Source organism: Mobula hypostoma, chromosome 1, assembly GCF_963921235.1.
Source record: "Mobula hypostoma chromosome 1, sMobHyp1.1, whole genome shotgun sequence".
In the NCBI taxonomy this organism is placed as follows: Eukaryota; Metazoa; Chordata; class Chondrichthyes; order Myliobatiformes; family Myliobatidae; genus Mobula; species Mobula hypostoma.
The window spans coordinates 43,491,743-43,613,151 of NC_086097.1; the positions used below are offsets into that span (position 1 = coordinate 43,491,743).

At 39.1% G+C, this 121,409-nt stretch overlaps 1 protein-coding gene across 2 annotated transcripts; it reads right to left on the reverse strand.

Moving 5' to 3' along the window:
- Window positions 1–210: 210 nt before the first annotated feature.
- dync1h1 (dynein, cytoplasmic 1, heavy chain 1) lies at window positions 211–112,067 on the reverse strand. 2 transcript variants are annotated; one of them, XM_063047294.1, is made up of 78 exons: window positions 111,717–112,067; window positions 109,082–109,169; window positions 108,537–108,710; window positions 105,738–105,993; window positions 102,811–102,997; window positions 101,680–101,951; window positions 101,322–101,549; window positions 98,489–99,565; window positions 97,585–97,764; window positions 97,356–97,505; window positions 95,855–96,001; window positions 91,308–91,448; window positions 91,048–91,224; window positions 90,000–90,110; window positions 89,782–89,901; window positions 86,635–86,874; window positions 85,138–85,293; window positions 84,537–84,650; window positions 83,023–83,133; window positions 82,728–82,937; window positions 82,112–82,258; window positions 81,522–81,688; window positions 81,263–81,436; window positions 80,687–80,852; window positions 80,320–80,508; window positions 78,038–78,229; window positions 77,129–77,411; window positions 72,564–72,664; window positions 72,096–72,255; window positions 66,933–67,176; window positions 66,561–66,744; window positions 61,885–62,097; window positions 61,535–61,773; window positions 60,779–60,935; window positions 60,115–60,342; window positions 59,477–59,707; window positions 59,244–59,384; window positions 58,389–58,622; window positions 58,056–58,262; window positions 57,848–57,969; window positions 55,939–56,104; window positions 55,561–55,724; window positions 55,349–55,478; window positions 53,725–53,858; window positions 46,873–46,987; window positions 46,616–46,777; window positions 46,027–46,241; window positions 44,081–44,285; window positions 40,982–41,155; window positions 39,916–40,035; window positions 39,681–39,801; window positions 38,772–38,967; window positions 38,464–38,581; window positions 38,044–38,259; window positions 37,683–37,895; window positions 36,647–36,774; window positions 34,699–34,852; window positions 34,470–34,616; window positions 33,565–33,715; window positions 29,071–29,324; window positions 24,638–24,772; window positions 24,436–24,530; window positions 24,030–24,204; window positions 21,711–21,786; window positions 21,437–21,597; window positions 18,803–18,914; window positions 18,629–18,689; window positions 18,382–18,505; window positions 16,533–16,646; window positions 11,673–11,843; window positions 10,303–10,520; window positions 10,044–10,147; window positions 8,337–8,548; window positions 7,039–7,192; window positions 4,689–4,831; window positions 3,526–3,694; window positions 1,255–1,382; window positions 211–587 (listed from the first exon to the last, which is right to left on the reverse strand). In XM_063047294.1, the coding sequence occupies exons 1-78, from the start codon at window positions 111,982–111,984 to the stop codon at window positions 459–461; spliced, it is 13,950 nt and encodes a 4,649-aa protein (XP_062903364.1). In that variant the 5' UTR covers window positions 111,985–112,067; the 3' UTR covers window positions 211–458. The 2 variants fall into 2 exon arrangements, with proteins under 2 accessions (XP_062903364.1, XP_062903369.1); XM_063047299.1 differs by lacking the exon at window positions 38,772–38,967 and adding an exon at window positions 39,240–39,435.
- Window positions 112,068–121,409: the final 9,342 nt, after the last annotated feature.

Below are 121,409 nucleotides of genomic sequence, written 5' to 3' on the forward strand. Positions count from 1 at the left end.
CTTGCATATTGGAGGTTACCTACTACTCAGCATTCTGATGGGTAAAGAATTAACTAATCCAGTGTAGGACCTTACATTAACTTCAAAATCCCCCAATTTATGGTTGACATGGGTTGGAATTTAGCCCATCTACAAATAGATCCAACAGGTTCTCTAAAATTTTAAATAGATTTAAAATTCATTGTCCTTGACTTTGCTAGAAAAGAGTCTCAATCATGATGTGTAATTTTATTAATTGCAAAAACAGCCATGAATCAGAGTTCTACATTTGCCAGCTCTTAAATTCAGCTATGTGCTCACAAACCTTCTCAACTTGTACCATTTTTTAAAAGATGAACAGTTTCCTTCTAAAATCATTTATTACACTGAAAGATTGCTACTAATTAATTTGAAATAATAGCATAAGCAATGTAATTTTGTAACTGTGGGTTACGTTCCCATGTAGCAATAATCAGCTTTTATTCTGTGCAAAGCAGTGCAACACCACGCTCGTAGAAGCTGCGAGAATCTTCCTTGGTCGCGATTTCAAAGTCAACAGTGAATATCAGGTCTGCACGAGTGAAGTTCAGGTATACAGGGAGTGTCACCTGTAAATTTGCAAGGACATTAAACAAATACAAAATTAAAAGTTATGAATTTATTAGGAACTAGACAACTGTGGACATTGTTCTTTTTGGTTACAACTGTTATTTAGCTTTCACAGTATCAGATCACAGCTAATGTATGAATGAATATATGACTGCCTTTTAATCCAAATGCTTCATTAACTTTATCAAAAATCTGAAACTTCAAAATCCCCCATAATCTAGCACCAATTTATGGTTGACATGGGTTGGAATTTAGCCCTTCTACAAATGGATCCAACAGGTTCTCTATAAAATTTCCTTAAATTCCCAGCTGTGATGGAATGGCAGAGCAGATTCAATGACCCAATTCTGGTCCTGTGCCTTGTGGTCTTAATACAGTGATAGAAACATCATCAAAAGCCAGAAGGTGTTTCAGTTCTGAATGCTATTTGCTTAATTTTATTGTTTGCATGTTTGTTTTTCTGTGCATTGGGTGTTTGTCTTTTTTTTAAAAAGGGTTCTTTGGAGTTTTTTGTATTTTGTGGCTAATCAAGGTTGAATAATGTCTACATACTCTGAAATTTGAACTTTAGACTAGACTTAAAGATGTTGCAACATTTGTGTACATTTTGGTGAGTACAATTTGTCTCACTAACATAGAACAACATCACGCCAGTCAATTACTCACCACATTAGCCTTCCTTTCAGCATGCGTCTCTTTAACCCACCGGAGCTGTGTGAGAGGGAGTTCAGTGGATATTGAAGTGGATAAGGACAGCTTGTTGTTGTTACAAGTAGCACCCTGAAGAGTCAGACCTGTATTAAATATTTAGAATTATTTGAAAGGTTGCCTTGTATTCAAACTTGCCAATTTAACATGGATTTGGATAAAATCCATTAAGGAATAGCATAACCTGTTAAGTGCATAGAAAATTGCAGAGACAGATAATTATAGACCAGTTAGCCAGATTTCAGGTGGTTGGCAAGGTGTTAGTCCATTATTAAGGATGAGGTTTTGGGGTACACAATAAATAGGCTGAAGTCAGCACTGTTTAAGGGGAAAATCTTGCCTGACAAGATTTATCAGGAGTGCTGCATACACAGGGCCCTTAGTATTAAGAACCCCACCCATCCATCCAGCATCCTCTTTGACTTTCTACCATCAGGCAGGAGACTACGAAGGATAAAAAGAACTGTCAGGAAACAATTTCTTTCCCCCAGGCCATTAGGCTTCTGAACTCTTGGCTGCACCATATTCTAAATGGCAATGGTTAATCTGTTCTATACCTTACAGTATTTAGTTTGTTAGTTGTGTGTGATTCATCTGTGGACTTTCTTTAGCTTCGTGTTGTGTGCTTTACACCCTGGTTTAAAGAAACGTCTTGTTTGTATATACATTGTGGTTATATTCATGTAGTTAAATGACAAACTTGATAAACATTGGAATTCTTTGAGGGCAGGCAATACTGTTTGCTTGGATTTTCAGAAGGCCTTTGACAAGGTGACCACATGAGCCTGCCGAGTGAGAGCCCGAAGTATTACAGGAAAGATACTAGAATGGCCAGAAGATTGACTGACTGGCAGCAGGAAGAGAATGGAAATAAGAATGCCATTTTCCAGTGACTTTTCACGCTACTTTCCTGGCTGACAGAATAGATGGTAGTTTACAGATGATGATACAAAGATAGGTTGAGGGCAGGTAATCTGCAGAGGGACTTGGACAAATTAGGAGAATATCCAAAGTGGAAGATGGAGTACAGTGTAAGGAAGTATATGGTTATGAACTTTAGTAGAAGACTATTTTCTAAATGTGGAGTGTGGGATCAGAAATCAGAGGTGCAAAGGGCCTTGGGAGTCCTAGTGCAGGATTTCTTGATCGTTAATTTGGTAGTAAAGGTAGTAAATGTAATGTTAGCATTCATCTTGAGAGGACTAGAATATAACTGCAGAATGTAATGTTAAGGCATATTTGAAGTATTGCTAACAGTTTTACACCTCTTATCTAAGGAAGGATCTTCATATCTGGCATTGGAAGAGGGTCCAGAGGAGGCTTACAAGAATGAAAGAGTTAATGTGAGCAGCATTAGATGGCTCTGGGTTGGTACTCGCTGGAGTTGAGAAGAATGAGGAGGGTACTGCAATGAAACCTACTGAATATTAAAAGGCATAGACAGAGTGGATATGGAGGGAATGTTTCCATTACTGGGGAAGTCTAGGACTGCAGGGCACAAGCTCAGAATAAGAGGATATCCCTTTAGAATAGAAATGAGACATTCCTTTAGCCTGGTGAATCCTTGGATTCATTGTCACAGATGTCTGTGGAAGCAGAGCAACTGGGTATATTTAAAAATAAATAAATAAATAAATATGATTGGTTCTAGATTAGTAAGGATATTAAAGACTATGGGGAGAAAGATGTTGAGGGAAAATAAGTTGGTCATAATTGAATGGCAGAGCTGATTGTGCTCAAACGTCTTATGAAAAATACAAAATACTGTGTTTTATGACTCACGACTTTTTATCAACAGTGTAGAAAAACCAGCTGAGCATTTTGGTTTTATTTGTGAGAAAATATTCCAAAGATTTAAGACTTTTTAAACATTTTTTGCTATTAACTGGACAATCTATAATTCTGCAAGATGCAAAGACACTGACTAGTAAATAGAGATAACAGGGCCATGTAAAATTACTGAACGAAAGCTGGTGCCAGTGATAATGTGACCACTTTTAGCTGCTATTGTCTCCGGAGCTGAAATAAGTGAATAAAAATGTTCATGAGGCATGTACTTGTATATAGTGAGAACATGTGTTGCAAGATACTTTAAACAGAGCATTTAACCCAGGGAAACTAAACATTGATAGAGCTCCATTCTGCATTGTGTCAGATTCTTTCAGACCATCCTACTCTGTCCTGTTCTAACTCATAGTAGCTATCATCATTGAAAATGAATGCACTAACCTGTTATCCCAAAACTGCAAGCATCCAGAACAGAGTTCTGATTATTTGTAACAGTGACTTCTAGCCGAAGTTCTTCCAATGACCAGCTGTTTGCCTGAGCCACATACTGCCGTGTTGCTGTGATATAGGCTTCTGGTACATATAAGCCACCCAGGCAAACATGGATATTCTGCGGGGGAGGAGAAAAATCAGTGATCAACATAAATCTTTTATTCCAGCATAGAAGCCTACTACTCTATATACTTAAATCATTGGTTTATTTAAATTAAAGGTTAATTTGCTAAATATTCTTTGGAAACTAGGATGGGATTTTAAAATGAATATTCTTCTTCATCATTGTTTGCTAATGGTGGGATTTTGCCAAGTGATCATATGATTAAAAGATTAAGTATAGGCTGAGGAGAAATTCTTTCATCTGGTATTAGCAGACCTCAAACTTTTTTTTTATATTTAAAAAGAAAAGGTAGTAAATGGAGAAATAATTAAAACTAAATTAGATTGCTCTACAAGACTGATGGCAAATCCTGTTGAATCTGTTCTAACATGGTATTCGCATAGAAGTGACTGTGTAAAAGGTAAGTAGTTCTGTTTACTGTATATAAATTTTTAGGTGGATATGCTTTTAGTTTAGCAAATGTTACTTTAAAAAAAAACAAGTTATTATTTTGTCCTTGGTATAATTGCTCCAGCATCATCTTTGACATGTATCAATGGGACAGACAGGCAGCAATCCTCTGGTAATATAATCTGCCTCATTGTAAACAGCAGATATGTACCAGCCTGAACACAAGAGATTCTGTAGATGCTGGAAATCTGTAACACACACAAAACAGCACATACAAAATGCTGGAGGAACTCGGTAGGTCAGGCAACATCTATAGGAAAGAACGTTGTCAATGTTTCAGGCTGAGACCTGATGAAGTGTCTTGGCCTGTAGCATTGACTGATTATTCCTTTCCATCGATACTACCTGACTTACTGAGTTCCTCCAGCATTTTATATGTACAAGCCCAACCCTGTCCTTTCTACCTTCCTGCATTCTAGTATTTGCGCATGGAGTTGTTTAATGAAGCACTTTTCCCCCATAAAGCAAGCTGTACTTTTATTTAAAACATCCCCTTGCTATGAAACCACAGGTTTTAAATGACATTAAATTCACCAACCTTTAATTCCTTAGCACCACCAGTAGATGCCGCCTGGGATATTCGTTGCAACTGCTTTATACGTTCACTGAAGTCAGACACCCATTGTATTACAGTCATATCTGCAGGGATTGTGTAGCGTACCCAACTCCGAGGCAAAATACCTATTTTTTTAGGAAAGGTGGGGAAGAGAATTCTAAATTGTAATTTAAAAGCACTAATAGATACATGATTACTCCTTTATACATACAAATTAATTCAATGTTATTCAATTAACAAATTATATCAATAATTCCAAACTGAAGGATTACCTGCCTAGTAACTGCAACCCAAGTAATACAAGAAAAAATCCAACCAAATATTGTCTGTATTATTTTGGATTTTTGATGCCTTCTCTGAATTTTTAACTGGATTTGTTAGGAAGGAATGGAGAAGCTAAAGGCTCTTCAAAGCTAGTTAGCAGGTGCCTAGTCAACCACAAATAGTGCAGAAAGTTTGAGGACAATATTCTAAAGTTTCTATTGTAAATCTAGTATTTAAGAATGCTAAGACCTATGACTGGAATTAATTTGATGTTTAACTTGATTAAATGACACATAGATGGTGCATCTGATTTGCTGTGTGATGTAACCAAGTCTGATGGGAGTTCTGATTTTGCCAAGCTAAGGAGTTGGATACACTTCCTATCTGACAACTTAGCTCTTGGAGAAGAAACAACTACATTCTGCTGATTGGGATCAGATCTTCATCCAAAAAAATTCAGGGTAAGTATTAAACACAAGTCTGCAGATGCTAGAAATCCAAAGCACCGCACACAAAATCTGGATGAACTCAGCAGGTCAGACAGCAGGTGTTGAAATGTTTATTTTTCTTAATACAAATTTAAATGTTGTCACTATAAAGTAACAATTTTGCCCCATAAGTTATTAGTTATCTGATTCATTAAATGTTAAAAAGCCACAGTACAAAGATGGGTGCTATACTGGGCAGTATTGATTTGAAAAGACCTAATAAATCTTAGCAGATAATGGTATATTAATTGAAAATTTGTTAACTGAAAATCCAAATTGACTGGGCAAATTCCTGATATTTTCTACTTAACTCCTGCAAAACATGAAAAGGTTTCTATTAGAGCTTGGCAAATATATTAATGACATTTAAGAGACTCTTTCTGATAGAAAAATGGAGGGCTATAGAGGAAGGAAAGGTTAGATTAATCTTAGGTCAAAACAAAAATCGGCACTACATTGTGGGCCGAAAGGCCTGCACTGTGGTGTAATGTTGTAATTTTACTAATGCTGTTCCAAGGTACTAAAAAAAACTGTACAGCTAGCCATAAAGACATGACCCCATTTTAAATGCCCAGTCTGGATTGATCCAAGCCAAAATGGTAGTTGTCCCCAATAAATGTTTTTAAAAATAAAAATCAAACCAAGGTGTGTTTCCTATTTAAGAATTGGAGTTGGCCATTTGGCCTTGACCTCGAGTCTAATTACCCTTCAATTAGATCATGGCTGATCTTGCCTTATCTTCAAATTCCTTGATATTCCCCCAATCCAAAATCAGTTTGAATGAAATCAACAATATTCTGGAAGTGTGTGAAGGCCGAATCAGAGTTCTGATAATTCACCATTCTTTGAGATCTGTCCATTTCAGTTCTAGGTAGCTTGCCTCTTATGTGAGGGTCTCTCTACTTAACTCCAAACAGCTATCCTTCTAAAACTTAAGAAATGTATGTTTCAAATTAGACTTGCCATCTCAGGAACCAGATACATATTTGCTGCAGTAACTTTATAGCAAGCACATCCTTTAAGGAAACCAATACTGCAACATAGCAGTCTCATCAGGGCACTATATATGATTAATACAAGACATGATTACTCTTGTACTTGAATCCTCTCACAATAAAAATCAACATAGCTTTTGTTTTCCTGCCTGTTTATTGCACCAGATTTTAGTGACTAATGATCAAATTCACTGTTCCTTTGACTATCAACATTTCCCAATCTCATAATTTAAAAACAAATATTCAGTGTGTGTTTTTATCTAAAGAAGCCAGTACATCATTTATCCATGCTGTTGTCCTGCCAGGATATTGGGCAGGAACAGATGACCAGCGTTCACTTGACTGACAAACATCTCACCATGCATGAAGTCAATTGGTTGGATGCAGTTATTTAAATGAGTTTGGGAAACTTCTGATGTTACCAGCCTAAGACATAATTTAATTTCATATAATCTTGTGTATAATTGCTTTATAGTTTCCCACTGCAACCCCCACAGAACTGTCACTATTTCAAAAGCTACAGTTTACATTTTTTCAATGAAATGTACAAAATATTCATAAGTTCAGGAAACAGTATTTCCTTACCTTTCACCATTTCACTGATTAGTGTTCGTAGGTAATTTGTTTGTTTTTTCTTGCCTTCGCATACTTGTACTACATCGGACAGGTCTTGGCGAATATCTTGTAAAAGCTTTGCCCCACTCTTAACTTCCCTTTCAAAGAATCTAAACAATGGATCCTGTAAAGATAAATATGTGTAACTCTTCCCTTTTGTTGTGCACGTAATTAAAATGTCTATTAGCTTATGAAGATCGTAACTACTATACCACTATAACAGAATTACTCTGGTCTTGGTCTCCCAGTTCTTTCAACTCGTCTATTTTCATTCTTAAAATATAAAACCAGTAACTACCTTAATCTTCATTATCTACTACAACAACTCATTTTACAGCTTTAAACAATTAGACCATAAATTTAGGAATAAAATAGGGATAAAAAATGATAATTGAATGGTGAAAAACCAGTACAGTTCTGGCATCTCCTTCACCGAATTCATTAAGGAGAATATCACTGAACTGGACAATGGAAAGACCAGTGTCAGACTTAGAGGAGCCCATTATAGTTATCAATTAGGACCCTTACCGTGTAAGAGCAAATGTTCAAATGGTGTACAAGTAGGAAATTGATGGTGAAAACAGGCAAAAATAGAAGATGACCATATTCAATTACTTAAAGGAGATGGAAAGGTAGTTTGAATGGATGAATCAAATTTAGCTAGATTTTAAAATAGAAGACTATATAAAATTTGGCATGATGAGGAAATCTCATTTGGTGGGTCTAGGGATGAGAGTAAAGAAAGGAGCCAAGTGTTGTAAAGAGATGGCAGAGGTAGTTGACTTGATAGCTTCAGTCCTAGTTGACAATGTGTTCATGGGCTGCCTACATTTGTGACAAGAGGCAATTAAGCAGCTAACAAGAAGTTGTTCAAAGGACATCCACATCCTCAATGTCAACATGAGCTAGGAGTAGTGCCAAGTAATTTACAACTTTGGCAAGTGCTCTTTAGACAAGCCTTGTGAAAGAAGCCAGTTAGCGGCGAGTTTGATCCACATTCATTAAGAACGGTGAATATAGCAAAGGTTATGCTGAAGACCTCTATCATTGATGACCATAGATTTTATTAATATTCCACTGTATTAGCCAAGTGGCAGCACATTATGTACTCAGGTCAATGGTATTACCATACAAATCTCAGAAATTTCGTATTATTAAATTATTGGAGTACTTGTTCTTTGCAAATCTTGTAATTGTAAGATACCATGTGAAAAACAGCATTTAAAAAATACAATTTTCCCTTTAATTAAATTAACACTCAATCTTACCTTAATGTTGTCAACTGTGCGTTTAAGATGGTTAAGTGACTTTGGAATAAGTTGGAGCCAGTTGCAGGCTGTGGTATGAAGACTTCGCATCCAAATTGGCCTTCCATCTGAAGTTGAACCTGTACGTTGCTTCTTCTCTGTTTCAGCGTAAGCTAGATCATCCTCATCCTCCAACATCTGCATTTTCAGCATTTTGCTGAGCATATCAGTTCCTGAACCAGATAAAGGGTCAAAGGATCAAAAGATAGCCCAGCTAAGATACTTCTCAATAATTAAAATATGAAAAGTAGCAGAATAGATTAATTTAATTTCAAAATTAAAAGTTACATTGAGAAAGTAATTAAAAACATAGTATTTTTTTCTACCAACATATGCAGGTGACCAAAGAAAACTCCAGGAATATTTTCACTTAAAAATGCACATGTTTGTACCTCAAACTGGCGATTGTGAGAGACAAACTACCCCAAGAAGCAACATGCTGAAAATTGAGTTCTCACTAGCACCTCGGACTGCGTTCTTATTCAAGCACACAAAAAACCACAATGGCAGCCACTGGCCAAGCAGTGTTAGATGGAAAATGATCTTCATATTTGTAGAAACAGTACAAAGAAAACTCAAGGTGATGCATAAAAGGAATACAGGGATATAATTTAAGTTGTGAAATTCTCCCTCTCAAAGGACAAAAATTATAATGAAACACCGAATGTAACCTACTCCTACTGAAGTATTTCACTGCATATAAAGTTAATATACTTCTGACAAAATAACATTTCACTCCAAGGAAAAGTATGTACAAAATTAGCCATTAAAATGAGTTAACTCTTATCAATCATTCTGCACTATAGTGTAACTAGGCGCTTTCTTGTTCGAATGGTTGCCACTTTTAGGCAGATTGGAAAATATGACGCAGAAATAATTGCAACTTCATGCATTCAGAAATACATTACAAAAAATCCCGATTAGTTATGCGATGAAAACCATGAAATGCAGAAATGATTTCATTGTATACACAAGGATTTCAAAGCTTGCTGAGGGAGTGGAAGAAAAACTATTTAGTAGAACCCACAAAAAAACTGGGATAGCTTTCAGTCGAAATTTACCTTGAGCAGTGGAAATTGCTCATGAAAAGGAAGAAAAGCAAAGTTTGTTACAAATACAATATTATGATTTGTTCAGTAAGAAATAATAAATGAATAAACAGTAGAAAATGAGGAATGGACATGGGATCATATTACTTTTGAAAATGTAACATTCTACAGCATTACTGTACACTGCAAAGATCCAGCCAGAATACTCTGCCAGCACCTTCCAAACTCATTGCTCTCACTATAGAGATGAAGGGCACAGGATGGAAATCTACCACTTGTAGGTTTTCCTCCAAGTCATAAACAATTTTGATTTGAAATTATATTGCCAGACCTTCATCATCTATGGGTCTAAATCATGATCCTTCTTAAAGTGGTTACAATAGCAAGATTGTACCTTCACCAAAAGGAATGAAGCAGTTCAAGACTAAGGCACACCACCACCTTTTCAGGGGAAATAAACACCCTTTTCAGTGGGACTCAGATCCCAGAAAATGAAAAACAACCTGCACTAGATTAAGCACCATCTTTATTTGCTGCAGTATCTCAGGTTCTCAAAAATCCAACACATTCAATTTAAGTACTTAGAAACAGTAAAAGTAATTGGAAATCTTATACTTACCCTGTGTGGTTAGAAGCACTTTTTCAGCATTGTTTGGTAAACCCAGCCAGGATGGAGTCTGGGCGTCAGGAAGCAGCTCAACCCATTGTATGAATTCTTCTCGCCTATGTGCAAATCATCATTTGTTAAAGTAGAGAAAAATAGTTCTAAATGACAATTCCACAAAACCATCAGAAAAAAATCCCACAGCAAATAATTTAGCATCCTCTCAATTTTATTGTTATGTTTAAAACAATTAAATATCTAGAAAGACCTTTACCTGATTCCATCTGGCATTAGAATATCCTTATGTCCATCGACTTTGCATGCCAATTTGAATTCACTGTCAAAGCTAGCAGTTGTAAATAAACGCTCCAAGAAGGAGTTCAACAACCGCTGGTCAAATTCGTTATCAATACGGCCACCATAAATGGACTGTGCCATCAGAGTTTTCAGAGCTGCCCAAGGAATCTTATCAGGTGAAATGTTTTGGCGTCCCTGCAGAAAAACAAATTATCTCAGTTGGAAAAATTGTTGAAACAGCATCATAATTTACTTGGGCTACAAATAAATTAATAACTTTAAACTTCATACATTGCACCAGATAGTACTAATAATTTGTGCAAAAGGCTTTCATTGTGATGGATTTTTCAGTCAAGTTCATCGATTTTGCTGACTGAAGCCAAATAAAGATACTTTTAACTTCAGTTTTCCAAAGACACAAATCAGAGTATAATTAGAAGGTTGTGTTTATATGGCCATTACAAATCAGCCCAATATTTCTTTGATTATTTTTACAAAAAAAAATGCACAATTCAGCTTAGTTATTTAAAACCACCTGCCATTCAATGCTATCGGTGTTTGTTGTTTACTTTAACACCATTTTCCCACATTGACCCCCACTGACCTCCATTTTAAATATAACGTATGCAATAAATATTCAAGAGTAGCAAGCTCTAAAGTGAATCATAATCCTTTGAATCAGGTTCTCATTTTGAGTCTTTCAAACACCCCAATATTCTAAGATTAAGCTAGGGGAAAATATAAAATAGTAGGAATAGGCCACCTAGAATCCTCAGCCTACATCACCACTCAAGATTGTTTAATGTAATTTCCAGTACATAAATGTAAAGGAGACAAAATAATTGTTCACCACTCTATGTCCTAATTATTTTCTCCAATCCGCAACTCTTCATCCCAATTTCAGATAATTAAATTTCTTGGTCTGCATCAGATAATTAAATTTTTCTGCATCATCTTTAAATACCTTTAGTGGTGTAACATAGCAATAAGCTTTCTGCTTAAAAGTGTCCATGCCAATTTTTAAAAATTGTGCTTTAAATACAAGCTAAATACAGGTAAATTCGCATCATTTCACAACAAAAGGTAATTAATTTCAATACAAATGAAGACTGACCTTGAATTAAAAAAGCAAATGGCTTCATTGCGTTCAGAACAACTAATAGTTGTCAGCAACATCCACATTATTAATTTAAATCTTGCCCCCAAAATCCTGACAACATGGAACTAATAGTCCCCTCTCCATACCTGAGCCACAATGTTTGTATTTAGTCATAATGTTCTAATTTAATCCATACAGCTATTACACATTGTCCTTGCTTGCTTTCAATGTTTGGTACAAATATTTACCTTTGCTGTATCATCCAGCCAAGTATCCACTGTATCACAAGCAGATCTTAAATCTGATTCACCAAACTCGTACTTTTTGGACCATCCAAGGGGTGCATATCGTAGACGTTCTTGAATAATAGCATGGAACCAGCCCAGCAGGAAGTACAAGCGTGCGCGCTCATTTGGTGCCTGAAAGGATAAAACAATTATTCAGTGATTCCCCTACCCAGTACAAGTTTTTTTTCCCCATACAAAAATAATCAGCTAAACATTTTGTTGGGAGGTTTCAAAAACTCTGTAAACTCTGCATGAAAAAAAAACAGGGTTGGACTATGAGGCTTAAATTACACAAGTAACAGTAAATTATCAGAAAATGCCACTGAACCAGTAAAGGTAAAACTGCTTTGACATCCAGCAACATTAAAGTACTTAGATTTATTCATTAATTTATCTTTTCATATTTATAAATACTTAAGCAGATAGAGGAAAGCAACTTTATATTACCATAGATAGGTAAAAAGATGGATCAGAAGATCAACTATTGTTTTGGATCTTTATGCATATATTTAATGAGTACTCAATAGCACTAATTAACTTCTGTGATACCATTCTTGGTAGATCAGCATGATTAGGTTAGTCTGATAGAGAAACTCACAAGCAGACTGATCGAATATCTGAACATATGCAGCGCTTTCTCTTTGATGTCAGTCAAGTACTAATGTTCTAGAAATTAAATATCCATATATTCTGAGAATGTGGGATGAAACTATTAGTATTTATCAAGGATGGTTTGAAAAACAACAAACTCCTACTGTAAAACCTTAAACCTTTAATGAATATCTTTCCTCTGACAAGTCATGGTGGTTTGCTAATCTTTTTTTTATATAATTTTTATTAAATTTTCAAAAAGAATACATGAAAAGATAAAATCTACCCACCCCCCCTTAACCCTCCCCCCCCATATATAGTCCTACCTAAAAGAAAGAAAGAAAAAAAAAGAGCCGCCTGGGTATTGGAAGGTTTCCACATGCTCCATGGGATTCAAAATAAATTTAGTATAATTATTCGTTACTTTCCCCAAGTAACCAAATTCTTTCTCGGAGCACTTAAATATGACATCCTATCTTTTGTAAATAAGGGCGCCAAATATTCAAGAATGTTACATAATTATCTCTTAAATTATAAGTAATTTTTTCAAGTGGAATAGAACTAGCCATTTCATTATTCCAACGATCCATACTTAAATACGAATCAGATTTCCAAGTAACTGCTATAGTCTTCTTAGCTACTGCCAATGCAATTTTTATAAATTCTTTCTGATATTTATTCAATTTAAGTTTCGGTTTTATCCCTTCAATATCACCTAATAGAAATAATACAGGGTTATGTGGAAGTTGAATTCCAGTAATTTGTTCCAATAAGATTCTTAAATTTATCCAAAAGGGTTGAATTTTAAAACAAGACCAAGTAGAATGTAAAAAAGTACCAATTTCTTGATTACACCGAAAACATTTATCAGATAGATTTGAATTTAATCTATTTATTTTTTGTGGTGTAATATATAATTGGTGTAAAAAATTATATTGTACTAATCTAAGTCGAACATTTATTGTATTTGTCATACTGTCCAAAGTCTTGACCAATTTATTTCATCAATATTAATATTCAGATCTGTTTCCCATTTTTGCTTTGACTTATGGGTTCCTTGTTTAATTGTCTGTTCTTGAATCAAATTATACATACAAGAAACAAATTTTTTAATTTTTCCTTTTTGAATTAAAATTTCAATTTCATTAGCTTTTGGCAAAAACATTGTTTGACCCAGCTTACTTATTAAGTAAGCCCTTAACTGAAAGTAACAAAAGAAAGTATTATGAATTGATTCTTCTCCATATATCAATCAAATTTAAATCTTTCATCAATGATAAAGTTAGATTTACTACCTTCGATTTTATAACAGCCTTGGTTGATCTATCTAAGACTGGGTCTAAGCAAAAATTAAAGTCTCCTCCAATTAGTATTTTTTCATGTGCATCCGCCAAATTCAAAAAAGTTTCTTGTATGAATTTTGCATCATTTTCATTTGGTGCATAAATATTCATAAAAGTCCATAGTTTGGAAAAAAGTTGACAATGTATAATCACATATCTCCCCGCAGAATCAGTTATTACATTTTGTATTCTAATTGGTAACGTTTTATTGATCAAAATTGCTACTCCCCTCGCTTTTGAATTAAATGAGGCCGCAACAACATTACCCACCCAATCTCTCTTTAGTTTCTGATGTTCTGTTTCTGTTAGGTGTGTCTCCTGTAAAAAAGCTAAATCTATCTTCATTTTTTTAATATATGTTAAGATTCTTTTTCTTTTCACTGGTCCATTAAGCCCATTAACATTAAAACTCAAAAAATTCAATAAATTAGTCATTACTCTTACCAAAGTTACTCCAATCTAAAACATTACTTATCTTCTCAACTCTCATAGTTCCTTGGGGAATCTCTTTAAACTTCACCATGATGCAATGTGTTCCCCCCCCAACCTTCCAGGCAAAAAGAGAAAAAAAAGATAGAAAAAAAAAGAAAAAACAAAATACCCCCCCACTAATGTTGTGAATGAAAAGATACACAACACTACCCCCCTCCATTTTACGGGTCACGGCAAAAGCCACGCTTGCACACGATTAACGTAGCAATCGATCAGTGCTTCTTCCAGCTCCCCCGCAACAAAAAAATTATATATATATAAACAAAATTAGTATTATTATTCCCAGCTAATCTCCTCCAGTATTAACCTTTCTTACCCCCCTCATATAATTAATACTATATTTATACATTCATCCAGCTTCAAAAATCCAACAAATCCATTCTTAAGCCCAATCTTCATCTTCAATCTATCTCGCTCTCCTGAATTTGTTCTTGTATCTGGTGAATATTCAGAGAATCTTGCACAAACTGCTCTGCTTTCTGGTAGTCATCAAAAAATCTTTTTTCTCCACCAGGCAAAAAAATCTTCAAAGTTGTAGGATAACGCAGTATAAATTGATAACCATGCTCCCATAGGGTATTTTTCCACTGGATTAAACTTCTTCCTTTTCTTCAAAAGTTCGTAACTTATATCAGGGTAGAAAAAAACTCTTTTCCCTTTAATTATCAATGGCCCTTTTCTATCTTTGGCAGCTCGAACAGCTGCCTGTAGAATCCTTTCCTTGTCTTGAAATCTTAAGAATTTTATTAAAATCGATTGTGGATATTGGTCATCTTTTGGTTTTGGTCTTAAAGCTCTATGTGCCCGCTCAATTTCAATTGGTCGAGCCTCCTCTCCCATTTGCAAAACCTCCGGGATCCATCTTTGAAAAAATTCTATTGGCTTTTCTCCTTCCATACCTTCTGTAAGACCAACAATTTTAATATTATTACGTCTACTGAAATTTTCCAACATGTCCACTTTCTCCAAGAGTCGGTTTCTTTCCGAGTTCCAGACAAGCAAATCATTTTCTGTTTTTTCCACTCTATCATTCATAAGCCCCATTTCTCTTTCCATCTTCTGAAGCTTCTTTTCCATTTTGTCCTGTCTTTCCATAACTTTATTATAGCATCTCTTCGTATCTCTAAGCTCCTCTCTTACTTTCCTTAATTCAGCCGTTGATTGCAATACAGCCTCTCTTATGTCTCTATCATCTCCTTTACTTCCACTCGCTTCCAATTCTTCCTCTTCTTCATCTATGTTCTCTGCAGAATCCAGTTCCGACTCTGAGTCACTTTCAATTGCAGTGGGTGTCGGTTCTTGTAGTTTGCGTTGTGTCGATTTGCACATGCGCTCTTCTTTGCGCATGCGCAATTCCGTTGTCTTCTTCGGAGCAACCGTTGCCACCGCCATTGCTCCCTGTTCTACCGAAGGAGATCCAACCTGAGTCCGAGGCTCCATCGTTGCAGTAGGCCCTTTTTTCTTCCCGTCTCGCGGCTGCTTCGCAACATCAGACTTCTTTTGTTGCGGTTTAGGAGGCATATCGTAAAGTAATCTTACAAAGTTTATAAATAGCTTTCAAAAAATATTTACCAACTTTGTTTTATTTAAACGGTACTTTACTGATTTGTTGCGGGAGAGCTGAATTTACATGTCTCAATCCCATGTCATCACATGACGCCCCCCCCGTTTGCTAATCTTTATAGTCTACCTTGTTATAGCCAGGGGTGGTATTCAGGACAAGCTCCCACTACCTATTCCCAATGGCAAGCGCCTCAAATAGCCTCCGACAACCAAGTCCAGCTCCTGGCCTTCACATGTGGCTTAGCTACTAAGCCTGGTGGAACCATCTCTACTGATAGGAGAAGGGGCAAAAGTGGGTTACTGGTGCCATAAAATCATTTTGCTTTGGGCAGATGGGGTTTGCCAGCCATGGTTGGCAGCTCATTTTGAAGAAAATCTCCGATCTCAAACCTCTGCTGCCTTGCAGCTACACCCACTCATGGGGAAGGCTTTGAGAGTAAACCCTGAGGGAAAAATCCAGAGCCGAAGTCCCTCAGGCAATCCTACATTGAGTTCAATGCTGACTGGTAACTCCTATGATGCTGCTGTCATTGCTTTGGTGACGCGTGGAGAGGAGTTTGCTACATGGGCAACAGTTTGCTCTCCATATCGTACTGCCCAGGCTTGCCTATCTAGACAGCTAGGTTGCAATATCCATGGTCAAATCTGACCGATGGAGGCCTCAGTTCTAATTTTGCTCTCCAGGTAAAACTCAATAATAGTCATCTGCTCTTTATTAAGGGGCCTTGTAACCACACCTCTTGTCTGCTGACGAAAATTTTGATTAGTATGTTGATTAAAAAGAACAACTTCACCAACTGAACACTGGAGTTAAATCTAAGTACATTCTTACTTTGCACATCCTTGAAACTGGGATACTACTGAAAGTCCTCAGCATGTTGGCTTTCACACCAGGTGGTGGTTCAAAGACAAATATACGGCCTGCTCGCAACAAGTTCACGGGAACCTGCCAAGAAATTAAATGGTTACATGAGAAATTCAAATCAACATGCCCTGCAAAAAAAAAAAATTTTGAATCTCTAAATCAAAATAATCAGCAGCAGAGCATGAAAATTACAACAAGAACTAGCACTTCATAAAAATTCTGTAGATTAACGGAGAAAATAAAATTATTCCCCAAATTATAATGCCATTATTCCACTCATATTTCTGAGAATGTGTACACTTTTGATCAAGTTGCAGAATGAACACAACTGCACACTACCCAGAGTGACAAAATAGCAACAAACATGTTGGCATAGTTAGTAAGTATGCAGGGTACACCAAAATTGTTTATAGTTAAGGTGCAGAAGGTTATCTAAAATTACCAAAAAATGTAGATGAACAGAATAGTGGGCCAAGGACTGGCAGATGGATTTTAACCTGGGCAAGTGCAATGTGTTGCATTTTGTCAAGATAAAACATGGCAGACAATATACAATAAATGGTAGGGCCCCGCAGAGTGTTGCAGAACCAACTGACCTAGAGATACAAGTACCTGGTTCCCTGTATTTATACAGGATACTGAAGGCAATGTTTGGCATGTTTGCTTTCTTCAGACAGAGCACTGAATTCAAAAGCTGGGACATCAGTTAAAACTAAACAAGATGTTGGTGGGACTGCACATGGAGCATTGTTTGCATTTCTTTTCTACATAGCTACAGGAAGGATGTCATCAAGCTGGCAAGCGTACAGAGAAGATTCACAAGGATGTTATCGGTGGGCTTGAGAAACAAGGAGACATTGGATACATTGGGAATTGATTTTCTTGGAGTGTAGAAACCCAAATGGTGCTTTATAGTGTTACATAAATTCACGAGGGCATAGATAAGGTGAATGGTCACAGATCCCACCCCCCCCCCCATGGTAGGACAGTAGAGGGAGTAGATTTAAGGGGAGAAAAATATAAAGGCGACCCAGAGCGTATATTTTTGCACAGCTAATATGTGGAACAAGGTGTCACTGGTAGTGGCAGTGGTGGGTAGATTACATTTTTAAAAGATGCTTAGCTAAGTACTTGGATTAGAAAGGTTTAGAGGGAAATGGGCCAAAAAAGCCGCACAGTAGTATAGCAGTTAGCACAACACCTTATAGCACTGGATGTAAGTTTGAGGTTTGATTACTGCTTATGTCTGTAAAGAGTTTATACATTCTCCTCACCACTCCTAGGGTTTCCTATCACATTCCAAAGACATTCAGGTTAGGGTTAGCAAGTTGTGAGCATGCTGTGGTAACACTTACAGGCTGCCCAGTGCAATGTTTGCTGATTTGATTTGACGCAAATGACGCATTTCACTGTATGTTTCGATGTACATGTGACATAAAGCTAATCTTTAAATGCAAGCAAATGGGACGAACTCAGTTAGGCAACTTGGTTGACCTGAAAGTATTAGGCCGAACGACTGTTTTGGGCTGTAAAACTCTGACTCTCTGACTCCTTGCTAATTCATTTCATAGTCAATAATGAATTGTGATAGAAAGACAATTAAGAGAAAGTACTAAAGCAAAACGGTACTCTACTATCTGATTAACTAGTTTTGGTTATTTTCTTTACTATAGCTTTAAGGCTGCTACTACATAAGTTAATCTACCTTTACGTCTTTTACCTATGGATAAGGAATGGAAGTGGCTATACAAATTATTCAGATACCACTGGGGTAAAAAATTCAAAGGCGTTAGAAGTATTATCATTGATGTTCTACCTTGGGATTGATCTCCATGGTCAGGAAGAGACGGAAATTAGCATGTGGTTGCAAGGAGTGCAACTTCTTCTCTAGTTGCATGAGCCAACCAGGAGCTAGATGCACATTCTTCAACATCACCCACCTTCAAAAGCAACAGGGATTAGATTGGTTACAATACAACTTTATCAATGTACAGGTACATTGAAGGTTTCTATTTAGGTACTCAAGGAACAAAATGAATTGGAGAAATAAACAAATAACTTGCCTGCCAGATTTGACAGCTGTATTAATAGCTTTCTCTGCCTGGTTGAAACCCTCTGCAGAACCTACAGAAAGACAAAACTCATTAAATATTCAACAGAAATATCAGCTTAAAATCTCAAACAATGAAAAACATTTTAGTGAATCAATAAATTTACTGAAACAATAGAACTCTTACCAATGGCAATTGATGTAATTTGTGTGTTTTGCTCAGCTGCAAGATCTTCTCCACGTCCACTGGCATCATAGCCAGGTACAGAGCACATGAGGATAGGAGTGTTAGGTTTCACCTAAACAAAATGATACAAACAGCTCACCCTCAACAGACATACTGCGTATATGAATCTTTAAATTATGGGGTGAACTAGTTATAAAAGCCACTTGGCTGCAGCCTAAAACAATGTCAATATGAAGATAGCAATTCCAAAAGACTGAAAATTTATCAATTTAAAATACACAAAGCACACCTCAATACTTTAATAAGTTAGCCATCCAAACATTGCCTGTAAAAAAATATTCACCCCTCTCCCCTATGGAAGTTTTCATGTTTTATAAAATTGAATTACAGTGGATTTAATTTGACTTTTTTGACACTGAACAACAGAAAAGACTCTTTTGTGTCAAAGTGAAAACAAATTTCTACAAATTGGTCTAAATTTATTGCAATTATTAAACACAATAATTGTCTACATAATTACTCACCTCCTTCAAGTAAATATTTAGTAGTTGCACATTTGGCAGTAATTATTATTGTGTATATTATTATTTTGTATGTTATAATTTGTTAAGTCTGCACACTGCTGTGCGTTTTTAAATGTTGCTGCCAGAACAAAACAATTTCCCACTCGGGATCAATAAAGTACATATAATTATTATTAATTACAGCTTTGAGTGTGTGTGGATAGGTCTCTTTCAGATTTGCACATCTGGACACTGCAATTTTTCCTTATTCTTCTTTACAAAACTGTTCAAGCTCTGTCAGATTGCATGGGAGTTGTGAGTGCAAGTCCAGCCACAAATTCTCAGTTGGATTGAGGTCTGGACTCTGATTTGACCACTCCAAACAACAGTAACTTCGTTGTTTTTAAGCCATTACTGTGTAGCTTTGGCTTTATGCTTGGGGCCATTTTTTGCAGGAAAACAAATCTTCTAAGTCGCAGTTCTTTTGCAGATTGCATCAGGTTTTCCTCCAGGATTTCCCTGTATTTTGCTGCATTCATTTTACCTTCAGCCTTCACAAGACTTCCAGGCTCTGTTACAGTGAAGCATCCCCACAGCATGATCCAGCCACCACCATGCTTCACAGTTGGGATGGTTCATTGTTGATGTGCGGTGTTTGTTAAGCCAAACATAGCATTTAGTTTTATGCCCAAAATGCTCAATTTTGGTATCAGACCATTGAACCTCCTGCCAGCTGACTTCAGAGTCTCTCTTCTGGCAAACTAGCTGAAACTCCATGTGAGTTTTTTCCCACCATGGCTTTCTCTTTGCCACTCTCCCATAAGGCTGCAACTGGTGAAGCACCCAGGCAACAGTTGTTGTATGTGGTCTCTTGCATCTCAGCCACTGAAGCTGTAACTCCTCCAGAGTTGTCATAGGTCTCCTGGTGGCCTCCCTCACTAGTCCCCTTCTCACATGGTCACTCAGTTTTTGAGGACAGGATGCTCCAGGCAGATTTATAGCTGTGCCATATTCTTTCCATTTCTTGACGATTGACTTAACTGTACTCCAAGGGATATTCAGTGACTTGGAAATTTTCTTATATCCATCTCTTGACTTGTGCTTTTCAATAACATTTTCACGGCGTAGCTTGGAGTGTTCTTTTGTCTTCATGGTGTAGTTTTTGTCAGGATACTGATTCACCAGCAGTTGGATTCCAGATACAGATGTATTTTTAAAATAATCAATTGAAACACCTTGACTGCACACAGGTCTCCAAAAACATAACACCATTTAACTAATTATGTGACTTCTAAAACCAACTGGCTACACCAGTGATCATAGTCATAGTCATACTTTATTGATCCCGGGGGAAATTGGTTTTCGCTACAGTTGCACCATAAATAATTAATTAGTAATAAAACCATAAATAATTAAATAGTAATATGTAAATTATGCCAGGAAATAAGTCCAGGACCAGCCTATTGGCTCAGGGTGTCTGACCCTCCAAGGGAGGAGTTGTAAAGTTTGATGGCCACAGGCAGGATTGACTTCCTATGACGCTCAGTGTTGCATCTTGGTGGAATGAGTCTCCGGCTGAATTTACTCCTGTGCCCAACCAGTACATTATGTAGTAGATGGGAGACATTGTTCAAGATGGCATGCAACTTGGACAGCATCCTCTTTTCAGACACCACCGTCAGAGAGTCCAGTTCCATCCCCACATCATCACTGGCCTTACAAATGAGTGATTTTCTCTATCATATTAAAGGGGGTGAATACTTATGCAATCAATTATTTTGTTTTATATTTATAATTAATTTAGACCAATTTGTAGAGATGTTTTCACTTTGACACGGAAAAGTCTTTTTCTGTTGATCAGTGTTCAAAAAAGCAAAATTAAATTCAGTGTGATTCAATGTTGTAAAACAATAAAACATGAAAATTTCCGGGGGGGTGGGGCTGAGTACTTTTTTTTATAGGGACTATATACAAGATGAATGGAAAGGAATTAATGAATAGAAATACTAAGTTCTTTGAAAGGTGGAGTTTAAGCATACTCCTTTCATTACAATAACTTAGAAAAGTATACATTAACTTGGAACTTATTCACTAAGCATCTGAAAAGAAAGAAGATTTTTCAGTCTCGTACCTCGGTATCTACAATAGTTGCCAAGTCTAATGGTTGTTCTATTGTTGACATGAAGCTGTCTCCCAAAACTGTAGCCACAAAGATATGAGCCATGGCTAAGAGGCGATCTGGCCGGAAAGCCTGAATCAGCAGCAGTCGATGCATTGCTTGCCCAATGGGAGCTAGACCAAAGGAAATGGCTTACAACCTCATTTGACACACAAATAATTATTATATTAATGTATTCTAACATAAACAGATGAAGAAATTAGAAGTTTAAAAATGTGTTGCTTACTGAAAGGTTTGTCCTCAGGCCACAGAAAAGGTACTGCTTGTTCAGGTGAACTGCTCTCCAGCCAAATATTAAATTGCTGCATTGAAAGAATATTTATATAAATTAGACAGGAAATGTCACCCAAAACTTGGAAGTAAATTTGTAATGCAGCAGTTGTTAATTTATCTAATTTTAAACCATCTTAAGTTTAATAAATCACAAGGTGTTTCTCTGAAGAGAACCAGGCTAAGTACTGAAATTCCAGAAATGATGTAAAAAAGGAGCAAGAAACAAAGTATGAACAAAGAGTGGCAGTAAACATAAGTGGAAATAGTTTTCTATAGGCATATAAACAATCATTAGCTAGCAAGAAGAATACAGGAACTACCAGTTAGCTTCTGCTCAGCTAGACAAATTGCCCAGTCCAGATGGAATCCATCTGTGACAACAACCTTTCCTTCAACGCCAACAAAGCAAAAGAGAAGGTAATTCACTTCAGAAGGGGGCAGTGCACATGCTCCTGTCTAATCAGTGATGTTGAGGTTGAACGCTTCAAGTTCTTAGATGTGAACATCACCAACGCTCCGTACTGGTCCTACTACGTTGGCATCACTGCCAAGAAAGCTCAGTAATACCTCTACTTTCTCAATGAGGCGAAAGAAATTTGGCATGGGTCGCACTTCTTGGTGTGAGGATCTCCTGTACATTAACATTGATTTTCTGATATCCAGCTCATCCATATGTCACATCTCCACAGAGCCTGAAGGTTTGTTTCTATTTACATTTTTAATGATATCATTACTGGCATTGCTCACACAAAGAAGAACCAGTCTTTAATAATGTTGAAGGCTCTCATCATCTCTCCCACAGTCAAGACTTTTTGGGTAGCTTTTATATTTTATTCTGCATTGTTATTGTTTTACCTTATTCTAGCTCAACGCACTGTGTAGTGACTTAATCTGTATCAACAGTATGCAAAACCAGCTTTTCACTGTATTATGGTCTATGTGACAATAATAGACCAATCTATCTCAGCTTGATGGAAATTGTGGAGTAGTGGCAATCATCCTCAAAACATCTGTAATGAAGGGACGGAACCAGAAGACCGAAAATTTGCAAGATTTCACCCTTGTTCAAACAAGGGCAGTGGGAATTGCTTACCCTCTACAACTGTGGAGACACTTCTAGAAACAAATCGGAGACAAATGTGTTTTGCTTAGAGAAAATATTGCGGATTTGCTAAAGAAAATCTCATTTAAAATGGAGAGGTCACAAAGTTAGAGAATTGGTGAAGGAGATGTGGTTGATGTAGTTTACAAGTCACTTGATAAAATGCCTCAGTAAGCTTGTCCATAAGATTGAAGGTCAAGGCAGCCTATATAGTACGTTGGTTAAATGACAGGAGGCAAACGTTTATAATAAAAGGCTATTTGTTGCACTGGAATGATATGTTCTCTGGGAGTCTGTACTAGGACGACTTCATTTCTTAATACACATGAATTACTTGGACTCGGGTTCATAGTGTATAATTTTCAAAACTTAAAAACTGTCAGGATAGCAACAGACTTCAAGAAACCAGAGACAACAAACACGGTACTGAAACTTAATGTAGAGAAGTATGGAGGGTTGCATTGCCGTATGAAGCATGAGAATAAGCTGTAAAATACGTAGTACAGTTCCAAAAGGGTTATAGAATTTTTTGTACAAATTGTTGAAATTGTTAAGGCAAGTTGAGAAATGCATGAAGTAGCAATGCTTATAAAGAGGAGGTAGCTTAAATATAAACTGTGGCAATTAAAAAGAAGTACATTGGATTGCATTTTCTAGGTGAGTATATAAACTAGATATCAGAACATTTACTGCTCATCACAGGAGACTATTACCAAACTGTGATTAACAAAAGGAAGGATGTGGAAGAGGTTGCAGAGGAGATTTACCGGGATGCTGCCTGGATAAGAGAACATGACGTGGTTTGAGCGAAGTGGTATTTGCCTGGAATGCACTGCAAGGGATGGTAGTTGAGGCTGATACAATAGGGACATTTAAGATATTCTTAGATAGGCACACAGAGTTAAGAAATGCAGGATTATGGGCTTTGTAGGAAGGAAGGGTTAGACTGATGATTAAGTAGGTTTATGCGGGTCAGCACAATATCATGGGCTGAAGGGCTATACTGTGCTGTACAGTTCTATGGTTTAAAATTGCTGAATAATTTTTTTTAATCCTCCATTTCACCAGATGTAACAAATATTCACTTTTTCCCAACCCGAGAAAGACAACTATAAAATGGAGATCTCTAATCAAAATATTCAAACATAGCTGCAAGTCGATGCAACTTACATCATCCGCCTGAACTTTGGAAATTAGATCATAAAAGACTGGCAAGCGGGTCAGTCTCTCCATTCCCTCGATTTGTTCTGTGGTGAGATAATCAACCTTTGACACAGACGAACCATTCAATACAATCTCTCGACCACGAAGGAAGTGCTGGAACTCCAGGTCATACGATGGTTCACTGAGAAAACAATTTGGAGGTTTTGTACTTAAAAGAATTCATTTGAATGTATGCTACATAACATTTCAGAAAGAGATTTTTTATAAACAAGTAATAAACAGCATCTTCCTTGTAATGCAGATCATACAAGAATACAAAAAATAGACTAAAATGATAAAATTAGTTATTACAAATTACGAAGCACCCTCAAAACAAAATTGGCTTATAGATTGACAACAGCAAAAGCATTACCTAGTTAGGCCCTTAAGACGAATCTTAGCCAGCAACATTGCAATGGTGATATGATCATTGTGCAACATACCCCGTGCTGCTCTATTAAATGTCACCTGTGACAATAGAAAATAGTGTATTATCTTCGTGCTGATAATAAGGTATATTACTCTGTCTCAATGTTTGGAGCTTCAAACCTTTTAAACAACCTGCTCATACATACCTGGAAAAGATCCTTTGTAATATTAGAGAGACGCTGTGTATGATCTGTAACTCCTTTCAGATTTGGATTCTCATACAGAACAGTGTGATAAATGTCCAAGAAGAATTGCAGAGAATACTGATAGAGGAAGTGGATCTATTGACAAAATAACAAAAGATTATCCACAAATTACCACATTTTTCTTAATTTTCTGAACCTTTTTACATTTTGAAATCAAAAGAATAAATATTTGTTAGCAAAGTGTCAAAATGGATTCCGATAGGCCACAATTATCTGATTAACAGCTATAAGCATACAATTGATTAACAATAAAGCTATTTTAAAGCTCCTGACTTTATGAACACTGATTATTTGAAAATATTATTTTACAGGTTTTCAGAATCTGTTAGTCTGTGCCAAAAGAACTAATGATATCATACCAAATACTTAAGACATGGTATTACAGCAAGTACAGGACCTTTGGACCACAATGTTGTGCTGACCTTTTAGCCTACTCCAAGATCAGTCTGACCCTTCCTTCCCACATTGCTCTCCAAATTTCTATCATCCATGTATCTATCTAAGGGTCTCTTAAATGTATCGAATGTATTCTTCTCTACCACCATCCCTAGCAGGGTGTACCACATACTCACCACTCTCTATGTAAAAACCTTACCTCTAACATTCCCCCTATAAATTCCTCCAATTATCTTAAAATTATGCCCTCTTGAAGTAGCCATTTCCCCCGGGAGAAAGTCTCTGCCTGTCCACTCAGACTATGCCTCTTATCATCTTGTGCACCTATATCATATCACCTCTCATCCTCCTTCACTCCAGAGAAGACCCCTAATTTGCTCAACCTATCCCGACAAGATATACCCTCTAATCCAGGCAGCATCCTAGTAAATCTCTGCACCCTCTCTAAAGGTCCCGCATTCTTCTCATAATGAGGCAACCAGAACTCAACATAATATTTCAAATGTGGTCTAACCAGGGTTTTTGAGCTGCAATATTATTCACAACTCTTGAATGCAATCCTCTGACTAATGGAAGGCCAATGCAACATACAACCCTATCACTGCTCTGTAGTTCTCAAGTGTTATTCCTACTACATTTCTTGAACAAGGGAATAACATTTGGCTTCCTCTAATCATCTGATACTACTCCTGTGGCAAAGATATCACCAAAGTCTCAGCAATCTCTTCCATCACTTCCTGTAGTAAACTGAGGTATATCCTGTCCAGCCCAGAAGACTTAGGACTCCTAATGATTTTCAAAAATTCCAACACACACTCTTTCCTAATGCCCACATGTTCTAGCATATCTGCCTGTTTACACTGTCCCCACAATCATCAAGGTCCCCCTCACTGGTGAATACTTAAGTATTCATTAAGGACCTCCCCTTCCTCCTCCAAGTCCAGGCACCAATCAGACCTGGCGTCATTCTAGTTACCTCCCTCTTCTTCTCCACATACACGTAAAACGCCTTGAGGCTTTCTTTAATCCTACTTGCAAAAGCCTTCTTATGCCCTCTTCTGGATCTTCTAAGTCCATTCTTAAGCTCCTTCTTGGTTATCTTGTAACTCTGTAGAGCCCTGTCTGATCTTTGCTTTCTAATTTTTAAGTAAACTTCTTTCTTCCTCTTGACTAGATGTTGCACAACCCTTGCCAACCATGGTTGCTGCACCCTACCATCCTTTCCCTGATTCAATGGGACAAACCTACCCAAAACCCCAGACAAGTGCTCCCCAAACAACTTTCAAATTTCCACTGTGCATTTCCCTGAGTACATCTGTTCCCAATTTACACTTCCAAGTTCCTGCCTAATAGCATCATAATTCCCTCTTCCCCAATTAAATACTTTACCATACTGTTTGCTCCTATCCCTTTCCAAGGCTATCATAAAGGTCAGGGAGTTCTGGTCACCGTCTCCAAAATGCTCACCCACAGAGAGCTCTGACACCTGACGAGGTTCACTGCCTGGCACCAGATTCAGTATGGCCTCTCCTCTAGTTGGCCTGTCTGCATATTGTTTCATGAATCCTCCTGGACACATGCACAAATTCCACTCCATTCAAACCTTTTGCATTAAAGAGGTGCCAATCAATGTTAGGGAAGTTGACGTCACCACCCATGACAACAGACCTGTTATTTTTTGCTCCTTTCCAAAATCTGTCTCGATCTGTTCCTTGGCATTCCTTTTTTGCTATGGGGAGGGGAGGTTCTACTGACTACTCTCAAATAGAATGATTGCTCTCATCCTGTTTCTGACTTCCATCCACACTGCTCAGTTGGTGATCCCTCCATGACACCATCCCTTTCTGCAGTTGTGATACTATCCCTGATTAGCAATACCACTCCTCCACATTCTCCCCCCCCCACCTACAAGAGTTGGAGGAGTGGCATTAGGAAGATTTAGAAACGTATTAGTAAGGTTCTATTATATTCACTTCAGAAAGAGGTAATAGAACATAGAGAACGTACAGCAAAATACGGGCCCTTCGGCCCACAAAGCTGTGTCGAACATGTCCTTACCTTAGAACTACCTAGGCTTACTCATAGCCCTCTATTTTTCTAAGCTCCATGTACCTATCCAGGAGTCTCTTAAAAGACCCTATCGTATCCACCCCCACCACCGTCACCAGCAGACCATTCCATGCACTCACCACTCTCTGCATTAAAAGCTTACCCCTGATATCTCCTCTGTACTTACTTCCAAGCACCTTAAAACTGTGCCCTCTCGTGTTAGCCATTTCAGCCCTGGGAAGAAGCCTCTTCCTATCCACACGATCAATGCCTCTCATCATCTTATATACCTCTATTAGGTCACCTCTCATACTTCGCCGCTCCAAGCAGAAAAGGCCGAGTTCACTCAACCTATTCTCATAAGGCATGCACCCCAATCTAGGCAACATCCTTGTAAGTCTCCTCTGCACCCTTTCTATGGTTTCCACATCCCTCCCGTAGTGAGGTGACCAGAACTGAGCACAATACTCCAAGTGGGGTCTTACCAGGGGTCTATACAGCTGTAATATTACCTCTGGGCTCTTAAACTCAATCCCATGATTGATGAAGGCCAATGCACTGTACGCCTTCTTAACCACAGAGTCAACCTGCGCAGCAGCTTTGAGTGTCCTATGGACTCGGACCCCAGGATCCCTCTGATCCTCCACACTGCAAAGAGTCTTACCATTAATACTATTTTCTGCCATCATATTTGACCTACCAAAATGAACCACCTCACCCTTATCTGGGTTGAACTCCGTCTGCCACTTCTCAGCCCAGTTTTGCATCCTATCGATGTCCTGCTGTAACTTTTGACAGCCCTCCACACTATCCACAACACCCTCAACCTTTGTGTCATCAGCAAATTTACGAACCCATCCCTGCACCTCCTCATCCAGGTCATTTATGAAAATGAGAAGAGAAAGGGGTCCCAGAACAGACCCTTGAGGCACACCACTGGTCACTGACCTCCATGCAGAATATGACCCATCTACAACCACTCTTTGCCTTCTGTGGGCAAGCCAATTCTGGATCAAGAAAGCAAGGTTCCCTTGGATCCCATGCCTCCTTTTGGGGTACCTTATCAAATGCCTTGTTGAAATCCATATACACTACATCTACTGCTCTACCTTCTTCAATATGTTTTAGTCACATCCTCAAAAAATTCAATCAAGCTCGTAAGGCATGACCTGCCTTTGACAAAGCCATGCTGACTACTGCTAATCATATTATGCCTCTCCAAATGTTCATAAATCCTGCCTCTCAGGATCTTCTCCACCAACTTACCAACCACTGAAGACTTACTGGTCTATAATTTCCAGGGCTATCTTTGCTCCCTTTCTTGAATAAAGAAACATCATCTGCAACCCCCAATCCACTGGAACCTCTCTCTTTCCCATTGATGATGCAAAGATCATTGCCAGAGGCTCAACATTCTCATCCCTCGCCTCCCACAGTAGCCTGGAGTACATCCTGTCTGGTCCCGGAGACTTATCCAACTTGATGCTTTCCAAAAGCTCCAGCACAACCTCTTTCTTAATGTCTATATGCCCAAGATTTTCCATCCGCTGTAAGTCATCTCTAATAGCCAAGATCCTTTTCCATAGTGAATACTGAAGCAAGGTATTCATTAAGTACCTCTACTATTCCCTCCAGTTCCATACACACTTTTCCACCGTCACACTTGATTGGTCCTATTCTCTCATGTCTTATTCTCTTGCTCTTCACATACTTGTAGAATGCCTTGGGGTTTTCTTTATTCCTGCCTCCTCATGGCCCCTTCTGGCTCTCCTAATTTCATTCTACCCAGTATCACGTTAGGTCCTAGGTTCTTTTTTAAATAATTGGTCTATCAGGAAAAATAAGTTTATATCCCCAAGTGCCAACTTGACACACAAAATCACTTGTTAATTTCATTAATGTATAATGATATATTTAATCAAACCTACCTGGTTTATTGCTTCCATGGTAAAATAGATGCTACTGCATGCTGTAGAAAGTGGCAGGTATTGTTGGGAGACGGCGTCCACCTCCGCCATTACGATATCTGTTTCTTCAACTTTTCTGGTTACTTCTGCTGCCTCTTTTTTCAGATTCTCCAGTGTAGTGATGATTGTGTCATCATCCAAAATACGACCTTTAACTTCATTCAATGCCTGTAGTAAAGACTTCTCTAGCTGGCGCAAGCGAAGCTGGAATTCACCTATCAAAAATAAGATGATCAGCAAAAACTGGAACTCTTTATTTCAAAGTGACAAATTACATGAAGCTCCAATTTGAAGTCAAAAATGACAAAAAAACATAAATAAGAAAAACACAAATCTTAAAAGGCAGAATGCTATTCATACAATGACACGCTATCTTTTCCCTGAAGGTCTAAGTTTCCCACGATAGTTCCAACAAGTACATTTCTTGTCATCTATTAGAAAGAACTTCAAATATAACTTACTAAATGCAGGTATGGCACCTTCATGTGGATGAAGGTACATCACCATGGCTGGAAGAGAGGAAGGAAGGAATGGAAGACTCCAAGCCAGACTAAAATGGTGGGGTATAAAACTTCCTCTACCCAGTATCACATTAGCAAATGTCACTGGAGAACAAAATAGAGGACCTAAGAACAAGATTGCTGTTTCAGAGGGAAATGAGGAATTGCTGTGTTCTATGTTCCACGGAGACATGGCTCACCCTAGACAAGCCAGATATGGTGATCAGACTTGAAGATTTTTTTTTGAGCCACCAGCTGGACCAAACTGCAGATTCAAAGAGGGTAAAAGTGAAAGTCTGTGCTTCATGATAATCTCTTCGTGGTGCTCTGATGTAGTGGTCTTGTTGCACTCTTGCTCCCCTGACCTGGAACATCTAATGATTAAATGCCATCTGTTCTTCTTACTGAGACAGTTCTCCTCCATGACCCTGACCACAGTTTATTTATTTATTGAGACAGCGCAGAACAGGTCCTTCTGGCCATTCAAGCAGCGCTGTCCAGCAACCCTCCCCATTTTAATTCTAGCCTAATCATGGAACAATTTATGAAGACCAATTAACTGGTACGTCTTTGGACTGTGGGAAGAAACAGGAGCACCTGGAGAAAACCCATGCGGTCATGGGGAGAATGCACAAACTCCCGGGTCACCTGTACTGTAAAGTGTTGGGCTAACCACTAAGCTACCATGGCGCCAAAAGGCAGATGCTAAGCAAGCACTCGATATATTAAGTACTGTAATTAACAAACAAAAACAGGCTACCCTGAACACCTTTCAAATCATTGCTGCGGACTTCAATCAAGCTTGCTTGAAGAAATTTCTCCCAATTATCAACATATCACCTGCAGCACCAGAATCGCAACATGTCTGACGACTGCTACTCTATCATAAGAAATGCCTACCGTTCCATCCCTAGACTGCATTTTGGGAAATCTGATCATCAGGCTGTCCTCCCACTTGCATACAAGCAGTGGCTAAAGAACAAGGCTCCAGAAGTAAGGACAATGAAGAGTGGTCATGAGAGGCAGAGGATCAGCTAAGTGAATGCTTCAAGTCAGTGGACCGGGCAATATTCAAGGATTTATCAAAGAATCTGAACAAATAAGCCATGGCTGCCACTGACTTTTATAAAGTCAGTCATGGTCGAGTGCGTCCCCCACAAAATCATTTACAGACTTCCCCAACCAGAAGTCCTGGATATACAAAGAGATCTGCAATGTGCTGTGCGCCAGATCATTGGCGCTTAGGTCTGACGACCAAGTAAAACATAAGACATCCGTATGGCCTCTGGAAAGCTATTTCACATGCAAAATGGTAAGTCTGGACCAATGTTGTATCACAGAAGGATGCTCTGACAGCTGTGCCAGGACTTGAATGCTTCACCTTCTACAAAATAAAACCAATCAACATAGGTAACAATAGGGCTTTACTTCCAGATGAGCTCAATGCCTTTTATGTTTGCTTTGACTGATAAAACATTGAAGCACCTTCAAAAACTTCCACAGGCCTCAATGACCCTGTGATTTCAGTCTCTGAGGCCGACGTGAAAGCATCCTGCAGGAGGGTAAACCCACGGAATTAACCTGGCCCAGACAGGATGCCTGACTCAATACTGAAAACCTCTGCTGATCAACTATAGTGTGTTCAGAATTAGAATCAGGTTTATTATCACCAGCACATGGCGTGAAACTTGTTAACTTAGCAGAAACAGCTCAATGCAATATATAATATAGAAGAAAAAATAAGAAATCAATTACAGTATACCTATAATGAACAGATTAAAAATCGTCCAAAAACAGAAATATATATTAAAAAAGTGAGGTAGTGTTCATTAGAAATCGCATGGCAGAGGGGAAGAAGCTGTTCCTGAATTGCTGACTGTGTGCCTTCAGGCTTCTGTACCTCCTACCTGATGGTAACGATGAGAAAAAGGCATGCCCTGGGTACTAGAGGTCCTTAACAATGGACACTGCCTTTCTGAGACACCACTCCTTGAAGATGTCATACGTACTTTGTAGGCTAGTACCCAAGATGGAGCCGACGAATCTTACAACCCTCTGCAGTTTCTTTCAGTCCTGTGCAGTAGCCCCCCAGCCCCATTCCAGATTAATGCAGCCTGTCAGAATGCTCTCCATGATACATCTATGGAATTTTTTGTGTTTTTGTTGACATATCAAATCTCTTCAAACTCCTAAATGTAGTCACTGTCTTGCCTTCTTTATAACTGCATCATTACGTTGGGACCAAGTTAGGTCCTCAGAGATCTTGGCACTCAGGAACCTGAAACTGCTCACTCTCTCCACTTCTGATCCCTCTATGAGCATTGGTATGTGTTCCTTTGTTTTACCCTTCCTGAAGCTCACAATCAGCTCTTTTGTCTTACTGACATTGAGTGCAAGGATGTTGCTGCGACACCACTCCACTAGTTGGCATATCTCATTCCTGTACGTACTCCCGTCTCCATCTGAGATTCTACCATCAATGGTTGTATCATCTGCAAATTTATAGATGGTATGAGATATGCCTATCCACACAGTCATGGGTATAGTGAGAGTAGAGCCCAGGTCCTGTAACTTTTCTACCAGAATTGTGGGAATGATGGTGTTAAATACTGAGCTATAGTTGATGAAAAGCATCTCGACATAGGTGTTCAATGAAATCTTTAACTTCTTTGGCATTCTGAGGTAACTAGCTGCTTCAGAAGAATGTGGTAACCTGCCTCAAATACATCCACTGTGATGAAGCGCTTTGAGAGGTTGGTGATAAAATGTATCAGCTCCTGCCTGAGAAATGACTTGGATTTGCTCCAATTTGCCAACCGTCACAACAGGTCAACAGCAGATGCCATTTCATTGGCTCTTCCTCAAGCCTGGAACATCTGGACAGTGAAGATGCATACATCAGGATGCTCTGCATTCAACACTATCATCCCCCTCAAAACTGATCCATAAACTTTAAGACCTAGGCCTCAGTACTTCCTTGTGTAATTGGATCCTTGACTCCCTCACTTGCAGATCAGTCAGGTCAGACTGGCAGCAACATTTCCTCTATAATCATCATCAGCACAGGTGCACCACAAAGCTGAGTGCTTATCCCCTTGATATACTTGCTTTATACTTATGACTGTGAGGCTAAGCACAGCTCCGATGCCACATTCAATTTTACTGATGACACCACTGTTGCTGGCCAGATCAAAGGTGGTGACAAATCAGCATATAGGAGAGAGTCAGAAAATGTGGCTGAGTGGTGCCACAACAAGAAGCTCTCACTCAGTGTCATCAAGACCAAGGAGCTGATTATTGACTTCGGGAGGGGAGAGGTGAACAGAATCAGCAACTTTAAATTTCTCGGCGTTATCATTTCAGAGGATCTGTCCTGGCTCCAGAACGCAGGTGCCATTACAAAGAAAGCATGGCAGTGCCTCTACCTTTTTAAAAAAAAAATGTTTCCTTAGATTTGGCATGTCATCTACAACTTTGAGCAACTTCAGAAGATGTGTGGTGGAGAGTATACTGACTGGTTAGATCACAACTTGGTATGGAAACACCAATGCCCTTGACTGGAAAATCCAATAGAAACTAGTGGATTATGGCCTTGTCCTTCATGGGTAAAGCCCTCTCCACCACTGAGCACATTTACAGTAAAGTCGCCGGGAAGTAGTATTCATCATTGAGGAGACCCACAATCCAGGACATACTCTCTTCTTGTTGCTGCCATAATGAAGGACGAACAGAAGCTTTAGTACATTGGTTGCTTATCCATTCTTGCTTTCTGTGTGGTTTCTCATTGAATCTGTTTCTTTGTATTTTCTGTGCATGCCCGCAAGAAAATAAATCTTAGGGTAGCATATGGTGACACTTATGTACTTTGATAATAAATTTACTTTGAGCTTTGAATTATCACATAATGTCTGCATATAAATTAGTCCAGTAGATGAGTAGACACTGAAAAACTTACCTTGCAATTTCAAGAGGTCTGAACGTTTCTCATCCACATCTGGTCTCTCAGCCTTCAGCACTTCATTCAGACACTGGCTTTGTAAGCTGCTTCGAGTCACTGTGAAGTTAACAAATGTGACACGGGAACAGAGATCTGGTGGAAATTCAACCTACAAGAGAGAAAGTAAATGATCACAAACAAGCCAAAATCTGCAGATGCTGGAACTCAGCAGGACAGGCAGATTCTATAGAAGAGTACAGTCGACGTTTTGGGCCGACACCCTTCAGCAAGACTCAGCCCGAAACGTCGACTGTTTACTCTTCCCCATACATGCTGCCTCGCCTGCTGAGTTCCTCCACCATTTTATGTGTGAAAATGAACGATGATCATTTCTACTTCAACCCATTTCAAAACACTATAATCAAATCTCTGAAGTTTCTTAAATGCATCTTTTTCCTCTTCAATAATGTTATTGCTTTCATTCAAAGGGTGAAGTTGTTGCTGATATCTGAACCCAATGTCTTTGAAACCTTTGGATTGCTATGCAACTTGTTCTGCAGTTATTTCAATTGCTAGAGGCACTAGATCCATTGCCACTATTACTTCCATATTTCAAAAGGAGTCACAAACTACCTGCTCCTTCACCAAAAGCACCCATACAAATATTTGTGTCGTCAATTTAGCCTTGGATTAAAATTAGCCATTTCAGCAAAATTGAAAACAGTTCTAAAATCAAATTTGAAATTTCTGAAAACTGAACTTTGAAACTTTTAGCATACTTCAGAGTAACTCTGAAAACCAGCATCTTGTTAATAAATCATTTCTGTTTCTTATGAGTCAAAGCATTAGTTGACATCAACACTCATGTTACTGCATTTATCCAGGAATGGGGAAATATATATACATAAATTTCAGTGACTTACTGTTGGGTCTCGAGTAGACAGGAAAATAACAAATGACGGTGACAGGTCAATATCTTGGTCACCAAGAGTAATGAGTACTCTACCCCCAGTTCTGCGAACCTCACGATTCAGCACAGGGTTCAATATTGGATCATAACTTTCAACATCCTAGAAATAAAACAAGAGATACTAAGTAAATAGAAGCTAGTGAAGGCCAATAGGTGCCAGAAAATGAACTTCCACAACTTACCTGAACAAGTAATGGGTTACCAAATCTTAATGCACTCTCAAGATTCTTTCTGAAAGCATCATCCAAGAAGCTAGTCCTAGTAATTTTGCGTTCTTTATATTCATTCATGATGAACTCCGTGGCTTGACCAGATGGATCAATAATTAAGGGGTACCTTTTCAAAAGATTAGTGTTTTAGGAAGTGGTAATAAAAAAACTAGATTTAATTCATTAAAACATGGCAACATACTGTGTATGAACTTTTACAATGAAGCTCTGGATGCCAGTATTGGTTCCTTCAATATGCAAACCAGTGCTCCCAAAAATAACACGAGCTGAACTACTGGGTTTTCCTGAAGAACCAGTGAAGAAAATACATTACGTGGACCCAATCAGGAAGAATTTAATTAAAAGGCGTGATTGAGTACATGATAAATTAAGAGAAATATAGCCAGCCAGTGCCAAGAAAGATTTTTGATTTGATTTATACAAACATATCGCAGACTCATCCAAAGTATAAAAGAGTGGAAATGGAAGAAACCAAAATAAACTGTGTGATTTTGTTTTATTAACATCTCTGGCCCACATTCAGGGTTGGACCATTAATTGAAACTTAAATTAATGCAAAACTAAAAATCAAATCTACATTTCATTATGAGGAATCTACAAGCAAATTTTCTATTTGATCACATCAATCTGTCTCCAAATTCTCCCTGTTTTCCTCTCACTATTCTTCTGTTGTCTTAGTTAATGTTCAGAACTAGGTTAAGGAATTGTTTCTTATGATAGATGTGTAGGCAATAATATCAAACTGAAATTAAAAACACCAAATATTGGAAAGAGTTAACAGTAAGCAGAAATAGCCTATTCACCTCATTACACATCAGGCATTAATTAGTATTTAGCAAGACTACAAAAGTGACAATAACCCAGGAATCTATTGAGCAGCTATTTTCTATCTTCTCCAGAATATAGTCAGGAACAGTTATTACCCCTTAAATGTCAGCCTCCTAAACCAGGTCAGATAACTTCACTCCTTCACACTGAACTATCCCAAAACCCATGGAGTCACTTTCAAGGACTCACGTTCTCAACATTATTTATTTTATTTTATTTTTTGTAATTACAGTTTCTCTTCTTATGCTCATTAGTTGTTTATGTGTAGTTTTCAATGATTCTTTGTCTATTATGAATGCCCACAAGAAAATGAAACTGAAGGTGTATATAGTGGCATATATGTACTTTGATAAGAAATTTACTTTGATTTCAAGATTTTCAATTCCAATTTTCTACGGCTTCAAGGCGCCTCATGAAGTGTGCGCTAGTTATACCCTTTCAAAAGATCACAAGTTTAGTATACAGAAATATCTAGATGACCGAATATTTCATTTTGCCAACATACAGCTGTACTTTATTTGGATCCACTGAATTCTAGTATAATTATAAAAGCCAGTATAAAATTACACCCTGCAGTTTGTAATTTTAAAATACTTTTTCACAGAACTGGACAGAACTTAATTTATTATAATGATCTAATTTCCTCTGTTCAAACGAACCAGAATAGAAAGTGGCAGAAGTTTAATGTTTCTGTTACTTACAATAATTCTTAATTGCTGAAACTAACAGAACAACACAAGAATCTTAAAGATTTTTAAAGTGACAAGAAGAATAAATATGTGAATCTCCATTTTACTGCATACATCCAAATTCTTGGTGATTAAGTGCACAAATCTCTCCAGGGTGCATTACACCAAAAATATAGCCCAGGAAGAAAGTTTCCACAGCTACACTAGGAACAAGGATGTACAATCTATTGACATATATTCAAAACAATTTAAATTAATTAAAAAAAGATGCACGTTATGCAAATACAATGGTACAGGCAGTGGAATTGTGCATAAGTCTTGGTTTAATCTCTGCCTCGTTATTCTTCCAAATTAAACTGTATAAATTTATTTTAGATAAATACCTATTGAAACGTTTCAGCATGATGGCATTTTCAGTGCACAAGTCATCTGCAGGTAGAGAGTTTGCTTGCCAGCGCAGACGTTCATCAGCATTGGATAAATACTCTGTTCTTGCGATGTCTGTTCGGAACTAAAGTTAAAAGACTGATTAATATATGGAGACCTACTTATAGCATGAATTTGCCCAAGTAGTTCTGAATGGAAAACAAAGAGGTCAATCAGAAACTATGAGGGGAATATGCAATTCATTCTTTGTACCTCACATGTGGTTAATTTGTATTCTGACCTATTCATTCTCAAAGCAATATTCTATGCCACATTCTGTTAAAGCAAAATAAGCTCATTCAGCATCCAAGCTCTAAATGGGGAGAGGTTTGAGTTGGGAGTGCAGGTCTTACTGGATTTGGCACTGTGCAATATTCCAGCCAATACAAATTCAGTGTGCCTAAATAATTTCTGCTGCAGTTAGCCTTCACAAGAGTAAACTGATCTGTAATCAACAGGTCAAGAGTAAACTAATCTGCAGTTTCTCAAACAGATCATATGACTAAAAATGAGACAAAAATCAGAAATAAGGTTACTTGAATTAAGTTCAAAGAATCCAAATGCTATAGGTTCTCTAATGATGATGATGATATAAATTGAAAGAAGAAAAAAAGGTGAAATTTCTTGTATCAAATTATGCTTTTCCTACATTTTTGAGTGCACTGAGCAGGTCTAGTGGCTATTTTGATACAATGTAAAAGCAATGGAGAAGATGCACAAGATTCACCAAGATGATATCATAATGTAGAACATACATTTATTACAATGAACTAAGGAGATTGGAACTCTCCGGAAATGAGAAGAATGAGAGGGAATCTGGAAAAAAAAAATCTCCACAATAACACCACAAATTATCAAATTGCCTGTACTCAGCAGCTCTCTTCAGCATACCAATGAGAAGGACGTCCTAAAAATCCCAGTAAGTTTTGTCTAGGATAGATTTATTTTGATTTGATCCACTCAATGACCTTAAAGTTAAAAATGGATGCTTACCAGAATGCTTGCTTGTTGCAGATGATGCGCCCAAGTAGTAAACAGATTTTGGCGCATTTGCTGATCGAAGTATCCTGCATATGCAATAAAGGCAGCTGACAGTAAGCAGTCTCCAGCAATGGTGGCCATTTGGTTCTTAAAAGTTTCACTGGTCTTTTCCCAGCGGTCTCGTTCAGCTGACAAACTCTTCAACAGGGCAGTACTTCGGTTAACCTGAAAGAAGGTTTTACAATTACAATACAAAATGATTTCATCTAACTGAGCCAGAAGGAGCTCCCTATCACTCTTTACCCTTCATAGAAAGACTTCTGTATAATAATTAAAAGTTCCATTATAAAACAATGTACATAATCATACTCACCTTTGCTTCTACAGCTGCAAGATCTGCCTTAATGGCTTGGGCTTCAGATATCAGAACAGCATACTCTTCTTTGTAACGTGCAATACTGGTTTCCAGATCACGGATCATTTGCTCTACTTCATCAGCCTTCTGCTGGTTCTCTTTTGCATCATCTTCTAGCTTCTGTAGTTCATTGCGTAAAGGTTCGACTCGTTTTAACATATCAGCATAATTAAGCTACAAATGAAATAATGTGAAATTAATTTATCCAATGCGACTGCTACTGAAAGGGGTAAAACTAGTCTTAAGAAATTTTACAGGAAATAGAAATAAATGGCAACAAAAACAAATATGCTCCAAGTTAATTTGATGCTCTTTCAACTGATACCGAAAGGTTAAAACATTTTTTTCTCTCCAGATATTTTTTCCTCAGTTACTTACCTGTGCAATAGCCCATTTTACCATTGGACCACAAGCCAAAGATGCTCTGTTGACAATTTCATAGTTGTAGCTTGGATTGGACATGTAGTTTTTCTTCATCTTCTCACGGATAACATCACTGTTGAGTAAAAGATGAGTATTAATACAATTGCTCACTTACAATTTTAAGAGCGGAAATTCAATACAAATACGCTTTAATAAACAGAAAACTGCTAGTCACATAGATTATATGATGCATAGTAATGAAGTGCCGCAACACAATCAAAATGCAAGAAAGATGTGACTTTTAAAATAAAAGTAATGAGTACCTTAATTCCTCAGTATTAAAGTTGACTATGCTGCTGATGAAATTATCTCTGATAATAACTTGTCTGATCTTTTTCCAGTCATTTGTCTCCTCACCCAGCAAGAGACAGATTGATTCTAATGCGAGTTTTACTGCAGCGGGTGGATTGGCCATGGCTCTCACTTCAACAAGATGCTGCTTCTTTATAGAGCTTACAGCTAATAGAGGGGGCGAAAAGAAATGGGCTTTAAATGAACATGCAAGTGGATGAGGGTGTGTGGCCGTTGCTGGGTGTTAGGAGGAAATTTATATGTGAATACCAGCAATACATAATACCACCCAAACAAAATTTTGGGTTCATAAATACTAAATAAAATGCTACTTTTGTAAATAATCCATTGCTTTAATGACTCCTTAACTCTAGTATATTGGCTGGTATTCTGTACAATTTCCATCTTCCTCCAGCAGCTGCGTGCACCCCATTATTCACCTGATTTCGTCAGCTGAAAAATTTACAATGGTCGGAATGAAGTTTTCTCTCATTATGATCGATCGGATCTGTTTCCAGTCAGTTGTACTTTCACCCAGGAGCAGACAGATTGATTCGAGTGCAAGCTTCACTGCACCTGGCGGATTAGCCATTGAACGAACCTCAACCAAGTGCTGCTTCTTGATCGATTTTACAGCTAATCAGATCAGCAAGATGCGCCAGAGTGCAAATAAAGTGAAAGAAATGTAAGTTAGGAGGGACAGAAAATTGAAAGATTAATACCACATAGAAAAGACCAATCAGTTGCTTAAAAAGGAAGAAAATTAACAGGATTATAGTTACAAGGGTAAAAAGATAAACAATATGATATACAGGCAGCAATTAGTACATTATTTCATTTTCATATTGTTTCTCCAGAACGCAATTCAAAACAAGTCTAACCATTCTGAGCCTCAATGACAGCAGGCTCTACCATATCCAAATCTTCCTTTACTTTCATCTGCTTGTCAGCAATAATTTCTTGCTGTTTGTGCAGCTGCTCCTGAATTTCTTGACTCATCACCTATCAAAAAAAAACAGAAGATGTATGAGACCACTCCTCCAGTTGAAACCTTGATTCTTCTTTTGCTTCAGCATTCAGCTTCCCTGATTCAGCGTTCTTCTCTTGTTAAGCTACCTTTTTCTTTTCAGCCTCTTGTTGGTCCTTCACCATTTTCTTCAGTTTATCATTGGCTGCTGCATTTTTAACTTCTAGTTCTTGGCTTTTAATTCTGAGATCTCGGCGTAATTCTTCAACCTACAGTGAAAGGATTAAAAAAAACAAACTAACTGAATATGAGAAAAAGTCTATTAAGATTATCCTCCTACCAGAAGCAGCCTAATTGGTATTTAGGCTTCCAGCTTTTTAAAGGATTATATTCAATCAGGACAATTTTTAAAAACATTCTTGGATGCATCATTAAAGGAAAAATAAAATTGGTTGCTCAAAAAAACAGATTCTTGGCCAAGCGGTTATAATATCCAAAAGCTACAAAGGAAGGTTTGGAGAAGAAAAAGGAAGAACCTCCTACTGAATTTACAGCAACTGAGAGTTTCCATTTCAAACTGCAAATAAAGTATGACTTCACAGGGCACTAAGACTTTAGATCAATGTAAATATCTTAGATACAACAAAGGTAAACTGTACCCAGCTTACGAAGTTACTTAAAATACAAACAGAAGGCAATCAACCATTAGGGAAAGGGATTAGAAGCATTTCTCATTAAACCTAACGTGCAAAAGCTTTATATTATGCCAAAACAATCTAACTGGAGAATTAGGAGCAGTGAATCCTTCGCCATCTGGTAATAGATGACAGATAGCATAGGTGATATAAACAAAATAATTTTAGACATATTGGGATAAACAGATAAATAATACCTAAACAAAAATGGATGCAAGGCAAGGAGAAAAAGCCAGGAAAGATTTATGAGATCAAAAAGTACTACTGTCCATTCATAAACACAGTACAGCAAAAACATAATTTCTACTTGCAGGTAATGTCATTGCTACCATAACTAAAGCTGAACAGTGCCTTTAAAATCGGGAAATGTGTTCTTAAACAAAACTTTCAATGAAGAAAACAGAGCGGTTAGTGCAGAATTTCAAAGATTTGGCAAGAAACAACCACAAAAAGCAAACATATGGTAGAAGTCTGGTGAGGTTCACAAATCCCAGTTCCTCAAACTATAGCTGTACTGTACCTGATCTACAGTTTCCTTAATCTTTCGCAGGCCGACATTTAAATGCATCTGCTGCTCTTCTAGTTCACTTCGCTTTTCATTGAACATATTGGCATAATGATTGATGAAGTCCAGGTAATGACGAGGTGTGATGGCCATTATCCTGCCCCCACGTTTGGCCAATCGAGTATTTGCCTAATAAGAAAGGAAATGACATTTTTTCTGAATTACGGTTTTTCAACCTTGCAATCTAAGACTTGACGTTTACTGTAAATTCCCACAAATGCTTAATCAACTTTATAAATAAAGTGCAGAAATGCTGCAAAATAAACAAGCAACTTCAGTCCATCTTGGAAATTTAAAACTTGGTAGCACAGTGATTGTATACTAGACTAGTAATTAAACCACCAAGACAACTAACTGACTAGCACAAATTCTAATTTCAACATGGCAGGAGGTGAAAACATAGAATATACTCTGTCTGGGAGACTCCAACATCTATCACCTTTAGAAGTAGCTCTATACAGCCTTGACCAACCAGCCTCTGAAGGATAAAGCTCCATTTATGGCAAATGAAATGAGAACCACCATATGGGACTTTATTGTCTGTCAATCTACCTGTCACAAATGCATCTTCCATATGAATATGGTCCGGATTGACTACCATTTAGGCCTCTGTAAACAAAGTCCATTGTTACAGCAAGTACAAATGATGTCACTTTGTATCGACTCTGTGACCAAGTTGTCAGCTCTCTTACATCAGTCAGGGATGTGGGCTTAAGCACCCTTGTGGAATCTTGAGAACGGTAACAATCCAGGTTTGCATTCCATTACCTGGAGGGATTCTGACATTATTGGGTGTGCTGCCTTTTAAACAAGGTCTGATTTGCTTCCTCATTTGGAGAAAGAAATGTCCCTCACTATTACTTTGCTACAGAGCCATTTTGGACTTGATGGGTCAAATGTTCTCCTTCTATGTGGTAACCATTCTGTGAATTAGTGGAAGATTCGAAAATTGAAAACAAATCTGAAAGATCAAAACTTAATACCTAAGGGGAACTGTAGATCATTAGATATCTCATCAGAACATGTAATATCCATGGCCCAATAATTCCCTTATTCAGCTATCATCATTAAGGCAGGAAACCAACAATGATCCAATGTGGAAAGGCATATCAGGAGTGGTGACAATAAACTACAACAAAGGACTGCATGCAAGTTACATAGAAATAGCAAGACAACAAAACAGTTCTTCAACCAAGACAAGATCAAATGACTATGCAAACCTTCCACTTCTAATTGTAACCAATAACAACCATCTCATGAGGAAACACCACAAAGATCCCCATTGTCTATGATGACAAAACTCAACACTGGTGTAAAAATAAGGCCAAAGTGTTTGCAAGCATTCAACTGCGAGCATTTCAAATTCAATTTGAAATGAAAATTTATGGTACTGTATCGTTTAACATGACGCTATTACAGCTCAGTGTGTCAAAATTCTGAGTTCAATTCCAACATCACCTGCAAGGAACCTGTACATCCACCACCCCCCACCCCCGTGGAATGTGTGGGTCTTCTCTGGGTGCTCCGGTTTCCTCCCCCAGTCCAAAGACATAGCAGTTAGTAAGTTAATTGGTCATTGTAAATTGTCCCCTGATTAGGCTAGGTTAAATCGGGGGGGGGGGGGGGGATTGCTTGCGTTCGGGTTTATCATGGCAGTAGATAAGGACGGACATGTCTGTGAAACTGAAATTAGTAGCCACCAGAAGATTCTGCCTTTTGCAGTGGAATGAGTGAAGGTACTCAAAAAAGTGGACCCCAATCTGTGGTAGGAATCTGCACCAGTAGTACCAGTTGCAATAGATGACTCTGACAGACTTGTGGTGATGTGTTATCTCAGCTTGAAGGGCTGCTTATGGCCCTACAAGTGGTGGTGGTAGTGGGTCATGGTGACGGGGGTGTGTGTGTGTGTGTGTGTGTGTGTGGAAAGAAGTTGCGGAGAATAATGTGCTAGATACAGAGGCTTGTGGGTGGTAGTTATGACAGTGAGAGAACGGAGTGAGGGCAAATTGGTGGGGAATGGAGGAGAAATGGGTGAGGACAGCTTTGATGTTGGTGGAAGGGGAAATCCTGCTCCTTGGGAAAAAAAAGAGGGCATCTCATATGCTCTAGAATGGAAAGCCTGATCCTGAGAACAAATACAGCAGAGGAGGACACAACACTTCACTTGCAAATCTGTCAGGGCCATCTATTTTATCTGGTGTTCATAGTGCGGCCTCATCTATATCGTTAAGACCCAATGCAGATTGCTGGGGGCGACTTTGTTGAGCACCTTCACTCTATTCATCACAGAAGGCAAGACCTCTCAGTGGCTATCCATTTCAATTTGACTTCCCTGCCCATTCTGACATTATCTGTCTCTGGCCTCCTCTGTACTCCCATAATGAAGTCAAACTTAGGTTAGAGGAACAACATCTAATATTGTCTTGGTAGCCTCCAACCTGATAAAATGAAGATTGATTTCTCCAATTTCTAGTTATTTCTGTTCACTTACCTGTTCTGTCATTCTCGATCTCCATTCTGATTACCTGCTCATTTCACCAGCCCATCACCTCCCTCTGGTTCCCCTGCTCCCTTCACTTTTTTCCATGGTCCAATGTTCTCTATCAATTTCCTTCTTCTTTAGCCCTCATCTCTTCTATTGATCTCCTGCCAGCTCTCAACTTCATCCACCCTTCCCAACCCACCCACCTTCCCCCTCACTCATCACCTGGCAGCTTGCACTCCTTCTTATTCAGGCTTTTACCCCTTTCCTTTCCAGTACAGGTGCAGGGTCATTGCCTGAAATGTCTACTGTTTACTCAATACCGCAGCCTGACTTGCTGAGTTTCTCCAGTATTTTGTATGTGTTGCTCAAGATTCCAGCATCTGCAGAACCTTGTGTTTCCAAACTGATTTTGAGCCATGCAAACCAAAAGCCATTATAGCTTTGTGAGGCCATTTAAGCAAGGTTAGCAGGTGTGTGTATATTTGAATAATACTGGCATGCAGATTTTCCTGATCAAGAATACTGAAAAGAGTACCAACTAATTCCAAACTATATCTATAATTGCTCACCTGATGTAATGTTAAGTGAACAAAAACACAACTGTTCACAATAGCCTCGCGATGTGATGGTGGTTGAGGAAGTTTATCATAAGCAATTGGCATGTAATCAGGGACAACATAGTTCGGTTTCTCAAGGTCCATTTTGCTGGTGAACTCTTTGCCAACTTGATACAAAGCTTCAGTGGACCAGTCTCCGAACCAATTCAACACACATCTTTGGGGCAAAGGGGAAAATTAGGTTAACAACAGGTTTGAAGAAAAAAATCTCATCAACTACTTCTTCAAAAACCTTTTTTGTTCAGAATAAATTTTAAGTCACAAGGAAAATACACAAACAGCAAATCTCTACCAAGGCATAAACATTTAGCTGCAGTTGTAAAATTCATGACAACCCTCTGGTGGATGCTGCCAATCTGGGCACAGGAACTTCAGAACAAAGCTGTTTCAGTTATCTTCGTGTACTGCAGCAGGAGCAAACTAAATGCATTGTGTCCCATTTTATTTTATGACAAATAATAGTTGGGATCAGTGTGCTTTGTTATATTGGTGATGACTTCACTTCCATATCTATTAACTAAGCTTAATCAATTGCACATCAAATAGCTATGTGAGGCCATTTAAAGCAAGATTAGTAGTTATGTGTATATTATTTGCAAATCTAAAACTATGACAAACTTCTATATACATTATGTGTGGTGGAAAATATATTGACTGCTTGCATCAGAGCCTAGTACGTAAACACCAATGCCCTTGAAGGGAAAAACCTACAAAAAGTAGTGGACCAGCCCAGCCCATCACAGGTAAAGCTCTCCCCACCATGCAACACATAACACTGTTGTAGGAAAGCAACATCCATCATCAGGGACCCCACAATCTAGATCCTGTTTTCTTCTCGCTGTTGCCATCAGGAAGGTGGTAGAGGAGCCTCAGGACCCACACCACCAGGTTCTGGAACAAATATTACCCCTCAGCTATCAGGGCTTTGAAACAGAGGGGATAACTTCACTCACCCCATCACTGAACTGTTCACTATGGGACTCATTTTCAAGGACTCTTCATCCCAGGTTCTTGATATTTATTGCTTATTTAATATTAATTTTTTCCTCTTTTCTATTTGCAGTTTGTTGTCCTTTGCACATTGGTTGTTTGCCTATCCTAGAGGGTGCAGTTGTTCATTGAATTTATTCGGTTTCTTGGATCTACTGTGTAAGCCAGCACGAAAATGAACCTCAGGGTTGTTTATGGTGACATATGTGTACTTTGAAATAGTACTTTTTAATAGAAGTGAAAGATAACACATACTCTTAAGGCTTGCTTTAGAGCTTCACAGTAAGAGGTAACATTGGGAGGGGTTGGAAAGGAGGAAGAAAACTAGGTATATTTCTAGAAAATGGTCAGTAGGAGTGTTCAGTACTAGGTTATGTTAACATTATTTTATGAGCTCTGGATGATCATATCTTGAGCTAACAGCACCTGTTACTAGAATGTGTTGTAGATCTGCATTAGATACAAGGCACAGTAACAGTCTATATAGTTCCATCTGTCGATAAAGTCAGTGCCTCAGACCATCTTTCCGTCCTTCCTCAGAATGCAAGAAATAGGTAGTGGTCATTTGGGTCTTCCTGGCTGCTCTGCTATACACCTAGATCAGAGCTGATTTCTTAAACTCAGCAATGCTTTTCTCCAGTAATGCCATACCTCTAGATTTAAAAGGTGAAATCGGTTTCCTTTGCTATTCCTTTCCCTATGCTTACGTAGCCTTCCCCAAAATACATCCGAACTATCCATCTCAACCACTTTCTGCAGTAGTGAGTTTGACATTCCAACCATTCTTTATTGAGCCACGTTCAAAATCCCCACTGAATGCCTCCTTCACAGAAAATTTACAAACTGTATACATTAAAAAAAAACAGCTGGAATTGATAATTAGATCACACAAATAAAATTGAGTTCACCTGTTGAAAAGAGCTGGAGAGGTTGCAGCTCGATCTTTCAACCCTTCAGATGATGGATTCATAGTAAATACAACATGCAAATTACGGATAACCTGGCCTGTAAACCACTTGTACAGTTCTTCGTGAGTGTCAAGCATTAAACCTTCCTTTTGAGCACCTTCTTTGCATTGAGTCATTAAGGTGGCATATTCATCCCCTTCAAATAGACCAGGCACCTGTTCAACAGGAAATCACAAATTAATGTAATAATATAAATACTTCAGCATAAATTGAAAAATTTTAAATATTTTATGGTTTACCTCATTTTGATTTACTTAGTCCCATGTTGTTTAGATTTTTGTTGAATAAAGCATTAACTCGGGATTAACAAGTTTGAGAGGAGTTATTTGAATCCACAGGTTTAAAATTCATTTTTAAGTGGCCAGATTAAAGTAATATTGACAAGACATTTTGTAAAAATTAATGTTATTATTACACACACACAATTAATTGTGCTTACGCAAAAGTATTACTAATATTTAACATGCTGACAAGTCACTTGTTTACAAAAAAAGTTCATATTTCTAGTTTTAACATTTTATATATTTACCTCTCCATTGGCCAACAACGTATTCATACGTTCCAAGAAGCTGGAATCTAGTACATTGGATTCATCCATAATGAAAGCAATTTTCTCATTTTTACAGCCAGATCGCCGCAACACAGATCTCAGATCTTCATCAAAATCCTCACCAGTATACTTCCTATGAACCTGCACATCAATATTTCGCAAATTGAACAGTTAGAATAAAGTTCCTTCTATTTCATGAATTTGTTTGCTAAACAGTATAAATTACTACCACCAACCTTAATCTGATAAACGCTAAGACCATTCATCCAGGCAACAAAACGAGACAGTGTTGTTTTTCCTGCACCACTAACTCCTATGAGCAGCAAATGGCCTTGTGGTTGACGGAATATCCTGAAAAATATTAATTACATGAAGGCGATTTTAAAGGTAATTTAGATGAACAATTTTCAAAATCATAAAAATCTAACTGAAATCCAGAGGACTTCATTATGTAGATCACCAAATTCCATCTAACAGTTTACTAAAAAAGAAAAAAAAAAATCACGAACAGAATCCACTGAACAGGAGTATTAATATAAAATTGGGAATTCTAAAATGGCAGGATTCTTAGGATTATTAAAATACAGAGGAATTTTTGGTTGCATATCGTTACTTCCCTGAGAGTGGCAACAGAAGCAAATAGTATGGCAAATTTGCATTTTTGGTATCTATTTTTATTCTGAATACCTTAAGGTTGTGTGTAATCCATATACTTATTAACTCACTTTATCATATCCAAATGGCGCCCCCCCCGTGGGGGTTTACCTCCCAGTGGAATGCCAAGGAGAGTGGGTTACTGGTGCTGAGCATAGGTCTATGGTACAGAAGGGAAAGATAAAGAGGGGAGCAGTAGTGATAGGGGTCTCAACAGTCAGAGAAACAGACATGAGATTCTGTAGATGCGAATGGGACACGTGGATGGTATGTTACCTCCCAGGTGCCAGAGTCAGGGACATCTTCAATCGTGTCCACAGCATTTTGGAAGGGGAGGGAGAGCATATTGGTACCAATGACATAGGAAGAAAAAGCAATGAGGTTCTGAAGAGAGAATTTAGATAACTAGGCAGAAAGCTGAGAAGCAGGACCTCCAGGGTAGTAATTTCTGGATTGCTACCTGTGCCACGTGCTAGTGAGAGTAGAAACAGGATGACCTGGCAGATAAACACGTGGCTGAGAAGCTGGTGCAGGGGAGCAGGGGTTCAGGTTCCTGAATCATTGGGATCTCTTTTGGGGGAGGCATGGGTTGCACCTGAATCAGAGGGGGACCAATATTCATGTGGGGAGGTTTGTTCGAGCTGTTAGGGAGGGTTTAAACTAATTGGGCAGGAGGATGGGAACCAGAGTGAAGGGACTCAGGATAGGATGGATGGTAAAAAAAGCAAAGATAGTGTGCAGTCAGATTGTCAAGGAATGGCCGGCAGAAAATAGGACAAAATTGCAGCCAGCAGGGTGTGTATCAGTGCATTAGGGATACAGAATCAAAATGAGTAGCAAATACAGTATTCAAAGTGTTATATCTCAATGCACAGAGTACAACAAATAAGGTGGATGATCTTGTTGCACTTTTGCAGACAGTCGGGTATGAAGATGTGTCCAGGATGGTTGTAGTTGAGAGCTGAATGTCCAAGTTTACACATTGTATCGGAGGGATAGGAAGGTAGGCAGAGGGGGGTAGCGTGGCTCTGCTGGTAAAGAATGGCATCAAATCATTAGAAAGATGTGACATAGGATCAGAAGGTGTTGAATCCTTGTGGGTCAAGTTAAGAAACTGCAAAGGTAAAATGACCCTGATGGCAGTTATATCCAAACAGTAGCTGGGATGTGGATGAGATTACAATGGGAAATAGAAAAGTTGCTTTCAGTAAATGGTGTGATCCACTTGTACAGCAATAACTTTAAACAAATGTTACCGGTAACTATTGATCAGTCCTGCACACCTGTTTGGAGGAATTTTAGGCCATTCCACCAGTCCTACACAAATTGGTTTGGAGGAATTTTAGGCCATTCCACCATGCTTCACAGTTGGAATGAGGTTTTGGTGTTGGTGTGCAGTGCAGTGCCCTTTCTCTCCAAACATAGCAACGTGCATTTCTGCCAAAATGCTCAACTATTCTCTCATCTGCCCAAAGAACATTGTCCCAGAAGGGTTGTAGAATACCCAGGTGGTCTTTTGCAAACTAGAGACATGTAGCAATGTTTTTTTATGGACAGCAGTGGTTTCCTCCGTGGTGTCATTCCATGAACACCATTCTTGTTCAGTGTTTTTCTTATAGTGGACACATGAACATTGACTTTAGCAAGTTCTAGAGATTTCTGCAGGTTGTTTGCTGTAACCTTTGGGTTCTTTTTCACCTCCTACAGCATTGCACATTATGCCTTTGATATGATCTTTACAGGATGCCCACTCCTAGGGACAGTAGCAACAGTAATGAGTTTCCATCATTTCTACACAATTTTTCCTACTGTGGACTGATGAACGCTCAAGCCTTTGGAAATCTTTTTGGAACCTTTTCCAGCATCATGCGTCTCCACAATGCTTCTTCTAAGGTTCTCTGAAAATTGTTTTGATTGAGGCATGGTGTACATAAATAGATCCTTCTTGAGAAGAGTAGACTCCGTCAGTAACCTGACTTTGTGCCTTTGCACCTCCACAACCCATTCCTCCAATCTCACTTCATTGATTGGAGCACCCAACTCTAAATAGCTTTTGTAGAAGGCATTACCCCAGAAGTTCACATACATTTTCCAACAAATACATGTAATATTGAATAATTTTTCTCAATAAATAAAAGAAGTAGTATTGTTTTTTTTGTTAGTTAATTGAATTCTCTTCATCTAGTTTTAGGACTTGCATGAAGATCTGATCACAGTTTAGGTCATATTTATGCAGAAATAGAGAAAATTCTACAGGATTCACAAACTTTGTAGCACCACTGTACTAGCATGGTTAGAGCATTGGCTGATTGGTAGAAGGCAGTGGGTGGGAATAAAACAAATCTGTTAGAATTCTTCAAGTAGTAACAAGCAGGGTGGACAAAGGAGAGCCAGTCAATGTCATTTACTTAGATTTTCAGAAGGCATTTGATAAGGTGCCTCACATGAGGCTGTTTAACAAGATAAAATCCTATGGTGTTACAGGAAAGATACTGGCATGGATAGCAGTATGGCTGACAGAGGCTGAAATAAAGGGGGCCTTTTCTGGTTGGCTGCCAGTGACTAGTGGTGTTCCTCAGGAGTCAGTACTTTTCAGTTTGTCAATGATTTGGATAGTGGAATTGATCCCTTTGTGGCAAAGGTTGCAGATGATATGAAGCTAGGTGGAGGGGTAGGTAGTGTTGAGGAAGCAATGTAACTGCAGCAGGATTTAGACACAAATTGGAAGAATGGGCAAAAAAGTGGCAGATGGAATACAGTGTTGGGAAATGAATGATAATACATTTTTGGTAAAAGGAACAGTAGTGCAGACTATCTAAATGAGGAGAAAATTCCAATATCAGAGGTGCAAAAGGGACTTACGAGTCCTCCAGCAAGATTCCCAGAAGGTTAATTCACAGGTTTGGTGTGTGGTAAAAAAAAAAAGGCAAATGCAATGTTGGCATTTATTTCAAGGGGAATAGAATATAAGAAACAAGAAGATAATGCTGAAGCTTTATAAGACACCAGTCCTGGCACACTTGGAGTACTGTCAAAAGTTTTAGGCACCTTATCCCAGAAAGGATGTATGGTCATTGGAGTGTCCAGAGGAGGTTCACAAGGATAATTCTGGAAATGAAGGGGTTAATGTATGAGGAGTGTTTGGCAGCTTTGGGCCTGTACTCACTGGAATTTAGAAGAATGTGCAGCCGGTATCTCACTGAAACTTACTAAACGTTGAAAGGACTATATAAGGCGAATGTGGAGAGGATGTTTCCTCTGGTGGGGGTATCCAGAACTAGAGGGCAAGGCCGCAAAATTGAGGAGCGACCTTAAGTGTGGTGAATCTGTGGAATTCTTTGCCAAACTGCAGTGGAGGCCAGCTCCTTGGGTATACTCAAACTGGAAGTTGATAGAGTCCTGATTGGTCAGGGCATCAAGGGATATGGTGAGAGGGCAGTGTATGGGGTTAACTGGGATTCGGAATGACCTGGAGCAGACTTGTTGGGCTGAATGGCCTAACTCTGCTCTTATGTCTCATGATCCTTTTCTGGTTGGCTGCCAGTGTTCCGTAAGGTCGGTGTTAGGACCACTTCTTTTTATACTGTATATCAGTGATTTAGACGATGGAATAGATGGCTTTGTTGTCAAGTTTGCAGATGATGCAACGATTGGTGGAGGGGCGGGTAGTGTTGAGGAAACAAGGAGGTTGCAGAAGGACTTAGACAGATTAGGAGAATGGGCAAGAAAATGGCAAATGAAACACTATGTGGGAAAATTCATTGTCATGTACTTTGGTAGTAGAAATAAATGTGTAGACTATTTTCTAAACAGGGAGGAAATCCAAAAATCTGAGATGGAAACAACAGGAATTCTGCAGATGCTGGAAATTCAAGCAACATACATCAAAGTTGCTGGTGAACGCAGCAGGCCAAGCAGCATCTATAGGAAGAGGTGCAGTCGACGTTTCAGGCCGAGACCCTTCGTCAGTCTGAGATGGAAAGGGACTTGGGAATCCTTGTACAGAACACCCTAAAGATTAACTTGCAGGTTGAGTTGGTGGTGAGTAAGGCAAATGCAATGTTAGCGTTCACTTCAAGAGGTCGAGAATACAAGAGCAAGGATGTGATGCTGAGGCTTTATAAGGCACTGGTGAGGCCTCACAATACTGTGAACAGTTTTGGACTCCTCATCAAAGAAAGGATGTGCTGGTATTGGAGAGGGTTCAGAAGAGGTTCACAAGGATGATTCCGGGAATGAAAGGGCAATCATATGAGGAACGTTTGATAGCTCTTGGCCTGTACTTGCTGGAATTAAGAAGAATGGAGGTGGGGGGTGAGGAGGGAAATCTCAATGAAACCTTTTGCATGTTGAAAGGCCTGCACAGAATAGATGTGGAAAGGATGTTTGACATGCGGGGAAGTCTAGGGCAAGAGGACAAAGCCTCAGGATAGAGGGGTGTGCATTTAAAACAGCGATGCAGAGAAATTTCTTTTAGCCAGAGGGAGGTGAATTTGAGGAATTTGTCACCACAGGCAGCTGTGGAGCCAATCGTTGGATGTATTCAAGGCAGAGATTGATAAACTCTTCATTGGCCATGGCATCAAAAGTTACGGGGAGAAGGCTGGGGAGTGGGGCCGAGGAGGGGAAGAAAAAGGATCAGCCTTGATTGAATGGTGGAACAGTACAATGGGCCAAATGGCCTAATTCTGCTCCTGTGTCTTACGGTCTTAAGTAATTTATTTACAATTAAACAAAAATCAATTTTAATACCGACTCACAGAACCACCCCAGCCAACCTTCTTCTCAGGCAATCTCTTTGGGATTGAAGATCACTTGCTTCCATTCTATTTTTGTGAGTTCTGAGCTGACATGTAGTCAATATGGGAAAACTGCAAGATCTCCCACAGATGGAATGGGAGGTGTTCAAGATGACAGGTGCACTTGGACTGTTTAGTAATGCTGGCCCTAATTTGGAAAGCCACTAAATCAAGCCAATCTGATGCTGAGTTTCCCCACAATTTCACATCGATTTGTCCTATTCACTTTTGAAACAGCTATCTCCTTGTTTTTACTATGTCAGGGCCTCTGATTTACTTCATTAAATCATTTTCCATTCCTTTTATGATTTTATACTTAAGTGCCTATACCAATTGACTTGTGGGTGCTTTTCCATTTCAGCTTCAAACATCTGTGCACCCACTGATCCACCAATGGATACACTTTCAGCTAGTTCAGCCCCCCAGCTCTGCAACCTTCTCAAACATCACCAGCTCTCTGAGACATTCATTAAGAAACCTGCTACTGATACAAATAGCAGGAATATTGAGAGACTCTGGTTCCACTCCCACTTCAAGGGTTCAGAAGACACAAGACTTCATCTCTCGCAGCAACAACAAAGGTACCAATTTTGAAGTGTGACACTTGTGCAAGTTGAAGAGCTGGATTGGTGAATTGTTCGTGAATTTCTTTTCTGACAGATCTGTTTCTGAATTCTCAGTAAAGGTGAGAACTTCCGGTGCTTTCAATAAGCAGTAAATACACTTTGAATAGTACAGAATGAATGAGATAATAATAAAAGTATAGAAAAAAGAACTGTACACAATAATTGAGTAGTTGACAAGTAAATTAAGGATGCCAGGACAGGTGGCATGTCACACCTACAGTATTATTTGCCATTCTCCAGATTTCCATGTGCTTTTTTAATGAGTTCAGTAAACTTGAACGTAGCAGTTGTTCAGGTGGAGGTGAGAATTAATAAAAGCAATAGGTCTGGTGTGGGAGTGTGTATGGACCCCTAACAGTAACTGCACGCTATGACAGAACATAAGAGCAACAATAAGGGCCATGAAAGCAAAATTTGCTAAGATGAATTGGCCAGTTAAGTTAATGCTTCTGTTAGTTGAGATGTAAAAGCAAACACTTAAGGGATGGTTCAGATTCATGCTTTATCATTCCCTTAAAAAAGGAGACTGATACTGAATACCTTCATGTGTAAAATATAGATTGCAATATATCTTGAGTACTTCCCGAGTTTTCTGCTTTCAATTCAGATATTTACCATCAACAGTGTTTCACATATGAAACAGAGGTTTCTTGTGAGATTTAGGTTCATAGGATTTCCCTTGCATTGTCTTGTATATCAATTGCGGTTTAAACTTACTAATATGACCTTTCATTTCTAGCCGGTTAGCTACTAGACAGTCTTTCCACCCACCACCCAAAAAAGTACATTCCTTTCTTTATTGACTAGTTTATTCACAGACCAAATGTTAATAGATGCAGATGTAAGTGGAATAATCCAAATAATTTTAATTCGCTTTTCTAGTGAATCTGAGATATCTATTGCTTCAAAATTTGAACTTTGCACTTTCACAAACACAAAGTTTTAATATACACACATTACTACCACATCAAGTTTACTAATCGTTGAATTGACTAGTGTGATTTCATACCTGTCAATTCTCAGCACATGATCCAAAACTTCATTAAAAAGTACCAAGGGGACATCCAACTCTTCCTCATAGAAAACTTTGAGCCTGGCTTTGACATAATCTCTCAGTTCTTCTTGATCCACTGGTATATAATCCTAAAAAAAGTATGCAGTATTTTAAGAAATGGACTGATCAACAAACAATTCTACAAAGTGAATAAGGAGGAATCAATTGATCCTACAAATCACTACGAAAAAGAGGAATGCCTTACTGATAGTGAAGACTTAAATAAAAGGGGCAAAGTCCTCTTACCCAAATAATGAGAAATGCTAAAACCAGTAAAAGGAAAAGGGAAGAACACTGGATCATCATTGGGGTAAGGAAAAGAAAGAAAATATACAGCTGTACAAAATGGCAGAAATTAATGCCAGAAGAATTAATAAAGTTGGAAACTTTTATGAGACAAAGTCAAATAAGTAAGTGAAATCTGGTCAAACAAGGAAAATGGAACAAAGTATACCTCAGAAAAGGGGCAGCAAGAAAGCATTGTTTTGCTCTCAAAGAAGTTGCATCCTGCTGGGGAAAAGGAACTGGGATTTGACAACAATCTTAATCAATTGATTTGGAATCTAGAGAAAGAAATCAGTAACAACTGGTATAAAATATTAGGTGCTTTTTAATTCATTTTTCAGTGTGTAGATTTTACTACAGTGGGTCCTGCTTCCAAACACCTGATCCTTCCCTGGTGGTTTGATTTTGTGGATTACACAGGTGCTGTCAAAATAGCTCAGAAAAGAAACGTCAATGCATTTTGTGGATGTCAGAGTGCGCGGTAATAGATGAAATCAATAATCAGTATAATGAATATAGTGTCAATTAAATGGGCTTCCTTGACCTGGGAGGTGTTGAGCATTCATCCAGGCAAATGGGAAGAATTCCATCATGCTCTCAGTTTATGCCTTGTACATGGCAGAAAGACTTTGGGATATCAGGTGACCAGGTGATATTCCCTGCAGGAAACCCAGTCTCTCACCTTTTCTTTCAGAGTATTAGGTGGATAGTCCTTTTCACTTCATGGTCAAAGGCCATTCCCCCAGATCTAGGATTTTAAGGGCTCACTGATGAACATCATTGAACAGCACAGTGGTAAGGCTCTCTACTGGGAGCAAGTCATTGTTGGTATGTGACACAAATATTACTGCTATCACTTAAAAAAATGAAATTTTAATTTTAATTTTCAAGTACAAGGTAAAAACTATATTTGTGTCAATTCGTACCCATGTTGCAGCTTCAGGAAAATTTTACATCAAAGTTCTAAATGATTTTTCTTTTCCCAAAAGGGAGATTAGTAAATAGGGTTCTCTTACTCCAGCATTACAGTAAGAAATCTGATGGGCGTTTGAGGATCTCATGGGTGTTTTAGAAGATTGATTTGATTACTTGTAACAAAGTCAAACCTGCAGATAACTTAAATAAGATGGATGTAGTGGGGGGAGGGTGAAGAGGAGTGAGGAAAGGTAAACATAAACACAAATAAAATCTAAAACCATAATATGAAGGCAGTCAAACTAAAGAATTGTTTAACGAGTACAGCATCATCACCAACTGGTAATTACTTAAAAATGTTTATGATTCAATTTCTTACCTTTGACAGCCAGTTACTATACAAAATAGGTCTAGTCAAAGCTTTTTCTTTGTCAACATTAGGGAAATGCTTGAGAGCCACCACGTCAATGTTCTCATCTGTCCACTGTCTTTCCTCATCCTCCACAAGTCTTAAAGTAAAAATAATGCAACATGAATGTCACATTCACACATATTAACATAAAAAAAGTGATTTTCATCAAAGACACAAACCTGTCTTGGAACAACCGCAAAGCCTCATGAGCCCAGATTCTAATCAAACCCTCAACTGCAAGTGTTTCCAGTGGTCTCAAAGCCTCAAAGATTCCTCTGACCCAACGTGTCATTTCTCGAGGGGAGTAAATATAATGTGGCTGTATGTCATGAGTGAAACGCTCCTGAGAAATAATGAATAAACAGGGTATAACTTTTAAAAACCAGACCAATAAAAAAAAAACAATTGGATTTAACCGTAAAAGGTTATCAACTTGTGACATTTGCTTAAGCCAGATAGGGACCAGTATCTCTATTTTAATACTTATATTTTCAATTTGAAAAAGTACCACATTTTTCTAGGGATACAATACTGCCTATCACACAACAGAAATCTACCTGTGACATGATGTAGAATTCCACCATAGCTGCAGTTAGGGGATCTGCATATGTCCTCAATGATGGAATGAGTCTTAGCATAGCCCGGTTAAATGTTCCATAAATCTGAGTAAGAGAAGCTGGTCCTGGATAATCCACATACACAACGGGTACATGGCGCAGGAACCTACAAAATAGATGTTTTTGCAATTGTCATATCTGCTTCATCAATGAAAATCTATCAGTTTCCAATACATCAAAGAATCAGGTAATAATTCACAATATATGAAGGAAGTGGTATACAAGTAAATGGTTATTAGCTGCCTGAATTGAAGATTCAGCTAATTAATAAGCTTCAAGACTTTGGCTTCAATAACTCCTTGTGAAGTTGGATCCTTGATTTCCTCACTTGGAGATCCTTGTCAGCTCGGACTGGCAAAAACATCTCCTCCTCAAACTCCATCAGCACAGCTGCACCACAAGGCTGTGTGCTTAGCCCCTCGTTCTACTCACTTTATACTTATGACTGTGAGGCTAAGCACAGCTCCAATGCCAACACCACCATCGTTTCTGCCCAAACCAAAGGTGGTGACAAATCAGCATTTAGGAGGGAGATTGAAGATCTGGCTGAGTGATGTTTCAACCTCTCATTCAATGTCAGCAAGACCAAGGAGGTGATTAATAGGATTAACAGAAGATTTAGGAGGAGGAAACTGAAGGTCCATGAGTCAGTCCTCATTGGCAGATCAAAGGTGGAGAAGGCCAGCAATTTCAAGTTCCTTGGTATTACCATTTCAGAGATCTGTCCTGGGCCCAGCACTAAGTGACATTATAAAGAAAACACCGCAGCGCCTCTACTTTCTTTCTTTTTTTTGGCGTGTGCCTGCATGTGTGCGAGTCAGTGCGTGATGATGTCTTTTTCATGGCTTTTACAGAGGGGGGGAGAAGGAGGGAAGGAGGGAGGGAGGGAGGGGGAGAGAGAGAGAGTGAGTTAGAGAGAGAGACAGACACACACACACACACACACACATAGACAGAGACTGACTGACTGTGTGGTGTCCCACTCCTCACACAGACATTTTTGCAGTATTTTTCCCTTTATTTTACGAGGTCCAGTTGCGATCTCAACACTCAACCCGGCATGGATGAAAAGTGTACTCGGGAGCAGACCCAATTGGTTTCGAACCCGGGACCTCTGCTCCCGGGTCCAGCGCCGATGTCATTGCGCCACCAGCCGGCCCACGCGTGCCACTACTTCCTTACAAGTTTGCAAAGATTCAGCAAGACAACTAAAACTTTGACAAACATCTATAGATGTGTGGTGGAGAATATATTAACCGGTTGCATCACGGCCCAGAATGGCAGCACCAGTACCCTTGAACAAAAAAAATCTACAAAATATAACCGATACGGTCCAGTTCATCATCGGTAAAGCCCTCTTCACTATCAAGCACATCTACATGGAGTGCAGTCACAGGAAAGCAGCATCCATCATCAAGGGCCCCCATCACCCAGGCTATGCTCTTTTCCTGCTGCAGTCATCAGGAAGTTGATAGAGGAGCCTTAGGACCCACATCAGGAAAACAGTTATTAAACTGCAACCATCAGGGCTCTTGAACCAGAGGGGATAACTTTACTTGCCTCATCACTGAACTGTTCCCACAACCTATGGACTCAAATTTTAAGGACTCTCCATTTCATGTTCTCAATATTTATTGCTTATTTATTATTACCATTATTTCCTTTTTCTTTTGTATTTGCACATTGGTTGTTTGTCTGTTCTGGTGAGTGTGGACTTTCATTTGATTCTATTGTGTTTCTTGGATTCACTGTGTACGCCCACAAGAAAACAAATCTCAGAGTTGTATATGGTGACAAATATGTACTTCGAATGCCAATATGTAAAACAACAGAATTATTAAAATATTACCTGTGTGAAAGTGGTTTCCTTCCTGGATCAGTAGATGGGTTGCATGCTCCAACAAATTGGATTCTTTCCAACTTAACCCAGGTCTGGTCTGATGTACGGAAGAAACCACCATGTTCCACCATCTGGAGTAAAGATAAGCCACCATGACTACAGTTCAACAATGAGTTTCCTCCTTTAACTCAGCAATGTGACAACTCCTTTTACAAACCTGTCTAATGAAGGATATGACCCTCTGTGTGCCATATTTGTCCATGTCTGGAAGATTGATTTCATCACAGAATAGCACAAGCCACTTGCCAAGTTGCACAGGTGCTAAAACAACTCCATTTGGCGTTCGACGGTACTCACAGTAGTGATCAAATGTTTTCAGAACCAACTCGGGTGTCGTTGCACTGGAGAAGTTCAGTCCCACAACCTATTAACAAAATAGCAAAGAGCATAACTTTAATGTATTTCAATCTTATCAGAAACTGGGGAGAAATAAAAACAACTAACATTGGAGCAGCTCAAGCTACAAAGAAAATTTACCAGAGTTTCATACCTCCATATCTGGTAGAGCTCTTAGTGCACTGAATAGGGTCATGGTCTTGCCAGAACCTGGCGGTCCACAGAGGACTAATGGTTTATGCTCAGCAAGCCAGGTGTACAGGAGGGCCTCGTGACGGACTGTATCCAAGGTTGGTACAACAACATCTGGAGCAGCAACTTTATGAGTCTCAACTTCAATCTGTGGAACCTTTGATTGCCAAGGAACCCATTCTCCAGTAATTGAAACCTAAATATTGAACGATTTTGCAACAAACATTTTCATTCTGAATCTGGTTGCAGTAAATAAATCTGCTTTTAAAAAATATATACTAAGTAAAATCGAAGGTCTGACAAGTTTGTTCAAAATTTGAAATTATTGTGGAGAGGAAAAATAATTAACAGTGGAAGGATGACGAACCAGAATATTTTTTTTTACAAGAAATCACCAAAGAAACAGGGATGGCATGATGTATTTTAATATATTTCACAAGTCACGGTCTGAAATAATAGTAGCATCAGATTCCATACTGTCTTTGAAAATGAAAATTGGATAGCTACACGAAGAACTATGATGGAGAAAAGCAGTAAGAGCACTGCAAAAAACATGATGGAACAACAATCCCCTTCAGTGCCATGCATTCTATGATCAATAATTTGTTTTGATAGGTTAACCCCTTAAAGTAGGCCAATAACTCTAGTATATTCAAAATGTTACATATTATCAGTCAATAAAATCATCCTAAATTTTAATTTTGTCAGTTGCTTGGGAATGTATTACAATCAACAACTTTTGTACTCTAAACAAATTTTAGAATATAAACTATTGAAAAGACAAAGAAATCTAGAATTAGTATCACAAATTTCCTACCTCAAAGTCAATGATTGGCATGTTTGGTGTGCTTGGAAGTGGGATGGTTGTAATTCGTCTGAGATATTCACCAAGTTCTGCTCTCATCTTCAAACGTGCATCACCCGAAAGTGACCAAAGAATCGCATAAATTAGATATTTCTAGTTAAAGAAAAGCAAAGAAATATAAAGTTACATGGATGAGCTAATCATGTCAAGGACATAATGAACAAATTGTAAAACTGCCATCGCACCTGAATGTAGCGTTCCAACTGGTCACTCTGCATTGGAAAGTCCGGATGGTTTGCATTATATAATGCAATATTTCGACAAGCTTGATGCAGCATCGAGAAAAGGGAACCAAGGCATCGTAAACGGGTAAAATCCATAATGTGTTCCATTTTAGCAGCATGCTCTACAGCTTTTATTATTAGACCATTTGAAGTGAAGTATGGCTGCAGAACTGTTGCCACATCTCTTTGTATCTGTTTTAAAAAAATACAGTACTGTGTGAAGCTCCTGCACAAGGTTATTAAATCAGATATTTGATAAAAGTTCTAGAAAAGATATTGGGCAGAAAGGGAAAGTAGTATTTACTGATATTCCAGCTAAGAATCATACTTAAAATTATTAATAAGAAAGATCCTATTGGAGAACTCTAAAGGAATCCACATTTAAAAAAAATTAGAAAATACTTTTCAAGAGATGTTCTTGTGGGAAAACTAACATTCTTGTTGTTCAGTAAGGAGAGCTATATCACCAGTTTTCTCTTCAATACTTTAATACAACCTAAATATTTTTCTTGTTATTTAAATAATCTGATTCTTTTTAATGCTCAGATAAGTTCAGCGTACAGATTTTCTTTTGCACAGAAAATTCGGTAAATCTGTACCTGAAGCATTGGGGAAGCTGTTTCTTGCTCTTCCTCATCTTTACTCTTGCGTCTTCGCTGAGCCTCATCCTCTCCCTCGTCCAGTGGAATGCTACGCAGTCTGGCCAAGAAGTTATTGAAGATCATATCTGTGCTGAGGACATCTTCACTAAACCATACCATTCCACATCTGGATACAGTGGCTAGTGTAGCATATTTCAAGTCTTGGACCTCAAACATAATCCGTACCTATAGAAAGGAAAACATTTTTTAAAAAAATATCTAAACACAAGAGTTTCTGCAAATGCTGGAAATATAATGCAACATACACAAAAATGTCAGAACTCAAATGGGGATAGGATAAAAATAGTTGGTCACTGGGAAGTTTCATTTTTGGTAGATGGAACACAGATGCTTGACAAAGCAGTCCCCCAGTTTACACTGGGTCTCACCAATGTGGAGGAAGCCACATCAGGAGTAATTGGGAGTTCTGGATACAACAGACAACCCCAAAAAGATTCACAGGTGAAGCGTTGCGTCACCTGGAAGGACTGTTTAGGGCCCTGAATAGAGATGAGCAAGAAAGTGAATGGACAGGTCTAGTTAAAATATCTAAGAGGTATTTAAGGTATGTACATTTTTGGCAAGCACAAGTTCTGTATAAATTGTTCATAAATTTTCTTACATTTGGTGGAAGACTGAGACGTTCTCCATTGGGCAGGGTAAGCAATTTGTTGTCATCCAAAACCGAATTTAAGTTTTCTACCCACTCTGGATCCACATCACCATCAAAGATAATCCACTGACGTTTCTGCAGCTCACCTCGTACGTTGTCAATGATCCTGAAAGACAGAACATTTCACGTTCATGCAAATGATGCTCAACTAGTTTTAATTTCAGTAGTGTTTATAATTCAGTTAAAAAAAATCAATAAAAAATTATGAGTTACTATAGACACTTATCTAAATTTACTTGAGTAGCAATTAAACCATACAAACTAAGAATTAGAGCTGTTCCCAACCCAAGCGCAAATGGAATAAAAGAACCTTGCTGGGACTGAATTTACAAAACTTTGTGATTTAATAATGAACTTCTATAAATAATGGCCTAGCCTAAACACTAATCACTACAGTTCAGCAACACTATGACTACTTTGATCGCTTTGAACTAAGATGGACTTATTGTCATAATTCTTGTAAAAATTGTTCGTTTTCCTTGTGAATACTACTAATATGATGCAATGTGCCTGTGATGTTGCGGCAAGTCTTTCATTGCACCTGTGCATACATATGCAATAAACTCAATTTTTTGACTTTGACTCTTGTGCCAAGTACAAGGGGAAACCAGAACTTAAAATCGAACCAGGGAGCAAAATATTTTCGTGGAAGGAGTAAAATTAGCAAAAACACAAATGTGCAATATTGCTAGATATCCAACTTACTTTCTAAGAACATGTGTGAACAATCCATCAGTCCATTCTCTGGTATTAGGGTCTAATGTTCCATATAAATGGTCCTTACTAGTTGCTTTTGGATCAATTATGTGAGCAACACCTTCTATGCCCTCAAGTCGTTCAAGGGCTTTTAGTAAAACACGCCATGCCATACTTTTTCCACTGCCTGATGGCCCAACCATCATCAAACCATGATTTATCTGAGAGATTTGATATAGTTGCAGAACCTAAAACAGAACATGTATGTTAAACTAAAATTAACTGTACACACCAAAATAAAGTTCAATTTTGATAAAAGCATTCCTATTGGAGCTATAAAGAATGAAAATCAAACTTACCTTTTCCACCCACATTCCACCAACATCTTCACCATCACCGTAAGTGAGGTACATTTCCTGACAAACCTTCTTCAGTTCCTCACGTAGTTTAGTCATTGCTCCACGATGGTATGCTATCCCAGGGAACACATCAGACAAAAGACTGAAAAGCAGTGGAATGTCTTCTGCAACCAGTTTGGGGACCATCGTCTCACAAACACTCTGGATCAGAATCTGTTGGTGGATTACAATATTCATAATATGACATATCAATGACATGCCTTATCTGTTAGTAAACTTTAAAAATGCTCAATCAAGTAGAGATCAGATCTTTTTTAAAGTAATGAGATTACTTACTTTTACCAGTACCACCAAACTTATGCATTTTATCCCCTAGAACTAGGAAAAAGATATTGGGAATATCAACCACTACAAGTGCTGCATCCTTCCCATACCACTGCTGCTCCCCAAATTGTCTATCATCCAGTGTGAAGAAATCCCTATCCCTGTACCTTAAATATCATTAGGGATATACTATATCTTGACTTTGCATTCAATAACACTACAGTAGTTTAACGCAGCAGCTCATCAACACCTAATGAGCAAGCAATGGGTAATAAACATGATGTTCTAATGCCATTAGAATTGACATAAACATTCTGCAGTGTCACTAAGGACAAATAACAAGATTTCAAGCAATATTAGCTCATACGGGAGAATGAGGAGGTGATAAATAGGAGCTACAAGGAGGTAGTCACCCGTAAGTTGCAGAAGGCAGGTACCTGGGTGACTGCCAAGAAAGGAATAGTCTGCCAGTGCAGAGTTTGTCCGTGTCTGTTCCTCTACAAGTATACCGTTTTGGATACTGCTGGGGGAAATGACCTACCGGTGAAATCTGCAGCGACCAGGTCTCTGGCGCTGAGTAGGCTCTGTGGTTCAGAAGGGAAAGGGGAGGAGTGCAGCATTGTTAGTGGAACAGACAGGAGACTCTGTGACCATGAAAAAGACACCCGGATAGTACTGTGCCAGGGTCAGGGATAAATCAGATCAGGTCCACAGCATTCTAAAGGGGGAGGGTGAGCATCCAGACGTTGTGGTACACACTGGTACCAACAACATAGGTAGGGAATGGAAAAAGGTCTTGAAGAGTTAACTAGAAAGCTGAAAAACAAGACCCCCAGATCTCTAGATTGCTGCCTGTGCCGCACACCAGTGAGGGTAATAGGATGATCTGGCAGATGAATGTGTGACCGAGGAATTGGTGCAGATGTTAGGGTTTCAGATTTCTGGATGATTGAGATCTCTTCTGGAGAACATCTGACCCTACAAGGACGGGTTCCGCCTGAACCTGAGGGGGGACCAATATTCTGGCAGGCAGGTTTGCTAGAGCTGTTGGGAGGGTTTAAACTAATTTGGCAGGAGGATGGGAAGTGGAATGATACAGGGCTGAGGATGGGGCAGTTGGTATACCACTAGATGCAGCGTGTAGTGAGACTGTGAGGAAGGACAGGCAGATGATTGGGCAAAATTGCAATCAAAAGAATGAGTTGAAGGGGTAAATTTGAAAAGGGCAATGAATAGAGAACTGTAGGTGTTATATTCGAATGTAAGAGTACATGGAATAAGGTAGATTATCTTGTAGTGCAATTAGAGATTGGCAGGTATGATTCTGTGGGCATCACTGAGTCATGGCTGAAAGCTCACAACTGGGAACTTAACATCCAAGAATACACCTTGTATCGACAGGATAGGCAGGTAGGCTGAGGGAGTGGGGTAGCTCTGTTGATAAAAAAAATAATTGAAATTAAATCCTTAAAGAGGTGACGCAGAATCAGAAGATGTAAAATATTGAGGGTAGAGTTAAGAAACTGCAAGGGTAAAAAGACCCTGATGGGAATTGTATACAGGCCTCGAAATAGTAGTTAGATATAGGATATAAATTCCAGCGGGAGATAGAAAAGGTATGTAAAAAGGTCAATGTTATGATAGTAACGGGGGATTTCAAGATGCAGGTTGATTGGAAAAATCAGGTTAGTGTTTCAATCCCATGTGAGGGAATTTGTAGAATCCCTATGAGATGACTTTTTAAAGAGCAGCTTGCAGTTCAGCCCACCAGGGGAAAGGTAATTCTCAACTGGGTGTTGTGTAATGAACCAGATTTGATTAAGTTTAAGGTAAAGGAACCCTGAGAAGGCAGTGATCCTAATAATGATAGAACTCACCTTGTGATTTGAGAGGGTATATGTAAAGTCAGATGTATCATGTATTACAGTGGAGGAAAGGAATTACAGAGGCATGAGCTGCCCAAAGTTGACTGGAAGAGAACATTAGCAGGGATGATGGTAGAACAACAATGGTCAAAGCTTCTGGGGGCAATTTGGAAGGCATAGGATAAATACATCCCAAAGATGAAGAAGTATTCTAAAGAGAGGATGAGGCGACCATTGCTGACGAGGCAAGTCAAAGACAGCATAAAAGCAAAAGAGAGGGCATATAAAATTAGTGGGAAGTTAGGGAAGTGGAAAGCTTTTAAAGATCAACAGAAGGCAACTAAAAAAACCATAACGAGAAAAAAGGTGAAATATGAAGGTACACTAGCTAATAACATAAAATAGGATACCAAAAGTTTTTCAAATATATCAAGAGTAAAAGAGGGGTGAGAGTGGATATCCAACCATTGGACAATGAGGCTGGAGAGGTAGTAATGGGGGACAAATAAATGGCTTATAAACTTAATACTTTGTGTCAGATTTCACTATGGAAGACATGAGCAGTATGCCAGAAATTCAAAAGTGTCAGGGAGCAGAAGTGAGTGCTCCTGCTATTAGTAAGGAGAGGGTGCTTTGGAACATGAAACGTCTGAAGGTAGATAAAGTCACTTGGACCAGATGGACAACACCCAGGGTTCTGAAAAAGGTAGCTGAGGAGGTTGTGGAGGCACTAGTAATGATCAAGAATCACTAGATTCTGGAATATTTCCAGAGACCGGAAAATTGCAAATGTCACTCTACTCTTGAAGGAGGCAGAAGAAAGAAAATTGTATGTCAGTTAGCCTGACTTCAGAAGTTGGAAATATATTGGAGTCCATTATTAAGGATGAGGTTTCAGGGTACTTGGAAGCACATAAAATAGGCTAAAGTCAGCATGATTTCCTTAAGGGAAAAAGTTAGCTCAGAAATCTGTTGGAATTATTTAAGAAAAGGCAAGATAGAGAAAGGAGAATCACTGGATGTTGTATACTTGGATTCTCAGAAGACCTTTGAAAAGGTATCACATATGAGACTGTCCATGGTCTCTGATACTGGATAGAAGATTGGCTGACTCAGAGAAGGCAGACTTTTCTAGTTGGCTGCCATTGACTAGTGGTGCTCTGCAGAGGTTGGTGTTGGGAACACACTTTCATATTATCTGTCAATGATTTGGATAACAGAATTGATAACTTTGTGGCAACGCTTGTGGACAATATGAAGGTAGATAGAGGGTCAAGTAGTGCGGAGGAAGCAAGGAGTCTGCAGAAGGACTTAAATTGGGAAAATGGGTAAAGAAGTGGCGGATGGAATATAGTGCAGGGAAATGTATGGTCATGCATTTTGATAGAAGGAATAAAGGCATGGACTGTTTTCTAAATGGGGAGAAAATTAAAAGATTGGAAGTGTAAAGGGACTTGGGAATCCTTCTGCAGGATTCCCTAAAAGTTAACTTGCAGGTTGAGTCAGTGGCAAGGAAAGTAAATGCATTGTTAGCATTCATTTCGAGTGGACTAGATTATAAGAGCAAGCATGTAATGCTGAGGCTTTATAAGGCATTGGTCAGACTGTACTTGGGAGTATTGAGTGGTTTGGGTCCCTTACCTAAGTAAAGACCATAAGACATAGGAGCAGAATTAGGCCATTCAGCCCATCAACTTTGTTCCTGCATTCCATCATGGCTGATCCCAGATCCCAATCAACCCCATACACCTGCCTACTCGCCAACTGATCAGGAAACTATCAACTTCCGCCTTAAATATACCCACAGACTTGGTCTCCACCGCAGTCTGTGGCAAAGCATTCCACAGATTCACTACTCTCTGGGTAAAAAAAATTCCTCTCATCTCTTACCGATGTTCAGTGCAAGGTTGTTGCGACACCACTCAACTAGCTGGTATATCTCGCTAGATGCAGACAGGACACTTTCTATAGTGGACGAGGCTAGGAACAGAGGGCACAGCCTCAGAATAGAGCGAAGTCCATTTAGACAGAGATCAGGAGGAATTTCTTTAGCCAGAGAGTAATGAATCAGTGGAATTCATTGCCACAGGCAGCTGTGGAGGTCACGCAACCTTCTATATATTTTTTAAGTGGTGGTTGATAGGTTCTTGATTAGTCAGGGTGTCCAAGGTTACAGGGTGATGGCAGGAGAAGGAGATTGAGAGAGATAATAAACTAGCCATGATAGAATAGTGGAGCAGACCCGATGAGCCAAATGGCTTTAATTTGCTCCTCTGTCTTATGGTCTTATTTTTTTAAGACAATTTAAAAATAGATTAACTAAATGCTAAAGGAAAAAGTAATGTTTTTAAAATATATCAAAAACAAAACTAGTGTTGAAATGTTTCAATGTGACTTGAGTAGAATTACAACAAAATACAATTTAAAGTTTTGTGGTTTAAAATGAATGATATGAATTGACCGCCGGTACTGGGATAGACTACTAACCTCTTGCTCAGGCAAGTTCTCTGCAATATCTGCTTCATCAACATCCTCACCACGTTCTCCCTTCTCTTTCTTAATCTTCTGAATTCTCTCACGCTTCACATTACCAGCACTTACTAATACACTCTTCAGAGCACGGAGGCCAAAATCGTAGTGGCTCTGGGATGATAACTGCTCATCACAAAGCCTGGGGGGGGGGGGGGGGGGGGAGTAATAAATCATTTAAACAGCTCTTATGAATAGAAAAGTAGAAAATTAAACTTCTAATCCTAGTCATACAAAGTATACATTTTAATTTATGCTAAAAGAATCAGAAAGCAAAAAAAAAGCGCAATACAAGTGAGCTACAGTACAGCTGGAGTTAAAGATACTCACTTGAAGAATGGAACAATCTTGTTTGCAAGGGTTTCAGCAGTACGGAATCCTTGTGAATACAACATAACTTGTGCAATGAGCTGACGGTCAGGTTTTGTCATTGCTAAACTGCGGAAAAGCTTTTTCAAGTTATCAGGTAGGTTGGAGCGACCAGCATAACCTGGATTCATAGTGATGAAAATAGCCATATCTGCCCTGACTTTCACTTGCTTGTTCAGCAGCTCGCAGGTGATCGTAGGGGATGCTGAAAGAAAATTAAAATTCAGATAATGGCAAAGCCATATTTCACACAATGAATTTATGAAATGGAAACAGTATTTAACAATTATAGTAGAAATTTGAAGATATAAGCAGCAAGGTGGACAACTGGGAACAAATATAAGTATCCAGATGTTCAAAAGTGACTTTTAGGTTACTGCACAAGAAAAGAACTAATTATTTTGATGATTTATTAGTTTGCATAGAGGATCGATTAACCAACCAAATGAAAGTAGCACTTTCCAAGTTAGCAATCTGAACCAAGTGGGGTGTCACAGGATTTCTGCCTTTGCTTCGGCTAAATATAATCATTATCAATGATTATAAAAAGTACAGGCTTATAAAGCAACACACATCAAAGTTGCTGGTGAACGCAGCAGGCCAAGCAGCATCTGTAGGAAGAGGTGCAGTCGACGTTTCAGGCCGAGACCCTTCGTCAGGACTAACTGAAGGAAGAGTGAGTAAGGGATTTGAAAGTTGAAGGGGGAGGGGGAGATCCAAAATGATAGGAGAAGACAGGAGGGGGAGGGATAGAGCCAAGAGCTGGACAGGTGATAGGCAAAAGGGGATATGAGAGGATCTTGGGACAGGAGGTCCGGGAAGAAAGACAAGGAGTGGGGGGGGGGGGACCCAGAGGATGGGCAAGAGGTATATTCAGAGGGACAGAGGGAGAAAAAGGAGAGTGAGAGAAAGAATGTGTGCATAAAAATGAGTAACAGATGGGGTACGAGGGGGAGGTGGGGCCTTAGCGGAAGTTAGAGAAGTTGATGTTCATGCCATCAGGTTGGAGGCTACCCAGACGGAATATAAGGTGTTGTTCCTCCAACCTGAGTGTGGCTTCATCTTTACAGTAGAGGAGGCCATGGATGGACATGTCAGAATGGGAATGGGATGTGGAATTAAAATGCGTGGCCACTGGGAGATCCTGCTTTCTCTGGCGGACAGAGCGTAGATGTTCAGCAAAGCGGTCTCCCAGTCTGCGTCGGGTCTCGCCAATATATAAAAGGCCACATCGGGAGCACCGGACGCAGTATATCACCCCAGTCGACTCACAGGTGAAGTGTTGCCTCACCTGGAAGGACTGTTTGAGGCCCTGACTGGTGGTAAGGGAGGAAGTGTAAGGGCATGTGTAGCACTTGTTCCGCTTATAAAGTTTAATGTGAACGTGAACTGCAAAAGGATACTCCAAGTATCTCCTGAGTACAGAGAACAATAAACAGAAATGTGTGGTCAACCACTTTGGGTGATAGAATAGAGAAAAGCTTTTAAAATTGTGTGAGATAAATGAATGCTGTATTCAGAGATTTCAATATATTCGAAGAAAAATTAAATAAGATTATCACCACAACAAATATCTAGAAAAGGAGATAGTATGCTGGACTTTATTACAAGGGGTTTAGAACAAACAATTAGGGATGTCTTGCTGAAGGATCGCTTTGCTGAGATCACACCTGAATTACTACAATGTTTTGAGTCTCATTTTAGTAGTGTTATGGTGAATGCTCCTAACACTCATAAACCAACAGAAGGTAACTAAAGAAGTCAATAAGAAGGTAAAGATGGAATATGCAAGTAAGCTAGCCAATATTGAAGAGGATACCAAAAGTTTCCTGAGATACATAAAGTGTAAAAGAGAGGCAAGAGTGGATATTGGACCGCTGGAAAACAATGCTGGAGAAGCAGTAATGGGGGATAACAAAATGGCAGACAAACTGAATAAGTATTTTGCATCAGTCTTCACTGTGGAAGACACCAGCAGTATAATGGAAGTTCCAGGTGTCAGTGGTCATGAAGTGTGTGAAGTTACCATAACTAGAGAGAAGGTTCTTGGGAAACTGAAAGGTCTGAGTGTAGATAAGCCACCTGGACCAGATGATGTACACCCCGGGTTCTGTAAGAGGTGGCTGAAGGGATCATGCAGGCATCAGTAATGATCTTTCAAGAATCACTAGATTCTGGAATGATTCCGAAGACTGGAAAAATTGCAAATGTCACTCCACTCTACCAGAAGGGCAAAAGGCACAAGAAAGGAAACTATAAGCCAGTTAGTCTGACCTCAGTGATTGGGAAGATATGGAGTCGAATCAGGTCTCAGGGTACTTGGAGGCACATGATAAAATAGGTTGTAGTCAGCATGGTTTCCCCAAGGGAAAATCTTGTCTCACAAATCTGTTGGAATTCTTTGAAGAAATAACAAGCAGCATAGACAAAGGAGAATCCACTGATGTTGTATACTTGGATTTTCAGAAGGCCTTTGAGGTGCCACTTATGAGGCTGCTTACCAAGACAAGAGCCCCTGGTATTAAGGAAAGATTCTAGCATGGATAAAGCAGTGGCAGGAGGTGAAGAGTGGGAATAAAGGGAGCCTTTTCTGGTTGGCTGCTGGTGACTAATGGTGTTCCATAGGATTGGGACTAATTGTTTTTACATTACGTGTCAATAATTTGGATGATAGAATAGATAGTTTGTTGCAAAGTTTGCAGGCGATATGAAGATAGACAGAGGTGAAGGTAGTTTTGAGGAAGTAGAGAGGCTACAGAGGACTTAGACAAAGGAGAATGGGCAATGAAATGGCAGATGGCATACAGTGTCGTGAAGGGTACGGTTATGCACTTTGGTAGAAGAAATGAAAGGGTTGACTATTTTCTAAATGGAGAGAAAATACAAAAAAAAAAACTGAGGTGCCAAGGGACTTCCAAGTCCTTATGCAAATTCCCTAAAGGTTAATTTGCAGGTTGAGTCTGTGGTGAGGAAGTCAAATGCAATGTTTGTATTCATTTCAAGAGGACTAGAATATAAAAGCAAGGGTGCAATGTTGAGACTTCATAAAACACTGCTGACTCCTCACTTGGGAGTATTGTGTGCAGTTTTGGGCCCCTTATCTTAGAAAGGATGTGCTGAAACTGGAGACGGTTCAAAGGAGATTCACAAAAATGATTCCAGGATTGAATGGCTTGTCATATGAAGGGTATTTGATGGCTCTGGGGACAGCTTCACTAGAATTCAGAATGAGGGATGACCTCATTGAAACCTATCGAATGGTAAAAGCCTTTGATAGAATGGATGTGAAGAGCATGTTTCCTATTGTGGGGGGGGGGGAGGAGAGAGAAGCAAGTTTAAGACTAGAGAATGGTGAATCTGTTGAATTCTTTGCCACAGGCAGCTGTGGAGGCCAAGCCTTTATGTATATTTGAGGCAGAGGAAAACTGGATCATGCCATGATGAACTAGCAGTGCAGACTTGACGGGCCAAATGGTCTAATTCTGCTCCTATATCTTATGAATATGTATCGATGATCTTACAATGGAGAAGATTAAGGCTAAATCTTCTGGAAATTTGAAGAATGAGAAAAGATTTAACTGAACCCTACAGCATACTGAAGGGGCTCTAAAAAAGTGGACGCTGAGAGAATAGGTCTGTGGGGCAAAACACAGATACAAGGGCAATTACTGGATTTTAGTTGAGATGAGGGGGAATATATTCTTTGAAAGGATCAATAATAATAATAATTCACAGAACTGTGACGGCTACATCATTATGTAAATCCAAGGTTAAGCTAGATTTAGAGTTTTGGGGAATTGAAGATTACGATAATGAGATATAGGGCTGAGACCAGAATCAGATTAGATTATTGAATGTGGAAGTACACTTGTGAGGCAATATGGCCTGCTCCACTTCCCTGTGTTAAAGCTGACTGTAACTAATTCTGTGCTTTAAGTTCATTTACCTGTTCTATCCCAACATTCCTCCATTCATTTAATGTCCACAAAGACTACGATAAAATGTCTGAGCATTCACAGCACTGAGGTAGAGAATTCCAAACATTTACAAATGTTTCTTAAAAATGTCTGACCTTAGAAAAAATTAAGAGGAACTGACCAGTAGGAAGCCAAGGAACATTTTCCGTGTTAAAAGGGAGATACTCTCTCCCAACTCAAGTATAGGTTAACTTCACTCTTTCGCATGACAAATAACCAAGAAAAATCTAGTGAATATACAATTATTCTTTCAGGGACGGAGACTAAAACAAGGAAGACTTGCACACATTACACTTATTAAAACGAGGTCTCATAATAGCCTTAGACGATACCACAGTACTTCCTTATTTTGGTACTCCAACCCATCCTGCCTTTACATTTTCTTCACTTTATACCCAGCCACCTCATTGCCCATTCATTTAGCTTACCTTTAGTCTTTTGCACCCTCCTACCTTCCCACCAAGTTTGGTATTTAATTACACTTTCCGACTAAATCATTACACAAAATGCCAATTTTACCTTCACCAGAAATTTTCCCTTCTCCAATTAAATACTTGTACTCTAGATGACTCCTTGCCCTTTTCCATCAGTACCCAAAGCTCATACAACAGTTTCCAAATGATTCCGGATCAAGAATTGCTTCACTTGACCTGCCTCACTGCCCAGAACAAGTTCAGCAATCGCTTCTCCTGAACTCCATAAATCCCGTCTTTGACCTTTACAATTTTACTATTCCTTTCTGTTATAAGTTTTTACTTATGATCACCATTCCATTATTCCAACTAATTACCTTTCAATTTTTCACCCCTATCTGTTTCATTAGTGATAGCCATATGAACATACCTGGAGCTGCACTGGAATTGCTTGGGACCTTCTTGACACTAATCATATCAGTTCTGTTCTTTAGCCTGTGGCTAAATTCTCCTTATTCAAAAATGTCATGTGCCTTTCTTTTCTATATCCTCCCTCCCCCACCCCAGTATCTCGTATCTAAGTGTAGTTAAACACAAATATACTCATCTTCGTGCCAAATTAATATCTATTTTACCACAGAATTTAAAGATGATTGCACTTTAAAAGTATTATGAAGCTTTAAAAGAAGCTCATCTGAACAACATCAAGTCAAATGGTGTACCACTTTACGTACTTCTGTCACGGCTGGGATTTGAGTGCTCACGGAGAGCTTCCTGGATGCACTGTATTTGCTGTGATACTGCAGAGAGCATACGTTCTTCCAGGCGATTGAATTCATCAAAACAACCCCATGCTCCTACTTGGCAAAGACCCACAAATATACGACCCATGGCCTAAGAATTAAAAGAATTAATTAGATAAGGTAGGAAGTGTGGCAACTAATTTAGAGGTTAACAGGCCAACACAAAAAGTACAACTTTTCAGGTTTTGATACTCTGCTCAGTAATTTAATAAAAAATGGTGGCTTTATACATTTAAAAGCTTATCCCACCCCCTTAAGATGTTCACTTTAATCTTAAGGTACAATGGTCAAAACCGATACAATTACAAATTATAAATATCAATACACTACAAACAAGTTTTAATCAAGTTAAAATACCAATTTGAAAAACAAATACAGTAATATAATTAGTTACAGTACCTGGAAATCAAAGGTTTCATCACAGTTGAAGACTAAAACAAAGCGTCCAAGCTGGTGTCCAAGTGCTTTCACAGATTCAGTCTTACCAGTACCAGCAGGTCCTAATGTAAATAAATTTAGAACAATTAATTGAGTTACAAAACCTTCACTGTCACTTTTGCTACAAAGAGAAATATTACTTCATTAATGGGCGGAAAATTTACTCGTTCTCTCAAAGTCCCACCGTTTTAATATATGGACTTTTGTATGGATATATCAAATATATGTACTATGAAGAAACATTAGGGATGCAGAATCAGAAAGGAGAGCAATACAGTACTCAAGGTGTCGTATCTAAAGCGTGTAGTATAAGAAATAAAGTGGATGATCTTGTTGCACTATTACAGACTGGCAGGTATGATGTTGCAGCCATCACTGAATTGTGGCTGAAGGATGGTTGTAGTTGGGAGCTGAATGTCCAAGGTTACACATTATATCAGAGGGATAGGAAGGTAGTCAGAAGGGGTGGTGCGGCTCTACTGGTAAAGAATGGCATCAAATCAGTAGAAAGATGTGACATAGGATTGGAAGATGTTGAATCCTTGTGGGTTGAGTGTAGAAACTGCAAGGGTAAAAGGACATTGATGGCAGTTATATACAGGCCTCCCAACAGTGGCTGGGAGGTGGACTACAGGTTGTAACAGGAAATTGAAAAGGTGAGTCAAAAGGGCAATGTTATGGTAGTCACGGGAGATTTTAACATGCAGACAGGTCAATTAGGAAAATCAGGTTAGTAATGGACCTCAAGAGAGTGAGTTTCTTGAATGCCTAAGAGATAGCTTTTTAGAGCAGTTTGTCATTGAGCCTACTAGGGGGTCAGCTATAATGGATTGGGTGTTATGTAATGAACCGGAGTTGATTAGAGAGCTTAAGGTAAAAGAACCCTTAGGAATCAGTGATCACAATCTGACTGAGTTCAACTTGAAATTTGATAGGAAGAAAGTAAATTCTGATGTAGCAGTATTCCAGTGGAGTAAGGGAAATTACAATGGTATGAGAGAGCAGTTGGCCAGAAAATTGGAAGGAGCTGCTGGCAGGGATATCAGCAGAGCAGCAATGGTGCGCATTTCTGGGAAAAATGAGGAAGGCGCAGGGCATATGTATTCCAAAAATGAAGAAATACTCAAATGGTAAAATAGTACAACCATGGCTGACAACAGAAGTCAAAGCTTTTGTAAAAGCAAAAGGAAGGGCATGCAACAAAGCAAAAATTAGTGGGAAGATAGAGGATTGGGAAGTTTTTAAAAAACCTACAGAGAGCAACTAAAAAAATCATTAGATGGGAAAAGATGAAATATGAAAGCAAGCTAGCAAATAGTATCAAAGTGGATAGTAAAAGTTTTTTTCAAGTATGTTAAAAATAAAGGAGAAATGAGAGTGGATATAGAACCACTAGAAAATGAGGCAGGAGAAATAATAACAGTAGTTAAGGAGATGCCTGATGAACTAAGTGAGTATTTGACATCAGTCTTCACTGTGGAAGACACTAGCAGTATGCCTGATGTTGTAGTGTGTGAAGGAAGAGACGTAGGTACAGTTACTATTATAAGAGAGAAGGTGCTCAAAAAGCTGAAAGACCCAAAGGTACACAAGTCACCTAGACCAGATGAACTGCACCCTAGGGTTCTGAAAGAGGTAGTGTTAGAAATTGTGGTGGCATTAGATATCATCTTTCAAAAATCACTGGACTCTGGCATGGTGTCAGAGGACTGGAAAATTGCAAACGTCACTCCACTCTTCAAGTAAGGAGGAAGGCAGCAGAAAGGAAACTATAGACCAGTTAGCCTGACCTCTGGTTGGGAAGCTGTTAAGAGTCAATTGTTAAGCATGAGGTGATGGAGTACTTGGTGACACAGGACAAGATAGTACAAAGTCAGCATGGTTTCCGTCAGGGAAAATCCTGCCTGACCAACCTGTTAGAATTCTTTGAGGAGATAAAGTAGGATAGATAAAGGGAATGCAGTGGATGTTGTATATTTGGACTTTCAGAAGCCCTTTGACAAAGTGCCACACATGAGGCTGCTTACCAAGAAAAGAGCCCCTAGTATTACAGGGAAGTTACTAACATGGTTAGAACATTGGCTGATTGGTAGGAGGCAGCCAGTGGGAATAATAGGATCCTTTTCTGTTTGGCTGCCAGTGGTGTTTCACAGGGGTCAGTGTTGGGACCACTTCTTTTTATGCTGTGTATATAAATTTAGATGATGGAATAGATGGCTTTGTTGCCAAGTTTGCATATGATACGAGGATTGGTGGAGGGGCAGGTAGTGTTGAGGAAACAGGTAGGATGCAGAAGTACTCAGATTAGGAGAATGGGTAAGAAAGTGGCAAATAAAATACAATGTTGGAAAATGCATGGTCATGCACTTTGGTAGCAGAAATAAATATGCGGACTATATTCTAAATGGGGACAAAATCCAAAAATCTGAGATGCAAAGTGACTTGGAAATCCTTGTGCAGAACACCCTAAATGTTAGCTTGCAGGTTTAGTCAGTAGTAAGGCAAATGCCATGTTAACATTCATTTCAAGAGGTCTAGAATACAATAGTAAGGATGTGATGCTGAGGCTTTATAAGGCACTACTGAAGTGGCATCTGGAGTATTGTGAACAATTTTGGGCTCCTCATCTTAGAAAAAATGAGCTGGCATTGGAGAGGGTCCAGAGGAGGTTCACAAGGATGATTCCAGGAATGAAAGGGTTATCATACAAGGAAGATTTGATGGCTCTGGGTCTGTACTCGCTGGAATTCAGAAGGATAACGGGGAATCTCATTGAAACCTTTCAAATGTTGAAAGGTCTAGACAGACTAGATGTGGAAAGGATGTTTCCCATGGTGGGAGTGTCTAGGACAAGAGGGTACAGCCTCAGGATAGAGGGGCGCCCTTTCAAAACAGTTAGGAGAAATTTCTTTAGCCAAAGGGTGGTGAATTTGTGGAATTTGTTGCACATGCAGCTGTGGAGGCCAGGTCATTAGATGTACTTAAGGCAGAGATTGATAGGTTCTTGATTGGACATGCATCAAAGGTTATGGGGAGAAGGCTGGGAAATGAGGTTGGGGAGAAGGCTGGGAAATGGGGTTGAGGAGAAGAAGAAAAAAGGATCAGCCATGATTGAAAGGCAGAGCAGATTTGATGAGCTAGATGGCCTAATTCTGCTCCTATGTCTTGTGGAAACCAGTTACAACTTTCAAACGTTTAAGTACTTTTATACGTCCAATATTTTTCCCTGTCTCAATGAGATCAACTGTTTCCTCTCTCTCTCTTCACAGAGAATCCAACACTAATTTCTGGCACCTTACAAAAATAGCCTTTAATGCAATAGCTTAAATAAATGGGCAGTTTAATATAACTCAATAAGCTTTGTAGTAATCAACAGATATTTAAAAAAAATGTAATTACCATCATTTTATCCCCCCCAAAAGGCAAGAAAGTCTCCACCACACTGTAGGAGTTGCAGTAAAGCAAGGGTTAAAGACAACACCCAGGCTTGGATGACTGCGGTGGTGTGTAGTCAAACCCAGAAAAGGGGACCTTTAAAATGAGATCGCTGAAGCCAACCTTGCTTATTGCAGACGAGATAGGTAAGAATGATTGTGGCAGTATGTAATCAACCTGGAAGAACATAGCTTCTCTTTATGCAATAGGGGGTGCCGGACAGATGAGATAGGAATAATGTAAAGATGTGAAACACATCTAACTACTAAGGGAAAATTGATTTAAGTTCAAGATAGCAATGGTTGCCAATTTGTAGTTTTTATTGACTTTTAACACTTCTATTGGGAATGGCGATGGACGTTGCAAGTAAGGAATTTAAACATATAGAATTTACCATATGGTCAATATCTGTAACTGATAAGCCAATTCTGTGTTAAAAAATGGCATTTTCTGTCCTGGCTTTAGTAAAGTGTGTGACAAAGGTCATGCTGTTCTCCTTGTGCACAAGTAAATGAAGTATATCTCTGAGCCATAAGTGTGCATGTGTTCTGGGCTGTTATTTTATTTTTATATTACTGGTGATTACAGCACCCTCTGTAATCAGGTGAGCTGAAAGCAGACATAATTGGGAGCAAAATATAGCCTCACAGAAGGTCATAGGCTTCAGTTGCATTTAACTGTATGGAGCACTTACAAGTTTAAATTTCTGATCACTGCAGTGCAGAGAGGCTGCTACAATAAGGATCCAATGTTTTCAGGTGTGATGTCATGCAAAGAAAGTAGTTTCTCAAGTGGACAAAAAATCCCGAGCTACAGTTTCAAGGAATAGCAAGACATTTACGTGAACCATCCTGGCTGTTATGTATCTGTGAGCCAAAATCAAAAACAAATTGAGACTTTATCACATTTGTTTGTGGGAGCATGCTGTGGGAAAATTGTAGCAATAACATGTGACTAAACTTTACATGCCCACTAATGACTGCAGGGAGATTCTGTGAAAGGCACTTGTAAATCACTCCAGTATCACAAAGCATCAAATTCTCATGCAGTAATACCAGTAGCAAATATTTATCAATATATTTAACATTTACCGAATGGAGATCCACCAAGTCGCGCTTCCAAAGCTTGCGTCATGGTCAAGTAACAACGGTCTGTGAGAGGTGTCTGCACAAGTTTATCTTGGACACCAAGGTATTCAAAACCATAGTTGAATTTGGCATTTGCCATCTGTATAGATAGCTGTTGTAGCACGTCAGTTTGTTTGGGATCAAAGTAAAATCTCATTTGACTGAGCCAATCAAAAGATTTAGGTTGGTCTACTTTGTTCTTGATCAGCGTTCTAGTTACATCTCTCTGATGTACTAATTCAGTGATCTATATGTAGGAAAAAAAAAACAATTGATTAAAGTTATATACTGAAAACTTATTTTACCCAGTATACATACCTTTGCAATTTTGCTTATGATTGTCATAGAGAGCCATGGGAAGAAGGCATCCAGCCCATTGAGCCTGCATTGACCATCAACCACAAAATCTCCCTACATTTCCTTACTCCCCACATACTAGGGGCAATTTATGAAGCCAATTAATCTTTGTGATGTGGAAGGAAACAGAACCTCCCAGAGGAAACCCTTAAAAATTACAGGCAAAATGTGTGAACTCCACACAGACAGAATTCAACCTTCAACCTGGATCTCTGGTGCTGTCAGCTGTACCAGTGTCACCTGAAATATAATTAACACTTCTATGGAGTGTTTTTTTGTTGATCATCTTCTGCATTTTAAGACCAAAAATAGTTTGAGTGGTTTAAATATTTTGAATAGTTTAAGTACATGTTCACCCATAGGATACATGTTAACATTAAATTTTTGCAAAGATTTATGAAACAGTACCAACTGGGAGGAATACTAGAAGTATATCAAGAATATACACATTTCAAGTTTTTATTAAAATGTTCTCACCACCAATAAGCTTTACTCAAGATCAGACTGTTTACTCACTAAGTGCTCAAGTTTCCTTCTGCGAAGTGGTGGCTGTTCCATCAAAACAGAATCTGCTAATACGGTCAAAGTAGCTTCAACATTCACTAGGACAGGGGCAAGAGGAGACTGACCACCACTGGCACCATTATTCAGCGCATTTTCCACATTTTCAGACCACGATATCTGAGCCGAAAGGACAACAAGCTGGGCCTATACAATGGAAATAAAATTTATGAAAATGCAGTTAAAAGCTTAAAATTGTATTGCCACACAGAGCAAGTCTATTTTCTATCTTCCTGTCTACTTTTAGCAAGCACCTAAAAACAATCAAGATCATTTTGGCATGTTTATTTTTATGTAGCACAGTGGACACTGTTAATTGTGACACCGGGACCATTACGTTTTGGCCCAATTAAGTGGCTATCCCAATTAGCCGGATTCATGGAAGCAGTTAAGATATATAAAAAATGAACTACTGTTTATCTGAGTAATAAATTATGTATTTAAATGAAATACAAAACAAATTAGAACACTACCAATATTAATACAATACTATAAAACTGTATTAGCTCCTGATGGTTTTCAAAGGAGGAAGTCATCCAGTGTACATACGCTGCTAGGTTCTTTTGATTGACTGTAAATGAACAAGATCAGTGCAACCACTTAGTACAGATAACGAACTGCCTTCATACAACGCTGTCGATGATTTTATCCTCTGGATCTTCATTTACATTGTAATATTCGAGATGATTGTCAATACATTCAAATTTTTAGTAGTTCCTAACTTGAAGTAGTGAAATAGTTTCATTTTCATTCCCAGTTGATCTCCAAGCCTGAATGCTTGAAATCAGTGAGCAAAACAGTTCTGAATTGTCCTTACTGCTTATTACTCACCAACTACAAGTGACAAAAATCACTGCTTTGTGAATATAAATACACGCAACTGACGCTATTAAAAACTGTTCACTCTAAGCTCGGTGTAGTGTCTAAATGGCCACACAAGTGCACGCAACTGATGCTAACTAGAAACTGCTCAGCAACAGCCTTCAATTAAATGCCATAGTGTCCCAAATAAACAAAGGGAATCCTGGCTATTCTCTTGATTTGTTTTTGTTCTTTAAGAGTTGTCCTAAATAAGCGACTTTCCAGATTAACGGATGATCAATTAAACAGAATCCACTGTACTATCAAATAATAAAATACAGGTGTCCCCCGCTTTACGCCACTTCGATTTTATGACTTACATTAGTACCTGTTTTCACTAACCAAAAGAAATCCGAAGAGGATTTTCACTTTTAAGAGAAAAGGAACCTGCTTTAAACTGGTGTTTACCCCGAGGAAGACTACCATGACCGTGAAGACTTGCGCGGGCAGGTGTGCGCGCGTGCGTGTACGTGCCGATTTTTTTCTACAAACCGGTTTTGGCTAAATCTTCCCGATTCTGATAAGTGAAACTACACTGTACATACATTATTTCTACTTTCTATAGGCTGTGTATTTATCATATCATTCCTGCTTTTACTATATGTTAGCACTATTTTAGGTTTTATGTGCTATTTGGTATGATTTGGTAGGTTATTTTTTTTGGGTCTGGGAATGCTTGAAAACTTTTCCCCACTCTCCTAATGATTTATACTGCTCTTCTCATCAACACAGTAATATTACTAATGTAAGCACCCCTAGTCTAAATGTTTACTGTTTTTGTTTTTTTTTGGAAAATAGAGAATTAACACAAGGAAAAGATTTGGGAAAGGGATAAAAAATGATAAAATTAAGTAACTAAGTACATAGGGATTGGATAATTATGCTTGGGGGCAGGAGCAAGCATGAACAAGTTAGGATATAAACACCTACAATGGTTGTTACATAGGCTTACATACAACATTTTGGACCGGAAGAAATGGTCCAGAAGAAATGTATGGAAACTATTATTAATGCACTATTATTACTATTTTTCTAAACAACTAATACCACTACTTAGTCTAATAGATTAGAATTTCAACTGTACATAATTATCTATCTAAGTGTCTAATTTCTTTTTATATCATCTTAATGTGTACTTAAGAATGTATAAATAATTATAGTTTTATACATAAAAAATGGAAAAGGTTATACATGTGAAAAAAGTACATGATACTTGTGAATTCCTTATCCAAATAAAAATTAAAAATTAAAAAAAACTTTTCCCCATATAAATTAATGGTAATTGCTTCTTCGCTTTTCGCCATTTCAGCTTATGAAAGGTTTCACAGGAACGCTTTACTTTTGGATAGTGGGGGAAACCTGTAAACCATACAAACCTGGTATTTGTCAATCCAGGAAATGTAGTCTGAAGAATCAATTGAAGTTCCTTGACCAAAAATTCCAACCTCCGTGACTGATTCAGCCAACAGTTTGGCCAGAGTAACCCTCATTTCTTTTTCCACCAAAGTGAGCCACTCATTTATTTTTGGATGCTCAGTGATCGAAACTGGAGTCTTGAAAAGCACCTGCCATAAAGAAAAAAACACCTCAGTTGCGATTTGAAAGACAATTAGATACACATTAATATCTGCACAGTTGAATAGAATTAAAGTTAATCCACTTTCAGAATTTCTCTACAACCTTTAATAATCAATGCAGAATACCAATCACTTCTCACACAGAACCACATTAAAATAAATATACCTCTTCTCCTTCACGGGATGCAATTCCCAAGACAACTGTGGCGTCTTCATTAAGAATGATACTAGAAACACCAGCAAACATTTTTTTGAAGTGTTTCTGCAACTTCGCTACATTCTTACTATTACCAATAATTTCCAGCAAGTCTTCATCACCAACAAAGTAGAATCTGAAAAATTGTCAAAACCCATTAGCAAACATGGTAAGGCTACATCTACTCAAGTTACATTGCAGATGAACTTCTGTACTTCTGCATTTCTATCCTTCTATGTACATTCTTATTAGAATCCATCAATTCTGCACTGTGGAAATGCTCAAGTTTCCCATGAGATCTTCACTTATCCTAGTTTCACTAGCCCCTTCTAACATCAGGATAGCCCACACATTTTCAAAAACAAGTGCTGAACCCATTTGCGATGATATCTTTCCTTAAGTAAGATGACAAAAACAAAACAGTACTCCAGATAAGCCTCACCAAGCCTTTTCTACCAATCTCAGATACAGTGACATTTCCCTTAGAATTTTTTTCGATCTTTCCCTGAGAATGCATCCACGTTATTAAAAAGTATAGTTATTTACCGAGGAAAGGATGATCTCTCCCTCTCCAAATATTCTCCCAAAGCCTTTTGTATCTTTCCCAACAAATCTGCCAATCGTTCCAAAGACCGCTGTACTCCCGGGATATTCAAAACATCCATGACTAAAGGCGACTTGGTCACCTTCTTCATAAGCGCTAGGAATTCTGTGCTGATACTGTTAATAGTAAAATTAGGGTATACACATCAGTTTAAGAATTACAAAACAATTAATTAAGACTAATACATATCTATTCACATACCTCTGGAACCTCTGAGTTTCCACTGGCAATAAGTGCTTAATGTCAGCACTTCCTGTAAAAATGCCTTCAAGATAGACCCAACGTCTCTGGACATCAATCCAAACATCAAAAAGTGCCATTATACGATTTAGTTTATCTTCCCAACTCAAAGCATCTTCTTCAAAGACCTAAAGAAAAGTTAAGATTACCACAAAAAGGATACCATTTAGCCACTTAAAGAGTAAATGGAGGTTATAGTTCGATAATCAGCTAAAAACATACTTGGCAAAATCTTCACTGCTTAACTCTCTACATTTTGAACAGAACCTAAATTCTTTTAGCAGATGTATTAAAGCATAAACTAAAATCTCACTGCATCAAAAAAACTACAAATACACACAAAAGATACCTTGTAGTTTGGTAATGCCTAATGCAAGGTGAGCGAAAGCATGAAGGGATAAAAATTAAAATGCAAAATTATAAAAATACAAAAAAAAACAAAGTTGGAAACTCAATTGTATACACAGGAGGATCAAATACAACTTGAAGGATTTAATCTCAAAAGGAAAGTGGGTATAGCATTATGAAAATAAACTTCTGCAGATACTTGCCTTGTAGTAGGGAGACAGTTTCATGGCGGATACACTATTGATGTGTTCTTTGACTCTGTTAAACAGATCATCCCAGCCACGGATCAATCTACACTTGTTTTGATAGTTCACCAAGTCCAGTTCATAAGTGTTCCACATTTCTCTAATCTGAAACATTTTTAAAATGATTAAAATCACCATATTAACAAAGTTGCATACTTTTACGCAATCTATATAAATATACAACTTAGCCATCAATTATTAGCATTAAGATGCTAAGAAATGAGATAGGTAAAGCGAAATCTTTAGAATTTGGGCAATTTATTTTCTGGTGCAATACTTCGGCTAAACCTATTAAATTACCAAAAAGCCACAGGAAACTTGCTTTGTTGAGCATGATAATCAAAGAGAATGCTTTGATTAATTTGACTAATATTAAATTTAAAATATTGTAACAGCTAGAAATTTGAAGACAAGCAAAGGAATAGCAATAAAGTAACAGAATACTGGTGGTAAAATAATTAAAATCAAGCACATAACGTAGATTTCATCACACCAGGAAACAAGTTTCTAAATACATGCAAAATCATAATTCTACTCCAACCCAAAGCCCAAGGAAAAGCAGAAAGTTACCAACCTGTTTCAAAAACTCCTCCAAAGCCATCTCTCCCTGGGCCACAAGTAGAACATCTTTGACAATGGCTTCATTTTTTTGCAAATCCACATCCCATATTTGACCTAGAGTTAATTCAGACACTACCCAATTAACATGGAGTCGTTTCATTAGCTGCTTCCAGTGACGGTCCTTCAAAGCCTCAGATTTTAGCTCAATCACCAACATGTTAACCTACAAGACAAACTTGAAATTAATTTCTTATTTGGTCCTACCTATTAATCAATTTTTCTGATGTATTTGCATTTATAAAACATGCCTTCATGTAGCCCTTTAGAAGTCTCTGCACAAACTCATAAGATGCATACTGACGTAGTCGAGCTGGGAAATTCTTCAGCTGATTAAGCAAGCCATCCAGATTTTGACGAAGCTGTATTATACAATGGTTGAAAAGATAATTATGATGCATTGTCATTTATCTGTAGAACACATTATACCAAGCTAAATATCTACTATAAAAATTTTAGGCAGAGAAAGAAAGATCAGCAAAAGGAAGATTATGTTCAGTCAGAGTTCCTGAAGTTGCATTGGAATATCGTTCCCTAACCAAACTAAGATTCCCTCCCAATACCAAACGGGTACCCACTAAGAGAAATAAAACACTTGAAATCTCAGTCGTGGGTCAATGGGGTGTGGGAAGGAATTAATAGTACAATTCCAAATCTAGGGTCCACAGACCTCTCTTCCTTTGTGATATTGGTCGATGGCATAAAAATATTGGAACTCTTGGAAGGGAATGCGTAAAGTGCAAGAATTCAATGCTCTGACAGGTAGCATGGATTTGATATGCCAAATGACCTTTCCCCAGGTTTCAAGAAAAAGGGAAGTAGTATCTGCATGATCTGCATAATTTTTAAAATGAAATTTTTGAAAAGGATAACACGATTATTACAAAACAGCAGCTTTAGGATATGAAACCACCAAATTACTGTAAATGAATTAACTTCAATTAGACATTATTCTGGGATGCTTACAGTGTCGTTTAAAGTTAAATTGGATAGATATATGGACAGGAAAGGAATGGAGGGTTATGGACCGAGTGCAGGTCGGTGGGACTGGGTGAGAGTAGGAGTTCGGCATGGACTAGAAGGGCCAAGATGGCCTGTTTCCGTGCTGTAATTGTTATATGGTTATTCTGCAGGATTAGATTTACAATGATTCTAAATCTAGTATTCAGTTTTAAGTTGAGCCTAGAAAGTAAAAACATACCAGTTGAGGCAGAATACCTATGAAAGTTCCAGATAGTTACATTGGGGCAATTCTGGGCTACACTGGCAGTCTAACACAGTTTAAAAAGTATTACTTGTATGACTCAGCCAATAATCAAACAGTAAAGGCTATGAGTCTGACAATGGAAAGATGGGATGGTATTCCAAGATAGAAGCACATTTAAGAAATCTTTGCAAATACTTAATTCAGTGTCATGTACTAAGCTACAGGATAGATAAATGTCTGGGTTTCAATGTTCATGTTGCACTACTGTCATCAATCTCAAATCAAACACCAAGCAGGATTTAATTTTTTTTTTACAATTAATTAACATCAGTATTTGACAGTTTTTTAAAAATTGGGTTCTATTGGGTTTCTTTGTTTGTGGTTGCCTGTAAGAAGATGGACTGCCAGGTTGTATAGTATACATACTTTGATAATAAATGTATTTTGAACTTTGTTAAGGTTTGTTTCATTAAGCAGCTTTTCTAATTTTGTGGACAATTTTCATAATAAAACATGAACCTCAATCAAATGAAAACAAAAGATACTACAGTTACATACTTTGCGTGGCTGTACTGAAACCCATGGTTGTTCTTTCAATTGGTCTATTTGTTCCCAGACTTTGGAAAGCTCAGACCAGACACCTTTGAGGTCCTGCAGTTCTTCTAGTGCAATCTAATAAAAATGTAAATAATTAGTTTGAATGTTGCAGTCGAGGCTGGTTATCTGCTAAGAAATACAAGACACATTATAATAAATAGAAATACACTCAGAGCTGAACTAAAACATTTCACATACACAAACTACATTCGTTTTCATTTAGAATTAATATTAAAGTCACATTTGATTTTGCAGTGCATCATACTTGCACATTACGTACAAAATTTATGTACAAACTAACTATACAGGAGATTCTGACAAACAGCATTACCCAACCTAAATTTGTAAGAATACTTCTCATCTAAGCATTGCAACAGCCAACTATCAGCCACATTTAGAAAATAAATAATTGAGTTATATCGAAGATACAAGCTTTGGCTGCTATGCCTCCCATAAAGGAGTAAAAGAACTGAGAATAGTTCTACCAGTTTGAGCAATCAATTGCTAGGTATGGTATGAAGGCAGCATTAAATTTAGTCTTCAGAGATGTTAAATTACATACCTGCACCCGTTCTTCACTGCCACTGAGCAATCCTGTGTCTGTTAACTCCAAGGCTTCTTTAGCTTTAGCACATTTCTCTCGGTCATCTTTTAGACGACCAAACTTGCCTTCATAGATAGTAAGCGCTTGCAGAGCATCCTCTGGACGAAGGCTCCCCTACAGTCCAACAACAATTTCACTTAACAATTCAGTGTTACACAGAATAAATTTAAGAGTACTAATATGTAAGCAATATATGTTTGATTCTCACCCTAGTTTAAAAGGACTAGATAGAACATCAGGATTCTTAAAAAATTATCAGCTCTGATACTAACTGGCACTCCAAACAAAGAAGCAATTTACACAAATTTAAAGGCATGCAAAAGAACCAAGCTACAACTGGAATATTAACACAACAAATATTTAGACCAAATGGAAATCTAGAAAGAATGGTTTAAATAAAATAGACAAATCCTCTGGGCCTGACCAAGTGCATCCTCAGACTTTATGGGAGACTAGAGAGGAAATTGTAGAGGCCCTTGAAGAGACATTTGCTTTGTTAGCTACTGGTGAAGTTATCAAAGACTGGAAGGTGACTAATGTTGTTCCATTATTAAAAAAGGGTAGCAAGGACAAGCTAGGGAACTACAGGCCAATCAGTCTGACATCAGTAGTGACAAAGTTACTAGAGGGAATTCAATGTACAATTTTGGTCACCTTGTCATAGGAAATGTGGCAAACTGGAAAGAGAGCAGAAAAACATTTGAGGATGCTGCCAGGACTAAAGGGCGTGAGCTATATAGAAAGGTTGGCTAGGCAAGGTCTTTATTACTTGGAATACAGGACAATGAGGATTGACTTTATAGAAATGTTTAAAATTATCAGTGTGATAGATAAGGTAGCTGGTAATAGTCTTTGCTCCAGGATAAGGGAGACGAGAACAAGTGGGCATAGATATAGGATGATTGGGGAAAAAATTTAAACAGCCCTGAGGGGCAATTGGTTGCAGTGGGTACAATAATATCAATTAAGAAATACTTGGATAGGAACATGGATGGCAGTGGCTTCGAGGCATGTGGGCCAATAACAGGAAATTGGGACTAATTAGGTGGGCAACATAATCTGCATTGTTTTGCTGGGCTGAAGGGCCTGTATCCATGCTGTATTGCTCTATAACACATTCCTAATAAAAGGCTTGAATATTCTGATCCATTATCACAGTGCCACGGTAGCATAGCAGTTAGCACGACGCTATTACAGCTCAGGGCGTCAGAGTTCCAAGTTCAATTCTGACTTCCTCTGAAAGGAGTCTGTATATCCTCCCTGTGGGAATACGAAGGTCTTCTCCAAGACCTCTTGTTTCCTCCCAAAGACATACTGGTTAGTAGGTTAATTGGTCATTGTAAACTGTCCCAAGATCAGGCTAGGGTTACATCGGGGGTTGTTGGGTAGCACAATTTGAAGGGTCGAAAGGATCTGCTCTATACTGCATCTCAATCAATTAAACCAATAACTCACAGCTACAGGTTTCGTCTTCTCCCATTCACCCAGAAGATCTGTGGTACGGCTTTCCACAGCACGATCCTCCTGAACAATCTTCATCTGTAGGTTAGCCACTTGCTGTTGGATAGCACTGTCCTTTCTTCGCATTATGTCATTGAAAGCACCCCACTCTCCTTCAATATTATCAATGTAAAGCCAAGATGGAGGAAATTGGAATCGCTGTTTTTCCAGCAAACGCTGGCCATTGCGATAAAGCTAGAAAGAAAACATGGTCAATTTACTTCACAAAAAAAATACTTCCACATAAAATGTGCTATACCTGCAACACAAGCAGCATTCAAAATTTGAAGAATTTTAATGAGATCTTAATAGTTAAAAAAAAATTTAATCCAATAATCAGAAACAAAGTTGACTTTTTAAATTTTGAAATAAGAGTACCAAATCAAAGTGCAAAACACCTTGTGGCAGCAAAAGCAAAATTAAAATTCAGCTTTAAACTACAAGCAAATACTACAACTTTGTACCATAACGTAAGCACTTCCAGCTTTATACAAGAGCCATGCAGGCCTTCGGCATGATTCGGTGCCATCAACTGGTATCAGCAATCCCGTGTCAATGAAGTGACATTCTTCATGGCAAATTCTACTCTGCATTTACATGCTACACTTTTTTTTGTAGCACAAAGGAATGCATCTCATTGAATTACTGGACTAGCACCACAAATTCTGCACTGCTGACTTGGAGCCACGAGTTCACATTCAACCATAGTAGCTGGGGAAATTTAAAGGTAATTAAATAAATCTTGAGTCAAAATCTACTATTTGTAATGATAACATTGAAACAATAGGATTGCTGTGAAAACCTATGTAATGCACTAACATCTTTTAAGGAAGACAATTTGCCATCCTTGAATGATCAGCCTAGTTTAACTCCCTTTTGAAATGGCCTAACAAGCTTCTAAGTTTGAGGGCAGAGAGAAGTTAAGGTTGGACCAAAAATATGCTAGCCTGGCCAGCGATACCCACACTCAATGAACAAATGAAAGACACTGTTGGCAATCTTTGTAGTTCCATGTCCAACAATGTTCCATGTGTCTTGTGAGGGCATGGCTATAATCTTTTTAACACTCATTCAATAGTTTTCAGCTTGGTGAAGGCACAGGTGCACATTCCTTTATCCGAAATTCTGAAATCCAAAAAGCTCCGAAAACCAAAGCTTTTTTCGCCAACAGCTGACGTCACTCAGGTGTGATGTGGCAGCACTACCAGAGGCCCCCAGACGTCAGTTGTGGCTCAGCGCTCGTACTGGTTACACGTGCATTTGCTGTTTGCTGATATTTTGTGTTCACTGTTGACTTTGTGTTTAATTTCACTGTGAAAATGTCAAAAAGAGCTGCAGATACTCTTATGGGTAACAATGAGAAAATGAGAAGAAGAGAGGGAAACATCTATCATTACCAATAACGCAGAAAATGGAGTTATTGCAGAAGCTTGATCGTGATGTGTCTGTGTGGCATCTTACTGAAGAAAAGAGTGTCAGAACTACCACTGGATATGATTTAAATAAACAGAAAGACAAGTTACTGAAGTTTTACAGTGACAGTGATGTTCTACATTTATTCCAATAAGTCATTTACCATGTGTTTGATTCGGTTCGTTTGAAGCTGTATATTTTTATGTTTTACTGAATGTTTTTGCTGGAAATAGTATTTTTTCTTGGCATTATTCCCTTAATAATACAGTATAACAACTACTTACATTGTATTAGGTATTATAAGTAATCTAGAGATGATTTAAAGTATACAGGAGGATATGCGTAGGTTTGGTGCGCCACCTGGTCCCAAAGTCCACCGCACTGAGATAGGTTAAATAAGGGACTTGAGCATACGTGTTTTTGGTATTGGGGGGGGGGGTCTGAAATCCAAAAAACTCTGAATTCCGAACTGGCCCCAAGGATTTCGGATAAGGGATTGTGGACTTGTACTACATTTTCCAAATATTCCAGGAGAGAATTATCCCCTGCACATGTCATATAGAGCAATGTGCACTACTGTCTCAATTTTGAACCTCCTTGATCCCATTACTATTTAATGACCTTCAGCACAACGACTACTTATAACCACTTTCATAACTACTCTTGTCCCTCAACCTCAAACTGGAAAAGGCAACACAATTTGTCAACACAATGGAAGAACATGTCATGAATGATCCTCACAATCCTTACTGCCCTCAATCATTCACCTCCAAAATTCATTTTACCAATTATATCTATTCTCTCTATCCTGTGACAAATCCAACCCTTAACAATCACTCTGTCTTGCCAAGATCATCCAGTGCCACTGAGCAACTTGTTTCACAGAATAAACATAATGTAATATTGAAATACCTGTGATGGATTAACAAAACCCTGATAAATCAGCCAGATTTAAAAAACAGAATTCATGACGGATTGAGGAAAACAGGGTATTTGAGAAGACTCCATAGGAAAGAGGTAGACAGCCTAAGAAATGAACATTAGTGGCAATTAAACTTCGGACAACCCAGAAAGCCAGAAATGGAATGGAACAACAACTTCAAGGATTTATGAGACTGAAGGAAAGATTGGGAAGAGATTGTGCAAATTGTAAGCAAGGATAAGAATTTTAAAACTCAATTGTTGCAGGTCCAAGAGCCATTGTAGATCAGTGAGTACAGGGTGACAGATGAGCAAGACTCGTCTCAGTTATGGCACTGATGGGAATTTCAGATAAGCTAAAGCTGATGCAGAGTTAAAGACAGAAGAAAACGAAGAAAGCACCGCAATAATTTGAGGTAATCAATACAAATGAGTGGGACAGCAGTCTGGCAATAGCACAGGCAGCTTTGGTGATGAGGTGCCCAGGTGGAATGAAATACCAAAAATTTGAACATTCTGGTTTAGCCACAGGATGTTTCCTGGAAAAAGATGATAGTCAGGGAACAGAAGTGGTAAAGACAATCCCATGGCCCCATATGCTCAAGTTCATAATACACTTGCACCATTACATGAAATATTTCACCACTTACCTAAAACAAATGAAAGCAACAGATACTCCCAAAGAAAACAATCAAGTGGGAATACATACAAGCCCCAAGATCTGAAGGGACTGGTCTGAGGTAAAAGAAATTTTAACTCTGTACTCACATCTACTTGTTTTTCAAACTGTTTGATCTTGCGTTTCAATGATTGCACATAGGTTATGAAGGTCACAGCGTCTGAAGTACTTGCTGTATCCACTGAATGTTGCTCCAATTCTTGACGGGACTGATTTAAAAGTCAATAGTGAAGAGGTTATTTGTACAATTCAATATTTGTTTCAACTGTGCAAGTACAATGCACATTAAGTAACTTATATTCCATACCTTTGAAATCTGTGAATGGAACTCCTGCATGTTCTGACCAAGCATCTGTCCAAATTTGCTGAGTACCTCTTTATGCCAAGAATCATACTTTAGGTTCACCTTTGATTGTACCTTGAATCAAAATTAAAGAGTATCAGAGCACCATTCTTGACATATTGACATGATTAAAGTCAGTAGCAGTGGAAAGGATCACACCAATGAGATCTGATTATTATACCTTAATGAAAAGTCAGGCCAGTTACAGTTACAGTTTTACATGGAAGAAATACTAGGCACTTTGATTCAAAGTAAAGCAGAACATTATTTAACAAAATGCTGTTGTACAGAAGTATCTGGGTATCCTTGAACATGAAAGAAAATGCATGCAGTTACAGCAATTAAAAAGCCAAGTGAAATGCTGGCCTCTTTTGCTAAGGGGATGGAATACAGAAGTCACACTGCAACTATAGCATGTTGGGAGACATCACATCTAGAGTTTCGATCTATAGTTTTGATCTCTAAAATAAGGGATAAACTTTCATTAGAAGTAGCTCAACCAACATTCTCAAAGTTCATTTATAGAACGAAAGAGTTGCCTTTAGAAGTAACAACTGAACAGGCTGAACTTGTACTCAAGAATTTAGAAACATGAAAAGCAACACATAAAACAAATAGGCGATTTGTTGTGGAAAGTTACAGAAGGATTTTGCTCTCTTCCTTAACCTTGTCCCTTGGGCAGTTAGAGCAAACAAACTAACAGGCATAGTTTTAGCATTAGGGGGCACTCATTTAAGACAAGGGTTGGAAGGGGGGAGATACAGGTGGAAGGAAAGGGGACCCTGCTGTGAATCTTCAGAATTCTTTACTTCATATAGTTGGAGACTGAGTCAGTACCCAAAATAAAATTCTTGGGTCATAAGGAGTAATCAGGAAAGTGGATTGAACGCCACACTGAGATCAACCTTGGTGTTAAAGGTTTGAGGAACAGAATGGACTACATTGGCTCGTGCTTATGATGTTCAAAAACAGAGGTAAAAAAAAAAACAAAATCTACATTAAAAACTCTTACCTTTCCATAATCAATAACAACAGGGCCAAATTCCTTTTTAGTCTCTGCATTGTCAAAAGTTCCTCTGGCTTTTCTAATTTGGACAAGCAATGCTTGCCATTTGTTTAAATCATCTTCCAATCGGTTATAGATGTTTTCAGGTTGCATATCCCACAAACATTGGTACTGAAGCCAAACCTGACAAGGAACAAAAATGAACAAATTAATCTTAACCTGTTCAAGTTGCTTCCCAAAATAAAAACCATCTTCAAAATACTGACCTTGACATATTTTTCAACTTCTCTGACAATTCCCATAACAGCTTCATGAGCTTCCTCCAAAGCAGCTGGTCCATCTGGCATTCTTGTTAGTGCATTTCTGTAGAATTTCTCCTCTTCAGACAGTTCATATTGGAAACCAACCTAGTGGTGACAGTGACAGTGGGATATTAAGCTATATATTTCAAAGAGCATGGTGCTTTTCGCAACCAGCTTCACTATTACCTTCCAGAAAGTTAATATAGGGTAAGCTCAGAGCTTCCACATTCATTTAGAAACATAGAAAACCTACAGCACAATATAGGCCCTTTGGTCCACAAAGTTGTGCCGAACATGTCCTTACCTTAGAACTACCTAGGCTTACCCATAGTCTTCTATCTTTGTAAGCTCCATGTACCCATCCAGGTGTCTCTTAAAAGACCCTATTGTTTCTGCCACCAGCAGCCCATTCCACGCACTCACTACTCTCTGCGTAAAAAACTTATCCCTGACATCTCCTCTGTACCTGCTTCCAAGCACCTTAAAACTATGCCCTCTTGTGTGAACCATTTCATCCCAAAAGCCTCTGACCATCCACACGATCAATGCCTCTCATTATCTTGTACACCTCTATCAAGTCACCTCTCATCCCCTGTCGCTCCAAGGAGAAAAGGCCAAGTTCACTCAACCTATTCTCATAAGGCATGCTCCCCAATCCAGGCAACATCCTTGTAAATCTCCTCTGCATCCTTTCTGTGGTTTCCATGTCCTTTCTATAGTGAGGCGACCAGAATCGAGCACAGTACTCCAAGTGGGGTCTGACCAGGGCCCTATACAGCTGCAACATTATCTCTCGGCTCCTAAACTCAATCCCATGGTTGATGAAGGCCAATGCACCATATGCTTTCTTAACCACAGTCAACCTGCGCAGCAGCTTTGAGCATCCTATGGACTCGGACCCCAAGATCCCTCTGATCCTCCACACTGCTAAGAGTCTTAAACATTAATGCTATATTCTGCCATCATATTTGATCGACCAAAATGAACCACCTCACACTTACCTGGGTTGAACTCCATCTGCCACTTCTCAGTCCAGTTTTGCATCCTATCAATGTCCCATTGTAACATCTGACAGCCCTCCACACTATCCACAACACCCAAACATTTGCATCATCAGCAAATTTACTAACTCATCCCTCCACTTCCTCATCCAGGTCATTTATAAAGATCACAAAGAGTAGAGGTCCCAGAACAGATCCCTGAGGCACACCATTGGTCACTGACCTCCATGCAGAATATGACCCATCTACCACCATTCTCTGCCTTCTGTGGGCAAGCCACAAAGCAATGTCCCCTTGGATGCCATGCCTCCTTACTTCCTCAATAAGCCTGGCATGGGGTACCTTGTCAAATGCCTCGCTGAAATCCATATACTACATCTACAACTCTATCTTCACTGTGTTTAGTCACATCCTCAAAATATTCAATCAGGCTCGTAAGGCCTTTGACAAAGCCATGCTGATTATTCCTAATCACAGTACGCCTCTCTAAATGTTCATAAATCCTGCCTCTCAGGATCTTCACCATCAACTTACCAACCACTGGTGTAACACTCACTGGCCTATAATTTCCTGGGCTATCTCTACTCCCTTTCTTGAATAAGGGAACAACATCAGCAATCCTCCAATCCTCCAGAAACCTCTCTCATTGTCATTGATGATACAAAGATCATCGCCAGAGGCTCAGCAATTTCTTCCCTCGCTTCCCACAGTAGCCTGGGGTACATCCAGTCCGGTCCTCGTGACTTATCCAACTTGATGCTTTCCTAAAGCTCCAGCACATCCTCTTCCTTAATATCTACATGCTCAAGCTTTTCGGTCCACTGCAAGTCATCCCTACAAACGCCAAGATCCTTTTCTGTATTGAATACTGAAGCAAAGTATTCATTAAGTACCTCTGCTATCTCCTCCAGCTTCATATGCACTTTTCCACTGTCACACTTGATTGGCCCTATTCTTTCACGTCTTATCCTCTTGCTCTTCACATACTTGTAGAATGCCTTGGGGTTTTCCTTAATCCTGTCTGCCAAGGCCTTCTCATGGCCCCTTCTGGCTCTCCTAATTTCATTCTTAAGCTCCTTTCTGCTAGCCTTATAATCTTCAAGATCTCCATCATTACCTAGTTTTTTGAACCTTTCGTAAGTTCTTCTTTTCTTCTTGACTAGATTTACAACAGCCTTTGTACACCACGGTTCCTGTACCCTACCATCCTTTCCATCACATTAGAACGTACCTATGCAGAACCCCATGCAACTATCCCCTGAATATTTGCCACATTTCTTCATTACGTTTCTCTGAGAACATGTGTTTCCAATTTCTGCTTCCAAGTTCCTGCACGATAGCCTCATACTTCCCCTTACTTCAATTAAACGTTTCCAATGCTATGATAAAGGAGATAGAATTGAGATCACTATCTCCAAAATGCTCTCCCACTGAGAGACCTGACACCTGACCAGGTTCATTTCCCAATACCAGATCAATTACAGCCTCTCCTCTTGTAGGCTTATCTATATATTGTGTCAAGAAACCTTCCTGAACACACCTAACAAACTCCACCCCATCTAAACCCCTCACTCTAGGGAGATGCTATCAATATTTGGGAAATTAAAATCTCCCACAAGAACCCTGTTATTATTACACCTTTGCAGAATCTGTCTCCGTATCTGCTCCTCGATGTCCGTTACTATTGGGTGGCCTATAAAAAACACCCAGTGGAGTTATTGACCTCTTCCTGTTCCTAACTTCCACCCACAGAGAGCCCGTAGACAACCCCTCCATGACTTCCTCCTTTTCTGCAGCCGTGACACTATCCCTGTTCAACAGTGCCATACCCCCACCTCTTTTGCCTCCCTCCCTGTCCTTTCTGAAACATCTAAAGCCTGGCACTTGAAGTAGCCATTCCTGCCCCTGCACCATTCAAGTCTCTGTAATGGCCACAACATCACAGCATTTAAATAAACTTTAATATTTATACCAAAGACCATAAGAAAAAGGAATGGAATAGCCATTTCGCCTATTCTGCCATTCAGTAATATCTCAAATGATTTAACTTTTCTCAAGTCCACTTTTCATTTCTATTCACATATAATGAATCTGCCTCTTTCGCCTTCGGAGACAAGGGATTTGAAAACTTCGCAACCCTTTGAGAGAAATTCTTCTTCATTTCAGTATTAAAAGAGTACCTCCTCATGAGTACACCTTCAAGTCCTACATGTCCTATAAAGAGAAACATCCTTTCAGGTTTTACTGCATCCAGCTCCCACCCAAATGATGTTTCAACAATATCACTTCTTATTCTATTAAAATCTGAGTACAGATCCAACTTGACAATATACACTCCTCCCTGGACAACCATATCTTTAATCCTCTGTAATGTCCCTCATTATTATTATTATTATTATTACAGGTTTCCCCCGCCATCCGAAAGTAGAGTGTTCCTATAGAACCTTTCGTAAGCCGAAATGGCGTAAAGCGAAGAAGCAATTACCATTAATTTATATGGGAAAAATTTTTGAGCGTTCCCAGACCCAAAAAATAATCTACCAAATCATAGCACGTAGCACATAAAACCTAAAACAACACTAACATATTGTAAAAGCAGGAATGATATAAATACACAGCCTATATAAAGTAGAAATAATGTACGTACAGTGCAGTCTCACTTATCAGAATCAGGAAGATTTAGCCAAAACCGATTTGTAGAAAAAAAATCGGCACGTACACGCATGCATACACACCTGCCCGTGCAAGGCTTCATGGTCATGGTAGTCTTTCTCAGGGTAAACACAAGTTTAAAGCGGGCGCCTTTTTTCGTAAAAGCAAAAATCCTCTTCGGACTTCATCGTTTAGCGAAAACAAGTACTAATGTAGGTCTTTTGTAAAAGCGAAGTGGCGTAAAGCGGGGGACACCTGTATTATGATTCTTTTTTTTTTAAAAACACAGTTGTTTCGGACCCATGCTTTTTCACTCTCAAGCTGACTGCTAACATCTATCAAGGGATTGTTTACTCAATTAAACCAGTTGTGTTGCACATTACTAGATTAAAATAACCTCTCTCTGGTTGACTCCATACTTTCCTTTCCAGCATGTCCTCTAGCCAAATACCCCGAATACTGTGCTCCCAGCTTTCATCACCTTATAATCAAATCTTCATAACATCCACTATAATTGTACAATTTAATTAAAATATAACCCTTTCTTAAGTTCTGGTTTTGTAGGAATAAGATATTAGCTCTTAAATAATTTTTGTCCTATGTTGCCAGACTAATTCCTAAACTACTTCAATATTTATGTGAAAATGGCCTGTTGCCTATAAAACTCTGTACTCTTATACATGAAGAAAGAGAACATCATGTCATTAAATTTGATAAAATATGCTCTTCAATCATTTTGTAATTTGGCAACAACATAAATCATACAAATAAGGAATCCAATATCTGATTCGTTCCTTACATAAAGTACCAAACCATTGAGATTGCCAACACACTATAGCTATTACTATCCTTCCTTACCTGGTATCGCTGGCTCTGTATCCTAGGAAGTGTCAGGATAATCATCTTCCAGCTAAACAGTTCCTGGTAGAGTTTGTATCGGCAATCTTCAATTGGTGGATGTAAATAAATTACTTGATTTGTAATATGAAGTTCATGGACTATGTTCTACAGGCAAGAGAGAGAGAAAAATATTTTTAAATGCTCGGAAAAAATAACATTCTTAGTCAGTAATCACTTATCCTATTCCATTATAATACATTGGCACAATTTGATGGCAAGCAGTTAACAACTCCATCAAACAGTGGGTTCCGTATCTAAATGTACAGATCACTTGGGTATAAAATGTCAATTTTACATCTAGATTGGATTATGTTTGAATTGGAAAGTCATCCTGAATATTAACGCAACATAAGGACTGTTCAGAACATCCTTCCAATCAACAGACTTCTCTGATGGGAGTGGCTAATTCCATATAAAACAATCACTGAACCACAGAATCTACTAGTCCTTGAGATATACTCTGGAGAGGATTCAGACTAGCTGCATCACTGTCTAAGTATGGACTTGTCAACACACAGGATCCAAAAAGGTTGTAAACTTAGCCAGCTTCATTATAGGCACTAGCCTCCCCACCATTGAGGACAACTTCAAAAGCGATGCCTCAAGGTGGCAGCATCCATTATTATGGAACCTCAGTAGTAATGGGAAGACATGTCCTGGCTATTATCAGGGGGCAGGGACAAGAGTTGGAAGACACACACTCAACATTTTAGGAACAGTTTCTTCCCCTCCACCATCAGATTTCTGAATAGTCTATGAACAATACCCGATTAATTTGCCTTCTCTTTGCGCTTTGTTTATATATTCTTATTGTATGATAAACTTCTTTTCCATGACTTTTAATGTATTCTAATATATATATATTACACACACACACAGCAATTTATTTATTTATTTCTCTTGTACATTATGTATTGCATTGAACTGCTGCTGCTAAGTTAACAAATTTCACAACACATGCTGGTGATGATAAACCTGATTCTGATTCTAAATTATGTCACTCTGTTTGCACTTGAGCTGAGACTTAAGAGACGACTGGTTGAAAACCCTAGTTGGTTAACTCAAGAATAATTAGAAATATCCACTAAATGTTAGCTTTGATCTACATTAAATTTTACATGAATTCATGCCCCTACATGAATGGCCACATCTTTTGAAAACTACTTGTTAATCTGTTGTCATACATACATTCCTCTTCCCCTTTCTGACAAAAGACCATAAAGACACACACAACACAGAACATTAATCACTATACGACCAAAATTCCAGAAATGAACAATTCTTATAATATCCAAACTTGCTCTTAAAATATTTTATATCTCTTTTCTTTGGTAACTTAAAGCACCTCAAAATTGATACTGTTGTGAATTTAATCAAATGCCATAGGAATTAACACTATTTTCAATCTCATAAATGAGCTTAAATTCAATGCATTAACTATAAGATAGAAAAGTCTTACCCTGATCTTTGGCTCGCCTCCTGGTTTATGGCTTGTTTGTGGAGCATCAGTATCCATATCAACATCAGCCTTGTCATCAGCATTTCCAAACAAAACCATAGTCCATGCTTTCAAACCAGCCTGCAATCGAACTCCCAGGATCCTTTCAATCTACAAGAACAAGCAAACTAGTAAATTCGCAATCAAAACCAAAATTCTAGCAGCACCTAGTTATTCTGGCAACTCCTACCTCAATATCCAGTTTATTGACCCAGATGGGTAAATTGGAATATGAATGGAGGTTCAAATCATCAACTGCTTTCTGAATACGGTTCAAGATTTCAGAAAATACTTTGTGATCGTAGGCACAAGTTTCTAATGAACGAACTTCAAGGTCTATCTTCTCTTCAATAATCAAGAGATCATCCACCTGAAACATTTGTGACAAACATTATTACATGAAAATATGACCACAAGATTAGACATACTTAATATTCACAAGTAACTTGATCACCCCCTCTTAATTAGTACCTCACTCAGTGGGTATTGGGATGGCAGCAGAGTCCTACATCGGAGCATTATTCTCACGTAGGTGGGGCTTGGTGATTCAAGTGGATGAGCAGTTTAGGACTGCAGATATCTCCTACATTCACCCATTGTTGAAGACGTGCATTACCTTGCTGGATTCCCCTCCATTTTAAGATCTCTCTTTTTTTAAGCTTATTACAATCATACAGCACCAGAAGTAACCCAAATAGTCCATGCTAATTAAGATTCCCATCTAAGCCAGTCTCATTTGTCTGCATTTGGCCCATATCCCTCCAATCCTTTCTGATCCAAGTATATGGAGTCCATATCCATATCTGACCTATATCCATCAATTTTTCACATCCATATCTAATGCCCTCTAGTTCTTGATTTCCCAACCCTGAGAAAAAGACTGTGTACATTCACCCTATCTATGCTCTTCATAATTTTATGCACCTTTGTAAAATCTCCTTTTATTCTTCTCTTTTCCAATGAAAACAAGTCCCAACCTGCTCAACCTTTCTCCTTAACTCAGTCCCTAGGTTCTGTGCGCTATAATCACTGTGCCCAATCAGCAACCCAATTAGTCATGAAAAACAGAGGAACAGTAAATAAAACAAACTAACCTTTTCCTGGAAGCTGAAAACACTCTCTGCCAAGCGCTGCACATAAGGATCCAGTTTATAGGATTCCCACACCAATGCAATTCCTTCAGCTATCAATCCTTGAACTTCTCTTTTCAGGCCAGCAACCAATAGTGATATTGAAATTCTCTCTTCTACCTTTTCACATGTTCTTTCGTAGGTACGAACACTTTCAATGAGTGAAATTGCAAATGGATAGAGCTGGTTTGCTTGGTGAGCTTTGTTTACAATTGCCAGTGGAACACGGAACCCAAGCCACTTAAGATTGCGTACTTCTTTGGAAAGTGTAATAATCTCAGGCAGAAAATTTACTTTCAACTTTAGAACATTCCCACTGCGACCACGTGTGCGAGTGCTTTCTATAGTGAAGATACGACCAGACACACCCAGGTTACGCTGTTGCACCTTTCTTGCCCAGTCATCAAAAATCTCTTGTGTGTTGAGCTTCATACGAAAACTATCACCATCTTGTTTTAGTTTCTGCCCTTCCACATGATTCTCCCAACCTTTCCCAAGAACATCTTCTACACGTTTCATGTAGGCAGTGAGCTGTCGATCAATCTGCTTCGCCCAGATAATAGATCCAGAAACAGGAGGCAAGTCACGGACATGACTCATCTTACAAGCTTGGCTCTGGGGGTACTGCACTTTGAATTTGTCGTGCAAGGCTTCAATATCATCCTTCACGCGCTGGATTAGTTGCGTTTGATATTCACGAATAGCACCTCGAATGTGAGGACGAACGAAGAGGGCATTAAATCGGGAAAATATTCTGAACATTTCATTGGCATTTTTCGCAGTGCCCAGCTGATCTCGGAGTCGGGCTGTAATGCGTGTTTCAACTCTGTCAATTCGCTCATCATAGCGCTTGAGGGCTGCTTCCCAAGCTTCAGTTCCTTCTTTGGAAACATCCAGTCCATCAACCTCCTTGACATTTTCATAAGCAAGATTTACCTCTTCAATAGCATTTGCATCAGCTGCATCAAATAAAACTTCCGCTACCTTCATGTCCTGTGGTTCAGGCCCTTCCCCTTGGGATTGTTGTGCAACTGCAGTCACCTATACAATTTGAAAGAGGAAAAAAGAACCAATTGTAATTATGGACTTAAGAAATGATAAGTATGAAAATTACATACAATTTGTATCAAAAAATGCTGGAAGGATTTACTACCTGCTGAAAGAGATTTTTTAAATTTAAAAAACATTCCAACGGATAGACAAATATGATTCAAATGTCAACTAGAGCAGACATTTCACCTGCTGTTATTAACATGGTGTGCTAGTTTAATTGGCCCATTACATGGGTGGAAACCTAAAAATAAATCTAGATTTCAAAACTACTGACACTGAGAAGCAAAGGGAAGAGTTAAACACACATAAAAATACTGGAGGAACTGAGCAGGTCAGGCAGCATTAATGAAAAAGAAGATGGAGTTAATGTTTTGGGCCAAGGGAATAATTATTCTGGTCTGGCTTCACTTTTCAGTTTAGTAGAACTGAACAAGAAACCTGGTTGCCAAATTCTAGATGCAATGTTTCTCTAATGGTAAAATTCTGTCGTCGTCCCCCCCCCAGTCCTCCTCTCAAATTTACTTAGATTTTTAACAGACAAAATAACATAATAGCTATTACCCTGCAGAGAGTTAAACTAACAAATTCTGAATAGCCAACATAAATAAATACATGAAAAGTTATTTATAAATTATCTTAAAACTTGGATGAATGGGCTGGATCACCCAAAACACCCATGCATCATTGTGGCTGCAATTTACAATGGTCAGAAATGCTGTTGAACACCCAACTGAGTTCAGCAAGTCAATGCTGCAGTGGACTTTAGTGAGCCTAGTATGCTGGTTTGTGCATTTGAGAGGGTTCACATGATCATCCCTTGCCTGTATTATTGACAATAAGCTGTGCATGACCTCTACACAGAATCAACCCAGAAGCAACTAAACATCATAACAACATTCAGTAGCCACTTTCTATATTCTACTTGGCATTATAGTTGCAGGTGGTATCTTTAGTAGTGACTTATGACTGCTTTTTCCTGGAATGGATGGGATTCACAGCTCCCCTCTCCAAATCCTGAACTTAAGCTGCAATCCTAACTCTAGTGCACTCCCTGACCCTCCCCCACACATTTCAGGGTAGTATATTGCCTATATTTAAATTTGCCAAGTTGATACATATTCAATTGTTTTTGATTGAATCTATTTCATTTTTTTTACAAAAACAAAGTTTCAATGGTAAGTGCAGAACATCATTGACTGTACAATTCTTATTGCCCATGTCTCTCTAAATTTCTTCTTCAGTTTATTCTTTAAAACAATTTCTAAAATCCATATCCTCGGAGCTAGGTTCCTGTATTACTCAGTACCATAAGTATCCAAACAGGTGGAAATTTGCACCTGCCATTTGAACCTTTGCATCAGAAATCCAAGTTCGTCAAAGAATCTTGGCAGATCTTGGATCACTGGTAGGGGGCGCTGCTCACCAAAACAAAAGCCAAGGGGTTGAGCCTTTAGCAGTATGAAGAGAGATCACTGACTGGATATTCAGAAGATCAATGGTTCATTGGTCAATGACATATCTCACCTATCCGCCAACATTCTGACCCTTAATTACAGGAAACACTGCCAGTTACAGCATCTTTAAACAGGTCAGATGATAGGGCCATGAAAGTCTCAGCATTTCCAGTCATTCACTTCTGGTAAACTCTGAACGAATAATTTTCTTACAATTGTGGGATGATAACCCAGATTTTAAACACCAAATAAACTGCAGCCACCAGTATAACACTTTGTTAATGAATTACCTGGGGTCGAAGAACCCTGACAATAACTGCCCGCAGTTGTTCATGCTGTCGTCTGAACTTTCTCATTTGGTCAAGACGAGCCTGCAGCCTGCGATGAGCAGGATTAATACGCCATACCATTTTAAGATTCTCTTCACGTTTTCGTTTTACTATATCTCTAAGCAAAACCTGAAGTTTCTCATACTCATCATCCCAAGTCTGGAACACCTCAAAGCATGCCACCATCACCTGAAAAACGAAATACTCTGAATAAAATTCAAGACTGTGTTTCAAAACTTTAGCTGAGATTGCAAGCACAAGTTTTAAAAACTTCAACATGTATGAAACAAAAAAATCAAAACATCAATTCCCAAGCTACCTTCTCAAATTCTTCATAAGCAACGTGCATTAGTTTTCGCGTTCCCAAGACTTTAAGCAACTGGGAGCTCAGATCTCTTGAAATTGCTTCTACTAATCTCAATGCTCGTTGAATTGGATATTTTGTGTTTCTGATTTTTCGCAGGTGCGTGAAGATTGCAACAAGAGCCTGTCTGATTTTATCCAGTTCAGTTGCAGACAACAAATCATTCAATGGAAAATCCTTCATCAGGGGATTATAGTCATTTACAGTTTCCAATGCTTGCTTAAGTCCTATTATTTTAGGGAAAAAAATACATTAAAAGTCAGATTCAATAAAATGATACATTAGTACTCCATACAATGGTCATCAAGGTGAATTCCTGCGAATGAGCAAATGCTATGGAGATGCATTATTGACAATATTGCCGTGCTGGGAACATGGTGTAAACCCTAGCTTCACCACTGATTCATTTACGTGTTGGGAATCTAGTCAAGTTCAATCCACTACTGGTGCTTCAGCAACAATGAAATGGTTAAGGTCATCTCAGGGCCAGGTGACTTCGGTATCAAGTGAACCACTGAGACAATGTTCCTGTGGGATTGATGTTATGACAAGTGATGCATCCAGTATCAAGGTGCAAGGCTCCATATCTTGACAGTCAGCCCTGATCATAGAGTGTCGCTCATCAACTTCTGTTGGGATGAATTGGAAACTGCCACCTCTCCTTTGGTTGTAAAACTCTCCAAAGCTCTGAGATTATTTTTTAAACACACAGTTATGAGTGTTTATTACAAATTAGTGCTCTGCATGTTAGCAGAAATTGAATACTTGGGTATGCATATATTGAAGTTACAAAAACTTAAGTTATTTGTTTCTGTGGCAGCAAATTACAAATCTGCGCAGAAGCAATTAAACTACTTAGATGCATTTTTATTACACAAAGGGCAACCTGCAGCACCTATTTCTGTTGTTTTCTAAAAATTGCTATGGTTAGGTAGAGAATTGCATGGAGACAATGTGAAAGTTATGAAAACATTCAGCAATTAATGATTTAGTAATAATAAAGGCAGGGAAGAGTATGTTATACAAAGATTCCTGGTGACTGCACTGTCATCCAAAAGGTGCTTTTTAAATATTGTTCATACATACCAGTATCAGTGTCAAAGCTCACAGTGGCATGAAAACGTTTGCCGTGTTTGAGAATTTCCAAAGTAAGAAGCACCTCTCCGCTTTCCCGTTTTTCTTGAATGCGATACAAGGCTCTTTCTAGATTCAACCAGAAGCTGATTTCTTGTAGAGCAGTTCCTGAGGCAGGATCACGGTCAAGCTTAGTTACCTACAAATAAAATTTTGACAGAATAGGAAAATGGCTGTAAATATAAATTTGCAACAATTTAACCAAATCATGTTTATCTTTTCCTTCTATAAACTGACTAGTGTAACATAAAATATATAAAAATCAGGAGGGCATAAAGATATTTAGTCTTTTTCCTAAAGGACAGCCTAAAACTGGAAAGGATAATTTTAAGGTGAGAAGGAAATATTTGAGGGACAACTTTTCCCCTCACATTGAGAGTGGTGAGAATATGGAACAAGATGCCAGAAGTACTCGAGATGGGTAAAATTACAATCTAAAAAAAGACACTTGGACAAATACATGGATAGAAAAGATTTAGAGCAGGGGCTCCCAACCTGCTGTCCATGGACCCCTTGCTTAATGGTACTGGTCCATGGCATAAAAATAATTGGGAATCCCTTATTTAGAGGGATATGCACCACATCCAGGCAAACAGAACTAAATCATGTCACCTTGGTTGGCATGAATGAATTGGGCCAAAAAGCCTGTATGATTGACTACTTAATAGGGCAACTACTAAGAGGTAGACTGATTTAATGAGTACAAGGGCCTACAAACCCCAAAGTATTATATGCATTGGTTTTGAATGGGGGGGAAAGCAGAAAACTACCATCTACCTGCCACATTTAGGTTCTGTTCTCAGGGTCAACTGTGTAGTCTGCTGCCCAGCATTAAAACTGTAACATTATTACTGTAACTCTAACAATATTGCAAATTACTTCATTATAGTTCTGAGGGATTGGAAATTCATAACTTAAATTGCAATAAATTCTTTGCACTTGTATTTTTGTTAGTGAATTCTTTATTTGCTTTCAAAGGATAAACCTTTAACTAGCTGTATCTTCAGGTAAAAAGAAAGTCAGATGTGCATGGAAATGAGTTATAAAGAATGTTGTGCTGAGTCTCCTGCTTAATTTCTTTTTACCCGAAGATACAGCTAATTAAAGATTTATCCTTTGAAGATCAACTCTAAACAAAAGCAGAAATTAAGTATTGCCGATCTACTTTTTAACTAATACTACCTGTGATACAGTGCACATTGGAATATAAAGGCTCAGTCACATCACGAGTTTGAATTTTGATATACTGATGGAGATTCACTACGAGCTAGAAGTGCCCACAATCTTCACTCCCCCCAAGTTTACACTGTAAACAATGAACTTTTTGAAAGCACGTTCATTAAAAATGTCAAACATTAGCAGCAAGGGGAGGAAATAAATTTTCCCACTTAAGTATCTGACTACGATTGACCTCTTCCTCCCAACTTCTCCAACATCTGATACAAATTACCATCTATGGCAGATGCCATTAAACTACTGAATAAAACACAATGTAGGATAGCACATGAACCTTACATGCAACATACATTTTTACTATATACATTGACGGAATACCAATTGAAAACAGATGGATGTCTTGAATTCCTTGCTCCATCAACAACCCTCTCTTCCCCCCCACCCCCACAATTCAAGCCCAGGATCCTCAACAGTCCTGCTTGAAGCAACAAATCCTGAATTAGAAGCAAGGCCAAACACATCTTCCGAAATTTCCAACCAGGACGGCCGGATTCATGGGATGGGTCAGAATAAGAGTTTGGTGGAACAAGTCATTACAAGGACTCACTCTAGAAGATCTGAAAAAGTCACGTGGTTGTCAAAGCAAAATATATCTGCAGAGGAAGAGGCAGAGCTGAGTGATGGCATGACACAGCAACTCCTTCGCTTGCATCTTTGGAAACAACTTTATTTCTATCTTTGATATCTCTTTTTTTCCCCTTTCAATGTATGACCTGGAGTTACACTCTGACTTTGGTTCTTTGCGGGAATGGTACCCACTCTCAGGGCCTCACAAACAGCCGCTTTTAGATATACTAAGGACGTGGCCTGGAAAGCTAGTTTGCCTTCAAGGTGCCGGATTTTTGTGGCTCTGGAGGCTGGCTGATTCAAGACTGGTGCTGCTACCACTGACTGATGCACTGTGGGAGAACAAGAAGGGTCAGAAGCAGCAGCCTTGCTGTTGGCTATGTGCCCAGAGGCACAGAGCTTGGTAAAAGTGACGCAGCAGACCTTAAGTACCATAAAACAGCGAGTTGTTTTGTTATGTCTCCCCTCTCGCCGTGAAATGGGGACACCTCTTTTTTCCCTTACCAGGGAGCGAGAGAAAGCACTTGTGGTATGTCAAATACTGGGTGAACGAGTAGTCTTTGGGGTACTGCAAGTCTGTGTCTTTATTGATACTTTGCTGTACGCTTGAGTGCTTGTTGGGGGGCTGCCAATGCTTCTTTGCTGCTGTTTGTGCGTGGGTGGGGGGAGGTGGGTCCTTTGGGGTTCTAACATTTAACTGTCATTCATTCTTTGGGGCACTCCTCTGTTTTTGTGGATTTTGTGAAGAAAAAGAATTTCAGGATGTATTTGTATATATTTCTCTGACATTAAATGTACCTATTGAAACCCATCTAATTCACCCAATCTGTATTTCAGGTAAGAGTTTGTTTATACACCTTTGAAACCTTTTCTCTCCTATTAAAACATATTGTGATAACTATATCAAAGACTACAAAATACAAATTGTTAGTCGGAGAAATAATAAACAGGCTCAAAGGAAAAGAAAATTGAGACAACTGAAAAAGGAAATAAAATTAAAGACTTCTGAATTATAACATAAAACACAAAGGTAGTCTTGATTTGCAAAACTTTGAACATATGAGTAATGCCCTTACCTTCTGAATCTCTCTAATCCAACGGTTCACACCAGACTGTAACTGGTTGAGGAAGGTTGGATCCTCTACTTTGTCACCAAAATCAGTGACTTTGGGTTTCTCTCCACGTTCATAGCACTGTTTGGCTAAGTTAGTTATGACTGGATGGATTGGGAGACTGATCTCTGGGATCTCAATGTTCTGTTGCAAATGTAGGAGACCCATTTCCAGCTCTGCAATCTTTTTCTCAACAGACGGTGCCATTTTATCACCATCCCTAATAAAGCAGAGGGGGAAAAAAACAGGAACACTTAAAATCCTTTACATTACACACATAGCCTTCAGTTTGAGACTTTACTGTTGTGTTTATCTACTGAGGATGCCACAAAATTTTACTTCAGTTAAGAATCAAGGCTATTAACACCAAAATCATAACTAACTGGCCTCTGCCTATTTTGCTATTATTCTTATCGCTGATTTATGATGCAAGAACCAACTACTGATTTAGAATGACAGTAACTGGAGCTCTATGTCTCAGAAGAATACGGCATGGGTACGCGCCCTTTGGCCCATGGTGTTTTTGCCAAATTTAACTCAATCTATCTGCTTACAAGTGGCTCATATCCCTGTATATTATTGTATCTGTCTTAAATCCTCTTCAAAAACACCACTACTGTGTGCTTCCATAACCCCACCAGTGGCAGGTTCTAGGCATTTGTCATTCTGTGTGGGAAAAATACATACCCATACACCTCCTTCAAATTTTCCCTGTTCATCTTAAAGCTATGCCCTCTACCATTTGACATTTCTACCCTGGGAAAAATACTCTATCTACCTTACCTATCACCCTCTTCACTTTAGAACCATCAGGTCTCCCCTCAGCTTTCAACACTCCAGAGAAAACTACTACAGTTTGTTCAACCTCTCTGTATAGCTAATATTCTCTATTCCAGATGTTACGTACCCCGTAACTGGGTTGCCAAACCAGCAGAAATGGACCACTTAGTTGGAGTCTGGTTTAACAGAAGCTAATAAAGTTTTATTAAAGAAACAAGTAACACAGTACTCTAATTGTAAGGATATAAATGCAACAGGTTAGCAATGATAAAACACGCATGTACACAGAACTACGGTAATAGGAATCAATCAAGCTCTATCGCAGTCTAGGGGTAAAATGATCAGTCTCAAGTGACGCAGAGTTCAGTTCAGCTTAGTACAGTTCGCAGTAATCGCTGTTGTGCCGTTGGGGGGGGGTGGTTGTGTGTGTGTGTGTGTGTGTGTGTGTGAGAGAGAGAGAGATTGATTGATTGATTGAGAGAGAGAGATTGATTCAAAAGACCTTTGATGTTCTATGCAGTTAGCTCTCGGGCGGACCCTATATCTTCTGTAGTCACCGACTGTGACCCCTCTGCTCCGGATACGACCGTTCTTCCGCGGTGAACCCGGCTCCCAGGCAAGGGCGGAGACACACACCAGGTTCCCGCCGATCATACCCTTTCACCCTGTGCGTCTATGGTCGGTTCCCGTGACCAGACCTCTAGACTCCCACCAACTTGTGGGGGCACACCGCTCTTCCAGGGTCTCGTTATCTCGTGGTGTGTCATGCCTTAGTGAACCTGTTCTTTTTATCCCCCTGCTGGGGTATCGCCTGTCCATCAAACTCAAACAGTTCAGGTTCAAAGCAATCTGTCTGTCAATATCTGAAATGTGTTTCTTTCTCGTTAAACTCTCTCTTCTCTCTTATTAGCATTTTGAATGTTTCTCCATTGTCTCCCTTATCTCTCTCATCAGCATCAATCTTCTGATAACTTGGTTTGTCGTCACACAGATGAAACTCTTTTGCACCCACTGCAAAACCTCCACATCCTTCTTGCGAAAGGGATGATCAGAACTGCACACAGCACTCCATATGCAGCCTAAACTAAGTATACTAGCAGCAACACGATTTCCTAATCCTTACACTCAATAACCGAACCAATGAAGGCAAGCATTCCAGACACACCTTTACCACCCTATATACTTGTGTTGCCATTTTCAGGGAGCTAGATAATTGCACCTCTATATCTCTATTCAACTACTCTCCTTAGGGCTCTGCCATACACTTCCAAGTGACTGAACATGTCCTACCCTGATTTAACATCTCAAAATGCGTCACTTGCCCAAGTTAAATTTCATCTGCCATTGCTTTGCGCACTTTCCCAGTCAATCTTGTTGTAACCTTAGATAATCTTTTTCACTAATAAACAGCCAATTTTGATGTCATCTGTAAATCTATTTGTCATACCAACTATATGCTTACCCAAATCCTTGATATATGACAAACAACAGAGGATCTGGCACCAATTCTAGCATCATATCAGTTAAGTTCTTTATCCTCTTTTCAGGCATGGTCAAACCTCTTCTCAAAGTTCAATTGCAGTTTTTAAAGTAAATTCCAGCTTGTCAACAATGATTTACGATCTTCCTGGACATTCCCCATCCTCTTCAAATTTCCCTGAAACTTGTACACTTGTTTCCTCACTCTCCGAGTTCTGATGGAATGTCAGTTATCTTCTTTCCTCCTCACTGAAGCTGCTTGAACTGCTGAATGCATTCAACATTTACTTTCCCCCGACTTCCAGCACCAACACTTTTTGTTCCAAAAACATACTTTGTGTTTTCCTAACATGATTGCTCCTCAGTCAATATGCAAAGCCTTTGCAAGTGGTAGTTGCTCTATGCTGAAAATTAACCAGCAAGTTTGCAAATAACTGAAATTTAAAAAAAAATTATAGGTACATTTGTTAATCTTCATAGAAGTAGAAATCAAATAACAATTACCTGTCAGCTTTGCCAGATTCTCTAATGTATGATTTGAAAAATGGAGCCACTGCATTGCTGATAATTGAATGCAACGTTTCGTACGGAGAATCTTCACTTAGTGTTATAACACGCAGTTGAGATGAAATTGGTTTATCTGCATCTATAACTGGAGTGCGTTTAATGAAAGCCAAACTGGAAAGAAAAATATTTTGGAAAATGAATTTTAAATACCTAGATTACACAGAAACACCCCATATCCATGGTTAACAGAAATAAACCCTTGGTTGTTTTCTCAAAATAAATGAAATCACATTGCAAGAATCAGTATGTATTGATCTCAAACCACCATGTAATGAAATAGTTTTTCTTTATAAACGCACCAAAGATACCACCAGGCTTTACAATTCAGATCAGAAGATTGCCTTCAGTCAAATGCTAGAATTTAGTAAATTTGACATGATTGAATTATTACATTACTTAAATACATTAACTACTTACTACTTGGAAGGCAAGGAAATTAACTAACTTTGGCATACAAGACAAATAAATCAGTAATTCAATACCTGTTAGATTTGAGTCCATAATGAATATCGGTGTTAATGCTGTAAGCTATATGCTCCTTCTCCTCTTCCCCTTCATCTCCAACATCCTCTATTAGATAAAAGCAAAAACTGATGATTTGTATAGGTTAACAATCTAATATAGAAAATAGCTACCTTTTAACCATAAATATTTAAGTTATTAGACGTATCAAATATATTGGAAAATGGTATGTAACTCCATGTAGCATAGACCCCAACAAAGAATGGAGAGACAAAAATGGTACCCATAGCTGGTTTCTTGGTGCCAGAGAAAGATCTACAATGACAATGTACCAATCTCTTCAATTACAGAGTGGGGAAGAGGAAACTAAAATAACAGCTCAAGAATTGACGTTCGAGGATTCTGAGTGAATATGTAAATAACTGACAAGAAAACATGACTAGCTTGCAAATTGTGAAATCTTTCCATACAAAAGGAACTGCAGATGACACATACAGTACATGACATCCCTAAGCTTGGATTTTTATCATAAGGAATTTTTAAAACTAACCTGGATGAAAAAGGTACCCAATAATTTAATCACAAAATCACATACTGTTAATGGATTAGATATTGAGAATCAGAGTCATTTTTAATATCACCAGCATATGTTGTAAAATTTGCTGGCAAATTTGTGTTGACATGTGGCCAAGTGGTTAAGGCGTTGGTCTAGTGATCTGAAGGTCGCTAGGTCGAGCCTCAGCTGAGGCAGCGTGTTGTGTCCTTGAGTAAGGCACTTAACCACACATTGCTCTGCGATGACACCGGTGCCAAGCTGTATCCGGCCCATGTGCCCTTCCCTTGGACAACATCGGTGACGTGGAGAGGGGAGACTTGCAGCATAGGCAACTGCCGGTCTTCCATACAACCTTACCCAGGCCTGCGCCCTGGAAACCTTCCAAGGCATAAATCCATGGTCTCACAAGACTAACGGATGCCTACACAATGTCATGAAATTTAACTTTAAAGCAGCTATACAATGAAATCCTTGGTAAAAAACTGAATTACAGTAAGCATATGTCTATTAGTTAAAATAAGTAATGCAAAAAAAAAGCAAAAATAAGGAGTGAGGTAGGCTTCATGGATTCAATGCCCATTTAGAAATCAGATGGCAAAGGGGAAAAAGTTGTTTCTGAAACGTTGAGAGTCTGTCTCCAGTCTCTTTTACCTTCTTCCCGACTGTAACAATGAGAAGAGGGCAAAATCTTAAAAGCCAATTATAGGGTCAGATGAGATTGAATTTAAGAAAAATACTAAGATGAAGGAATATTGCTCGAAGTGTTGGTTGAGGGGTGATAACCCTGTAGTGCTTGTGGTACCTAACATGATATATGCAAAACACTCAATATTTCACAAATTCTTTACACATTAATTAATTGCGATATATTTTATTCTATTGAAAACAAAAGATGTACATTAGCTCTTTGGTGTCAGAGTTATCCAAAGGAAGAGGCATTTTGATCAGAGTCAATGTCATGCATTAGCTCCTATTCTTTCACTGATCCCTTTTTATTCTTTTCACATTCTCAACTCCCCGGTCCTGCCAAACCCCCCCCCCCCCCAGACCTATCACTGTAAAGTCACTTCTCTCATCAAGGCAAGCAGTTACTCTCACTCTGATGCGGCATGGTAGTTTAGCGGTTAGCATAAACAGTGCCAGCGATCGCGACGGGGGATCAATTCCCGCCATTGTCTCTAAGGTCTCGTACGTTCTCATCATCACTTGGGATTCCTCCGGGTGCTTTGGTTTCCATCCACGTTCTAAAGACGTAAGGGTTAGGTTCAGTAAAATTGTCAGCATGCTGTGTTGGCGAGGTAGCATGGTGACACTTGAGGGATTGTGTTGGTCGTTGATGCAGACCATGCATTTCACTATATGTTTAGATGTAATCGTGTCAAGTAAAGCTAATCTTTAATATTTATCTGTGAAAGGATTAAAAAACTTTGCTGCTTCCTATGTAAAAAATTGGCAATTTGTAATCAATATAAAGGAAATACTAATAAGCCTCATTAGAAAAATGCAAAATAGGTGTGCACTGATCGATTTTACAGAACATGAAACTGTCCATATAACTGAGTCAGCTGACGATGAAATGCCAATAGGAGACAAATTTGATTTCTTCTCGCCAGTAGGGCGTCTCCCACAAAGGAAAGCATCCTTGTGGGAATCCAGGAAAATTAAAATACTAGATGTATTCGGAAATGTAAGCTACTAGTCTTACAATCAAGATTTTAAATATGTTGAAGTGATGACGGGAAGTCATACGCATTGCACAAATAAAAATAAACAGTAATTTAAACTGTAGGAAATTAGCAAAAGGCGGACGTCCCCCAAAGGAAATAATGCAAAGCTCAAGCGCTGTCAGCAGCAACCAACTCCGACCACCCCAAACTTCCCGTTAGCTTGGAAAATTGATGTTAAGATTTTGCAGTTAATTCCCCATCGGAACCTTCACATAACGGCTGAGAGAGGACTGATTTACATTCTGCGTGTCAACCTCTGCCCGGGCCGCCGCCCTCACCCAGCTCTCTGCCGGGTGCTGCCGGCCAGCAGGGCGGGCACAGAGCGCTTCTGGTTCACGTTACCCCCCGAGTAGACGACAGGAGCGCACAAACCTTTAAGGGTCGTTCGCTCGACCAACACCGTATGCATCTGGGGGTCGGAGAGAAATTTTTTCATCTGCTCCACCGCGCTCTTCTCCTCAAAGGCCGTTTCCAGGGCTGCCGGCGCGTCGCCGCCATCTTCCAGCAGCAGCGGCACCAGCTTTCGGATGTGCTTCTGCAGAAGCGACACGTCCGCCACATTCTGCACCGTCACCTCGAGGCCGGTGCTGCCATCCTCCCCGCCGCCGCCGCCACCACCACCTCCGCTGCCTTCAGACATGGCGAAAGTCTGAACGCTGGCCGCACCCCACGGCCCTCGACTAGATCGGCGATGGAGGCACTGCGGCAGCCGCCCAGCCACTGAGGCGCGTCCACTGCGTCACGTGTCACTGCAGAGGGTGAGGTAATGCCGGGCAGCGCCTCCTCCGCCAGGTCCCTACAGGGCCGGGCCGCCTCCCTCATCCATTCTGCAGCGCGTTAAGTTCCCAGACTTCCCGATCATATCAGCACATTAGGATGAAAGGCGAGCAATATTAACTCCGTTTATTTTTCTTTCTTCACAGATCTGATTTTATATCAGTAATCTACTGTGCAGTTGAAGCTACTTGAAGAAATATTTGTCCAGTTTTCATTTTATACCCTTTTGTTTTAAACAATTTTGTTCTTTTTAACCATTTTGTTCTGAAGGGTTTGGGGATAAGAAAATATTACAGTTGTACAGTCCACCTCCGTAGTACTGTGCAGTTTCATGGGATATATTAATATTGGAGGCGGTCCAAACGACGTATGAGGATTGACTTGTAAAGAAATTTTTAAACTGATGGGGTCTGCACTCTTTAGTGTAGAAGAAAGAGAGGTGATGATCTTATTCAAGTACATAAGATGCTGAAGGTGTAGATGTTGAGATGTTTATGTAAATAGGAGAGTCTTAAGCATGCTCTACACATTTGAAACTTAATTCACTGCTATTAAGTGCAGAAATTAATCACCATAATTACTCAACAAATAAATTATAGTCATGTACTAAAATATTCCTTTTTTATATATATCTAACAGGAAATTGTTATTGCCAAAATAGAGCAACTGTGGTTCAAAGATTTGCTAGGTCACAGTTCCAGATTTGGCATCCATCCATATGAAGAGGAATCTTTTTAAAAAATTGTTTACTGCATTGCCAAATAATTGAACCATTGCTTACTTTGGTGCATTACATCTTAGGAATGAAAGAAATAGAAACATAGAAAACCTACAGCACAATACAGGCCCTTTTTTGGCCAAGGTACAGATATATAGTCACCACTTACTTGTTTAAGAACACCACATAGCTCCTTTTTTTCCATCCTACAGTTATTTCAAAGCCTACCTATCTGAAGATCAATTATGTCTTCCCTATACATCTCAATCTGTATTGTCTTGCCTGACATATTCATAGCAATTACAATGGGTATTACTACATAGTGACCATTCAATTCAGGAATCTTTGCCACAACAAAGGGTATTATGTAGTTTATCTGTTGACAGTGGTTTTGTTTGCTGCAATAAAATAGTATGGAACACTTTCGCAATGAATGTAAACTCACAAGCACCTGTGCTTTTCCATCTGGCAGAAATGGCACTGGATGAATGACTTGCAAATTTCAGCTTGTATGTTTCATTTTGTCAAAACAAGCACATTTTACTTTTGATTTACTGCATTCTGGCTGGGTTGACCAGCTTCTTACTTGTCTCAGCATCCAGACAGATGCTGGCCTCTGTGTACTGCACCTCTGAAATATAGAAATGTACATATAAAGAAAGGTTATTTTGGAACCTAACTCCTTGGTTGACTGGAAGTTTGGACCTATACAATTCTATGATTTTATTATCTTCAAAAGAACATTTCAGTGGACTGGTTATTTGCTAATATTGTATAATTTAATACAATAATACAAGGGTGGGCAGGGTGACCTATTGTCCAGTAGCACTCACATCCATGGTGATGAAGTTGGTTATGGCTAGAATCCTGCCTCCTGCCCAAGCAAGGATCTACACCCACTGCACTTTGCCTATCGCCAGAATAGGTCTACAGCAGATGCATTCTCATTGGTTCTTCACACAGCCTTGGATCATCTGGATAATACTAATACTTATATCAAGCTGTAGTTTACTGACTATAGCTCAGTGTTTAACATAATCATTCCTACAGTTCTGACCAAAAAGCTCCAAAAGATACCTCCCTCTGCAATAGGATTCTCGACCCACAGACCACAGTCTGTGCAGATTGAAAATAACATCTTCAACTCGCTGGTAATCAACACTAGCGTACCTCAAGGATGTGTGCTTAGCCCAAGGCTCTACTCTCTCTAGACCCTTGACTGTGTGGCTAGGCACAGCTCAAATGCCATCTATGAATTTGCAGATGACACAACTGTAGTTGGCAGAATTTCAGTTGGTGATAAGAAGGCCTACAGGAGGGAGATAGATCAGCCGGTTGAGTGGTGTCTCAGCAACAACTTTATACTTAACTTCGGTAAGATAGGAATAAGGAACCTTGGTTTTCAAGGGATATTGCAACTCATAAATAAGAAGAGGGAGTTGTATGACATGTATAGGAAACGGAGTAAATAAGGTGCTTGAGGAGTATAAGAAGTGCAAGAAAATACATAAGAAAGAAATCAGGAGGGCTAAAAGAAGACATGAGGTTGCCTTGGCAGTCGAAGTGAAGGATAATCCAAAGAGCTTTTACAGATATATTAAGAGTAAAAGGATTGTAAGGGATAAAATTGGTCTTCTTGAAGATCAGAGTGGTCGGCTATGTGCGGAACTAAAGGAAATGGGGGAGATCTTAAATAGGTTTTTTGTGTCTGTATTTACTAAGGAAACTGGCATAAAGTCTATGGAATTAAGGGAAACAAGTAGTGAGATCATGGAAACTGTACAGATCGAAAAGGAGGAGGTACTTGCTGTCTTGAGGAAAATTAAAGTGGATAAATCCCCGGGACCTGACAGGGTGTTCCCTCGGACCTTGAAGGAGACTAGTTTTGAAATTGCAGGGGCCCTGGCAGAAATATTTAAAATGTCGCTGTCTACAGGTGAGGTGCTGGAGGATTGGAGAGTGGCTCATGTTGTTCCGTTGTTTAAAAAAGGATCGAAAAGTAATCTGGGAAATTATAGGCCAGTAAATTTAACGTCGGTAGTAGGTAAGTTATTGGAGGGAGTACTAAGAGACAGAATCTACAAGCATTTGGATAGACAGGGACTTATTAGGGAGAGTCAACATGGCTTTGTGCGTGGTAGGTCATGTTTGACCAATCTATTGGAGTTTTTCGAGGAGGTTACCAGGAAAGTGGATGAAGGGAAGGCAGTGGATATTGTCTACATGGACTTCAGTAAGGCCTTTGACAAGGTCCCGCATGGGAGATTAGTTAGGAAAATTCAGTAGCTAGGTATACATGGAGAGGTGGTAAATTGGATTAGACATTGGCTCAATGGAAGAAGCCAAAGAGTGGTAGTAGAGAATTGCTTCTCCGAGTGGAGGCCTGTGACTAGTGGTGTGCCACAGGGATCAGTGCTGGGTCCATTGTTATTTGTCATCTATATCAATGATCTGGATGATGTGGTAAATTGGATCAGCAAATTTGCTGATGATACAAAGTTTGGAGGTGTAGTAGACAGTGAGGAAGATTTTCAGAGCCATTTGGACCAGCTGGAAAAATGGGCTGAAAAATGGCAGATGGAGTTTAATACAGACAAGTGTGAGGTATTGATCGTTGGAAGGACAAACCAAGGTAGAATATACAGGGTTAATGGTAAGGCACTGAGGAGTGCAGTGGAACAGAGGGATCTGGGAGTACAGATAGAAAATTCCCTAAAAGAGGCATCACAGTAAGATAGGGTCGTAAAGAGAGCTTTTGGTACGTTGGCCTTTATTAATCAAGGTATTGAGTATAAGAGCTGGAATGTTATGATGAGGTTGTATAAGGCATTGGTGAGGCCGAATCTGGAGTATTGTGTTCAGTTTTGGTCACCAAATTACAGGAAGGATATAAATACGGTTGAAAGAGTGCAGAGAAGATTTACAAGGATGTTGCTGGGACTTGAGAAACTCAGTTACAGAGAAAGGTTGAATAGGTTGGGACTTTATTCCCTGGAGCATAGAAGAATGAGGGGAGATTTGATAGAGGTATATAAAATTATGATGGGTATAGATAGAGTGAATGCAAGCAGGCTTTTTCCACTGAGGCAAGGGGAGGAAAAAACCAGAGGACATGAGTTAGGGGTGAGGGGTGAAAAGTTTAAAGGGAACATTAGTGGGGGCTTCTTCACACAGAGAGTGGTGGGAGTATGGAATGAGCTGCTAGACGAGGTGGTAAATGCGGGTTCTTTTTTAACATTTAAGAATAAATTGGACAGATACATGGATGGGAGGTACATGGATATGGTCCGTGTGCAGGTCAGTGGGACTAGGCAGAAAATGGTTCGGCACAGCCAAGAAGGGCCAAAAGGCCTGTTTCTGTGCTGTAGTTTCTATGGTTCTAAGATCAAAGAATTAAATGTGGGATTCAGAAAGGGTAAGATGAGTGAACACCCAGCAGTTCTCATTGAGGGAAGTGGAAAGGGTGAGCAATTTCAAGTTCCTGGGTGTCAACATCTCTGAGGATCTATGCTGCGCCTAACATATCGATGCAGTTTCAAAGAAGGGCCAACTGGGTAGATTTCATAAAGAGTTTAAGAAGGTTTGGTACGTCACCCAAGACACTCATAAATTTCTGCAGATGTACCGTGGAGAGCATTCTACTGGCTACATCACCATCTGGTATTGGGGGTGGGGAGGTGGGGAAGGGGCACCACAAAGGATCAAAATAAGCTGCAGAAAATTGTAAACTCAGTCAGTTCCATCATGGGCACTAGCTTCCCCAGCATCCAGGAAATCTTCAAGGAGTGATGCCTCAAAAAGGCAGCATCCATCATTAAGGGCTCCCGTCACCTAGGACATGCCCTCTTCTCATTGCTAGCATCACAGAGGTGGTCCAGGAGCATGAAGGCACACACTCAATGATTCAGGAACAGTTTTTTCCCCTCTGCCATCAAATTTCTGAATGGATGTTAAACTCACGAACTGAACCTCTCTTTTTTCCCCCTCTTTTTGCACTAATTTAACTTTGTATATATTTTAAACAACTATTTTCACATTTTACTGTCCCATTTTTCTAAATTTTGAAATATATTGAAGATGTGTTTGAGCTAATCTACAATATTATGCATCATGTCAAATCAAACGAAAAATTCCAAAACCTGTCAGCAATTTACTGAAAATCAAAAAAACCAAAATTGCAAGGCTGAAAAAATATTCATCCCTACGCTGACTTTCCTCAGGTGCAATACTGTATATTACTTTACCAACTCACTCAATTTTTTGATGTAGAAAATTGGAGGATTGCCTGTTTTCAATGAATTTATAAGAATAAGAACACTTTCTCTATAAGGTCCCAACAGTATAGTACATTTTCAGCAGACCAAACCAAAATGAAGACAAAAGAGCATTCAAAGCAATTCAGGAAAACGATAATAGAGAAGCACAAATCTGGGTAAATGTACAAGACTGTCTCGAAGATATTGAACATACCTCAGAACTCAGTGGTCCAATGTGAAAAAGTGGAAAAAATATGAAACTACAGCCACACTGCCAAGGTCAGGCCATCACTCTAAACTTAGTTTCTGGAGAAGAATGGCACTTGTGAGAAAGGCAACTGTGACGCTAACTGTCACTTTGAGTGAGCTGCAGAAGTCAGTGGCTGAAACTGGCGTTGAAGTTCATGACTCCACAACCTCTAAGGCCTTGCACAAAAAGGGCATTTAAGGAGGAGTAGCAAGGATGAAACCCTGGCTAAAAAAGGCCCATAAGGACTTTGTGAAGTGCCACTTAGAAGAAACTGTAAAGATGTGGAAGGTCTTGTGGTCAGATGTGGCTAGAGTGGAACTTCTTAGCCTCAACACTCAGTGGTATGTGTGGTGTAAATCTAAGACTGTGCACTATCTCTATTGTAAAGTGTGGTGAAGGCAGCATCATCCTATGGGGATGTTTTTCAGTAGCAGGGACTGGAGATTGGGTTAGGATGATTGGGAAGATAAAAGCTGCTAAATACAGGGAGATCCTGGATAAAAACCTGCTAGCCTCTGCCAGAATACTTAAACTTGGGAGTAACATAGAACATAGAATAGTACAGCACAGTACAGGCCCTTTGGCCCACTATGTTGTACCGACCCTCAGACCCTGCCTCCCACATAACCTCCCACCTTAAATTCCTCCATATACCTGTCTAGTAGTCTCTTAAACTTCTCTAGTGTATCTGCCTCCACCACTGACTCAGGCAGTGCATTCCACGCACCAACCACTCTCTGAGAAAAAAACCTTCCTCTAATATCCCCCTTGAACTTCCCACCCCTTACCTTAAAGCCATGTCCTCTTGCATTGAGCAGTGGTGCCCTGGGGAAGAGGCACTGGCTATCCACTCTATCTATTCCTCTTATTATCTTGTACACCTCTATCATGTCTCCTCTCATCCTCCTTCTCTCCAAAGAGTAAAGCCCTAGCTCCCTTAATCTCTGATCATAATGCATACTCTCTAAACCAGGCAGCATCCTGGTGAATCTCCTCTGTACCCTTTCCAATGCTTCCACATCCTTCCTATAGTGAGGCGACCGGAACTGGACACAGTACTCCAAGTGTGGCCTAACCAGAGTTTTATAGAGCTGCATCATTACATCGTGAAGCAACTTTCAGGGATCTGTGGACATGTACCCCCAGATCCCTCTGCTTCTCCACACTACCAAGTATCCTGCCATTTACTTTGTACTCTGCCTTGGAGTTTGTCCATCCAAAGTGTACCACCTCACACTTCTCTGGGTTGAACTCCATCTGCCATTTCTCAGCCCACTTCTGCATCCTATCAATGTCTCTCTGCAATCTTCGACAATCCTCTACACTATCTACAACACCACCAACCTTTGTGTCGTCTGCAAACTTGCCAACCCACCCTTCTACCCCCACATCCAGGTCGTTAATAAAAATCACGAAAAGTAGAGGTCCCAGAACAGATCCTTGTGGGACACCACTAGTCACAATCCTCCAATCTGAATGTACTGCCTCCACCACGACCCTCTGCCTTCTGCAATTCTGAATCCACCTGGCCAAACCTCCCTGGATCCCATGCCTTCTGACTTTCTGAATAAGCCTACCGTGTGGAACCTTGTCAAATGACTTACTAAAATCCATATAGATCACATCCACTGCACTACCCTCATCTATATGCCTGGTCACCTCCTCAAAGAACTCTATCAGGCTTGTTAGACACAATCTGCCCTTCACAAAGCCATGCTGACTGTCCCTGATCAGACCATGATTCTCTAAATGCCCATAGCTTTCCCACCACAGATGTAAGGCTCACTGGTCTATAATTACCCGGACTATCCCTACTACCTTTTTTGAACAAGGGGACAACATTCGCCTCCCTCCAATCCTCCGGTACCATTCCCATGGACAACGAGGACATAAAGATCCTAGCCAGAGGCTCAGCAATCTCTTCCCTTGCCTCATGGAGCAGCCTGGGGAATATTCCGTCAGGCCCCGGGGACTTATCCGTCCTAATGTATTTTAACAGCTCCAACACCTCCTCTCCCTTAATATCAACATGCTCCAGAACATCAACCTCACTCATATTGTCTCACTCATATAGGAAGCTTGTCTTTCAGCAGGACAATGACCCAAAGCATATTGCAAGAGAAACCATAGAGTGGCTTCAAATGAAAAAAAATGGATGCCCTTCAGTGGCCCAATTAGAGTCCTGACCTCAACCCAATTGAACATCTCTGGCGAGACCTCAAAATTGCCATCCACCATCACTTCCTAACTAATCTGGCACATGTAATTCATTTGTAGATTTAATTCTTACTGTCCTAAGTTACTGTGTGTTATGTTTACACCCTGGTCTGGAGAAACATTGTCTTGTTTGGCAGTATACCTGTATATAGTTTAATGACAATAAACTTGATTAATTTTGCAAGGAAAAATGGAAAATCTTGCTCCATTGCATTAAGACTTATCCAAAAAAGCCTGTAGTAATAGCTGCGCGAGGTGGTTCAACTAAGTACTGAGCAAAAGGGGATGAATACTTTTGAAATGCTGACATTTCAGTTTTTGAATTTGTAATTTTACATGCTTTACAAGTTTCCTTGTTTTGGGAGCTCCATGTTGCATCTCCTTCACAATGTACAAGCATTAAAGAGGGGAAATATGAGAGGATATTGCCCAAACACTAAGATTGTATCCATAATTGTTTTGAGTGTATGTACAGTCAGATACAATGTAAGTCAGATATGCAATCAGATCAATGTATATTGATAAGTCTGATGGCCTGGTGAAAGAAATTGTCCCATAGCCTGTTGGTCCTGGCCTTGCTGGCCAGGACCAACAGGCTATGGGACAGGCCATGCTGTAGTACTGTTTGCCAGATGGAAACAGCTGATATAGTTTGTTTGGGGTGGCTGGAGTTCCTGATGATCCTCCGTGCCCTCTTTACGCACCTGCTGCTGTCAATGTCCTCAATAGAGGAAAGTTCACATCCACAGATGTGCTGGGCAGTTCGCACCACCCTCTGCAGTGCCCTGTGATTGAGGGTAGTACAGTTTCCATACCAGGTGCTAGCACAGCCAGTCAGGATGACTTGATGGTACCCCTGTGGAAAGCCCTGAGGAATTGGGGACTCGTACTGAACTTCTTCAACTGTCTTGGAGGTGAAAGAGGCGCTGTTGTTTTTTCTCCCACCACACGGCTGATATGTACAGTCCAGATGAGATCCTCGGTGATGTGTAGACCGAGAAACTTGAAATTATGCATCCTCTTAACTACAGTCCCATTGGTGTCAATAGGGGCTAGCCTGTTTCAGTTCCTCCTGTAATCCACGATCAATTCCTTAGTTTTTTCAACATTGAGGGAGAGGTTTTTTTCTTGGCACCACTGTGTCAGGGTGTTGACTTCTCTTCTAAAGGCTGTCAAATATCTTGCCAAAGACAATATGGACATCATCCATCGCCCTACCCTCATCTACTTTCTTGGTTACCTCTTCAAAGAACTCCATGAGATTTGGCAAACAAGTCTTCCCACACACAAAGCCACGCTGACTATCCTAAATCAAACTGTCTCTCCAAATGGAATTGGTTCATTATTGTCACATGTACCCAAATACAGTGAAAAGCTTGTCTTGCATGCTGTTCATATAGATCAAATCATTACATAGTACATTGAGGTAGAACAAGGTAAAATAATAACAGAATGCAGAATTGTGTGAAGTGCAGTGCAATGTAGTTAAAACAATAAAGTGGAAGATTATAGAAGTGTAGTATGAGGTCAAGAGTCCATCTTATCATACAAGACGTCCGTTCAACTGTTTGATAACAGCGAGAATAAAAGCTGTCTTTGATCCTGTCCCTGAGAATTCCTCCAACAATTTACCCACCATTGATGTCAGACTCAAAGGCTTTTTTTTTGGCTGCCTTTTTTTTAAAACAGTGGAACCACATTAACTACTCTCAAACCCTACAGAATTTCACCTATGGCTACAGATGCAGCAAAAATCTCTGCAAGGGCCTCTGCTATTTCTTCAATAGCCCTTTCCCACAATGTCTGAAAATGCACCAGATTAGCCCTTGGGGATCTATCCATCTTAA

Coding starts and splice junctions, on each gene's coding strand:
- dync1h1 (XM_063047294.1), bottom strand. CDS start 111,984: ATGTCTGAAGGCAGCGGAGGTGGTGGTGGCGGCGGCGGCGGGGAGGAT. Junction 34,853..36,646: donor ATGCTGAAACGTTTCAATAG/GTATTTATCTAA, acceptor TCTTTTGAAAAG/GTACCCCTTAATTATTGATC. Junction 10,521..11,672: donor GGCTGGATGATACAGCAAAG/GTAAATATTTGT, acceptor GTTTTTCTGCAG/GGACGCCAAAACATTTCACC.